Below are 120,956 nucleotides of genomic sequence, written 5' to 3'. Positions count from 1 at the left end.
ACTATTGGTTGCTAACAACTGTTCAAAGTTACAGCTGACTTCAAAAAAGTCCCATAATTGCAGAAAAATAAATATAAGAATAATAATAATGATGATGATGATGTTATTTACAATCCAACCTCAAAGTTGTGACTGCGGCTCCTCTGGATAATGTGAATGGCCAGGAGGGCCTTTGCGCAACTGCGGATTGTGTAACAGTTATACCCTTTTCTGGACCAACAGTCCCTGCTCACAGTCACTCATGCCCTAGTTACCTCTCGGCTGTTGCAACGTGCTCTACATGGGGCTGTCCTTGAAAAGCATCTGGTTTTGTACAGACTCAGGTGTGTGTCTTTGTCACCTTTCCTGCGGAAGCTGCATTGGCTGCCCATTTGCTTCCAGGTGCAAATCAAGGGGCTGGTTGTCACCTTTAAGGCCCTCCATGGCTGAGGACCGGGTTATCTGAGGCAGCGTCTGATCCACTTGAGCAGGGAGGCAAGGAAGCTACATCTGGTGGGACCCCAAAGAAAGGCTTTCTCCATGGTGCCTCCTTCCCTGTGGAGATTAGACTGGACCCCACTTTGACACTCTTTTGTAAGGCCTTGAAAACCTGGTTTTGCCAACAGGCCTTAGGAACCTAAAGTGTTATTTGCTTAATAACCATGGTGACTCACTTTTATCATTATCATTAAAACGGTTGTAAAATCAAGTCTGGTCATGTGATAGGCTGCTAAACAACCACAACGGCTATAAGTCTTTGGTTTACAACCATTTGTTTAGTGACCATTTGAAGTTGCAACAGCACTGAAATAAGTGACTTGTGAACATGTTTCACACTTAAGACCGTTGCAGCCTACCCACGTGGTCAAAATTCAGATGCTTGTTAACCAGCTCATATTAATGACAGTTGCAGCGTCCCGGGATCGTGTGATCCACTTTTGCAACCTTCCGACAAGCAAAGTCAATGGGGAAGCCAGATTCACTTAACAACCGTGTTATTAACTTTACAACTGCATTGTTTCAATTTAACAACTGTGGCAAGAAAGGTCGTAAACATGGGGCAAAATTCACTTAGCAACTGTCTTGTTTAGAAATAGAAATTTGGGGCTCAACTGTGGTTATAAGCTGAGGACCACCTGTATTGATTTTGGTAGCAAAAAAACACGAACAATGTTGCTGTAGGATTGTATTTCATATCGTTTTCATGAATCCTAGTAAAGACAGTGTCCAACTATGAAATTTGGATAAACATAGGCTATGAATCCTTTTTTCATACCATACTCTGCTCAGATCAGACCACTCAGCCTGTTTTTTCAGAATTCAGTTAGCATAGATTTTGCTAGCTGGGAAATTTCAACAGCCTCAAATGGAAAAGACTAATTTGAAAAGATTCCCCCACATACTAAGTGTTTTTGAGATGTGAGCTCAGAAGCAACCTTCTTAAAAGGAAAACCATACACACAGTTTTAATGTACTGTATTGCAAGCAGTAATGTACTCATTATCCCAAAAGGCCACATCATACAACCTGGATCATTTAAAAGCTTTTAAGATAAACAATCTACCTCAAATGTATGTCTGAGTTTTCAATTAGAAGCCAAAATTATTGCTCCAGCTGCATGTATTGTTTCCGATAGCTTGTAATACATTGACACAGCAAAAGCTACTCACCTTTCTAATAAAAAGTATATTGCACAAGAATAAAAAATCCTTGATTACTTCTTGGGGACTAAGATGTCCTGGAAGAGCATGCACGATTAATGCCTTCACACAACATACTTAATCAGGTTAGGTAAAATCAAAATGTCAAACCCACTCCCAAATTGTTACATTTTACCTGACATTTTGAGAAGGAATTAGTTTCTGGGGTTACATGTCTGTTTTCAGTGAATCAACGCAGTTGTTAAATTAGTAACACGTTTGTTAAGTGAATCTGGCTTCCCCATTAACTTTAATTGTCAGAAGGTTGCAAAAGATGGTCACGTCATAAATATGAACCATTGTCCGGCATTCGAATGTAAATCACGTGACCGTGGGAAATGCTACAAAGGCCATTAGTGTGAAAAATGGTATTAAGTCACTTTTTTCCCCCAGCGCCTCAGTATCTTCAAACGGTCACTAAACCAACCGTTGTAAATCGACCGCATCTGTACTTGGCTATCGGATGATTATTATTATTTAATTATTATTATTTTATTTTATTTAATTTAAACCTGTATATATTGTATTGTTTTAATTTGCCCTGTAAACCGCCCTGAGTCCCTCGGGAAAAGGGCGGTATATAAATCGAAATAACTAAATAAATAAGTGGCAGGTTAACTTCCGTCTTCCTCCACTCCAGGCTGGGTTAGCCTTTTGTGTGAACGGCGACCACGTGCAACCCACTCGTCCTCACCCCTCTTTTGAAGGACCCGTCCTGGAATATTTTTTAAAAAAATTCCATTTATATCCCGCCCTTCTCCGAAGACTCAGGGCGGCTTACAAGCTTAGCAGTAGCCTTTATTCTATGTATATGCCTGCTTATTAGGGCTTTCACACACACACACACACACCCAAGCGGCATTATTACAAAGTCAGCTTAATTGCCCCCAACAATCTGGGTCCTCATTTTACCTACCTCGGAAGGATGGAAGGCTGAGTCAACCTTGAGCCTGGTGCAAGGGTAGGCAACCTCGGCTCTTTTATGACTATGCTGACTCAGGAATTCTGGGAGTTGAAGTCCATGAGTCATAAAAGAGCCGAGGTTGCCTACCCCTGGCCTGGTGGGATGCGAACCTGCACTAATTGCAGGCAGCTGGTGTTACTTAAGGAGGCATTAGCCCACTGCTCCACCAATTGCTCTCTACATGGGGCTTCCCTTGAAGACCACTCAGAGGCTCCAACTGGTACAGAATGCAGCCGCGAGAGTTGTCTTGGGAGTTTCCCGGTACTCCCATATTACACCTTTGCTCCGCGAGCTGCATTGGTTGCCAGTTGTCTTCAGAGTGAGATTCAAGGTTCTGGTAATGGTTTTTAAGTCCCTACATGGCATGGGTCCGGAGTACCTCAGGGACCACCTGCTGCCGGCGGCGTCAACTTCCCTCCGCCCTGTGCGTTCCCACAGAGAGGGCCTCCTCAGGGTGCCTCCGGTCAGAGAATGTCGGCTGGCGGCCCCCAGGGGGAGGGCCTTCTCTGTGGGCGCTCCAGCTTTATGGATCCAACTGCCGGTTGAGCTCCGGACGGCACCGGACCTTCGCTCCTTCCGGCGCGGTGTGAAGACCCATTTATTTGAACAAGCTGGCCTGGCCTGATGGGGGACATTAGGTTTTTTAATGGGGTTTTTTTATATTGTGATTGTCTTTATCTGGGCTATTTTTTAATCCTTTTTAATTGTTGTATTCTCTATTTATATGTGCCCTGTTCCCCGCCCTGAGTCCTTCGGGAGAAGGGCGGTATATAAATCTAATAAAATAAATAAAAAATAAATAAATTTCCCTTTGCCCCCCAAAATACCTCCCACCTGCCCCCCACTTGTAAACTCTCCTCTTCAGAATTTTGGGCCGGGAGGAGGAGGAGGAAGAAAGAGAGGGCGGGAGAGCTCCTGAGCAGGTGCAGAGTGCCGTTCCTCTGGGAAGGGCGGCGGTCCAAACGGCCCAGCCCACCCTCTCTATCTCTCTCTCTCCCTTCAACCCGGGTGCGGTCTCCAGCCCTGGGCGCACGCCGGCCGGGCTCCCCCGGGACGGCTGGGGGGGCGCCGCTTGGGGAGCAGCAGCTGCGCCGCCGCGGCTCTGCCTTCCATTGGATTAAAAATAGCGTCTCTCCGCCCCTCCGGACGGGGCCGGCCTGGGCTGGGCGCTTCTTCTGGCCCCCCTTGTCCTGCGTCTCTCTGCCCGGGCTCGGCCGACCGTTCGCGCCCCTGGCTAGCGCGGCAAGGCGGCTCTCTCGGGTCCGGCCGGCGGCGAGGAAGATGGAGCGGGCCGCGTTGTTCGCGCAGGGGCGGGAAGCGCCGATGGCTGCCGGGGACGTGGGCGAGCTCTTGGTCCCTTACATGCCCACCATCCGGGTGCCCAAGACCGGCGATCGCGTCTACAAGACCGAGTGTGCCTTCTCCTACGACTCGCCCGTAAGTAACGGGTGGCTGCTGCTGCCACCGCCGCCGCCGCCCGGGCTTGTTTGCCAGCCGGCTCGTCTTTCTCCCTCCCCGCCTCTCCGCCTCCCCACCTCACCTTGCAAGCCGGGATCCTGGCTTGGCGCGTTCCCACGTTCTCCCGCGACCCTCCATTCCCTCGCGCCCCCCTTTCACCCGCCGCCTGCTCGGCCTGGTTTCCCGCGGGGTCGCGCTCACCTCATTGCCCGGCTGGGCTTTAGACCCCTTTCCCCTCCCTCCCTCCTTCCCCCCCACCTGTTCTTTCCTTCTTGGGATTACATCTCCCCTCGTCCTCGGCGGGATTTTTGATGATCGCTGGCTTGATTTCGTCTGAATGGGAAAAGCTGGGCGTGCCTGTTGTACTTCTCTCTCGCACCCCAGTTTTCCGCGAGTCCCCTAGAAGTGAAGTTGCCTCTAGTAGACGACCTATGCTTCTGGCTACTTTGTCTCTATGCCCAGCTAGGTGGCAGGTGCCTAGCCAATGTCAGCTAAAGGGAGTTGGATTTGGTTATGGAGGGCTTGGATAGGAGACCACAAGGAAATGTCCAGGTGGTAAACTACATTGAGAAGTTTTTTTTTTAAAAAAAGCATGAAAGAAAGTAATGGCAAACCAGTTCCATTTCAAAAGGACAGATCTTTGAAGTTGCAAGTCCACTTTGACTTGACGGAGATATTTTGCCCGGGGGAACCCCAAAAGTCGGACTTTTGAGCTGGTTACAGGCCTCTAAATAGATTCCTTCCTCCATATGCAACTTGTCTCATTTTATTGGCAATATAACCTAGTTCTGCTGATCAAGCCATCAGCTGCTCCACTTGGTCTTTCCTTATTGATAAGGAACTTCTGCCAGGCTAAACTCAAATGTGGAGTTCTTGGGTTGCCAGCTAGACCTGAAAAAGTCACATATTTTTCTTGGCTTGTGCGCTCCTCACAATGCAGTGTGTACTGAGCCAGATGTGCTAAAAGTATTTGTTGAAGTAGCTGCCTTCACTCGGTACCTTAACTTGTTGAGTTTCTTTTTGTGAATTAGCACCTTGCTAACCAACTAATTTGATTCAGCGAATGGTACAAATCTAGGGAATGAATTAACAAAGTTAAATGAGCTACATGAATACACCCGGTCAGTTTCTCAGCTTCTTAAGTTACCATCCTGTCAGCCCTTCCACTTCTTCTTTGGCTAATAATTTGATTGTTTTGTCTCTGCTTTCTTGACAGCTTTTCAAGCTGATAAGCTAATTCCTTCTGGTCTCTATTTGATTTAGCTGCACCAGATTAACCCTGGTAAATTTCTGATTGTGCTGTAATAGACTGGATGTTGCCCTTTACATATAAGAGGTAGCCCTCAACTTACAACCAGTCACTTAATGATTATTCAGAGTTATGACAGACTTCCCCAGAGCTACTTATGACCCATTTTCAAAGTTAAGATGGCCACATGTGCCCTCCCAGGTGGTCATGTGACTCCATCTTGGGTGCTTAGCAAGCATCTCATCTTTATAGCTGTTTGCATTGTCCTGTGGTTATGTGACCATGATTAATGATGGGGTGGGTTTTTTGGTTTCTGGTATTTACTTCTAGTTGCCGGCAAAAGTGCCCATTGGGGAAAATGGATTCGCTTAACAGCTGTAGTGTTTACTGAATGGCCACTCTAAAAGATGTAAAAAAAAAGTATAGTCGTGTGGTGCCTTACGACCACAATATCTTATGACTGGAATTCCATCCTCAATTACAGTTGTAAGTTGAGGACTATTGGTAGTTCCACAAGTGAAATAAAGTGAGTTGCCATTTGAGCCAATATTTTGCAAGGATGGGGGTGGGTGGGAATGACTGGTTGAGTTACAGATGTGTTTCTGCCTGCATTTCCTACAATTTGGAGTGTGAATTTGAACTCAACAGGGTTACAAACGTATCTGTATGATCTTGGTTCCAGATTGACCATCTGTTCTTTCTCGACTAAATCCGTTTTATTGTCCTGCTTTTGAGGTCTGTGCTATAGATTTGCTCTTTCTTCTTGTGAACCTACCCCTTCATTTTACCTATAGGGAAATTTGTTTTGATTTTCCTAAAGCTGGACAAAACACCGTTTAATTATAAATGGAGTTTTGATATTTAATAATTTTGAGTACTGTATTGAGAATCAATTTTGGGGCAAGAACAAAGAAAAAAAAGCTTTTATTGCAATTCCTTATTTCCATTCCAGGGCAGAAATAAAGCGTTATTTAATTTTTTAGTAGATATTTGTGACTTTTAACTGCTTCTCTTTGAAGCGGAAAAGTAAGCTGTATTAATTTAACCAGGTTCTCTTGGGTAACATAGTTTTCTGAGTTTATCCAGTATTAAATGTATTTTGCTAGCTAGCTTAATATTTCTCAGCCTTGCCAACTTTAAGACGTGAGGACTTCAACTCCTAGAATTCCTAGCCAGCTTTAAATTGAAGTCCACACATCTTAAAGTTGACAAGGTTGAGAAACATTGCACTAGTTTGTTGTTCGCTCTGTTGTGTGAATATATCGTATCATAAATCAGGTTTTTCTGTAACGTTAAAATTAACAGCTTGGGACAGATCTGGTGACTTTGTTGCAGGATTCCTCTCTCTCTCTCTCTCTCTCCCTTTCTCTAAAGTCTTAGGAGGTCATCATGTTTTTCAGGCAAGATTGGTGATCTTTGAAGGTTTGTGTTTTCTCTTAGTTCTTAAACCAGGCCCCCACCTCCAGTTCACTGCCTCCATTTATTTGGCTCGTGCTCTATTTATGTATGTGTGTGTGTGTGTGTGTGTGTGTGTGTATGTTTTAGTCTGCCTTTATTTCTTTTATTTATTTATTTATTTATTTTATTACATTTATATACCGCCCTTTCCCAAAGGACTCAGGGCGGTTTACAGGGTAATTAAAAACCAAGATACAAAAGTTAAAAACAAGTTTAAAAAAAATTATATTTGTCCCTGTATAAATAAAACCCCAGTTAAAATAAGATTAATCCTCAGCCTGGGCCAGAGAGCTCGAAGAGCCAGGTCTTCAGGTCCCGGCGGAATGAACGGAGGTCGGGGGCAGTCCTCAGCTCCACTGGCAGCTGGTTCCAAAGGGCAGGCGCCCCCACTGAGAAGGCCCTATCCCTGGGTGTCGTCCGCCGGCAATCTCTTACCGGTGGCACCCTGAGAAGACCCTCCCTGTGGGAGCGCACTGGACGAAGGGAACTTGATGCCGGCAGCAGGTGTTCCCTCAGATATCCCGGACCCAAGCCATGTAGGGCTTTATAGGTCATCACCAGCACCTTGAATCTCACCCGGAGGGCAACCGGAAGCCAATGCAGCTCGCGGAGTAGAGTAACTCAAGTATAAGTAACTCAAGGTGGCAAATGTAACTAATACTCCCTTCTCCTACTTTCCCTACAGCAACATCCCTATGAGGTGGGTCAGGCTGAGAGAATGACTGGCCCAAACTCATCCAGTCAACTTTCATGTCTAAGATGGCACTAGAACTCACAGTCTCCTGGTTTCAAAATTGGCCCTTTAACTATTACACCAAGTTGGCTCGGTCTGAAGGAGTTCCCAACCTTTTCTCTTTGCCCAAACTAACATTTTTGTGATATTCTTACTGCTAACTCAGAGGGAAATGGCAAATAGTTCCACCTGTAGGCTGTTCGTGTGATAATTAAACTTGCAACTACTTGCTAGCTAGGAGGAGGAGAAGCATGGCAATTAAACTTGCAGCCACTTACATTTAGGAGCTACTGAACAGATCAGGGGAGATATATTTTATTTTAGGAGAGGTTGATGCACAAAAGTGTGACACTCTTCTTGACAACTCTTCTAGGTTTAGCACGTTGAGGTGACAAGTAGCCTGAGATTTTTCAAAGAAAGGCACACATTCTCTTTTTAATATTAACTTAAACCGTTTTTTTTAACTTTTCTAGCTGTCACCCAGCACTGCAAAAGTAGATACAACCCCTTTCCTTTTTTTTCTTTTCACATCGTCTGTTCCAAGTGTGATCTTCTCATTTCGGCAACGGTCAGCTTCAGCTGAATAGAAGTGTGGGGCTTGGCTGTCTGGTTTCTCCTTCATTATTTGGGAGTAATGAATTCAGGACAGATTCTCTGGGGCTGACCTTCTGGCCCGGCCGTCTGTGACTCAGCAGAGCATTCTTTGTAGTGTTTAGTTTTATGTTGAATGGAGTGATTTACAAGGCTAATCTAATTCTAAGTCATAAACGTACAGATGTGTGCATCAGACCATCTGTCCTTGCTACCAGGTTTACTTGTATGTGCTTGCTTGGCTGAGGGCATCCATGCACACATTCGTACATAAATTGTATTACAATTGCTGTTTTAACACTTGCTGAATTGGTTACCAATAGGGTTTTGAGTCCAAATGTTGGTTTTGATCTAGAAAGGCCTGTATGGCTTTATGCTAGGGCCATGGTGGCGAACCTATGGCACACATAAGATGGCACACATAAGATTATAAGATGGCGGCGCCTGGAATGGCTGCGGCTGCATTGGCTCTTGAAGGCAAATAGTTTTGGGAGGGATAGTAAGGGCTATAGGCCACATGATCAAGAAGATTTTAACGTGTTTGAACAACATGGTGGAACTAAGGTAACATACGACATACGACCGACAATCTTTGCTGGCCTGGCGAGTTTCTAGTGGTTTTAGAACTGTTGGTGAGACCGTTAAAAGTCGTTGGCGCTGTTTGAATTTGTTCTACCAGCAGCAAGATCTGACTGCTGGCCCAGTGATGGATTCTAGTGCAAATCAGGGCTGTTTCCAGAGGAGGCAGAGGAGGAGAGGACCTGGAGCTTATGGAGCGAAGGAACTGGATGAGGCTGTCGGCAGGCCCAGAGGAAGAGAGAGAGGCTTTTGGAGGAGTTGGTGGTGGCGGCGGCAGCGTGCTCCAGGGGCGAAAAGAAGCAAGGCCTCTTTAAGGAAAAGGTGGAAGAGTAAGGATCAGAAAAAGGAAAGAAGGCGAGGTTGTCAGAATACAAGCCAATTTGAGGGCTAATCCACATGGAGCCCCATTTCCATCTGTCCTGTTTGCCATCGTTCACTCCCTAGAGACTAAAATGGACAATGTGAAATTTGAGCGGGCCACGAACGAGGAGTATATATCGGAGTGGTGACCCTTTGAGAGCTTTATGCAACGAAATTTCATTTGGATGTATGCCGATTGGTGTACATTCAAAGTGACAATAAAGTTATCATCATCATCATGTCACAGGTGCCACGCAGAGCCCTCTCTGTGGGCACGCGCACTGTTGCCCCAGTCCCAGGCCTTCAGCTGGGTTTAATAAAACCTTTTCCCTTTAGGCCTCCACTGCTGTGTGCAAAAAAAAAAAGGTTCAATCAATCAATTTCAACTTCAAAGATCTCGCAAAGTTGGAATTGGTTGATTGAACTTTTTAGTCCCACCCAGTCTGCTGTTATCACCGCAGCCATGCCCATCCAATGGGCCACATGCATCCAATGGGCCACGCCCACCTGGCACCCGACGATACCTAAGTGGGTTTTGGGTTGCAGTTTGGGCACTCGGTCTCTAAAAGGTTCGCCATCAGTGTCCTAGGGCAACTTATTATTTATTTATCAAATTTATTGGTCATCCGTCTTACCACCGGTAAGATAAAACTATATAAATAAAACACTACAAAATATAAAAATGCAAATTGCAACAGCTAAAAAACAGGGAGGGAGGGAATAAGATGAGCGGGGAGGGGGGGGCGATCGGATATTAATTTATGAACCTCCCCCAGCATGAAGCCCCTTCTTGGGCACCTGTTTAAGGATCCTATCCCTGGGAGAAATCCAAGGGACATGAACCTAGACGCCGTCTTGTGTTGGGTTGGTCCAGGTGCTTTGCCATCGCTGGTCTCCAGAGATTCACCTTGGCACCTGCCCTGCTGGCATTTTGGAAGTCAATCAAGATGGTTTCATTTGAACAGGCTTTGGGGAGATGATTGGATTAAATCCAATTTTTAGTTTTCAAGCCCAGGCAAGGAGTGAGACTTGTGATAGAATAATAACTTTATTGTCACTTTGAATGTACACTAATTGGCATACTTTAAAATGAAATTTCATTGCATTCAGCTCTCAAGGAGTCACCGCCTCCAATATACACTACATAAATATGACAAAAGTAAACAAATAAATACAGAATTATGCACATACCTACATATATTATATGACACAGAGAAACAACATAGTTCAGGTTACGTATACATGTGCATGGCGAGAAAAACGAATCTTGCGAGTTTACCAGACGGATGTCATAAGGAAAAAAGCTATTACAGAAATGCTAGAAATGTGTATCTCAAGACTGGGATGTGAATTCCACCCTTAACATGTAGGTAGTCCTTGAATTACGATCACAGTTGAGCTCAAAATTTATGTTGCTAAGTGAAACATTTGATAAGTGAGTTTTGCCCCTTTTTTATGACTTTTCTTGCCACAGTTGTAAAATGAATCATTGCAACTGTTAGTAACATGGTTGTTAGCTGAATCTGGCTTCCCCATTGACTTTGTCAGAAGGTCACAGACGGTGATCACATGACCCCGGGACACTGCAGCGGTCATAAAATATGGACCAATTGCCAAGCATCTGAATTGTGGTCACGTGACCATGGGGGATGCTGCGATGGTTGTTAACTCTGGAAAACAGTCGTAAGTCACTTTTTTCAGTGCCGTTGTAACTTTGGTCCCTAAATGGGACTGTTGTAAGTGGAGGACTACTTGTATTTGTACATGATGCAGTGATGCAAGTAGAAAAGGGAGGGAATTGTAGTACGACTGATGCTTTGTCATTTTTCCATTGCGGTTACATATAACTAGTTTTTGTTTCAATATGCAGTCTGTATTTTTTATGTTTTCATATTGCTGTATTTATGGATCTGAGGTGGTTGTCCGTTAGTGAATTTCTGTTGATTGAAGTTTATTGGGGTTAATTTGTTGGAACTGTAAGTTGCCCAGAGTCACTGGGTTGAGTTGGGAGACTATAGCAAAGCAAATAAATAAATTAATAAATGAATGAAGAAATAAATACTGGATGTTGTAAGCGTCTTGGGAAGCACACATAGAAATATATGTAATAAATAGACAAAAATCTCCTTTTGTAGTTGCTTGAGCCTGAAATAACATGGTTGCCCCAAAAATCCCACTGATGTTACCTCTTCAACCAGCTCTCTTCTCTAAGGTAAGGTAAAGGTAAAGTCTGTGACAGCTGTCCCTCTTATTAAAAAGCTTTTTTTCCCCCAGAAAGGTTTGTAGGTTCCTGCAAGATCATGTCTACCGTATTTAAAGTTGGAATGATTTTCGTAAAACCTCAAGTTCCATCTTTTTTAGTAGCTCTCTCAAAAGTATAAGGAAGCAGAGAGAGCTCATTAAATCGATAGAAATTATTGATACATGTGCGGTTATGTTGGAGAAAAGAGAGGCACTCAAGAGGCTGCTTCCTGAAATTAGAGGAGGGGGGGGGAATGAAAATAAACGGATCTCAGAAAAGTGCATTGCTGGATGGATCTGACTTCGGAAACATCAACAACTTTAACTTTTCTTGATTCAGCTATTGTTAAGTGCAGCCATTCCAGATAGGACAAGTAGTTAATGGGATAGTAGACACTCTTTTTTTTTATTTTCCCAATAATTTTGTTAAATATCACATTATACAAGTAAAAGTTATACGGTTATAGATACACATACACACTTCATACAGAAGTGTAGAAAGAGTAAGGAAAAAAGGAAACGAGAAAAGGACAAACCTCCTTTATCTCCGCCAAGAATATTTATTTATGAGGTTTTCATCCTGCCTTTAATATTTTTATAAATAAGAAGACAGTGAACATACCTGGTACGTCTGCCTCCTGTTTGCCCCACAACAACAACCCTGTGAGGTAGGTGGGGCTGAGAGAGAATGACTGGCCCTAAATCATCCAGCTGGCTTTCATGCCCAAGGCAGGACTAGAACTCACAGTCACCTAGTGGTTGATCCGAAGTCATCCAGCTGGTTTTTATGCCTTAAGGCAGGACTAGAACTCACAATCTCTGTATGATTGGCCCAGAGTCACCCAGCTGGCTTTCATATCTAAGGCAGAACTAGAAGTCACAGTTTCCTGGTTTCTAACATGGTGCCTTCACCATTCAACCAAACTGGCTGTAATCTAGAATAATCAACATTAACAGCTTATCGCTATATGTTAAAACATAACGTTTCTTCATTCCTCTAAAGTATAACCAAACATCTCTTCGTTCCAAGACACTTTCCATCTTTATACAAAGAAATAGAGAAACCAGAGGAAGAAATTCAACAGAGAGACAACAAAACGTAAGAAATTTCCTCCTAGCCTGGCTATCGATGAGGAAATGGGCGGCAGAGAAATAGAAAAAAAGTCAAGGAAGAACTTGCAAAAAGCAATATCTGTGAATGTAAAGGTCGTGTCCTGTATTAGGGATGTACAGAACATTCCATTCCGGGAACAGAACGTGCTGGTGAACAATGGAACATTCCATGTTCCTCTTGGGTTGCCCCATATGGGGCCTACTTGGTATGTTCCAGGAGCAGAATTCTTTGCCCGTTTTATTTTCTGCATTACTTTTCTTTGGCACTCAATTTTTTATAGTTCCTGTCACTTCTTCCGGTCCATGTTTTTGGTTTAAGCAGATCCTTTGAAGGTTGGCATCCATTGGTGACACCAGTTGTGATAAAACTGAGTTGATCTGGTGGGAAGTGGTCTTCAAATAGTCTTTGATATACGGCAGCAAATGAAGCCTGCAAATCATGGTTATAAGTTGTGACAGTTGTAAATCAGGTCACTCACATGACCAACCCAATTTTACAACTTTTTTCCCCCAGTGGTCACTAAGCAAACACCCACGGTTGATAAGCAAAGCCATGATTTGCTATGCTCAATTTTGCCAAAACCAAGAAGTAAACGTCAGTTTTCAGCAAAATATGGCCATGTGACTGTGGGACTCTGCAAATGATCATAAATTCAGGCTGGTTGATGAGTACCTGAAATGTCATGTGGTTATCGTGGGGGGGAGGGGGGAGGGGAGCCATCAAAACTGTGGTTATAAAATGATTCACACAGTTGTTAAGCAAATCTGGTTTTCCTTTTGCTTGTCAGAAGCCGGCTGGGGAAGTTGCAAACAGGGGTCATGGGATCCCAAGACATTGAAACCCTCATAAATACATGCCAGTTGTCAAACAGCCAAATTTTGACCATGGGGGATGCAGAGAGGATAATAAGTGTGACTTTTTTTTCAACACTATTGTAAGTTTGAACGCTTATAATCATAATCATAATAGTAAAGTTGGAAGGGACCTTGGAGGTCATCTAGTCCAACCCCCTGGTCAGGCAGGAAACCCTATACCATTTCAGACAAATGGCTGTCCAGTCTCTTCTTAAAAACTTCGAGGGTTGGAGCATTCACAGCTTCTGGAGGCAGGTTGTTCCACTGGTTAATTGTTCTAACTGTCAGGAAGTTTCTCCTTAGTTCCAGGTTGCTTCTCTCCTTGATCAGTTTCCATCCGTTGCTTCTTGTCCTGCCTTCAGGCGCTTTGGAGAATAGCTTGACTCCCTCTTCTTGGTGGTAGCCCCTGAGATATTGGAATACTGCTATGATATCACCCCTCGCCCTTCTCTTCATTAAACTAGACATACCCAATTGCAGCAGCCGTTCCTTATATGTTTTAGCCTCCAGACCTCTAATCATCTTTGTTGCTCTTCTCTGTACTCTTTCCAGAGACTCAACAACTTTTTTGCATCGTGGTGATCAAAACTGGATGCAGTATTCCATGTGTGGCCTTAGCAAAGCATTGTAAAGTGGTATTAGTACTTCACTTGATCTTGATTCTATCCCTCTCTTAATGCAGCCTAGCACTGTGTTGGCTTTTTTGGCAGTTGCAGCACACGGCTGGCTCATATTGAACTGGATGCAGTATTCCATGTGTGGCCTTACCAAGGCATTGTAAAGTGGTGTATTCAAACGTTTTAAGAGGAGTTTCACATGTTTTAGTGGTCTGCAATGAAAGCTAGTACACAGAAGGCTAGTGTATCAGGAAGAATGGTTCTAGTTTGAATGGTTGCTTAAAAAGAATGCTTTTTTTAACTTTCAGTTCATACTCACTGTTGATTCCATTGTCTAAAACTGAAATGATGATTATCAATAGATAAGAGGAAGGTTGACAGCATTATTAAAATTGGATTATCGTGTTTGCAGCATGTCTGGTTCTAGCAGAGGCATTTGCTATCCCTAAATCAACTTTGTAAGCAGCGTTGCTTTATTGCAGCGATTGTCATTGGATTGTGATTTAGATTGCCTGTTCCCCATAGTGTTGTCTCTCATAAATCTGGACGATTGTGAATGATGTGGTTGGAATCTGTGCAGGAGGAACATGCATTTTTAGAGGATTATTTGGGATGCGGTTAACGTCTGGATATCTGCGGTCAAATGGCTTCTGTGGAATTTCAGTTAGTGGGAGCTGGTTATTAAAAATTGGAACGTGTGTTGCACATTGTTTAGAAACTAATGGAAACGTTTTGTTTGGAAAAAGGTATGTCACCTGCCTGTGCATCTTTGGTAGAGTTGAAGAGAGACACAGAACTGATGCTAGTGATTTAACTACACATTTCAAAAGAAGGTAATATATGTAGCTCATGGTTGAACTCTAGGTCCTTGGGGCTTTGTAGGCTGTTTGTTTGCTTGCAGACATTTCATTACCCAACTAGGTAACAGCATCAGTGCTAATGGGGTTTGCTCCCTGTTAATATACTGTAGCTTGCCCTGGCAGTGTTGGCGGGGGTGTGGTTTACTCTTTGGCAGTTTCTTGATTAGAGTGTTGTTTTCTACTTGATTGTTTGTCTGGTGTTAATCCCAGCTTATCTGGGCAAGCTACTGCTTGTTCTGCTGCATTTTGAGTCACCCGTAGCTTCCCATTAGTCTTCAGGGTGCAGTCTTATATGGGTCCAATAATCCAATTGTGAGACGGCCACAATAAGGGCGTAGGTGGCTGTCTGAAGGGCCTCCCTATCAAGGAAAGGGTGCAACTGGTGCATAAAACAAACCTGGGCAAAGGCCCTTCTGGCCACAGCCGCTACCTACTCTTGAGCTATATAAACAAGTCCAAGTTGCTCACCAATCTCAAATGGGAACATGCAGCCTACTTCTAAGATTAAAGATGGTAGCATCCCCAACCTTGAGGGCTTCAAAGTATGGTCAGTCTAATTTAAAAGAAAAGAAAGGAAAAGAAGGACAGGGGGTGACACAATAGCAGTGTTCCAGTATCTCAGGGGCTGCCACAAAGAAGAGGGAGTCAAGCTATTCTCCCAAGCTCTTGAAGGCAGGACAAGAAGCAACAGATGGAAATTAATCAAGAAGGGATCCAACTTAGAACTAAGGAGAAATTTGTCTGACAGTGAGAACAATTAAATAGAAGGCTTGCCTCCAGAAGTTGTGGATGCACCGTCGCCATCGGGTTTTTAAGAAGAGATTGGGCAGCCATTTGTCCAGGATGGTATACAATCTCCTGCTTGAGCAGGGGGTTGGACTAGAAGACCTCCAAGGTCCCTTCCAACTGTTATTCTGTGAAGTCTGCCCTGCCCAATCCAGAACTGAACAGCCTCCAGACACTAGGCCAGTGCAAGATTGTCATCAAGCCTGGAAGTGATTTCCTTGTTTACTTCATAATCTGCATCATAAATCTGGGCAATGAATGGCACCTAAGTTTGCCGCAAAAGGAGAGGAGAGAAAAGGAAATTCTGTTGCATAAGCAGAAATCCATTGGCACACTGTTGGATTTGGCTGCTGATCTCTGCAGTTGGGCTGCTGATCACTACATCATGCTGATCGTGATGTTGATATTCTAGATGGGAACAGGAATATATAAGTACATTTCAGAGAGTTTGCATTTTATGTACCCGTGACTGCTCTATCATGTTAAAAATCTTCCCTAAGGTTTTTGGATTCCCTTCTTAGGAACCAAGAAGACTGCCTTTAGGAGCCAAGACAGCATAAAATCCTGTGGCAAGTAAAATCAATACATTTATTAAGGCATAACTTTTTCTTGTTCTGGCTAGGTTAGCATTCTTGGCTTCCTTTATATCTAAAGAAAGGAAATTCACATTTGAAGTTTTAAATTTCCGAGTTCCTTTTCTCCATTCCCTCTTATTGTTATTTTTTTTTAAAAAAGAAAACTATTGTAAATAATTGTAAGCCATTATTTTAAATTATAAACTCATTTTGAAGCACTGGCAGAAAGGCAGCCCTTTTGTTGAGTAAGTCAGTAAATAAATACAGGTAGTCCTCAAATTACAACAGTTCGTTTAGAGGCTGCTCAAAGTTAAGCAGCACTGGAAAAAGTGACTTATGACCATTTTTCACCCTTACGACCGTTGCAGCTTGCCCATGGTCAAGTGATCAAAATTCAGATGCTTGGCAACTGGTTCACATTGATGACGGTTCCATTGTCCCGGGGTTATGTGATCCTATTTTGTGACCTTCCGACAACCAAAGTCAATGGGGAAGACAGAATTACTTAACAACCATGTTACTAACTGAACAACCTCAGTGGTTCACTTAACAACTGTGGCAAAAAGGGTTGTAAAATGGGGCAAAACTCACTCAACAAATGTCTCGCTTAGCAACAGAAATTTGGGTCTCAATTATGGTCATAAGATGAGGACTTCCTATAAAATATGTTTTTTTAAAAGTCCAGACCAGTGGCCCCCAACCTTTTGGGCACCAGGGACCGGTTCTGTGGAGAGAGGTTTTCTGCGAACCGGAGACGACGTGGTTTTGTGTGCTGCCTGCATCCCACGCATGGGGCTTTGCTTATATGTGCGGACCGGCTGTTGGCATGCCACGGCCCAATGCCGTTCCATGGACTGGGGGCTGGGGACCCCTGATCCAGAGGAAGCTGACAAAGATGAAAGCAGAAAGAGGGAAAATGTTGGGAAATGCTTTTCTTCCTTTCAATGCTTTGTTTTACTCCTCTGTTAAGAAGATATATATTTCAAGGAGTCTCAGCTTTTAGATGCTGGGTTGCCCTTTTTTTAAGGTTGCCTTTTTTGCATTTTGCCCATGAAAAGTTCTGTACGCATTCAAAGGCAACTCAGCTGCCTGGTGTTTGTCATCTTGCTGGAAGATAGGTTATATTTATAACCCACACACTTCAAATCTCAAGTGTCACCCAGCAGGTCTCTCTGAATAGGGAGTTTGCGCTGATTAGGAAGGCCAAAAATATTCCAAAACAATGTTATAGATTTAAATACTTAAGGTCGACTGTCTGAAGGACATCCCTCTGTGCTGAAAGCTTACGTGGCTAAAACTTTGCTAAGGCAGTTTCTTCTGGTTCATTCCAAGATACTTAAAATTTGTGATGACCGAGGAAGGACGATATCGCTCTATAAGCAGAATGGCCATTATGATGTACCATGTTTTGCAATGAGCCTCTGTACGCAGCGATGCATTGTATTTTAACCACTTAATTAACCTGAGTCAAAATCCCCTTGCTGGGATTTTACTTTAATTTGTTGCAGTTGAACTGTACCTATCTTTTCTGCAAACAAATGTCAACTACAAGCTCAAATTACACAACCTACTTAATGCACGGTTAGCTGAATACAGTAAATGTTTACTGAATCACTCTAACTGTCTGGGTTTGTGCACTGCTCTGAAGAATAAACTAATCACACTGCCTTGGTTTGCAGAACAGAACAACCCACAAACCAGTTAGCTACACCATACTTTAGCCAGTACTATATGTTTTGTCTTTGGGAACCTTTAGTTCTAGGAAGAGCTCATTTGTTATCCAATCTCAGTAGTGTCTCTAACTGCACCCTTCTTTAAGTTTGTCCCTACTGTGTTAGGAGTAGGAAGCTGACACTGAATCCCACCAATGTGGAATACTTTCAACAAGCAGAGAAATGGGTCGTCTTCTCTAGATTAAACTGTAGGTAAAAGGTAAAGGTTCCCCCGCACATGCGTGCTAGTCGTTTCCGACTCTAGGGGCCGGTGCTCATCTCTGTTTCAAAGCCGAAGAGCCAGCGCTTGTCCGAGGATGTCTCCGTGGTCACGTGGCTGGCATGGCTAGACGCCAAAGGCACACGGAACGCTGTTACCTTCCCACCGTAGCGGTCCCTATTTTTCTACTTGCATTTTTTACGTGCTTTCGAACTGCTAGGTTGGCAGAAGCTGGGACGAGTAACAGGCGCTCACTCTGCTACCCAGCACTCGGGATTCGACCCGCCAAACTGCCGACCTTCTGATTGACAAGCTCAGCGTCCTAACCCACTGAGCCACCACGTCCCTAAACTGTAGTTGTCCTAAAAAAGCAAGATGTACAGCATGGGGTGGAGGCCCAGGTGACTGCAATGGCAAACAGTGCCTATTTTTGGCTTGGAATCGCTGTATTTTGGACAGCTGTAAAATTGACAGCTGTAGCCATTCTTGGACGTGAGAAAATGGCCACAGTGATCGAAATGCTTTAATAACCTTGCATGTTAGATTGTAGTAAACACTCTACATGGGGGCTACAATAATTTTGGGCTCTATTGTGGTTTATAAATCAAGGACTACCTGCAGCTACTTGGATGTAGGTTTTCTAATGTGCTGTTCCTCAGTATGGGAACCTTTATAGAGGCATCATTGTGTGCAGCTTGTTTTTTTTAATGTATTTATGACACATGCACCTCCTCACCAAGCTTTGAGATTCTCTTGCCGTATTTTTAGCTTTTGAGTGCCTTGGAAGTACTGTTCAGACTTTGCTGTTTTCCTTTGTAAATTGTTCTGAAGCCTGTGGTTGTCTCATGTTTTCTAAATGCTCAGTTCAAGCAATAATTTCAAAGATGAAACAAAATCACGTGAAGTACTAATACCACTTTACAATGCCTTGGTAAGGCCACACCTGGAATACTGCATCCAGTTTTGGTCACCACGATGTAAAAAAGATGTCGAGATTCTAGAAAGAGTACAGAGAAGAGCAACAAAGATGATTGGGGGACTGGAGGCTAAAACATATAGGGAACGGTTGCTGGAATTGGGTATGTGTAGTTTAATGAAGAGAAGGGTGAGGGGTGACATGATAGCAGTGTTCCAATATCTCAGGGGCTGCCACAAAGAAGAGGGAGCCAGGCTGTTCTCCAGAGCACCTGAAAGCAGGACAAGAAGCAATGGATGGAAAATAGTCAAGGAGAGAAGCAACCTAGAACTGAGGAGAAACTTCCTGACAGTTAGAACAACTAACCAGTGGAACAACCTGCCTCCAGAAGTGGTGAATGCTCCAACACTGGAAGTTTTTAAGAAGAGACTGGACAGCCATTTGTCTGAAATGGTATAGGGTTTCCTGCCTTAGCAGGGGGTTGGACTAGATGACCTCCAAGGTCCCTTCCAACTTCTTCTTCTTCTTCTTCTTCTTCTTCTTCTTCTTCTTCTTCTTCTTCTTCTTCTTCTTCTTCTTCTTCTTCTTCTTCTTCTCCTTCTCCTTCTCCTTCTCCTCCTTCTCCTGCTCCTGCTCCTGCTCCTGCTCCTGCTCCTTCTCCTTCTCCTTCTCCTTCTCCTTCTCCTTCTCCTTCTCCTTCTCCTTCTCCTTCTCCTTCTCCTCCTCCTCCTCCTCCTCCTCCTCCTCCTCCTCCTCCTCCTCCTCCTCCTCCTCCTCCTCCTCCTTCTTCTTCTTCTTCTTCTTCTTCTTCTTCTTCTTCTTCTTCTTATTATTATTATTATTATTATTATTATTATTAAAAACAAAATCTACATGGAAAAAAAACTGAGACCGGTTGAGTAAAATGCCTTGGCTGTTTAAGATCTGGATTATTCAAGGACAGTCTAAATCTGAAATATTTGTAGTGTTTTATGTTCTCTAAACCTTCTGTCAGTTTTTCTTAGCCACATTGTATGCTGCGAAGTACTAGTGGCTATTAATAGCTGATTGCTTTGGAAGGGGAAAAGACAAAAGAATTATTTATGTGGCACTTGCATTTATTTAATTATCACAAGTGCTTTTATGCTGTTTCAGAGCTGTTATTATTATTTTAAATTTATTGTATCCCATAGGCTCCAAGCAGCTCAGAAGGAGAACACTACCGTGTTATCCTGGCACAATAAACATATAAAATATATCACATATAATGTTCAACTAGATTATCTAACAAAGCAACCCCCAACTTTTTGGGCGCCTCGGAGCAGTTCTGTGAAGAGCAGTTTTTCCGTGGACCGGGTGGGGTTGTGATTTCATGGTTCCGCATGTGTGTGGATGGGGCTTTGCTTGCTTGTGTGGACCGGTTCTGTGTAGGCTGTGGACCTGTGCCAGGTCCATGGACTGGGGGTTGGGGACCTCTGATCTAACACCATCATTATTCTCCGAATCATCTACTCCTTTGTCCCCAAATATGCTTTTAGAAAGTGAGCTCTTCAGAAACTCTAATATTACCAAGAATGAAGTTGCAAATACTGTTTCTGGTCTGAGCTTATTCTATAGCAAATATGCTTGAGGTTCATAATGGGGGAGGGGGCATCACAAGGAAAATTTGCAAGGAAGAGTTTCCTCACGTTGCCTTTTGCAGGGTGGTTTTTTTTGTTACTGGCTGTTTCCACTCTGATGGTGTTTTGTGAGCAGGAAAGCTGTGCATAGCTTCTGTTTCCTTGGAGTGGTTGCAACATGCTCTCGAAATGTGAAATACTGTATACCCACTGGTCCAAGAAAAGTTGGAGACCCTTTGATATACAGATTGTGTGTCTGTGTAGGTGGGAGGGTGTATGTATTATTATCAGCCCAAGTCATCTGTGGGATGATGGCCCCTTCGTTGAAGGTTATAGATCTTCAGTGTAATTTACTACATTAGTCTAATGTGGATTGGTAAGTTATGTTTTCCAATTTTTCAGTCTGGGGTTGATTGAGTGTGACTGGCTTAAAGTAACCCATGCAGTTGTCTGACACTTTAACAACTATACTGTATCTTGGGCTGAGAGAGAACAACTGGCCCAAAGTCTTTCGGTGAGCTTCCAAGGATGAGGGGAACCAGAACCTGGGTGTCATCACACTTTGTCCACCATTTTAACCACTACAGCATGTTGCTTCTTGAGCCGATAGAATGTGACCGGATGCTTGGATTACAGACTTAAACATGCACCAACGTTGTGATGCAGATGTTAAAATGGCAAATGATATTTTGGGATGTATTAACGAGAGCATAGGGCCCAGACCGTAGGACATCTTCTTCCTTGGTGAGGCTGTACTTGGAATACAATGTCAGTTCCAAGCACCAACAGTCTAACAAGGACATTGACAGGTGCAAGTTTAAGAAGAGACCTACAAAATAGGGATGAGAAGAGAAACCATGTCATGTGGGAATGGTTAATGGTAGTACGAAAGAAGAGAAGGCTAAAGGGAGACGTTATATCAGTCTTTGAATATCTAATGGATTGTCACAAACAAGAAGGAACAGAATTCTCTGTTGCCCCTGAAGACGGTACTAGTGTTAAAGCTACAGGAAAGTAGAGCCAAGTGACATATTAGGAGGAACCTCCTAATGGTAAAGCTGTCAATCAGTAAATTAGATTATTTTATAAGTTTTTAAAGCGGAGGCTGGATAGCCATCTATCCAAAATGATTCATCAAATTCTGCGCTTAGGAGGAAGTTGAATTAGAAGACATTGGAGAAATCTTCCAAGCCTGTTGATTCTTTTAAAGGAGATTTTTTATGTCCCTTGCTGTGCTGAAGAATTCTGTCAGGTGCCCTAATAATGTTCTATTCTTCTCTACAGGATTCCGAAGGAGGCCTTTACGTTTGCATGAATACTTTCCTGGGATTTGGAAGGGAACATGTAGAAAGGCATTATCGTAAGACTGGACAATGTGTATACTTGCACATCAAGAGGCACATGAGAGAGGTAAGTGCTGCTCAAGTCAAGACCTCAGAAGGCTGCTTCAAAAAAGGTTATTTTAGCATTTATACTTGTTTGAAAATGTAATTTGATGAATGGCTTTATCAAGGTGTGCAGTTCACGAATACCTATTGGGAACATTCTGCTCCCAACACTTGCTCCAATCTCTGTTTTTGCAATGAATCTGAACTGCGGAGAGATTCCTTGGTTTTGTAGATATAGAGGAACGTGGTCATAAAAGCTTTGGTAGTGATGATCCCTCTCTATTTGAAATTGATTAGATCCCACTTTGAGTACCTGTTCCGGGCATCTGTTACCTTTCAAGGTGTAGGTCAGGTCAAGAAACAGAAGCAATGGGGATTCCAGGAATGTTGTTTATTAATAGAAAAGAATATAGGGCCAGGGCCAAGGCAGTGGGGGCTGTTCCCTCACTGTTTCCAGGATGGCTTCGCAGGCCACATGAAACCACTTCGTGGGCCGGATCCGGCCCCCAGGCCTTGTGTTTGACATGTCTGTTATAAGAGGTCTGAATGGAGATGCTCTGATCTTGTGATGATGTGATCTTGTCGATCATTTATTCATTATTTATTAATTTCAATAAATTAATAAATTCTAGGCCCCTCCAATCCTAGCAGACTCTGAGCAGCATCCATATGTGTGGCAAGCAGAGTCGAAATTATAGATTAAAAGTAAGTTCCAAAATATCCCAAACACCATTAGCAACAATTCACATGCTGTAATGCAGGGGTCTTCAAACTTGGCCCTTCTATGACTTGTGGACTTCAACTCCCAGAATTCCTCAGCCAGGCACACTTGGGAGTCAGGAGGAAGAATCAGACCGGTCAACAAGCAACCAAAAAAGATTTCTGAGTCCACAGAAAGAAAGGAGGCATGAGATGCATTTCAGAAATAACCCACTCTAGATTTTTGGAGAGTAAAAGAAGAGATAGATGAATACTTTCAGTCTTGCAAGATTCTAATAGTGTAATCTTACAATAATGATAGTTGTGTTTCTTATCTGGGCTATCTTGAAGGACTCACAGACATTCTCCTGCAGGAGAGAACTTGATAACACATCAAATCCCAAAGTCAGGCTAAAAGATCCAGGCGAAAAGCTATAAAAGACCCTTTATAGCTTTTTCAAAAACTCAGGAGAAAAGCACAATTTAATTGTTTCTTGCTAAACAATAATGAAAGAATTAGTCATGGAAAACAGATCAATAAAAGGTTCTGAATATAGGACAGGGCAATTTTCAGTAATGTCAGAAGTGGATCTCGTAAAAAATGGAGAGGGGAGAAAAGGAAAAAAATGTGTAAAATAGAACAACTTCAGTAAAGGAAGGGTCTTGTATGAAATAGATTAGAAGGATTTACCTCCCAATGAATGAATGGAAAATGGATGTAAAAATAGAGGATCTGCAAAGTGCTTCTACACTGCAGTGCAGTATAGGATAAAATGGATGAGCTTGAATTAGGGAAGGTTTTGCGTGAATGAGGAGTTGGAGGTCTGATTATTAAATATGGTAAGAGTGGTTCATGATAGAGGAAAAGTAAAATAAAATAATAACAAGTCCATAGCCCTATAGCAGGGGTAGGCAACCTTGGCTCTTTTATGACTCGTGGATTTCAGCTCCCAGAATTCCTGAGCCAGCCAGCCAGCTCAGGAATTCTGGGAGTTGAAGTCCACGAGTCATAAAAGAGCCGAGGTTGCCTACCCCTGCCTATAGTGATTTTCCATCACACCATTTTATGATTGCCTGGGAGAGATAATTTAACTTCAGTCCCTTCTCCCTTTAGCCCTGTTCTGGCGGAAACCCAATAAAATTAAGCTTGGTACAACTCAATCTACCTCACAGGTCCCCTAAAGGTGCTTTTTCAAGAAACAACTGGGCTTTTTGTTATTTCCTTGAAGACGTTTCACTTCTCATCCAAGAAAGTCAGAACAGAAGAAGCTTCTTGGGTGAGAAGCGAAACATCTTCAAGGAAAAACAAAGAAAGTCCAGTTGCACCTTGAAAAACCACCCTTGGTGGTTATCTCCATAGACACCTCGTAGGAGGAAAATGTGTTGCGTAGGTTCACTGCCTAGAGTTATTTGTAAAAATTATAATAAAGGCAGGATTCAAATAAATAAATCGATGGCTCAGATGGAAAATACACTTATTAATCATCTCAGCTTACTTTCTGTTATTTTATAAATGCTTCCAGATTAATCATGCAGGTCTCTGGATTTATGCATACAGTTTCTTATTGCTTTGCCTGTCAACTTTTGTTATGAGAGGAAAAAAAAATTCTTTTTCTTTTTGGTAAGCTGCATGTAAAGTCGTCCCTCTGGATGTGCTTCATTCTCATTTTTTGGCAATTCACGCTTTATGTCAAGAAATCTCAATACATGTTTCATTTATTCAGCAGTAGCGGCCCACATTGAATAAATGTAATCTGTTCTAAATGCTACTTAGGGCATGCTTGGGTAGGTACGGAGTATTTTATTTTCTGTTTTGACATTTATATCCAATTCTTCTTGCTAAGTACAGTTCCGAATCCTTCCAAGCATTTTGTAATTTACCACCTCGTGTTAGAAATAATTTCCCTTCAATGATCAGCTTTGTAGCAGCTGGCACCAGTGGCTCTCCTTCTCCAGCTTGGCGTTATAAAATTGCTTTGACAGTTTTGTAGCAAAGCACTTACAAAAATCCCTCTGGGAAGTTAAAAAAAAGGAAAGATTGTATCTGCCAGATTCTGGAGCTTTAAGAGAGAGGGGGGAAAAAATCACAAGACACCCAGTCACATATTGTGCAGTGCAAAATCCTGTGCTTGATTTTGATTTTCTTTGTAGGAGGTAGATCTCCTGAACTTTCTGGAAATTACCAGAAATAGAGCACTTCAGGGGCACTTAAAAAGGTAAAGGTAAAGGTTCCCCCGCACATGCGTGCTAGTCGTTTCCAACTCTAGGGGCCGGTGCTCATCTCCGTTTCAAAGCTGAAGAGCCAGCGCTTGTCCAAGGACGTCTCCGTGGTCATGTGGCCGGCATGACTAGACGCCAAAGGTGCACAGAACGCTGTTACCTTCCCACTGTAGTGGTCCCTATTTTTCTACTTGCCTTTTTACGTGCTTTCGAACTGCTAGGTTGGCAGAAGCTGGGACGAGTAACAGGCGCTCACTCTGTTACGCAGCACCCGGGATTCGACCCGCCAAACTGCCGACCTTCTGATCGACAAGCTCAGCGTCCTAACCCACTGAGCCACCGCGTCCCCTTTCAGGGGCACTTAGAACATAGCATAATATAGTTGGAAGGAATCTTGGAAGTTTTTTTAGTTCAACCCCCTGCTCAAGCAGAAGACCCTAAACCAGGGGTCTCCAACCCACGGTCTGTGGACCGGTAGCGGCTGTGGCATGCCAGCAACCGGTCCGCACAAACAAGCAAAGCCCCATCTGCGGGATGCAGGCAGCACACAAAACCACACACTCTCTGGTCTGTGGAAAAACCTGTCCCGGTCCCTGGTGCCCAAAAGGTTGGGTACCTCTGCCCTACACCATTTCAGATAAATGGTTGTCCAGTCTCTTTTTGAAGGCCTCCAGTGATGGACCATCCACAACTTCTGGAGGGAAGTTGTTCCATTGGTTGATTGCTCTCACTGTTAGGAAATTTCTTACTTCTAGGTTACTTCCCTCCTTGGTTAGTTTCCATCCATTAGTTCCTGTCTTGCCTTTTTATGCGAGCCCCTCAAATATTGGAACACCACTATCATGTTTTCCCTAGGCCTTCTTTTCACTAGATTAAATAGCTGTAACTGTTTTTCATATGTTTTAGCTTCCAGCCCCCTAATTCTTTCTTGTTGCTCTTCTCTGCTCTTCTCCAGAGTCTCAACATCTTTTTAATAACGTGGTGACCAGAACTGGATGCAGTATTTCATCCAGTTTTGGTCACCACGATGTAAAAAAGATGTCGAGACTCTAAAAAGGGTACAGAGAAGAGCAACAAAGATGATTGGGGGACTGGAAGCTAAAACATATAGGGAACGGTTGCTGGAATTGGGTATGTGTAGTTTAACGAAGAGAAGGGTGAGGGGTGACATGGTAGCAGTGTTCCAATATCTCAGGGGCTGCCACAAAGAAGAGGGGGTCAGGCTATTCTCCAAAGCACCTGAAAGCAGGACAAGAAGCAACGGATGGAAACTAGTCAAGGAGAGAAGCAACCTAGAACTGAGGAGAAACTTCCTGACAGTTAGAACAATTAACCAGTGGAACAACCTGCCTCCAGAAGTGGTGAATGCTCCAACACTGCAAGTTTTTAAGAAGAGACTGTACAGCCATTTGTCTGAAATGGTATAGGGTTTCCTGCCTGAGCAGGGGGTTGGACTAGATGACCTCCAAGGTCTCTTCCAACTTATTATTGTTGTTGTTGTTGTTGTTATTATTATTATTATTATTATTATTATTATTATTATTATTATTATTATTATTATTTGCAGTCTTACTAAGGTTTTGTAAAGCCTTAATAGAACTTCACGTGATCTTGCTTCTGTCCCTCTATTAATGCAGCCTAGGATTGCATTGGCTTGTTGCAGAGCTGTATTTTTGGAAATGCAGATAATACTAATTTTAATTTACAGTGGAAACCTTAGAATCCCCCACTGTCCTTTCCGGTTTCTTGGCAATTTTTCTAGCACGTTGTAGAAAACTATTGAAGATATGTACCGGCAGGCTTGGCTTGCAAATTGTTTACACATCAGTGAGGACTACTGAGAACATGTAAACTTGTCAGCCCCCTGGCCACAGAAGCTAATATACAGTATTTGCCAGTTGTGTTCGATGAAAGATGATTTGGCGTTTACAACTTTGTGTTCTTCTATTACCGACTAGACACATCAGTGCAGAGGAAGACACTCTGTATACAAGTACTGTAGCCCTCAATTTACAACAGTTCACTTAGTGACCATTCAAAGTTACAACAGCCCTGAAAAAAGTGACTTATGCCCATTTTTCACACTTACGACCATTGCAGCACGTGATTTATATTTGGATGCTTGAAAACTGACTCATATTTATGACAGCTGCAGTGTCCTGGGGTCACTTTTTGCGACCTTCTGACAAACAATGGCAATGGGAAAACCAGATTCGCTTAACAATTTACTAACAGTTGTTACTAATTTAACAACTGCAGTGATTCACTTAACAAATGTGGCATGAAAAGTCGTGGGGTGAAACACACTTAACATTTTTTTCACTTAGCAACATAAATTTTAGGCTCAATTGAGGATTACCCGTACGTACCTTTGGGTGCCTCAGACATGAAATATATAGATATATCAGATGCATTGTTACTTTAAATAATCTTGTGGTCATCAATTGCATCTGTAGGAAAAAGGCATCTCATAAGGGACCTTGAAACAAAGATCTCTGCTGAAAGAAAATGTCTGGAACAGTATAAGTATCTGTTATAATTTTCTGTTGTTTTTATTTATCCATTCACTATTTGATTTAGTTGCTTGCATGACTTATTAGGAAGGCTTTTTCTGTTTAGCTAAAGAATTGCTCTGATTGCAGTCTACTTTAGGCTTAATTTATAATTATTTAACATCCTGGCTGCAACAAGATTTGCATGCCTTTTTTTAAAGCACTCTGAATATTTTAGGCAGTAGAATGGTTTTTAAGCCTCCTCTAACCTTCAAAATAACTCAAAAAAGGGGGCTAACATTTTGAGCTTGTCACTTTTGGGGGGAAGGTTTGTGCCACTACTGGGCTGAAGGTTACTGGTAGGCCACATTTTTGGCATACTCACCTATTTTTTATGGTAGCCAAGACAAATAGATACTATGTATGTATGTATGTATGTATGTATGTATGTATGTATGTATGTTTGTATGTATAGAGATAGTTATATAGATATATAGTAATTCTGTAATAGAACTTCTGTATGCTTATATCTATTGTAAAAATAGTATGCCTTTGTACTATTACAATTATTTTAGTTTAATTTTAGGAAGTGGAACCACATTCGTGCCAACAAGTATACAATTGAAAGATGTAGGTCAGATAAAGATTGGTGGAAATATATGCATTTGTAGACTTTAATTTCTGTACATGGATGTACATGGGGGGGTTTCATCAAAGTCAAGATAGTAACTATGATCACACAACTGTGGGAGCCATCTTGACTTTTCTGACCTCTTCCCACACTCCTGCATACTTACCCCACTCTTTACGCCCCTGTAGCTCAGTTTTGAACTTTTCTGTAGGATTTCTAAAAAGTCTTCCATATAATGGATTGCTTTAAAGACATGTTTTCTTTGAAATTTTGCTTTCAGGATATGTAGCTAATGGGTCTAAGCACCACTTTGAATTTTAAGGGGATAGGCCGTTTGTTTAGGACAAATCAGTAACTCCTTAAAGTTGCTGTAACTTTTCCTGTGATTACATGGCTGCCCCACACCATTGCAGAGTAGTCTCAGGAAAATATCTTTTTGATTTAAGGAGTTGCTGACAGATGACATGTATATTCCAGAGCACTTTCCCCCCCTTCAAATACAAAAACATGCACCACCCTAGTATTCATATATATGAACTTTTTGTTAAAAGGTTAGATTTTTTTTTAAAAAAACTTTTAAATAAAAACTTGCATATAACTAGTTGCTGGGTTTTATCAACCATATGAATGCTTTGCAGATGTTTATGCATATTGATTGTAGATTATTCATTGGCATCCTTCAGTCTCGAGAGACTATGGTATCGTGCTCTGGAAAGAGGTCCTAAAGCATCTGGGGTGGCTAAAAAGGCCAATTCGAGAGTGGCGGTCCCTTCCACCCTGAGGGCAGATACAATCTGTCCCCTGTCCAGCCCACAGATTTCGTTGGTTCCGGGACTGCCTCTGTGCCTTAGCCTGCCGCACAAGTGTCTCTTCGAATTGGAGAAGTCCAGTGCTTTTTTTGTAAAAGAAAAAGGTGCTGGAACTCACACGTGTCATACAGCCCACCTTGCCTACCCTACAAGGTTCCATCCAGAAAAGGTGCCAGAACTCCGTTCTGAGCGTTCTATGAGAAAAAAAGCCCTGGAGAAGACCATGCTGCATCTTTAGCCTCCAAGCTGAGCGATCAGTGGTCAAGGTTTCCCAGCTGTTAATGTCCATTCCCAAGACCTTTAGATCCCTCTTGCAGATATCCTTATATCGCAACTCTGGTCTCCCTCTGGGGCGCTTTCCCTGCACTAGTTCTCCATACAGGAGATCTTTCGGAATCCGACCGTCAGCCATTCTCATGACATGCCCAAGCCGGCGTAGACGTCGCTGTTTCAATAGTGTATACATGCTAGAAATTCCAGCACATTCCAGGACTGCGCTATTTGGAACTTTGTCATGCCAGGTGATGCCAAGAATATGTCGGGGACAGCGCATAGGAAAGGTGTTTAACTTTCTCTCCTGCCCTGCGTAAAGGGTCCAAGACTCACTGCAGTACAAGAGTGTGCTCAGGACGCAGGCTCTATAGACCTGGATCTTTGTATGTTCTGTCAGCTTCTTATTAAGATTATAATATATAACATAATGCATATATATGCATTATGCACTATCTCCAGTGCATATTGTATTAAGTATAGGTGTATGTATATTAAATTTAGAACACAAATGTTTTCCATAGTTTGCAGGTTTGTAGTGTTGTAGTTTGAATATATGCTAATAATAAGGTTGGAATTGGATTACATTTAGATTAGATTAGATTAGATCAGGTCAGATTAGATTACATTAGATCAGATTAGATTAGATGTGGTAACAGGATTATACTGTACTCTGTCTAGATCTATTTCTTCTCAAGTTTCCCAGTTAGAAGCAACAAGCAGGAACATTTTTTAAATCACCTTTCTTTGGTGCATCAATTACATCACTTTCTGAGAAAACATGACTTTAAAAGTGTGCTGTTAACATCATGGCTTGACTATCATAAAGGGAAGCCCATGTCTTGTCTGGAAACTTGGGTTGATACAAAATTTGGTAGCCTGGTGGTCTTGAGAGAAATCCAAAATTCTTGCGTCTATTCTTAAGGCACTGTACTAAATGCCAATTTGTTTCTGGGCAAAATAGAAATTTATGATTATTCCCTTTAAACCTCAGGAGTGTCCAATCTTGGCAACTTTAAGACTGGTGGACTTCAACTCCCAGAATTCCCCATGCCTGGCTGGGGAAATCTGAAAGTTGAAGTCCACAAGTTTTAAAAGCTGCCAAGGTTGGACACCCCTGCTCTAAATGGTTAAAGTCCAGCTCTTTGACATGTATTCTGCAGAATTGAGGGTCAAACATTTTTTATAGAAGGTTAATAAATATATTGGCTTGATAAACATCTTTTTGAACAGGTTTTTTAATGGCTGATTAATTGCTAATTTTAATTATTAATTGAATCTACTTTGAGATTAATTTAACATACTATATCAATACTATATCATCATTGGGAGGCCGGTGTGTGGTGTAGTTGGCTCACATGGTGTGGTAGGATGGAGGGTTTGTTGTCACTGTGTGTTGGGGGGAGAGAGCACGGGGGGAGGCTCAGCTAATCTCAATGTACACATGTTGTACTTTGACAATAAAGGTTTATTATTATTATTATTATTATTATTATTATTATTATTATTATTATTATTCCTGTTAAATTATTAAAAGTGTTGCTTTGTGTAATTATTTAAATTTATTGGGTGGTATTTGCGTACTCCCAAAGAACAGATTTAATCGTAGAGAGAGCTCTACTTTTTAAATACTTTTATGGACAGGTGTCTAGCAGGTATAGTGTCACAGAAATACCATGATGTAAGGCCAAAGATTTTACCCAATTAGTAAAATGGGGAATATTTTTCAGTGCCATTGTTGTTGTTTTATCTTATTATGGCTTTCTTTATATGCCTCTTTCTTTGGAAAGTTGACATTTGTTGTAATTTTCACTGACACTGATTTGCTATTACACTTAGAATCCAGCTGTTCTCAACAGTATGTAGTATGTATTTATGTTCCAAAAATAGGTGATATTTTGGGAGCTTATCCTCCAAATTTTATGTTTCAAGACAGCCTTCTCTCTGTTCTGCCCAGATGTGATGGAATACAGTGCTCTGAATTTTATTGTGTTCAAGGTAATCCCAGAAAAATAGTAGAACAACAGAGATGGAAGGGACCTTAGAGGTTTTCTAGTCTGACCCCCTGCTTGGTTATGATCTTCAAGTCCTTACATGGCATGGGTCCGGGTTACCTCAGGGACCACCTGCTGCCGGCGTCAACTCCCCTCCGCCCTGTGCGTTCCCACAGAGAGGGCCTCCTCAGGGTGCCTCCTGTCAGGGAATGCCGACTGGTGGCCCCCAGGGGGAGGGCCTTCTCTGTGGGCGCTCCGGCACTATGGAACCAACTGCCGGTGGAGCTCCGGACGACATCAGACCTCCGAACCTTCCGTCGCGGGTTGAAGACTCACTTATTTGAATTAGCTGGTCTGGCCTGATGGGGGATTATGGGTTTTAAATTTGGTGTTTTTTGTATTGTATTATTGTTTTTAATTGGGCATTGATTTAATTTCCTTTTAACTTTTGTACCGTTATTTATATATGCCCTGTGAACCGCCCTGAGTCCCTAGGGAGAAGGGCGGTATAGAAATCAAATAAACGTAAACGTAAACGTAAACGTATCTGGAATATCTCCGGCTAGGGAAGGATTCATTAGGAGAGGGGAAGCATCTCAATTCTATCCATTTTTTCCCAACACATTGCATTTGTCATACTCCCATCAAAAGCATGGTGTTGACCAGTGTTTGATGAAATGTGTACACTTCTCATTGAACTTTTGTGGTGGTGGCAGGATAAGTTGAGCCTCAGTTCCCATGTTTTTGGGAGAGCAGGGAAGGAAACGCTTAAATCGGTTACAAAGTCTATGGCAGTCTTCTTCAATCTGATGTTCTCCTAATGTATTGAATTTCAAAGTTTATCGTTCTGAGTCAACATTGATTTGAGAAAGGTTGGTCCATGATATAAATGCTCTCTGTGTCTTCACCTGAATGAAATATATGATCAAGAGTCATATTTTATAAATACATGATGGCATTAGTTGCACTTGATATTTCTTGGATATTTGGGGATGAATCTAGGTTAAGTAGAACAACTTTCTGCAATATGAATGCCCTTCAAATGTGTGGACTTTCTATACACCACTTTTTTTTAGCAATGGGTTTGTTTTCTGTGAAATTCTGACTGTTGAAGTCCACATATTTAGAGGGCAGTTAGGTTGGAGAAGGCTGAACTAGAGGCAGGGATGAAAACTTTGTTTAAGAAGCAGGTAAGTAAAAGGCTACTTTTTCAGGAAAGAATGTATCTGCACCTGTTGGAATACTTCTAAATCTTTGTTAGGTCTTAGTATCTGTGTGCCACGACTACACTATCAACAATGTGCAATGATTAACTAGTAATTCTATTATCACAATCATTGTTGCTGTTTTGAATTTGCTTTTATAACAACTCTGTGTGGTGCAATAGAACCAATTTCTAGTTAATGGAAATAATAGCATCTATTTTACACCAGAGTATCAATGCAGACTGATTTTATGTGGCTTCCCATTTTATTTTTTTTCTGAATATATGGGGGGGGGGGGAAACTTTGTAGCAACGTTCGATTTTTTAAAAAACTTTCTTCTTCCTCTTCCTCCTCTTCCTCTTCTTTTTTATCTATTTTTTCTTTCTTTCTTTCTTTTCAGAAGGTAACAGGGGCATCTGGTGGAGCTTTACCAAAAAGGAGAAACACCAAGCTATTTTTAGGTATTGTAAAGAGCTGTTTTCACACCCTTCTTCTGACTAACCTTAGGTGCATGCATTTTTTCGTTTTGAGTTTTGATTCACACTGGTTTAAGTGCAACTTCTATAGCTGATGGGGTAGGCTTTTAAATTTAATATATTTAATATAAATTTAATATATAATAAGATTTTTAATATTTTTTAAAAAATCCCTTTATAAGCTGCTGTCCTGTGGAGGGATTCCCTCATTGCGTTGAGAATTTTTGAGGGATTCACGTACTGTCTGTCTTTTCCCCTTGATGTACTCTACAAACACTTTGCATGACTTAGTAAATTCGATCATGAATCCTTTCTTTGTGTTGCTGAAGGTCCCACGGAAAGAGACAGAACAACGGAGAGACTAATTTCTAATTTCCGACTCTCGAGTTGGTCTTTGCTAAATGAACACAAGCCCCTTGTTCTGAATAAAGCGATGACACGTTTTCTATCTGCCTTAATGCTAAGAATTTTGTGGCTTTTGTTGGGATTAACTGCGGTGTTATAATCCACATTTGCTTTTCTGAAATCAGTAGAGTGTAATTTGGTAGAGGTCACAGTAGATGTATATGTATATTTGTGCTTGCAAATTATATGTTCTGGGTATGACCCTTTGTATTGATAGTTTCCTCTGCCTTTTTAAGAGATAAAGAAGCAATGAGACACCTCAGGAGAAAGGAACTGGGTGAAAGTCTTTATGAAAAGTTATGGCATGTTTTGAGGTTTAGGGATCAGCTGGAATAATTGTGTGTTTTATTTACTATCACATGCCATTTTTCTCCACCCCCCTCAAATTCTTTTCATCCCGTTTATGAAATGTATGGATTTTAGTAAGTTCTTGTGTTAAAGCCAGGGTTGAAAGAGGAATTAAAATAAGTATAGGGTTAAGAAGTTTTATGTAGCATTTGAATAAGTCTTCTTTCTTTTTTCTTCTTTTTTTCTATATTAGTTTTTTTATATATATTTAATATTACTAAGGTTTGTTTTATCCTATATAAGCTAGAGAGTGATAGATTTTAGAGTTTATGGTTGTTAGTATATGATTGTTTATGATTGGTTTTTTTTATATATACCTTGTATTTAGCTCTGGGAAGTCGGGGGGGGAGGGGGGGAGGGGGGAGAGGTAGGGGGGGAGGGTGAAGGGATGGGGAGGGGGGGCTTTAAAGAAAAATTGTATGTTAAAACTTTTCAATAAAAAAAAAGAAAGAGGAATTAAAAGAAAATATTATTCATACCTTCAGCTTCGGTGTAGAATATACTGTATTATTTATTTATTAAATTTATATCCCGTCCATCTCGCTGTGAAGCGACTCTTGCTTTGCTGTGTAGCTGTCAAAACACGGGCTTGTCAAAAGAAAGAGGCAGCAACTCTCATTTAGCATCACAAATAAGCAGGGATTCAAAGCCAGACTTTTAAGAAGTGAGAACCCAGATCCCTTTGGTCAATGAATCCATTATTTTTGCTTTTACACCTGTTCGGAAATATTTAATCTTCAAGTTCTTCCCACCTGACTCATGAAGAAATGAGTGTATTTTGGATCTCATGAAAAATGAAGGGTACTTACTTTATGTAAATTCAATTAAGATGATTTAAAGGCCCAGTGATGATGGGGATGGGATGGATTTGAAGTTATGATGGCACTGAAAAAAGTGAACTTACAGCTGCAGGATCCTTTTAGTCATGTGATCGTGATTTGGTCACAAGCAGTGATCATGTGTTGTCTCACTTAACAACCACCACACTTAATCACAAATTTTCCAGTCCCTCTTGTGGTAAGTCAAGGTCTACCTGTAGACTAAAGTTAAAGAAAGATGTTAGGATTGGGGGGCTCTACAGATCTGTAATGCAACTAACAGCTTCACTAAAAATAGCAAAACCTTTGAAAAAGGGTGATGATTGGGATATTAATTTAAACCACAATCTCCGTTGATTCCTCCTGCCTTTAGCCCACTTGTACCCTGAAAACTCTGTGAAACCATTAATTGAGGCTTTTCTTAAAAGATAACAGGACTCGGCCCTCTCCATTTACTTTAGAATTTGAGCACTTATCCAAGGCATTTTTTTCCTGTATTGGACAACAATCACTTTTTCCTAAACCAAAAAAAGCATCTATTTTTAAAAACTGATCCAGAAAAGCTAGGTTGAAGCTAGTTCAAAACTAGGTTTATAAAGTGTATTAGAAACTTGGGTGTAATAAGCATTTGAAGGAATGTACAGTAACATAGTCTATTTCTATGGGGGTTTAACTACTAGGCTCTGGCTTAGTTTTATTCAGGTTTGAGCAATATGGGAATGGTTGCTGGAATTGGGTATGTGTAGTTTAACGAAGAGAAGGGTGAGGGGTGACATGATGGCAGTGTTCCAATATCTCAGGGGCTGCCCCAAAGAAGAGGGAGTCAAGCTATTCCCCAAAGCACCTGAAAGCAGGACAAGAAGCAATGGATGGAAACTAGTCAAGGAGAGAAGCAACCTAGAACTAAGGAGAAACTTCCTGACAGTTAGAACAATTAACCAGTGGAACAACCTGCCTCCAGAAGTGGTGAATGCTCCAACACTGGACATTTTTAAGAAGAGACTGGACACTCATTTGTCTGAAATGGTATAAGGTTTCCTGCCTGAGCAGGGGGTTGGACTAGATGACCTCCAAGGTCCCTTCCAACTACTACTACTTCTTCTTCTTCTTCTTCTTCTTCTTCTTCTTCTTCTTCTTCTTCTTCTTCTTCTTCTTCTTCTTCTTCTTCTTCTTATTATTATTATTATTATTATTATTATTATTATTATTATTATTATTATTATTATTATTATATTTAATTCTCTCAGACTGTGTGGAAAAAGACCCAAAACTTCCAGGCTTTTCAGGAAGCATTATAATGCCCACAAATTAAGTAGAGAAAAGGCCAATGAAAAAAGCAATGTTACATTTTAGTTTGGTTTTTCCTGTACTGGAATAAAAAGCTTGTATAGAATTCAGGAAGTTTTTCCTCGGGTTATCGAATTATCACCACGGACGGTCTGCTCATTGCTCGGTCTGCCTGTCCTGAAGCCTACTCACATCAGTGGTGTGTGGAGTTACCAATTGCTTGGAATTAACAAGGAGAAAACAATACCCTTGTCAACACTGGCAGGGAAAGCTACTTTATACAAACAGAGAGCAAACCCCACACTTTCCTAGCACTGATGATGTTACCTAGCTGGGTAATGAGACATCTGCAAGAGAGCAAGCAAACTCTCCACATCTAGGATATTCAATAGCCTGTGATAATTCATTAAACACAAACTAGCAATAGTTAAAGGGACGTGGTGGCTCAGTGGGTTAGGACGCTGAGCTTGTCGATCAGAAGGCCGTCAGTTTGGTGGGTCGAATCCCGAGTGCCGCGTAACAGAGTGAGTGCCTGTTACTTGTCCCAGCTTCTGCCAACCTAGCAGTTCGAAAGCACGTAAAAATGCAAGTAGAAAAATAGGGACCACTACGGTGGGAAGGTAACAGCGTTCCGTGCGCCTTTGGCGTCTAGTCATGCCGGCCACATGACCATGGAGACATCCTCGGACAAGCGCTGGCTCTTTGGCTTTGAAATGGAGATGAGCACCGGCCCCTAGAGTCAGAAACAACTAGCACGCATGTGCAGGAGAACCTTTACCTTTACATTTGGCAATAGTTAATATTGTTTGCAACACCTCATCATACTTGCATTTACACTTTTGAAAGGGCGGCAAAGGGACAAAAGGTGATACCTCCCACTGTCTAAATAGGGGATCAGATTTCAGTTCATTGCATTTAATGAGTGCCAGACACGAACTTTTCCACCCCAGCTTTCACTTAGCCCAGCTTTACAATTTTGTAATCTTAGCAAAACATTTGTGAATTATGTGCTTTCCCCTTGGCTCTTAACAGTGGCCAGAAATGGCAACCTTTATTTGCATAGTTCTGTCCTGGTTTGACCTTTTTTCTACTCTTCCAGAGCAGAAATGCAGTTCATTTAGCATTCACCATTATAAATGTATTTTAGAAAACTGCAGAGAAGAGGATGAGGATTATGTGATTTATTTATTCAGGTCAAAGGTGCATCTGTTTGAGGGACAATAGGTTAACCACAGATCTCTATTCAGACCTACATTTTAGTAATTATGAAAATAAAATCGTAGTCTCATTTAACCCAGGAGTGGATATTTAACTGGCAGGAACTCACCAAGGTTGAAATGTGATGTTTTCTATGACTGCCTCATACAGATACTGCTCCACTTATCACCACAACTGATTCTAAAATTTCTGTTGCTAAGCAAAATAGTTATTAAGTGAGTTTTCCCTCAGTTTACGACTTTTCTTGCCACAGTTGTTAAGTGAATCACCGCAGTAGTTAAGCTAGTAACACAATTGGAAAATGAATCCGACTTCGCCATTGACTTTGCTTGTCAACAAGTCGCAAAAGGGGAGCACATGATCCTGGGACACTGAAACCATCGTAAATATGGGCCAGTTGCCAAGAGACTCGATTTTGATCACATGACTGTGGTGATGCTGCAACAGTCGTAAGTGTGAAAGATGGTCATAAATTACTTTTTCAGTGCTGTTGTAACTTCAAACAATCACTAAACGAATGGTTATAAGTCAAGGACTTCCTGTATTGTTTTGAAGTGGAGGTATCAGGAACTGTGCTGAATTCAAATATGGCCTTTGTCTCAGAGCTGTAGGCCTTAACAAATATCTTCTTTATAAGGGCATGATCTTTGGTGGAAATTAAAAGACAGAATTATTGCACCTAATTGAGAAATATTCCCGTAGAATAGGCCTATGCAACGTTCTTCAGACCGAGAGAGAAATATTGCCGAGATGCAGGCTCTCTCGAGCTAGAGTTGATATGAGTATAATTAATGTAGTTGAGTATGATTAATGTAGTGCAATTAATGTGCTATCCTCCATGGGTTTAATAGAGTGAGTGTGTGTAATATGTTTAAGAGTCTACGGAGTGGGCAGCTCTAATTAATAATAAGGAAGCTCTTTTGTCATATTAAGAATGACAGTATGGTGGCCATTTTGGAGAATTTTGTTTAAGTTCTAGGTGCAGAAAATGCAGCTCATGTGGCCTGCCAGCATCTATTTTGGCTTAATTTGGGTGAATTGGTGTCCTATCACATTCATGTCCCAAAGGTGTTTTTATTTCAAAGGCAGTTGGACTTTCTGTTTTTTTCTTTAAGACATTTTGCTTCTCATCCAAGAAGCTTCTTTGGATTGAACTGCAGAAGCTTCTTAGATCAGGGGTCCCCCAACCCCCAGTACGTGGACCAGAACCAGGCCGTGGCTTGCCAACACCCGGTCTGCACAAACAAGCAAAGAGGGCAGCACACAAAACCACACTCCCTCATGTCCGCGGAACCGGTCCCGGGTGTCCCAAAGGTTGGGGACCTCTGTCTTAGATGAGAAGCAAAATGTCTTTTTAAAAAAGCCAAAAAGTCCAATTGCCTTTAAAATAAAAGCACCTTTGGGACAACCGTGACCTGGATGAATGAGAACCTCGACAGAAATATCACATTCACGATCTGCAGTGAGGCATCTTTGAACCCACGCATAGAGATATAGTGGGCTAGCTGCCGTGAGCAATCTGTGGTTGCTTTACTCAGTCCTGCGGTACCTTCTCACAACTCTTAGGATGTACCTTGTGTTGAAATGCTGCACCATCCACTTTTCTTCCCGCCCCCTAATGTTGTCCCACAAATGTAGGGTCTGTTTTGGGGGGGTCAACTGAGTGTTGACTCATTGGTTGCCCGACATTGTGGAATTGACTGTCTGGTTTGTTCCCTAAGTCTGAGACTATGTTAAGAGAGTGAGACTGGCCCAAGTCACCCAGCTGGCTTTCATGCCTAAGGTGGGACTACAACTCGTTGTCTCCTGGTGATTGGCCCAAAGTCACCCAGTCGGTTTTCATGCCTAAGACGGAACTAGAACTCACAGTCTCCTGGTTTCTAGCTTGGTGCCTTAACCACTAGACAAAACTGTCAATATTTCAGAGAAACTCCTTCTATTCAGGAGAAAATATGTGGCAGCCTTAGGTTCTCCCTCCACTTTTTTTTTCCTGTAGCTTAACTAAGCACAGAGATATACAGGTAAGACCTCAATTTATGACCACAATTGAGCCTGGATTTTGGGTCATAATTTATAACTGTTATTAAGTGAGGTGCCCACATGACTGCCTCAGTCAATGACCAGATCCTGGCTCTCCCAGCTGCGGTTATTAAGCGACTGCACAGGTTGTTAAGTACATCAGGGTGTTAGAGTCCCCGGGAGCCCTGATGCAGGCCTGGCCGGCACTATGTTTCATCCAAAAACCTGAATTCACATCAAAGTCTATTATTTTTAATATTTTACTTCTGTAGGCTTCGATTGTGTCTGTTCTCTTTGTAGATTGACAGATTAGATTTGATGGACAAATCAGAGGTATAGTCTGATGATCAGACTTAACTCTGAATTTTGGTGGTTAAGATTCCTACCTATTCGGTACAGGATTGCTTTCAAAGGGAAGTAAGGTTTGTTTAGAAAAGGATTATATACATACTTCAGTGTGACTAGTAACATGTTTGTCTTTGTCTTATTTCATTTTTATTCTCCAAAGCGTTTATTTCGGGGCCATGACTGGAATGAGCTGTGCCATATATAGCAATATAAGAAATTTGAGTAAGATGAATCATAAAGTTCAAATTGCAACATGGGACTTTTCCCCCAAGTAGGCAGCTAATGATCTTAGGCTGCATCTGTTATTCATGGTCCCTTCTATAAAATTTGGATTCATTCTGTGGTGTGACTTAACGCTGTAGATCAGGGGTCCCCAACCTGTGGGCCGTGGCCCATTACCGGTCTGTGGCCTATTCGCAACCAGGCCGTGTGAGTGGCTGGCTGGTGCGCGCATGCCCTACTCCCACGAATATCGCGTGCGCTCAGGGCCCCACTCCCATGAGGGTCACAAGCACTCAGGGCATGCGAATGCTCAGGGCTTCATGTCAGCACTTGGGGCCTCACTTGTCACAGTGTCACAGGCACTTGGAGCCTCACTCACCCAAGTGCTCGGGGCCTCACTCAAGCGCTTGGGGCCTCACTCGCGTGTCGCAGGTGCTCTCGGTCCCACTCACGCAAGCAACGGGTGCTCATGCACACATGCTTGCCCCTCCCCCCAAACCCTCTCCTCTTTTCCCCCCCCTCCCCATCTGGGCCGCCAACCTGGAAAGGTTGGGGAACTCTGCTGTAGATAGATGCACCCACACCTCTCCAAAAAGTCTGTTCTAGTTGCTTCCATGTAAGCATTCATAAAAAAAAATATGTGGGTGGATGCTATACAGGTAATCCTCGACTTACAACTGTTCACGTAGCAACTGCTAAGCTTGTAAGCTGCCCTGAGTCTTCAGAGAAGGGCGGGATATAAATGGAATTAAAATAAATAAATAAATAAATAAACTATTGAAAGTTACACCAGTCCTAGCAAGGGCTACTTACAGCCTAGGTTTGAAGATAGAAATGGCCACTCTGTTCTCCTTAGTCATTTGATTACATTTTGGCTATTTGGTTATCAGCCCGCATTAGCGTTTTGGGGCTGAATTTACCCTCAACTGCTAAGAAAATATGGAAATGCATAAGCAAGCAGAGAATGTAATTTTTTAAAAAAGGCCTTTCTGAACATAAGGTGTTTTAGCATATTTCGTGGTAAACTCATACTTTTCCCCAGTGATTTGCCATCCTGCAAGTCAATTGACATAACCTTTTTTTAATTTCAGAGTAAATAACTTTCTTTTTTTTCTTTTTTTTTTTATTGAAAAGTTTTAAAATACAATTTTCCTTTGAAAAACCCCCCTTCCCCCTCCCTCCTCCCCTCCCTACCTCCCCCCTATCTCCCCCCCTCCCCCTCTCCCTCCTCCCTCCCCTGCCTCCCCCCCCTCTACTTCCCCTCCTCCCCCCCTCCCCCCCCCCGACTTCCCAGAGCAAAATACAAGGTATATATCTAAAAAGCAATCATAAACAATCATATACTAACAATTATAAACTCTAAAATCCATCACTCTCTAGCTTATATAGAGTAAACCAATCCTTAACAATACTAAATATGTATAAAGAACTAAAATAAAAGAAAACTAGCATCATTCCCATCTATGTTCTTCCACAATTCACTATTACCTAGACATATTCTCACTTACACATCACAAATAGGCTATAATAGATAGTTCTTACACAGATTAACCCGCATTAACCCACAAAACTTTCTTCCTCTTCCTCTGTAGTAAATTGTCCATTAATTCCAAATTGAACATTCTGTTACCATACATATCATCCCAAAACTCTTAAAAACACAACTACCACTTGACTATAAGTATATTGTGGAAGTTCCATAGATTTCTACTGGTCTTATTTTTTAATCTTTTTTGAGCGTTTTAAGGCAGCACGCGTCACCCTCTGTTCTCTAGGATCATCCAAAAGAGTTGCAGCTTGATCTCCTCCTGTACCCTTCTCGTCTATCTGTCCATCTTCATCCTCTTGATGTTCTCCTTCTCCAGATCCCTCTGCAGCTTCCAGAAGTGTTGATGGAGTTGCTTTTAAAACATTGTTGTAAAAATCATGCGCTTGCTTCACAGTACCCAAACAGTACCTTTTGCCATCATACATGAAGCTCAACCCAGCTGGGATCTCCCATCTGAACCTTATATCTCTTTGCTTGAGCTCTTGTACAAGAAATATAAAGTCTTTCCTTCTCTTTAAAATCTTTGGAGGAATTTCTTTTAGAACCAAAACTTCTTGACCAGCAATCACAACTTTAGTATCATAGGCAGCTTGTATAACTTCATCTCTAATTTCCCTTTTTACAAAATAAACCACCACATCTCTAGGCAACTTTCTCTGCTTAGCAATCCACGAATTCACACGAAACACTTTGTCCATGCCTTGTTTTATTTCAGATGCTGGATGGTTCAATACCCCCTCAAAAGCCTCAGAAACCAGCTGCTTTAAATCTTCCTTAATATTCTCTTTTAGGCCTCTAATTCTAACAGCAAACTGCATCTGGTAAAATTGAGCCAAACTCTGTTCGCTATCCATTTTGTCTTTTAAATCTTCAATTTCCAATACTTTTGCTTCTAATATAGCATTCTTTTGAGTCAAGTCTTCCACTTGATCATCCAGCACCTCCACACATTTAGCTACTTTATGCACTGAGGACAAAATGTCTACCTTCATCTCTCTAAGTTTCTGCTCCATCCTTTCTTCCATTCTCTGCTCCAATTTCTCCAATTTCTCCTCCATCTGTGCAAATTTAACACCCATTGACTCCAAAATTAACTGGGTATGTTTTTCAAGATCCTTCGATGTCAATACATCAGGAGAATGCAACGCCTGCAGTAATGATTGTTGTTGCACCAGAGAATTTCCAGCACTCCGAAAAGTTCTAGGGGGAGGTTTAGCCGCCATCTTTTACTTACAATTGTGACGCACTTTCACTTTAAGTTTTAAGCAAAGTCCATCAAGCTTGAGAGTAAAATAAAATAATCCTCTTCATCTCTTCATCTTTCCCTCTTGTACTGCTCTGCCTGCTCTTTTCCTTTCATAGTCTCTCCTTCAAGCAGGGATGGTCGCAGACGCCTGGTTCTGCTCCATAAAGTCCGGAGCAGAGACGCTAGCCAGCTGGGAGCAGCCCAGGCTACGGGGGAGTTCAATCCTTCAGCCGCCCAAGCTCCAAGCTCAGGCGGCCCCGGAGAACTCGACCCCTACCTGGGGGCTCACCCCCTCCTCTTCTCCCGAGGAGGGGGCTTCAAATTCGCCCGAACAGCTGATCGACGCTGTTTCGGGCGAAAAATCACACAGCTGAGCCGCGGGCAGCCCAGGAAGGCTGTCTCCGGCGCCGCGGAGCCACCGGAAGTCCCCAGAGTAAATAACTTTCTGTTTTAGATATGTGCAGTACATCTCAAAAATTAAATGGAGATGACTTTTTTGGTAACTGAAACAAATCCAAAGAATAGGATAATACTTTCAAAGAACAGTTAAATGTAGGCGTCTGATATATTAAGAGATACAGCACAATTGTGACGTAACAGATCTCTGTTTGGCAGGTTACTTTTCTGCATTTTATATGCTTCTATGCTTATTGCATGTACACAAACAATTAATGTATATAATGTGCATACATAAAATCCCATCTGGACTTAACAGACCCTCTCATTTAACAGACACTTTTTTCTCTTAATCAAGGGATTATTGTATCCCCAAAGTGGAAAGTTGATTGATATTTATTACAGTTCTCTAATTGCACTTTATGACTGGAAGATGTTGTTTTCAGGTAGTACTATAATTGTGTAATGATTTACCAGACAATAAGTTGCTAGCTGCTATGAAGTAGCATGCTGGTTGGAGATGAAATCCACAAATCTCAACATTGCCAAACTTGAACAAGCATTAAGGTACCAAAATTGTTTTATTTTCCTGTGTTGGACTTGGATACTTGGCTGAAAATAATCACTATGAGTTTCTCTACTTTTGCAGAATAATTTAGGAGCACTCAAAAGATTACACATTTCTTTGTGGAATTTTCATTGGTCCCAGTAAAATTATTGGTTGATATGAATTTTGGATGAATTTTGTTAGAATTTTTAGAGCCGAACAATGTTGGTTTACGAGTTTTAGCTGAGATTAATTTTAAGAGCAACTGTGGCAAAGCAATGAGAGCAGTTCTAGACTGCAACAACATTAAACTCATTGCCGTTCTATTCCAATATGACAGATTAGGAAAACCTGGATTAAAGTATTGGAGTGAAATTTAGAATCTGAAGACCCAGATTCTAGTCCCTACTCAATTCACAAAGTGATCTTTTGACCCATCACTTTTCTTTAATCCCTCTCGTGGGATTAAAGAGAGCAAAAATAGAAGTGAATCAGGTATGAAATCTTGAAGGAATGAACAGCAGGCTGTTTACGAATTAATAAAACAAACTTAAACCTGGGAGATTGTTGATTGTCAGCAATCTTACTCAGTTTCCACAAGGTACTTGTTCATAGTCCGTGGCTATTTCCTGGTTTGTTTGTTTGTTTTTTACACTCAGGTAGTCCTTGATTTATGACCATAATTGAGCCCAAAATTTCCATTGCTAAGCAAGGCACTTAAGTGACTTTTGCCCCATTTTACGACTTTTCCTGCCACAGATGGTAAGTGAATCACTGCAGTTGTTAAGTTAATAACACAGTTCTTGAGTGAATCTGGCTTCCCCATTGACTTTGCTTGTCAGAAGTTCCCAAAAGGTGATCGCATGACCCCGGGACACTGCAACCGTCACAAATAGGAGTCAGTTGCCAAATGTCTGAATTTTTGATCATGTGACCATGGGGCGTGTTGCAATAGTTGTAAGTCTGAAAAAATGGTCATAAGTCATTTTTTTTCTCCCCGTGCCATGGTAACTTTGAATGGTCCCTAAACAAATGGTTATAAGTCAAGGACCGTCTGTAAATCGGATGGAAGTGGTGAAAATGGAAGGATTTACAACTTGGGGGTTCTTGGTGTTTGTTGTTTTTCTATGTAAGAATGTACCTCCATTTTTTTTCTCTCCCTTCCTTCCTTGAATGCAACAGGGCTGCCTCTTGTTCGGCAGCCCAATTTGGGATCTAATAATTTTGCTATAATTAGCACATTCAGTTAGCAACATTTAAACCTGATCTGAGCATTTGCACAGCCTTTCTTTTCCTCTCCCCCCTCCGGCCTGCTAATTTGACGGCTTCGGCCGTCTGCCTGAAGCCGAAGTGCAGCTGCTGTCTTCAGTCAGCTGGCGATGGAACGTTTGTCATCGTCCAATGCCAGGAGTGACGCTTGTTCAACTTGACCAGATGGTAGACGAAGGAAATCTCCTACGCTGAGAGCTTGCCCCAAAATAACAGCTTCTTCATCCCCTCTCCTGTGCATGGCCCCTGCCGTCACCTCACTCTTTACGGCCTGACAACATGCCTTGTTTTGCTTTGCCGGCTGTGGCCTGTTGTGCTGTTTGGTGGCACCTCTCTTGATGACAACGCCAGTTTTAATTGTGAATTCTGATTCAGCTTTGGAGAGCTTTCAGCCCCTTAGAAGGGAAAATGGGCTCTGCTCTTGGTATTAGCACTTCTGAATCTGTGGAGTCCTTGATGCTCTCTGAGCTTGGCTTACTGATGTCCCAAAGCTGCTTTTCCAAAAGGCAATTGGATTTTCTTGATTTTTCCCCCCCTTGAAAATGTTTTGCTTCTCATCCAAGAAGCTTCTTCAGTTCTGAAGAAGCTTCTTGGATGAGAAGCGAAATGTGTTCAAGGAAAAAACCAAGAAAGTCCAGTTGCCTTTTGGAAAAACAACTTTGGGACAACCAGAATCTGGATGATTGACAATATCCATAGACATTGGCTTACAGATGATTCGTTACCTGACCTGTGTCTGATGATGGTGCTTAGTTGGGTAATGAAACGTTTGAAAGCTAAAAGCCAAGCTCAGAGAGCACCAAGGACTTGACAGTTTAATTCTGAGCTACAAATATACTTTTCTTTTTGGCACTTCTAAATTCCTTTTAATGGAATTAGCTGATGGCAGTGGAACATCTGCAAAAGGAGAAAGGGAACAAGGCTGTTAGGATGATCTGCAGGCATTTTGAGGAGCTTGCCAATTTTGGAAAAGAAGACTTTATTCAAAATAACTTCTGGGTCATACGTGTGAAGGCTTCTGGAGAACTATTTAGTTATTTCTATATACAAATGAGGAGAAGACTAAAACATGTGAAGAACAGTTGTAGGAATTGGGTATGTCTAGTTTAATTAAAAGAAAGACTAGGGGTGATAGCAGTGATAGCAGTGTTCCAATATTTGAGGGGCTACCACAAAGTAGAGGGGGTCAACCTATTGTCCAAAGCACCACAAGAAGCAATGGATGGAAACTCATCAAGGAGGGAACCAACCTAGAACCAAGGAGTCATTTTCTGACAAAACAATTAATCAGTGGAACAGCTTGCCTCCAGAAGTTGTGAATACTCCAACACTGATGGTTTTAAGAGATTGGACAGCCATTTGTCTGAAATGGTATAGTGTCTCTTGCTTGAACAGGGGTTTGGACTAGAAGACCTTCAAGATCTCTTCCAACTCTGTTATTCTGTTAAGATGGAGAAGGGGGGATTTCTAGTCAAGAGAACCCAGTGTTATTGAATTAAATAATTAGTCCTTTCTAATTGGATAATGAATAACTCATCAGATGTTGCTAGATTACAACTCCTTTCACCGAGCTCCATTAGCTAAGGTTGTAATATAACAACTTCTGGATGTCGACTTGGGGCATCCTTGTCTGTCTGTATGGAAAAGGTCTGAAGATCCAGAAGAAATGCCAATTAAGTGACAAGATACCCTTCAAAAACTCTTCCTAATAATATTGGGAAAACATGTGATTGCATAGACTTATGTTACAATATGAAAAAAGTAATGCTATCGTGTTTCGGATTAATACTTCAAGTCTGATTGTGCTCTTATCTCCTCTCCTTCTTACACCCTAGTGAATCATTCAGGTGTCTGACTGGTTTGCTTTTGAACTTAACGTTTTCCAGAACTTAAAGGATGTTTCAGCCCTCGGTCCTTATGTAACAGTACTCACATGCTTCTGACAAAGTCATCACTCTTTCTACATTTTGTCCCTGTCACTTGGGTAGTCCACCTTCTTTCTCATAGGAGGCACCTTCCCCTTTTGCCAAGTTGTCCTGGGTTGACTGAGAAATGCCACCTGTCCCACCATCCTGCTGCTCTTCAGCTGAGGAGGCCACTGGGTGGAACTGATAAGCAGCAGGTGGCATATAAGTGGTACTGCAGCTGTTGATTTCCAGGTATTTGCCCCCATTGATTTTTCCTCCATCTATCTCTGCTGGAGAAGGGCACCACAACTCAGGGTCTCCTTCAGCTCTGTAAGACAATAGTGGGAAAGGAGCACTGAAGCAGGATAACAGAGTTGCAAGGGACCTTGGAGTCTTCTAGTCCAGTGATGGTGAACCTTTTAGAGACCGAGTGCCCAAACTGCAACCCTAAACCCATTTATTTATTGCCGGGTGCCAGGTGGGCGTGGCCCACTGGGTGGGCGTGGCTGTGGTGGTCATGGCAGCTTGGGTGGGTGTGATCACCTCAATGTTTTTTTTTTAATTGAAAAGTTTTAACATACAATTTTTTTCTTTAAAAATCCCCCTCCCCCTCCCTTCTCCCTCCCCCCCTACCTCTCCCCCCTCCCCCCTCCCCCCCAACTTCCCAGAGCTAAATACAAGGTATATATATAAAAAAAACAATCATAAACAACCATATACTAACAACCATAAACTCTAAAATCCATCACTCTCTAGCTTATATAGGATAAAACAAACCTTAGTAATATTAAATATATATAGAAAAACTAAAATAGAAAAAGAAAAAAAGAAAGAAGACTTATTCAAATGCTACATGAAACTTCTTAACCCTATACTTGTTCTGGATAAACTCAATCCATTTTCTCCATTCCATAATATAGCGTTCTTGCAAATGATCTTTCAAATAGGCCGAAATCTTCGCCATCTCTGCCAGGTTGGAAACCTTTAAAGTCCACTCTTCTATGGTCGGCAGTTCCTCTTTCTTCCAGTACTGACCTATCAAAAGTCTTGCTGCCGTAATTAAATTCAACATCAACTTAGTGTCCACAACTGTAGCATCTGTAATTATTCCCAACAAAAAAAGTTGCGGACAAAACCTTATCCTCTGTTTAAAAATCTTCTGCATGTTCCACCAGACTTTTATCCAAAAAGCCTTAACCCTTTTACAAGTCCACCATATATGAAAATATGTTGCATCTTCATCACCTCAATGTTGCTCGTGGGGAGGGACGCCTGTGGGGGGTTGGGCAGGGTTGGGGAAGATCTAGGGGGGGTCTCTGGTAGGTGGGACGGTAGGGAGGAGGCTCATCCTACGGGTTGAGGAGAGGCAGGGTGGGGGTGCCATTGCCATGGGGCAAGACGGGCTGGGGCGGCTGCTGCCGGAAACCATTGGTTCCCACACACAGAGGCCAGTGAGCGCATGGGTGCCAACGGTGTCCGTCCTCAGCCACAGCCTGCCGGCCCATCGACCGGCGCACTCTGGGGCTCCGCAGTCCACCTCCAGCAGTTCAAAGAAGCCGCCTCTGAGATGGATGGATGGCCAATAGCTGAGAAGACGATGCAGTGGGTCGTGCCCGGGAAATGGAGTGCATTAGAGGCCAGGAGGGATGGGATGTGGGGGGAGGAAACCAGCTATGTCAGGATGCATCCGGCCACGTGGGACCTCGGCGAGTTAGCAGGCGGTTGGTTGAAGAGGGACTGTGGCCATCTCCGGGGCGTGGTGCCCGTGCCCACAGAGAGGGCTCTGAGTGCTGCCTCTGGCATGCGTGCCATAGGTTTGCCACCACTGTTCTAGTCCAACCCTCTGCTTAAGCATTTCAGACACCATTTCATTCAGACACCATTTCAGACAAGTGGCTGTCCAGTCTCTTCTTAAAAACCTCCAGTGTTGGAGCACCCACAGCCTCTGGAGGCAAGTCCTTCCCCTGATTAAGTGGGAAGCAACAGCTGTGTGGCATCTGTCAGCCAACCGCAGTGAACCTAGCTGGGAGGAAAGTGGCAAGCACCCCCTGACCAAGGAATGGCAAGCAAATGAGTCCTAGGTACAAAAGTGCCTCATTCAATTTGCCCAGAATGACCTGTAAGGTTGCATGTAATAGTTTGAGATTCTGGCTTAGCATTTGTCTGCTTTGAAGTTCCCAGAGATTTGATTTGCTGTACATTAGTTATGTATGATCCAAGATCTGACAGAAACAATAACACCCCAAATATGAGAGAAGAAGAAAATTATTCTCAATTCTCCACAGTGGAATGTTGAACAAGGAATGCAACATTAATGCCACTGACGATAAGTTTCTGCTATGTAACCATGGCTAGTAGGCCAAATGCAGTTTGAATGTTGTTAAAATGAAGATAGTGATCTGATTGGAGATAAATAATAGTTGCTTCTTCTGTCCTCCTTTCGCCCAAGATATCCTGTAGAATGGCCATCCAAATAATATTTAACCCTCTGATTCTACAATACTTCTCTTGGTACATTGTAATCCTTGGTTAGTGATGGCAATTAGGACCAGAGTTGCTGTCACTAAGTGACACGGTCATAAAATATGACTTCATGTGATCGTGCTGCTTACTGTTAGCAGTTGTAGTCCTAATTGTCGTCGCTAACCAAGGATTACCTTATCACAAGGTACAAGGAAAAATACTATAGAATCGGAGGGTTAAATAGTATTTGGATGGCCATTGACTTCTCCATTGACTTTGCTTGTCAGAAGCCAGCAAAGAAAATTGCAGATGGTGACATGACTATGGGATGCTGCAACATCATAATTGACATTGCAATATGATCTCAGGTGGTTGAAATTCTGAGGACCAGTTGTATCACTCGTTTAGTGCCATTGCTGAACGAGTGGTTGTTACCAACAGTATTTTGTTTTGGATTCTCAGGAAAAAAAAGTGATGGTGATGACATGTCCCTAAAGAGCTAATGAGTGTCATTTTAAATAAAACTTATATGCATGTATTCTATTTTCCATGAAATTCCTCCTATGAACAGGGATTATGCAAAGTAGCCTTCACAAAATTGGTTCTTTTGAGATATGTTGTAACCACAATTTCTGTATTCTCTGCCAGTATAGCTATAGCCTAGCTAGGGATTATGGGAATTATGGTCTTTAGCAATATGAAGGATCCTATATGGGAGAATGTTGGCTTAGAAAGCCCTCCATATAAACCTTGAGATTTTATTAATTGCTGCTCCAATTGCAGGCTTCTTTGTATTTATAAATATAGCTGCAGGGTAGTTTTTGCTGCAATCGAATTTTTATGAAATTTGTCTTCATGTTTCCGTATAAATCAAGCAGGAGGGTGCACGCATAGGGATCAATGGGTGACAAAGGAAAATGACTGGAATAGCTATTTTGGTTTTTTTATTATCCCATTTCCTTCAGGAGGTCAAAGCAGCGTGCAGAGCACCGCCTGTTTTTAATTTTTCCTTACAGCGTCAAATTCGTGAGATAGATGGGATTGAGAGAAAGAGAATAGCCCAAAGTCAGCCTCTATTACTACAGGTGGTCCTCGACTTACGATCACAACTAAGTCCAAAATTTCTGTTGCTAAGGGAGACAGTTGTTAAGTGAATTTTGCCCTATTTCATGACCTTGTCATAGCAGTTATGTGAACCACTGCAGTTGTTAAGTTAGTAATACGGTTGTAAAGTGAATCTGGCTTCCCCATTGACTTTGCTTCTCAGAAGGTCGCGAAAGGGGATCACATCATAATTAATGTCATAAATATGAGTCAACTGACAAGTGTCCCAATTTTGATCACGTGACTGTGGGGATAAGTGTGAAAAGCCATAAGTGTGAAAAACGGTCATCACTTTTTTCAGTGCTGTTGTAATTTTGAACAGTTACTAAATGAACTGTTGTACGTTGAGGACTACCTGTAGTGGCGGACTTGGACCTGCATCTTTCCACTCTTAGTACAGGTAGTCCTGTACCTATGACCAGTTGCTTAGCAACCATTCAAAGTTAAACAGACCTCCCCAGGGCTACTTATGACTCAGATCTGAAGTTCTGATAGTCCCACTCCCCTCAGTCACGTGACTGTACTTTGGCCACTTGGCAACCAGGCTGCTTTTTCGGCCTTTTGCAGCTTCCTGCGGTCACACGACTACATTTTATGCAGAAAATCAGCATTTACTTCAGTTTTGGGCAAAACCCTGACAATTGAGTCACACTTAATGACCTCGGTGTTTTGCTTAACCTAAATAAAAAGGTTATAGTGTAAAATCAGATTGTCAAATTGGCCGTCCCAAGTTATGACCTTGATGGAAGGCTCCATTATGGTCATAACCCGAGGACTACCTGTAGTCCAATGTCATAACCAGCACCCTTCCCTAATTCTCATTGTGATCTGGTCTCGAGAGCCAAAAGTGGAGATCTCAACTGAAGTGAAATTTTCCAGCCATGAAGCTTTAGGGTTACCTTGAGTCAGCGGCTTTTTCTCAGTCTCACCTAACATACAAGGCTATAACATTGATAAAACGGAGAGTGACATTTTCATTATCTGGACATTCTTGGCGATAAACCAAGCATATGACTGTAATAAATAGTGTACTCTGTATAATAAGCGGATATTTTTCTGAGGGGACTCTTTTTCCCCCCCTCAGTATTTTACCTCAGTGTTTAAAAGACCATGATAATTTGCTTGGCATTTTTCCAACTTGCTGGAGATCATCTTTGTTGGAATTTAATCATTTGTGTGTAAAAACAAATAATGAGCACAATTTTGATTTGAAGCTTTCATAAAGAGAAGCTGTTGGCAATAGGCTAGGTAGGTCTTTCAGGTTTCAGAGCTCTAATGGGAACAAAATGTACTCTGCGCCTTTTAGAGGTTTCTTCAACACAAATGTCATTTTAAATACTCACCCTTCCACTTCCCGTGATGGTTATTTTCACACTGCTTTTAAATATCCAGCAGCTGACCTCACTTTCCCTTCCTTCCTTGGCCAGTAGTTCTTTTAGCCACCTAATGATAATGGGCATCAAAACATTTGTCCATCCTTGTCCTTCCTTTTTCCTCATATTAGCTTTGTGTGCTAGCTGAACAACAAAACTGATCCTCTGTTCCACATGAAAAGAAGCCAAGGCATTATAACTCCTAACATTATATATATATCTCCTCATCTTCTGGATAGAGATGAGATTTCCTGAGACTGCAGATAGAACTCAAAGATGCTTTTTTTCCAAAAGGCAACTGGACTTTCTTGTTTGTTTGTTTTGGGGAAAATTTCAACAACAAAACCCAGGTGCCTTTGAAACAACCACGTCCTGGATGATCGAGCATCTCCATAGATTCTGGAGGTAGAAGTTTCCGCTAAGAGGAAGCTGTTCTAGAAGAAGTGCTGTGGAACTTAATTTTCTTCTGGAAAAAGAGCCAAATTAACAGGCAATAACAATAAACTCAGAAAAGTATATGCTTTGCATGTGAAATGGGCCTTATTGTTGAGGAACAGTGAGAAGCAACAGGTTGTCATTAAGCCAGAGCTAAACACAGGTAAAGCTAGGATGAGATGGTTAGAAGGATCTGAGCATACGGTGTTTGCTGCAGATGAACACATATATGGTCGTTGTTGCAGTGTTTCCTCACTTCACTTCTATGCCCATAAATGAGTGTTTCAGATGTTGGTGAAAAAAATTCATCACAACATGCCATTAGCAATTTGTTTCAGGACACATCTCTTTGAGCAGCCTTAATTTAGTTAATATATTGTTTTTTTCTCTCTCCAGTAATGTTCTATCTTTTTCTCTCTCTCGACAGATCTTGAATCTAACGGTGATTTAAATAATGATGATTATGAGTATGAGGATGAAGCTAAACTTGTCATATTTCCAGACCACTATGAAATTCCTTTACCCAATATAGAAGAACTGCCAGCACTGGTGAGTGAATGAGAGAATGGGATAGCCAACAAGAGAAATTTAAGGAAGTCAATTCCTCTTTCAACATACAGGAAAACCTGTATAGACTTCTTACTGCCGACACAAATTATTATACTTGCCAAAAGTGTATTATGTCATGCAAAGATGGTCAATTACAAGATTAAATTAAATTAAATTTTGGGATTTTTTTTAAATACATCTATTTCTTCTATCTGCATTCCATTTTATTAAGACAAACCAAAGTGGATTAAAAACTGATTATCAGCAACTGATTATTATCAGTCCATAATAAATATTATTAAAATTAAAACAAAACATATGAAGAATGGCTGTAGGACTTGGGTTTGGCTAGTCTAAAAAGAAGAAACAGAGATGACATGATAGCAGTGTTCCAGTATTTGAGGGGCTGCCACAAAGAAGAGGGGGGTCACGTTATTCTCCAAAGCACCAGAGGGAAGGACAAGAAACAATGGTTGGAAACTGAACAAAGAGAGAAGCAACCTAGAATTAAGGAGAAACTTCTGACAGTGAGGACAATTGACCAGTGGAACAGCTTGCCTCCAGAAATCATGGGTGCTCCATCACTGGAGATTTTTAAGAAGAGGCTAGACAGTCAATTGTCTGAGATGGTATAGATTCTCCTGCTGGAGCAGGGGGCTGGACCAGAAGACCTCCAAGTTCCCTTCCAGCTCAATTCTATTCTAATCAAAGTGACAACAATACAAGAATAAATCATAAAAACAGTGATGAGAAACAAATAAAAGACTTCATAAGCAAATCAAATGAAATAACACTGGCCAATGACTCAATAAAAGTAATTTAAAGCAAAATAAAGTTAGTGAGGGCAAAATATTCCACAAAATGCTCTGTGGAACGTTTTCTTCGGTAGCTTCCAGAAGATCAGAAAGGATGGAGCAAGTCTTAATTCTTAAGGGGAGGTAGTCCTCAACTTCAAGCAATTTGTTTAGTGACCATTCAAAGTTACAACGGCACTGAAAAAAAATGGCTTATGACTTCCCCCCCCCCCCCCATACTTATGACTGTTGCAGCATCCCCCATGGTCACATTATCAAAATTTGGACACTTGGCAACTGACTCATATTTATGACAGTTGTTATTAACTTGACAACTACAGTGATTCACTTAACAAGTGTGGGAAGAAAGGTCGTAAAAGGGGGCAAAACCCGGTTAACAATTGTCCCACTTAGCAACAGTTGTGATAATAAGTCACAACTGTATTCCACAACATTAGAGCAGAAATTGAGAAATAGCACCTCCTGGCCTCCATTTCTGTTACTTCACCCAAGGTTCTTCTGGGAAGGGCATACTGGATAGTAGTCTAAGCCAGGGCTTTTCAACCTTTTCACCCATTGTACCACTTTAAGGATATGGCAACATTCGAGTACCAACAGTCGCCTAGCAAGGTGTCAAAAACTTGATTGACCCCCCCCAAAAGAAAAAAAGTGATGAAGTACAGGTAGTCCTCGACTTACAACAGTTTGCTTAGCGGCTGTTTGAAGTTACAATGGCGCTGAAAAAAGTGCCCCCCAAGCCACAACCAAGCAAGACACCTGCCTGCCTGCCCGGCGGCGCTTTTCCTCCTGTCTGAGGTTTTCATTGTTGTGAGCATTTCTGTTGAGGATTGGCAGCGGGGGTGGGGTGGGGGGTGTTTGGTTTTTATTCCCCCCATCTGCTCGGTGGCTGCTTCACATGACCCTGGGACACTGTGACCGTCATAAATATGAATCAGTTGCCAAGCATCTGAATGTAAATCACAAGACCCTGGAGATGCTGCAACATTCCAGCTGATCGGCACTTCGTCTGGGCTCAGAAGTGCCAGGATCAGTGCTGAGCTCCAGCTGGAGACTGGCGCTGATCCTGGCGCTTCCGCTGAGCCCTGACAGCCGTGCAGCTCCAGCCATCTCTCGCTCAGGCTTGTGTGGTGCTGCCACCGGGTCAGCTCATTCCCCTCCCCCGCTACCACTTTTCTAGGATGGTCGCGTACCACCTGCCAGGCGCCAATGTACCACAGGTGGTACCCGTACCACTGGTTGAAAAGCCCTGGTCTAACCCACACAGAAAACGGGGCTCCTACAGATATGTGGGTACCAAGCCATGTATGTGTTTATGTTGCTATCTCTAAGAATTCCTACTTAGCCTCAAACGTCAACAAGGCAATGTGTGCAAATGCTTACAGTTTAAGATGTCTGGAGAGTATCTCTGAGAGCACAGGAATTTGTTTTCATGATCTCAACTAAATTTTGTATGAACCCACCCATAGTTTCTGTTTGGTTGTATATCAGGTTTTTGTCATTTCAGTATAGGAAGAGATTTCATTGATTTTCCTATTTAGGCAGATGCTTGCAGATCCTTGCAAATTCTGTTCCACCTTTTTCACCTTCTGTCTAAAACAGTGTTTCTCAACCTTGGCAGCTGGAAGATATGTGGACTTCAACTCCCAGAATTCCTCAGCCAGCCATGCGTGTAATGTGAATGACAGATTCACCGATGACAATTCGTACCTCTCTTTTGAATTTGCTAGATAACTTTAAGCAAATCAGTGTGTCTCAACCATAATTCCACTATTAATTTGCAGTTTTTGGAGGCAGTTAGAGTAATTTATACAACAATTGAAAGGATTACTGGGATTATGTGAGGGTAACAGTAGGTCCTCCAGAGGACTACCTGAAAATTTTTACTGTTGTTAGTGTTCTTGGTTACAAGGCAACAACAAACAACAACAAAAGGACCAGGACAAACCAAATAATCATTCTGCCTGCCTTTGATCTTCAGCTGAATCTTCCCTCCACTCCAGGTGACAATAGCTTGTGATGCGGTCCTCAGTTCGAAATCTCCCTACAGAAAGCAAGACCCAGACTCATGGGAAGAAGAGCTGCAAATCTCCAAACATGCCAACACTCTGGTGCAAATGGACAATGGGGTCAGGATTCCACCAAGGTGAGATTGTTGTGTTTTATACACAAAGAAATGAATTATTAAGGAAGGAAGGAAGGAAGGAAGGAGAGGGAGGGAGGGGGCACGGATTATCTAGCAGTAATGAAAACAAAGCTGTTCTGGTGATATTCTAAAAGGCTCCTGGCATAGATAGAGAATACACAGCTGTCAGTTCAGAATTTTCTGAGTTGATGATGGGATTGGGAGAGGGATGATAATTCTCGTTATGATTTTGTTTCTGTATATTGGGACTCTTGATTCATGACGGCTGAGGGACAAAATATATTCCTGTTTGTTTAAACAGATAAATAAATCTGTGTTTAGTATAAAGAAATAATCCTAAATCAACTCATTACAGATAGCTCTCGACTTACAACAGTTTGTTTAGTGACCGTTCAAAGTTACAACAGCACTGAAAAAAGTGACACAATCTCTTCTTCAAAACTTCCATTGTTGGAGCATTCACAACTTCTGGAGGCAGGTTGTTCCACTGATTAATTGTTCTGTCAGGGAATTTCTTCTAAGTTCTAGGTTGCTTCTCTCCTTGATTAGTTTCCATCTGTTGCTTCTTGTCCTGCCTTCAGGTACTTTGGAGAATAGCTTGGCTCCCTCTTCTTTGTGGCAGCCCCTGAGATATTGGATCACTGCTATCATGTCACCCCTCACCCTTCTCTTTATTAAACTACACATACCCAATTCCAGCAACTGTTCTTTATATGTTTTAGCCTCCAGTCCTCTGATCATCTCTGTTGCTCTTCTCTGCACTCTTTCTAGAGTATCGACATCTTTTTTACATTAATTTTGGCTTAAGACAAAAAAATGCCTTAAGCCCCGCTTAAATAACTTACAATAGAGAACTCCAGTTTTGAAAGATTGGTGGGATGGATTTCCTAAAATAATAAATAAATGAGGTGATCTTTTGCTCATCCAATTCCAGGCAGCTCTAAAACAAAAGTAAGCTTCGTGCTGCCTGTTTGACTCTGGCAATTTGTTTTGCAGTGGCTGGAAGTGCTCCAAGTGTGACTTACGAGAGAATCTTTGGCTAAACCTGACTGATGGATCAATACTTTGTGGCAAATGGTTCTTCGATGGCAGTGGAGGAAACGGACATGCGCTCGAACATTACAAGGAGATGGGTTATCCCTTGGCAGTGAAGCTTGGAACGATTACTCCTGATGGGGCAGGTTAGTGAAAGCTTGTCTTGATGATCATCACCAGCCTTTTGATCTCTCTACGTTGTTTTTCACTGCCGTGTTTCCCCCAAAAAGTAAGACCTACCCTGAAAATAAGCCCTAGCTTGATTTTTTTTTGAAGGGTGGACCTAATATAAGCCCTACCCCAAAAATAAGCCCTAGTTTTGGAGCAAGGCGCACACCTAAAAATCAAGCTAGGGCAGGGGTTCAGCAACCTGAAACAGTGAAAGAGCCACTCGGAACCGGTTCCCTCACAAAAGGAAAAACTGGGAGCCGCAAAAAATGTGTGCGTATACGCGTACATGTGCAGAACAGGGTTTGACTGAAGAGTGGAGCCAAGGCGAGATATGCACCTACCCTGCATATTTGAATTGATTGGTTGAACTTTTTTAGTCCCACTTTTTTTTTTTTTGGACTGCACATGGCAGAGGACTGGGAGCCGCAGGAGATGGCTGAAAGAGCCGCATGTGGCTCCGGAGCCGCGGGTTGCAGACCTGTGAGCTAGGGCGAGCTGCCCCACGCACCCTGCACCCGCTTACCGTTGTAGCCTGCCTCTTCTTGCCGGCTGACTTCTTCTGCGGTGTCTCCCCGCCTACATTTCGCAGTCAGAGGCCTTCTGGAAAGGCCTCTGATTGTGAAATGCAGGCTGGGGGACGCTGCAGTGGGCTGGCTGGGCGGGGCTGTTGGTGCCAGAGGTGAATGGAAAAGATCCCTCCCCTTCCGAAAATAAGACCTGGTGCCTCTTTTGGAGGCAAAATAAAATAAAATAAATAAAACCGGGTCTTATTTTCGAGGAAACACAGTAGCACTGTAGAAGTAGAGTTACCAGTGTCCTGAAGGTGCTTTTTCAAAAGGCAACTGGACTTTGTTTTACCCTGAAGACGTTTCGTTTCTCATCCAAGAAACTTCTTCAGTCAGAGCTGGATTCATATCCTAACCCAGGCAGAAAACATACAGGTAGTCCTTGACTTACAACAGTTTGTTTAGTGACCGTTCGAAGTCATAACGGCGCTGAAAAAAGTGACTTATGACCATTTTTCACACTTAGGGCCATTGCAGCATCCCCATGGACATGTGATTTACATTCAGATGCCTGACAACTGGTTCATATTTACGACGGTTGCAGTGTCCCGGGGTCACGTGATCCCCTTTTGCGACCTTCTGACCAGCAAAGTCAAGGGAGAAGCCAGATTCGCTTAATAACCGTGTTACTAACTTATCAACTGCAGTGATTCACTTAACAGTTGTGGCAGGGAAAGTCGTAAAATGAGGCAAAACTCGCTTAATGAATGTCTCACTTAATGACAGAAATTTTGGGCTCAATTGTGTTTTTAAGTCGAGGACTGTCTGTACGCTAGGGTTCCATCTGAAATGTGAGTGGCCTTTGCTCTGTTGTCCTTTCAGAAGACCAGGAAGACCTGACTCTTCCCCCAGGCATTTGACTTAGGATGTCAATAGGGGAAGGCTTCAACAAGAGTGTATATGATTTCTGGTTTTATTGAGTCTTTATAGGGCTTTATTGTTTTTCCCCCCCTGCTTTGGTTTAATGAAGTTCTTTGTTTCTGTCTTGTTCATCACCCAGAATTTCTTGGGAAGATCCACGGTCATAGAAATTGGATAAGCAAACAAAATGGCTGGAGATGCAACTAGCATTTTGCCAGTTTTAATTTATGCTTCCAACAGCTTTGCGCTTAATTAGATACCAAAAAATAAATAAATCCAACCCCATTTTTTCAAAACTGATGTGACAATATGGGGTACATTTTAATATTCACATATATTTCATGTAGTATATTTTAAGGCAGGGGTGTCAAACTCAATCTCATTGAGGGCTGTATCAGCATTGCGGTTGCCCTCAGGGGGGCGGGTGGGTGTTGCCTGGGTGGGCGTGGCCTACTGGGTGGGCGTGGCTAGACTGCGTATGGCCTACTGGGTGGGCGTGGCCAGCTCTACATCGTTCACATCAAGGGTGCCTATGGGGGCCTGGGCAGGAGTGGGACAGATCTGAGGGTCTCTGGCAGAAGGAGGGTCTCTGGGTGAGGGCCAAGGCAGTGGGGGCCGTTCCCTCACTGTTTCCAGGATGGCTTCGCGGGCCACATGAAATCACTTCGCGGGCTGGATCTGGCCCCCGGGCCTTGTGTTTGACATGTCTGTTTTAAGGGATGATGTGTGACTCTGTAGATTCGTCGGTAGCCTGACATTTTCTTTGGCTTCCTTTACTGCCTACTTGAAGAGTATTTTAAAAACAGAAGCTTAAAACTGAGCTAGGGTATATTTATGAATTGAAATGTTTTCTGAAAAGGCAAACATGGGTGAATTCTATTCATTAAACTTTCTCAGGCTCTTCCTTAAAAGAGTTCAAACGGTGTTTCCTTTTTCCCTTTCCAGAGAAGCCCTGTAAGGTAGGTTAAGCCAAAAGATAAAGGTAAAAATTTCCTCTCTCCAGTCAAGTCTGAATATCTAGGGCAGGGGCCTGCAACCTTGACCGCTTTAAGACTTGTGGACTTCAGCTCCCAGAATTCCTCAGCCAGTATAGCTGGCTGAGAAATTCTGGGAGCTGAAGTCCACAAGTCTTAAAGCGGTCAAGGTTGCAGACCCCTGATCTAGGCGGTGATACTCATCTCCGATTCTTAACCGAGGGAGCCAGCATTGTCCAAAGACATTTCCATGGTCATGTGGCCAGCATGACTATATGCTGAGGCGCATGGAATGCTGTTACTTTCCCACTGAAGTAGTACCTGTTTATCTGTTGTATTTTCGAACTGCAAGGTTGGCAGCAGCTGGAGCAAGAACAGGAGCTCACCCTGTCATGTGGTACTCGAGTCTTAAAACCCGGACTGTCAGCTTTCCAGCTGACAAGCTCAGCATCTTTAACCGCTGAGCCATCTTGCTACCAGGTTAAGCCAAGATGGTATCAAGTCCAAGGTCTTTCAGTGAAGTTTTGTAAGTGAAGGAAGTTGTTGTTGTTAGTTGTGAAGTCATGTCCGACCCATCGCGACCCCATGGACAACTTTCCTCCAGGCCTTCCTGTCGTCTACCATCTTCTGGAGCCCATTTAAGCTCATGGCTACTGCTTCAGTGACTCCATCCAGCCACCTCATTCTCTGTCATCCCCTTCTTCTCTTGCCCTCAACCTTTCCCAGCATTAGGCTCTTCTCCAGTGAGTCCTTCCTTCTCATTAGGTGGCCAAAGGATTTGAGTTTCAACTTCAGGATCTGGCCTTCTAAAGAGCAGTCAGGGTTGATCTCCTCTAGGACTGACTGGTTTGATCGCCTTGCAGTCCAAGGGACTCGCAGGAGTCTTCTCCAGCACCATAGTTCAAAGGCCTCAATTCTTTGGCACTCAGCCTTTCTTATTTATTTATTTATTTATTTATTTATTATTTTATTTTATTAGACTTATATACCGCCCTTCTCCCGTAGGACTCAGGGCGGTTCACAAGGTTTTTTTTAAAAAACAATACAAGAAGTTACAAAAATTTAAAACAATTAAAATGATTACACTAACCTTGAACTAAAAACCCCACTTACAATTAAAATACAATTAAAACCCCAGTTAATACTCTCAGTCCAACTTTCACAGCCATACATTGCTACTGGGAAGACCATGGCCTTGACTGTATGCACTTTCGTTGGCAGGGTGATGTCTCTGCTTTTTAGTGTGCTGTCTAGATTTGCCATGGCTTTCCCCCCCGAGGAGCAAGCGTCTTTTAATTTCTTGGCTGCAGTCCCCATCTGCGGTGATCTTGGAGCCCAGGAAAATAAAATCTGTCACTACCTCCATTTCTTCCCCATCTATTTGCCAGGAATTGAGAGGGCTGGATGCCATGATCTTGGTTTTCTTAATGTTAAGTTTCAAGCTGAGAGAAGACTTGTGTTCAAAACTGGTCTCTCTCAACTTTAGCAACTGTTAAGATGTGTGGACTACAACTCGCAGAATCCCTAGCCAGGCTGCTGCCTGGGGAATTCTAATAGTTGAAATCCAGACATTTAAAGTTGTCAAGGTTGAAAAAACACTGGGTTAGATGAAGTCCAAGACAACAATCTGACCTCAGTGGAACTTCAGTAGAGACAAACAATTTGCAGTATTGCTTTGTTAGGGTGTTTGGTTCTGTGGCATTCTGCTAGGGGTAATTCTTTGTTGCTTCTCTCTAGCCGGACATGGATTGCTCTTAAAAATATCCATGCAAGGTCCATTTAGAGCCACACTGACGCAGAAAAAGTTGACTGGGTGTCATGCTGCATCGTGACTTCACTGAAAAAGCACGAGGCCTGTCTGAACTTATGTTTATAGAAGGGAACAATCACTCGCGCTGAGAAACAGAGGCTTTCTTAAATTGGAATGCCAGCAAAAGGCCATGTGTCGTATCTATAAATGCCAATGGCATCATTCTAGGTGGACACAAGGAGGGAGAATGCTGGGTTTCATAAATGCTTGGCAGAAGAATAAATAGAGGTTTTCTCTCCCCCCCTCCAACATTAAGCAATGTATTTTCTGAAAAGTACAATACATGATAATGATGATGTTATCCATTCAGTTGTGTCCCATGTAGAATATAATAGAATAGGAATAGGAATAGGAATAGGAATAGGAAAAGGAATAGGAATAGGAATAGGAATAGGAATAGGAATAGGAATAGAAATAGAATAGTTGGAAGGGACCTTGTGGGTCATCTAGTCCACCCCTCTGCCCAAGCAGGAGTCCCTACACCATTTCTGACAGATATCTGACTCTTGGTAGTTTTATGGGCCAAGTCATCTTCCAATCTTGCACTATTTCTTTGAGTTTTTCTATGCTCTGGCTGGTCTCAGCTTTGATAGTGTCCAGCCACCATGTTTTTTGACAGCCTGGTTTCCTTCTGTTGCTAACTCTTCCCAACATAATTGCTTTCTTCATTGAATTCCCCTACATGACATGGCCAAAGTAAATGAGGCACAGTTTCGTGATTTTGCCTTCTAGTGACACGCCTGGTGTTATGTGCTCCTTAGTCACCCTTCCTGTCCAAAGAATACACAGGAGATTTCTCCAGCACCACAGCTCAAATGGATAAAGATATATATAAAGGTAAAGGTAAAGGTTCCCCCGCACATGCGTGCTACTCGTTTCCAACTCTAGGGGCCGGTGCTCATCTCCGTTTCAAAGGCAAAGAGCCAGCGCTTGTCCGAGGACGTCTCCGTGGTCATGTGGCCGGCATGACTAGACACCAAAGGTGCACAGAACGCTGTTACCTTCCCACTGTAGTGGTCCCTATTTTTCTACTTGCATTTTTACGTGCTTTCAAACTGCTAGGTTGGCAGAAACTGGGACGAGTAACAGGCGCTCACTCTGTTACGCGGCACTCGGAATTCAACCCGCCAAACTGCCGACCTTCTGATCAACAAGCTCAGCGTCCTAACCCACTGAGCCACCACGTCCCTTTCAAATATATGAAAGGGTTCAAATTTGAAATGCTATCACTAATAACATGTTTGGTGTTGTGCTACTTAGTTTAAGGGGATTTTAGCAATGAAGAAAAACAAATTAAAAAATTCACAGTAGATCTAAGCATCTAGGCCATTCTTCTTTTGATTTGCTGAGATCTGCTGTTTACAACATTATGGTTCTTGTTGGAACAATATCCTAATGAAAAATCATGAACTATTCATCACCGAGTGTATCTTCATGATAAGCAGATCTTGTCGTATTTGTTATTACTATATTTGATCTTCTTGTCAATATTCCCAGTTGAGTCTCTATCCCTATAACAATAGTATTTTCCATTTGATCATTTGCAAATATTAAGAGCCCAAGAGAAAAAAATCCACATCAGCCAGATTTTATAATTTGCTCTGATTGAAAAACAGATATGGACGTAAAGCTCAGTGGTGCCAGTTTAATTTATGGTGACTTGCAATATAAAAGGGTTAAACAGATGTAAACAAGGGCCACTATGACATCTGTCTCCTGTAAAGAAGTCCTTTAGTTAGCTTGACTTAAGTTAGAGACAGTGGCTAGAATCATTCTTTGCCAGTCCTGTACTTCCAAGTGGGTTGAATTACAATAACTCGCTGTGTCAACATCCAGCGCGAGAATCCAAATAAAAATCCAGGTTCATTCCGTTTCTGAAAATCTTATTGTTTGTTGAATACACTGCATGGTAATATTGAAGCAAAACTAACTCCGAGGTTCCCAGACACCAGTTCATAGAATTAAACAATACTTTTCCCAGCCAAACCCCCAATCTCTCACGTAGTCCATGTAAACAATTTCACTTTAGTATGGGAACCGTCTGCTCCCTCTCCACACCTGCTGTGGTGTCCTTGGAAAGGTTTCAGGCTCTCATGGTCTTCAGCAGAATTGTAGAGGTTTCGTTTTTCTCCGTCTAACCCATTCTAAAGCAACACCTCTCCCATTATTCTAAAGGCAAGTTGAAACAGAGGTACTTAGCTGCCAAAGTTTCATTCTTGACACACTGTCTCTGGCCTGAATGAATGAATAAATGAATGAAATGCATGTTGATTTATTTATTTAATTAGATTTATATTCCCTCACCTTTTCTCTTGGAACTCAAGTTAGCATACAGGTATTCCTGGACTTACAACCATTCATTTAGCGACTGTTTGATCATGGTCACATGATCAAAATTCAGAGACTTGGCAACTGATTCATATTTATGACAGTTGCAGCGTCATGGCGTATGTGATCTCCTTTTGCAACCTGCTGACAAAGTCAATGGGGAAGCCAGATTCACTTAATAACTGTTTACTAACTTAACTGCTGTAGTGATTCACTTAATAACTGTGGCAAGAAAGGTGGCAAAATGGGGCAAAACGTAACAACTGTGTTGTTTGGCAATGGAAAGTTTGGGCTCAGTTGTGGTCATAAGTCAAGGAGCACCTGTGTACGTGCTCCCGAATTCTTCCCTAATGGCAAGTCTCTTTGGAGAAGTTGAGCTGAAAATAGTTACTGGTCCAAAGTTACCCTTGAGCTTTGGTGAAGAAATGCTTGGCCCTGAATTGGCCAGGTCCTTATCCTGTAGCTTAGCCACTGTTGCATAGGGTTTATGATTTGCTGAAAGTTGACTTGGAATCTTAAATTGCTTCTCCTTCCATAGTAAATGGAGAATTTCTGTTAGAAAATTTTTGTTATCATGCCTCCATGATATGTAGAGCATGGAACTGTTAAATGCTATTGATAGATTACATTTGGTGAATTGTCCCTTTGTTCTTACTTTTGCAGATGTTTATTCCTTTGAGGAAGAGGAGGCTGTTGTGGATCCTCATATCGCCAAGCACTTATCTCATTTTGGAATTGACATGCTCCAAATGCATGTGGTAAGTGACTTGCTTTTTATGAAGTTGCTATCCTAAATTTATTCATTTATTTATTTGAAAAGTTTATTGGCTGCCTATTTTACCTCAGGATAACTCTTACAAACTTAAAATAATAAAATCTATACAAAAAACTAAAAGACATAAATAATATATTGCAAGATCGACCGAAAATGCGACTTAACTATGGGACCCGTGTATTGATTACAATTACTTGGATAATTCAGCAGGGGGAGACATAGTCATGTATACAGCATGTCTCAGCAATTGTAAAATAAGGTATTTTTATGCTGAGTGGCATTTCCTTTTGGGATGAATGGGATGTATGATTTTTCTTTTAAATATCCTGGCTTTGTAAGTTGGTAAAAAGGTTTTCTGTCTGCCAGCAAATCTCTATACGGGTGGGGAGTGGGAGGAAGAGTACCCAAATATATGGTGCTGACTGAATAATCATTATCATCATCTTCTTCTTCTTCTTCTTCTTCTTCTTCTTCTTCTTCTTCTTCTTCTTCTTCTTCTTCTTCTTCTTCTTCTTCTTCTTCTTCTTCTTCTTCTTCTTCTTCTCCTCCTCCTCCTCCTCCTCCTCCTCCTCCTCCTCCTCCTCCTCCTCCTCCTCCTCCTCCTCCTCCTCCTCCTCCTCTTCTTTGTTTTCAGACAGAGAATGGCCTGAGAGATAATGACATAAAACCCCGAGTTTCTGAATGGGAAGTTATTCAAGAGTCGGGCATGAAACTAAAACCAATGTATGGACCCGGATATACTGGCATGAAAAACTTGGGGAACAGCTGCTACATCAACAGTATATTGCAAGCCATTTTCAGTATTCCTGAATTTCAGAGGGCGTAAGTCACTTCTAATTTTGTAAAAACTCAGTTTTAACAGATCAGTAATGTGAGAGGTCCTCAATGCTCTCTGAGGTTGCTTGTTTTCTTGCAGACGTTTCATTACCCAAACTTGGTAACATCATCAGTGCTACTAAGGCCGTGGTGGCGAACCTACGGCACGCGTGCCACAGGTGGCACGCAGAGCCTTCTCTGTGGGCACACGCGCCGTGGCCCTAGTCCTAGGCCTTCAGCTGGGTTTTATAAAACCTTTTCGCTTTAGGCCTCTGCCGCGTGTGAAAAAAAAAGTTCAATCAATCAATCAATTTCAACTTTTGCGGGGGAAAAAAAAGATCTCGCAAAGTTGGAATTGATTGATCGAATGTTTTAGTCCCACCCAGTCTGCCGTTACCACCACAGCCACGCCCACCCAATGGGCCACACCCACCCGGCACCCGACAATACATAAGTGGGTTTTGGGTTGCAGTTTGGGCACTCTGTCTCTAAAAGATTCGCCATCGCTGTACTAAGGAGTGCTGTTTGCTGTCAGTTTGTAGTCTAATGGCTTGCCTGTCAGTGTTGGTGGGCGTGGTCTTAGAGATTCTTCGATTGGACTGTTTTCTATTGGCTTCTTTGGCAGTTTCTTGATTGGGGTATTGTTTACTTGATTATTCATCTGATGTTAACCTTAGAGTTAATCTATGCTGATCTGGCTGCTGATTGCTTGGGTCTTTTTGTTCCTTTTTGGGCTGGGTAATAGTCTCTTTTGCATCGTCTGCAGATGTTGTTAATGTTTATCTGTGCATTGAATGGCTGATTTGTCAGAGCGCTTCGTAATCTTTCAATATTTTCTCCTTTTCTCCTTTGTCTTCTGCTGTTCTTTGTGTTAGGTACGTGGGAAGCCTTCCAAGGATATTTGACTACTCTTCTTTGGACCCAACACAAGATTTCAATACTCAAATGTAAGTGGCTGGTTACTTTAGAGCAGCGGTCCCCAACCTTTCCCGCTCTGTGGACCGGTGGCGAGGGGGAGAGGGGATGGATTTGCTTGCGCACCATTTGCACAAATGTAGTTTTGAGTGCTTGCACACCCGCCTGCTGCTTATGTGGCCTAGTTGCCAACAGGCTGTGGCCCGGTGGCAGATTGCAGATCAGAGGTTGGGTTGGGAACCCCTGGTTTATAGGATGTGAAAGAAAGCTTACTTTGTGGGTAGTCAATGGCTATTCTCAGTCATCCAGGTCACGGTTGTTGGACTGCTGAATCTTGTCCTGGCACGAGACATCCTGTCTTAAGCTAGGAGAGCAAACCCACCAGGACAAGATTCAGGAGTCCATCTATATTTGAAAAACAAAGGTCACTCTTTTGAGGACAGCAAAGTCCACATTTTAGACAGAGAGGACCACTGGTTTGAAAGTGGAGCTCAAAGAGGCCATTCTGAGTTAAAACTGAACAGCCATTTCTCAACAGAGGGGGAGGGATACAACACCACCTATCTCCTGTCTATAACAGAGTTCTTCCGACAGTCCCAAGAAGGTCCCACACCCATTTGCACTCTGATTCAGGTGACTCTGAAGGTACAGATCAATCCCCAAGTGGCCTCAATGACTCTCCGAGAGCTAACAATCAGCCTTCAGAGAGCTAATGACCAGATGATTGTGAAGAATATAAATCCTTCTATTCCCCACTTTTCAGTCTGAACTGAAGAAGCTTCTTGGATGAGAAGCAAAATGTTTTCAAAAGAGAGAGAGAGAGAGAGAGAGAGGAGAGAGAGAGAGAGAGAGAGAGAGAGAGAGAGAGAGAGAGAGAGAGAGAGAGAGAGAGAGAGAGAGAGAGAGAGAGAGAGAGAGAGAGAGAGAGACCAGTTGCCTTTGGAAAAGCACCTTTGGGACTTGAGGATAGTCTTATTGGGACTATCTGATGAGTCCAGATTAGATTCCTGTTGACAGTTGGCTGATTTAAACTTACTTTCTGCTTCCTGTTCTTTCTCCCTTTTTAAAACTTATTGGGCAACTTATGGTATTCTTCCCCTTCCCCTTCTCCCTCGCTACAGGGCTAAATTGGGACATGGGCTTCTTTCAGGCCAGTATTCGAAACCTCCAGTGAAATCTGAGCTTATTGAACAGGTGATGAAGGAACAACACAAGGTATTTGACCCACCATGTTCAGCTTGAGAATTAAGTAGAAGATAGACGTGAATAACCCTCTTCTTTTTTTTTTTTAGCAAAACAACTGTCTCTTTGAAAATCACAGCCTCAGCAATAGCTGAATATTTATTTATAATTTCAGTACAGGTATTCTTTGCTTAATGAATGTTGGACTGGTTGCTTAATGAACGTTGGAAATTATGATGGGACCCCGAAGGTACTCATGGTCACATGACCAAACATTGAGTGCTGGGCAACATGGCCACATTTACGGCCGTTTTCAATGTCCTGTGGTCACGTGACCCATCTTTTACAACAGTTTTGCTGAAAACTGGGACATCCGATTTTTGGCAAAACCCTGCGCGTAGCAAACTATCAACTGCCTTAATTTTACAAGCACTATCTTCACTTAATGACCACCACATTAAAAAACTTCCAGTGTTGGAGTATTCACAGCTTCTGGAGGCAGGTTGTTCCACTGGTTAATTGTTCTGACTATAAGGAAGTTTCTCCTTAGTTCCAGGTTGCTTCTCTCCTTGATGAGTTTCCATCCGTTACTTCTTGTCCTGCCTTCGGGCGCTCTGGAGAATAGCTTGACTCCCTTTTCTTTGGGGCAGCCCCTGAGATATTGGAAAACTGCTATCATGTCCCCCCTTGTCCTTCTCTTCATTAAACTGGACAGCCATTTGTCCGAAATGGTATAGGGTTTCCTGCCTGAGCAGGGGGTTGGACTAGATGACCTCCAAGGTCTTTTCCAACTACTACTACTACTACTACTACTTCTTCTTCTTCTTCTTCTTCTTCTTCTTCTTCTTCTTCTTCTTCTTCTTCTTCTTCTTCTTCTTCTTCTTCTTCTTCTTCTTCTTCTTCTTCTTCTTCTTCCTCTTCCTCTTCCTCTTCTTCTTCTTCTTCTTCTTCTTCTTCTTTTTCTTCTTCTTCTTCTTCTTCTTCTTCTTCTTCTTCTTCTTCTTCTTCTTCTTCTTCTTCTTCTTCTTCTTATTATTATTATTATTATTATTAAATAATAATAATATTTTTAGTATTTTATCATTGGGGCTTTAATTTATTTATTTTTAACATTTGTACTATTGTCTTTTATTGTTGTTAGCCGCCCTGAGTCCTTCAGGAGATAGGGCGGCATATAAGTCCCAAAAATAAATAAATAAATAAAATGAAGTCGCAAAATTGGTTTGGCAACATGAGCAACTCATTTTATAACTGCTACTACTTATGATCACAATGGGCAGGATCCTGCATTAGAGAGATTTTTTGCAAAGCTCAAGAGAGATTTCTATTTTTGGAATTTCAAAGGTTTGAAAATTAAATGCTGTGTTGTTATGCAATGTCACAATAACTGTCCAAATTCTGTTGGGACCAAGAGTGGTTTCAAGACAGATGACACCACTCCCCTGCCACAAAGAGTCATTAACAACTGCGTGGACACAACCCTAGGCCACTTCCTAGCAGGCCTTGACTAACCAGAAGATCATGGGATCAGAAAAGAGAGGAGTCCTTTACCAGTAGTCCTTGACTTAATGACCGCAATGAGAACCAGAATTTCCATTGCTAAGCAAGGCCGTTAAGTGAGCCACACCCAGTGTTATGACCTTTTTGCCATGATCGTTAAGCAAATCACTGCAGTTGTTAAGTGGATCGTTCAGTTGTTAAGTGGATGCGGCTTTCTCCTTTGACTTTGCTCGTCAGAAGCTGGCTGGGAAATGGTCACAAATGGGTGATCACATGACCCCCCAGGATGCTTCAAAGAGTCATTAACTATGGCAAGAACCCAACCATATGCCACCTCCTGGAGGCCAGAACGCAGGTGGCCAAACTCACAGCTGTGAGGACTAGCCAGGATTGGCCAGTTCACACTTGTCCCAGATAATGGCCCAGATTTATATCAGTGGGTTCCAAGGGAATTCAGTCTGAAAATTACTGCTATACAGAGAATAGTCTCATGCAGAATAAACATCCAGACAGAGGACAAAATGGTATATGTTTCAAAGTTATGTCATTTGGTATCCCGAGTACAAACTTTTCTTTTTTTTTTGGCAAAAAGATGCCTTTGTATTCTGAAAACATCCACTGCGGAAGTTCAGGTCCGCATGTGAACAGATTAAACTGATTTATCCAATTAAACTGATTTATTGCTAATCGTGCCTATGCACGGGAATCTTCTCAAATAATGGTCAGCACTAAATTGTTGCTAGACAAGGGCCAGCGGAAAGAGGGGTAGACTTAGTTCACTTGTGACTATGTAGAGATTCTAGGCTGTTCCTTCTTTTGACTCCACCCTCAGCTTCTGCCACTCTTTCTTCTACAGGAACCAGCACTGAGCTAGTACTGTACGTAAAAGGGCTGGCCTGGGTTAAGAATGAAATAGGAAGCTATTTATGCCTGCCCTACTTTATAACCTTTGTTTACTGGGAGACCATTGACATAATATTTACATCTAGTTAGCCTCTGAGTTCCAGGCGAGATTTTATTACCCCTAAATGTGGAAACTCATGGCAGACCTTCATACTTCACCTCTTACCTCTCTCTCTAAAGTGGTTTATTTAATTATTTATTCAGATTTTTTTTTATGGCCACTCATCTCAACAAAGTGATATACATATATATATATATATATATATATATATATATATATATATATATATATATATATATATATATATATATATATATATATATATATATATATATATATATGTTTTCTGAGGTTTTCGCGGGTGCCTGTATGTGGATCCTTGGTTTTTCGGGTTTTTCCCCGCGTAGAATTAAAGGTGTAGGCGCAACGTTTCGATGGAATCCCATCCATCATCATCAGGCTTCTGTTTCCTTCTTCTGGGAGAAGCATGTGGCTGTTTGTTCCTCTTTTTTAAACTGCCAGAGGGGGTGTGTTCTGTGGAGGTGTGCTCTGATTGGGTAGGGGACCAAGTGTGTTCTGATTGGGTGGGAGTGTGTTTTGAATGGTGGGGGTGTTCTGATTGGGTGGGGGTGTGTTCTGAGTGGATGGGCTGGTCTCAGCTGCCAGCTCCAGACCTGAGCTGGTGAGTTGTGCTGCTTTTGTTCGGCTTCGTGTTTGTGGTGGTGCCATGTTTTTATAGTGGGTGTCAGTTTGCTTATTGTGTGGTTTGGAGGGGTTTAAAGTGGCTGATGTTGCAGCTGTAGTTAGGTTTCTGTTTTGTGGTTGTGTGTCTTTATCGTTGTGGGTTCGGATTTGCTTTTTGAATGGTTGTGTGGTGGTGATGTCATGTGATGTTATCATGAGTTTGGGTCTGGTATCATTCTTGGTGGTTGGGCTTCGTCTGTCAATCAAGGCGGGTTTCCAAATGGCTGGTAGACGAGAGGTATCATCTCGTTTATTCATGCTGTGGGGGCGTTTTTCTATCTCAATGGCTTCTCTGATTATTCTGTTGTTAAAATGTTCAATTTTGGCAATAGTTTTGGTTTTTTTAAAATCAATTTCATGTCCCGTGGCTTCAAAGTGTTGGACCAGGGATGAAGTTTGTTCTCCCTTTCTGAGTGAGTTTTTGTGCTCTTCAATGCGTGCACTTATTCTTCTGTTGGTCTGTCCGATGTATGTGGTGGGGCAGGTGGTGCATGGGATTTCGTATACTCCTTGGTTTTCTAACCCAATTATGTCCTTGGGGTTTCTTAGGATGGTGGATATTTTTCTGTCTGTGTAGAATGCTGTTTTGATGTTGTGTTTTTGGAGGACCTTGCTGATTCTGTCTGTGGTCCCTTTTAAGTATGGGAGGAGGGCTTTGCCATTTTCTTGTTCTCTGTCTTGGGTTTTTGTGGGTGTCTCTCTTCGGATTAAGTTGGTAATCGTATTTCTTTGGAATCCATTGGCTGTTAGTACATTAGTGAGAGTGTGTAGTTCGGTTTTTAGGTGTTGTTCGTCAGCTAGGTGTTTTGTTCTGGAGATGAGTGTCTTGGCTACGGAGTTGATCTGTGCTGGGTGGTGGTGTGAGAGTGCGTTCAGATAGCGGTTTGTGTGTGTTTTTTTATGGTAGATAGTGTGTCCTAGGGAGCCGTTGGATTTCTTGTAGACTAAGACATCAAGGAAGGGAAGTTGATTGTTAGCTTCTGTTTCCATGGTGAATTGTATTTTGGGGTGTAGGCTATTGAGGTGTATGAGGAAGTCATCCAGTTTTTCTTTGCCGTGTGGCCAGATTACGAAGGTGTCATCTACGTATCTGAGCCAGAGTTTGGGTTTGTGGTTGGATTTTTCTAGAGCAAGGGTTTCAAAGTGTTCCATGTAGAGGTTTGCGATGACAGGTGAGAGGGGTGATCCCATGGGTGCTCCTTCCATTTGTTTGTATCTTTGTCCATTGTAGATGAAGTATGTGTTAGATAGGCAGTGGTTGGTCAGATCTAGGATGTGTTTTGGGGGGTTGTATTTATTTAGGATAGCTGTCAAGGCTTCTTTGATTGGCACTTGGGTGAAGAGGGATACGACATCGAAGCTCACAAGTAGGTCCCAGGGCTGTAAGTTTAGTTTACTTATGATCTCTATGAATTGGAATGAATCTTGTACGTGTGAGGTGATGGAATTTGCGTAAGGCTGTAGTTGTTTGGCAAGAAATTTGGCTAGATTTTGTAGAGGTGAGCCTATGGAGCTGACTATGGGTCTGAGTGGAGTTCCTTCTTTGTGTATCTTGGGCAGACCATAGAGCTTAGGACATCTGGATGATTTTTCTCTGGGAATGATTGTTTTCTGGATCTCTTCACTGATGGGGGTGGCTTTTATTTTTGATTTTGTGGTTTTTTCCAGGTAGGTGGTGGGATCTGTCTTGAGGAGTTTGTATGTGGAGTCTCGGAGTAGGTTGGATAATTTGGTATGGTAGTCAGATGAGTTCATTACCACCGTGGCGTTGCCTTTGTCTGCTGGCAAATATATATAAAATCCCATTATACTATATTTCCAAAGAAAACCTAACACACACACATATATATATATATCTATATCTATATATATATCTATATCTATATCTATATCTATATCTATATATATATATATATATATATATATATATATATATGTATGTATATATATATATAAAATCCCATTATACTATATTTCCAAAGAAAACCTAACACAGACTTTTAATTCAACTCCAGAACTATTTATAACTTTCTAACAGGCTGGTACCGCTTCTGAATTATTATTTTTTTGCAGCAAAGTCTTTAAGAGCTTGTAATTCTCATGTAAATCTCGTTTTATGATATATACTGTACTGCTGAATGTTACTGTCAGTATTCATGGGTTTAAATGATTTTTGGTTTTTTTTAAAACGCTTCAGTACGTTCAGTTGCTTTAATCTATTTAAAAAAAACCAACCCCGATTCTAGGATGGATGGATGGATGGATTTGTCTATCGATCTATCTATCTATCTATCTATCTATCTATCTATCTATCTATCTATCTATCTATCTATCTATCTATCCATCCATCCATCCATCCATCCAGCCACTCATCTTACCACAGGGTAATCAGGATACCTGTAAATTTCCTATTTATTCCACTTGGTGCTTTATTTTTTGCTTTTCTTATTTTTTCCTTTTTGTGAGACTTTTTTCATGGATAGAGACAGATGGCATATTTAAAAAAGAAAGGTCACTGTGTAACAGAAACAGGGGATGCAATAACTAATTAGGATTTTTTTCTTCTTCTGGGAAGAACTACATGGGTAAACAGAGATATATTTATAGGAGAGTTGCAATTTGAATCAGTAGGTTAATCAGCCGAACTTCGTCTAGAAGGCAAATTTTTGTGAGTGATTGAATGTCAGGTCTAGAGTTTAAAAAGTAGCTCTTTCTGAAAGCTCCTTTTGATTGTGTTTTATTTGATTGTGCGTTCTTTGATTTCTGTGCTGTGCTAGTTTGAAAACCCAAAATTGGAAGTCCTAAAAAGACCTCTTTTTAGAGGTCAGTGAAAGCATAGCTAATGAAATCAGATATTTAAAGGCCTCCTAGAGAGACGTATCTGTGCAGATTTTCTGAAGACAGACGAAGGGCTAAATGCATATAATTTGTGATAAAATGCTGACAGTGACAATTTCTTCTAATAATGAGTAATAGCAGCTTTACTCAATTTCTCAGGCAAAATAAATAAATAAATCCACATGAAACTTTAAAATTCTCCCAAGCCAACCCCTAGTGCAGGGGTAGGCAGTTGGCTCTTTTATGACTCATGGACTTCAACTTCCAGAATTCCTGACTCAGGAATTCTGGGAGTTGAAGTCCATGAGTCATAAAAGAGCCGAGGTTGCCTACCCAGGCCCTAGTGACTTACTTCATGGACACATTCATGGACCTTTCTTGGTAATATCATAGTTTCTAAAATTTCACTATTTAGTCTTCAGTCTTGGGATTCGCTGGCGTTTCCATTCAAGTCGTAATCATTTACTAATGGATAGGGTGAATGTTGACATTCTGTCTTTGGGTTATCTTTGAGAACTGATGTAGTCCCTGTCTTTCAAATGGAAAAAGAGGGGGATCCAGAGACTGACCATAAATACTCTGTCCAATTCTTGATACTACATTCTATGAAGGACTGAGAGAAACTGGTGCAGAGAAAGATAGCAAGAATGGTGGGGGAACTACAGAGTAAGGCATTTGATAAGAGATTGGTGGGGTGGTGATTTTCTGGCTTTGAGAAGAGAAGACTAAGGGGCAGATTTGATAACATTCTTTAGGTATCGGAAACGATGTCCTGACCTCGCTTGGAATACTGCATCCAGTTTTGGTCACCACAGTGTAAAAAAAGATGTTGAGACTCTAGAAAGAGTGCAGAGAAGAGCAACAAAGATGATCAGGGGACTGGAGGCTAAAACATATAATGGATGGTTGCTGGAATTGGATATGTTTAGTTTAATGAAGAGAAGGATTAAGGTAACATGAGAGCAGAGTTCCAATATCTCAGGGGCTGCCACAAGGAAGAGGATATGAATCCACTTGTGATAAAAGCAGCAACTGCCAAAGCTCTTTGGCAAAGGTGGAGTTGATTTCAGTGATACAACTTTAATCCGGATTACCTCCTACTTACCTTTTCACAGTCAGCTAAAGTTGGCTAGGGGCCCTTCGGTGGTTGGATAAAGGGAAGTTTTGCTAATGAGCCACTTTCTAAAATGTGATCAGTTGTCCTTTTAAAGCAGTGGTGTCAAACTGCTGGCCTGCGGGCTGGATACATCATAGCGAAACCGCGCCCACCCCATTGCCGGCAATGGCAAAAAAGTCGCTATTCGTCACGACACATCACGTGACGTTGCGAGTTTGACATCCCTGTTTTAAAGGATCCATCAGTCAACGATACATTTTAGCACATTTCCAATTTATTGAATAGATGAGATGGTTCTAAAAGACTTAGGAGAGCATTGGAGTTTATTCCCACAACCACGATGTGTGACAATCAGTTGTGGGAAGAACCTGTATATTTGAGCTTTCAGCCTGGAGGAGGCCCTGTAATGTTCTTCTACCTGCACAGGGAGACTTAAAATTTTGGCACCCCCTGCAAATGTGTTTTACTTTGGTGATTTTCAGACCACCAGAGTGGGCAGGAGTGTCATAGGGTAGGAGTGTCCAACTTTGGCAACTTTAAGACTTGTAGACTTCAACTCCCAGAATTCCCGTCAGCTATGCTAGCTGGTGAATTCTGGGAATTGAAATCCACAAGTTTTAAAGTTGCCAAGGCTGGACACCCGTATCAAGAGGCTTTGGCAGCTGCTATTTTGGGATGTTTCTGTTTCTCCCCCCCCCAATTGGATTCATATCCTACATAGGCAGAGATCATAACGGATCAGCATGTTTGCTTCTTCCCATTGACTAGATCTCTATAAATATAGCCTTCTTATTTATATGGATGGCATATAGCTTACACATACGTCTGTTAATGTACTTTATAAAGAGTTATGCTAACAGCATGCCACCATCGGACGTCACAGAGTGCCTCCTGCCTAAATTAACTGTGTGAAAGGTTGAATAATCCACCTCAGCTTATTTTTAGCCATCCTGTTTTGCAACTGTTGACGAGGAAGGCATGGCCAGAATTTTCTATTTCTGTATATAAATATGTGTAGATAGTCATTTGGATGCTGAAACCTGTCATAACGTGTTCAGGTTTTGGAAGGTTGGTAACTTGACCATAATGGCATATTTGTCCCCCTTAAGGAGTTAGGGTAGAAAATTTGGAGAAAGAATAGTTAAGAAAAGAAAAAGAAAGAAAAAGAAAAGAAAAGAAAAAGAAAGAAAAGGAAGGAAGGAAGGATAGATTAGGTATCTCAAAGATGCTTTTTCAGGAGCCAACTGGACTTTCTTATTTTTCTTTGAAGACATTTCGCTTCTTATCCAAGAAGCTTCTTCAGCTCTGACTGGATGGTGGGGAGCTGAAGATGGTCAGAGCTGAAGAAGCTTCTTGGATGAGAAGTGAAACATCTTCAAAGAAAAACAAGAAAGCCCAGTTGCCTTGTGAAAAAGCACCTTTGGGATAACTATGACCTGGATGACTGAGAATCTAAGATAGATAGATAAATAGATAGATAGATAGATAGATAGATAGATAGATAGATAGATAGATAGATAGATAGATGGATGGATGGATGGATGGATGGATAGATGATAGATAGATAGATAGATAGATAGATAGATAGATAGATAGATAGATGTTTCTCATTTTTAATCTCCTTTGCTTTCCTTAAAGAGTAAGTGTAAGACAAGAAGAAATCAAATTAATGGGCTGAAAGAGGAGAATTACAATTTTCATTCATTCATTCATTCATTCATTCATTTATTTATTTATTTATTTTATTTATATATTTATTTATTTATTTATTGTTGGGACTTATATGCCGCCCTATCTCCCGAAGGACTCAGGGCGGCTAACAACAATAACGTACAATAAATACAGAAGTGAAATAAAAATTAAAATTAAAGGCCCCTGTAGAATAAATAAAAATAAAAATTAAAATAAATTAAAAATTAAGAGTTAAAAATTAAAAACATAATTAAAATCCCCTGTCAGTCCAGGTCAGCCAGGTGGAAAAGGAGTGTTTTGAGGCCGTGGCGAAAGGACCGGAGATCTTGGGCCATCCGAAGCTCAGGGGGGAGCTGGTTCCACAGGGCTGGCGCTCCCACAGAGAAGGCTCTTCCCCTGGGGGTCGCCAGCCGACATTGTCTAGCCGACGGTACCCTGAGGAGGCCCTCTCTGTGTGAGCGCACTGGGCGATGGGAAGTTGTTAGGTAACAGCTGTGATATAATTATACTATAGCACCTTTCAAACAATACATCTTTGACTGAGGCATGCTAAGCACTGTAGTTGTGTGTATGGGTGCATAAAAAAGTTATGTATGAGAGAAGAAGGGACAAACAAACAAATTTATCCCAATTCTGGCAAAAGCCAAGAGTCTCCAAGAAACAAAATGATGCAATGACACAACGTAAATTTTCTCCATTTTCTGCCTTTAACAGATTTGTTGCCAAAGTGTACAATTCACCTACTTGCTCTGCGAGGTTAGGGGTTACTACACTCATTTACTCCATTTCCCCTGCCAAACGGAATTTACAATCATTTATTTAGCAACTGTTCAAAATTACAACAGCACCAAAAAAAGTTATTTAAGACCAGTTCTCCCACTTACTACGGTCACAGCGTCCCACAGTCTCATGGGTGGCTGGGCAAATGGCATGTATTAACAATGGTTGCGGTGTTTTGGGGGCGGGTGGGATCACGCAATCACTGTTTGCAACTTTCCCAGCTGGCTTCTGACAAACAAAGTCAAATGGGGGAAGCCAGATTCAGAGTCAGATATCAGATTCGCTTAATGACCATGTGATTCACTCAACAACCAGTGTTTCACTTAACAACCATGGCAAAAAAGGTCATAAAATCGGGCATGACCGATTTAACAACAGTCTCGCTTAGCAAGGGAAATTCTGGTCCAAATTCTTCTTGTAAGTCAAGGACCACCTGTACCTTGGTCTTTAATAATTGATTTTCATATCTATACAGGTAGTCCTCGACTTACAACAGTTCATTTAGTGACTGAAGTTACAATGGCATGGGAAAAAGTGACTTATGACCATGTTTCTCACTTACGACCATTGCAGATGGCCTTGATGAAGAAAGGAAAGAGCACGTTGAAATATGGGCACAACGAGTTGCCTTTTGGATAAAATGAAAGTAATATATATACCGTATATACTTGAGTATAAGCCGACTCGAATATAAGCCGAGACCCCTAATTTTACCCCCCCAAAATTGGAAAAAGTTAGTGACTCGAGTATAAGCCGAGGCTGGGAAATGCAGCAGCTCACCTTATGCTCCTCTCCAGAGATCTTCCCTCAGCAGCGGCCAGCAAAGTAGCTCGCACGTGAAACAAGCCTGGCAGAGGAGCCGGAGCGGCGAGCAGAGGCGCCCGGCCCAGATCCTGCAAGGCCCGACCGAGACGCGCCCCCAGCAGCGGAGCTGCTCCGGCTCCTCTGCCGGGCTTGTTTTGCATGTGAGCTACTTTACCTGACACTGAGAAGACCCGCTTGGGCACTCGGGTTGGTGTCAGTCTCCGCAGGCCCTTCTCGTTTCCAGGAACGTCAAGCGCGCTTGGCTCCCCACCCCCACAGCAGGGCAGGGCAGGGCAGAGACTTGCTCGCCCTTCTGACGGCCCTGAAGAGAAACGAAGGGCTTGCAAACTCCCCGCGAGAAGCTGGGCGAAGTGCGCGGCTGGGCGAGTGTGTGCCTGCGCGCGTATTTACGAAAGAAACGCTCCGAGAGTTCTTCTTTCTCCGCCCCCTTGGGGGGAACTCTAGCGACTGCTGTAGCCGCGCTTCTCTTCTCGGCTCCGAAAATAGGGATTTCTACTCTCTCTCTCTCTCTCTCTCTCCCCTCCCCACCCCGCATTCTCCTGCCTCTTCGATTGCGACAATAAAAGGGCGAAGGGTGCGCTGGTTTCTTCCTCCTTCCTCCTCCCCTCCCCTCCCCTCCCCGATTATCAGGTGTGGCTTCGACTTTAGTTTTTGCCTACGGTGCTAGGGAGTTGCCAGTGGTGGGATCGTTTTCGGAGTTGCGTGCTTGGCCCAGAGGTGCAAACAAAATGTTTGGAAAAAGGGGGGTGAGGTGGGGTGGAGGAAGCAGTTTGCGAAGCAGCCGAAATGGGGGTATATAGAGAATGGGAGGTTCCCACCGAGAGAGCCAGCAGAGTTGTTGTCGAAGCACGTCACACGCCTTTCCAACCACCAGAGAAGGGAGGAATAAGAAAGAAACACACACACACACACACACACACACACACCAGGAAATCGAGGAAGCTTGCGTAAGATCTGAAGGAGACACGATCGTGGGAAAGGCACCGAGCGTGCCGTGGAAAAAAAAGAAAAGGTGGACTTGGGCTCGGCTGGTTTCGCAACGGGAAATGGGAAATCCCCGCAAAAGATGCCGGGGTCGACAGCGTTTTTTCTACCTGGAACAAGCAAACGCTGAAGAAAAAACGCTGTCGACCCCGACATCTTTTGCCATTTCCCGTTGCGAAACCAGCTGAGCCCAAGTCCACCCTTTCTTTTTTTTCCACGGCACGCTCGGTGCCTTTCCCACGATCGTGTCTCCTTCAGATCTTACGCAAGCTTCCTCGATTTCCTGGTGTGTGTGTGTGTGTGTGTGTGTGTGTGTGTGTGTGTGTGTGTTTCTTTCTTATTCCTCCCTTCTCTGGTGGTTGGAAAGGCGTGTGATGCGCTTCGACAACAACTCTGCTGGCTCTCTCGGTGGGAACCTCCCATCCTCTATATACCCCCATTTCGGCTGCTTCGCAAACTGCTTCCTCCACCCCACCCCACCTCACCCCCCTTTTTCCAAACATTTTGTTTGCACCTCTGGGCCAAGCACGCAACTCCGAAAACGATCCCACCACTGGCAACTCCCTAGCCCCGTAGGCAAAAACTAAAGTCAAAGCCACACCTGACAATCGGGGAGGGGAGGGGAGGGGGGGAGGAAGGAAGAAGAAACCAGCGCACCCTTCGCCCTTTTATTGTCGCAATCGAAGAGGCAGGAGAATGCAGGGTGGGGAGGGGAGAGAGAGAGAGAGAGTAGAAATCCCTATTTTCGGAGCCGAGAAGAGAAGCGCGGCTACAGCAGTCGCTAGAGTTCCCCCCAAGGGGGCGGAGAAAGAAGAACTCTCGGAGCGTTTCTTTCGTAAATACGCGCGCAGGCACACACTCGCCCAGCCGCGCGCTACGCCCAGCTTCTCGCGGGGAGTTTGCAAGCCCTTCGTTTCTCTTCAGGGCCGTCAGAAGGGCGAGCAAGTCTCTGCCCTGCCCTGCCCTGCCGTGGGGGTGGGGAGCCAAGCGCGCTTGACGTTCCTGGAAACGAGAAGGGCCTGCGGAGACTGACGCCAACCCGAGTGCCCAAGCGGGTCTTCTCAGCGTCAGGCAAAGTAGCTCACATGCAAAACAAGCCCGGCAGAGGAGCCGGAGCAGCTCCGCTGCTGGGGGCGCGTCTCGGCCGGGCCTTGCAGGATCTGGGCCGGGCGCCTCTGCTCGCCGCTCCGGCTCCTCTGCCAGGCTTGTTTCGCATGTGATTCCGGGCCAGGTGCTGCTGAGGGCGAGCAGAGGCGCCCGGGCGACCCCAGCAGCGTCAGGCAAAGTAGCTCGGCCGCGCGCAAGTCCTCGGTAAGTTCTCTTTTTTTTGTTCACTGGGGTATAAGCCGAAGTGGATTTTTTCAGCCCAAAAAGTGGGCTGAAAAATTCGGCTTATACTCAAGTATATACGGTATATATTTTTGGTCAGAGTTATACTAAAAATAAAGGTTCAAAATAGTTATACCATTTCTGCCGTATTCAGAAATATATTTTGAAAATGTATTTAGCCGCTTTTCTTTTCCTTCTCGCTTTGTTTCAGCCTCAGCACAATGGTATTTCTCCACGCATGTTCAAAGCTTTTGTAAGCAAAGGGCACCCCGAATTTTCCTCCGTTCGGCAACAGGATGCTCTAGAATTTTTTTTGCACCTTATCAACCTGATAGAGGTGAGCAAAGGTTAATGTCTTTTTTCACATGAACAAGCTAGCAAAAAGATAATACCAGCCAATCTTGCACAAACATTTAGAAGTTTTATTTATAGATAAATGTGGTACCAACTATCAGGTTTCTGGTTAAGGCGATCTATGAATTTCAATTCTTGTAGAAGCCCATGTAGGATCCAACTAAAAGAAATTTCAAGGACTTGGTACTGGTAGATATCTTAGTACTGGTAGATATTAGGAAGACTAATTCCCTCTCTCTCTCTCTCTCTCTCTCTCTCTCTCTCTCTCTCTCTCTCTGTATTGGGTTTTGTGTATAGTTCTGTTGACTATTTTTTTTCAAATAGTAGATATTAGGGTATTTTGTAACAGGAGCAATTTATTTTCCTTAATGTTCTTCCTGTGAAGAACGTGCTTTCCCTCCTCAACACAACCATTATTTCTTCTATCATGAGCTGAGCTAAGCTTCAGTCTGAACATCAAGTTGTTAACAGGAGTTTCCTCATGTTAGGAATGGACATTGGGAAATTTTGCAGCACATAGAGGAAATCAGTAAACGCTTGAGGGAGAAAACGGTAAAGATCTCTTTGAATTCTAGATTTCTTGAAAGGAAGATTTAGTTCAGCGAAGGAATTCATTTTTCGACCTTCAGAAATAGAATCAGGCAGACTGTGAGGTCTGAGTTTGGTAGTAAACAATATCCTAATCAAGGAACTACCAACTCAGATAAAGAATCCAACATTAAATAAGAGCCTAATCAAGGAACCACCAAGAACTACTACCAACATTTATTTGTATATAAACAGAGCAAACCACACTTTCTCTTAATACTGATTATGTTACCTAGTTGGGTCTTGAAACGTCTGCAAGAAAACAACAAGGACCACCTAGCTACAAATATCCGTTTCTATTGGTACTAAATAGATCAGAGGTGTCAAAGTGCTGGCCCATGGGCCGGATGTATCATAGCGAAACCACACCCACCCCATTGCCGGCAATGGCAAAAAAAGTCACGATACGTCGCGACATGTCATGTGACAGTGCAAGTTTGACACCCCTGAAATAGACTGTCTTGTATGTCTTCTCTGTGGTCTCATTTCTTTTCACCTGCTTTTTTGAATTGAGCTTTGCCAATTCTTCACTTGATAAGAGTAATTATTAAATTATTTTTAAAAAAAAATCACAGGTGATACTAATGATAATGCAATTTCGTTGGATTTCAGCTCCCAGAATCTTTCAGTGTGTGTGTGTGTGTGTGTATGTATGTTAAGTGTTTGTTAAGTATTTTAGAATACCTTGCTAGGCCCCAAACACAGGGCAAATTAAAAAGGGAGGGCACCATGTTCGGTAGGCAATTTTGGGATATAAAGAAATCCTACGCTATATTTCAGATTGTGATATGTTCTGATATTCAATCTCTTGGGGTGGTTTGCAACCCAAATTCTCCAATGCCCTTATTTCATACTGGTATATGATCAGGTTTATTACAAAATTCAGACAACCATAAAGAGGTGACTCCTCGGATACCTTTTATTGATAAATGATCCACAAACATAGGATATACTCCAGCTGATATTAAACATTTCCAACCTTTATTGATTTCACTTGGAGTTCCTTGCTGAAATCAATAAGCTTTCAAGTTATTAAACTTTTATTGGTTTTCATACAAAATAATTTTTTGAAAAATTGAGCGGCATACATTTGAGACAGAGGGAACTTCTGTACTGTTAAATGCTGACTGATATCCTTGAAGCTTTTTTCCCTCAGTGGAGAATATAAAGCTAAGTTTTACTTCCCTGGTCCTTTGTGTGTTGTTTTTTTTCTATGCACAAATCCTTAATCTAGTATCTCCAGAGGTAAATGTATCTATTTCCAGAACCATTAAAGTGCAATTTGACAAGGTATTACAGCTTTCCACAGCTTGACATCCCTTGAGATGTCTCAAACAACAAATTCAATATCCTCAGCTAGAATTTTGAGAGTTCTGGGTTGTAGAAATTGTGGGACGTTCATTACTTGCCTTAATTCTGATTTACTAAGGCTTGCGATGGTGGCGTGGGAATTGTTTGTGTTTTGCAATCTCTCCCCAAGCCAATATATTACTTTTCTTGAAACTCTACTTGTAAAAAAAACCTACGTGGATGACCTGGGATAATCAACAATAGTTTTCCTGAAGGACTTGGGGTAGTCAACAACTATTTTGTTGCCATTATTGATTGATTGATTGATTTAAAGCGTAGATGTAGCCATCCATTTCATAACCAACTCTGGGCAACTCCCAATCAAAATGGTGGCTTACGTGTCACCGTTTTCTTTTCAGAGAAACCGGATTGGCTCAGAAAACCCCAGCGATGTCTTCCGTTTCTTGGTTGAAGAACGGACGCAGTGCTGCCAGACCAGAAAAGTACGGTACACGGAGAGGGTGGAGTATATCATGCAATTGCCTGTAGCAATGGAAGCGGCAACAAACAAAGGTAAAAGTGGAAGAGCCTCACGTGTACGAATTGTCTCTCATTCAGATATCATTCAGGGATGCCTACCTTGGAAGTCCAAGCTCAGTCGCCCGAGTGCCTTGCGTTATGAACAATCTGCTCTAGACCCAGCAGTGAAGTCAGGAAATTTGGCCAAATTCCACGCCATCCGCTCTTAGATGCAAAATGTTGTCGGGGGAGTCATTTCTCATGTTCATTTGCCATCAACCGAGTCCACGCATGACTCCCAATAGATGTATGGCGTTTATTCAGTGTCCCTTGTTCTTCTGCTTAGATGAATTGATTGCTTATGAATTGAAGAGAAGAGAAGCAGAAAGAGCAAGGAGGCCCCCACCAGAGGTGGTCCGGGCACGGATCCCTTTCAGTGCTTGTCTCCAGGCCTTTTCTGAACCAGAAAATGTAGAAGACTTCTGGAGCAGTGCCCTTCAAGCCAAGTCTGCTGGTGTTAAGTAAGTATGGGTCAGGCACAAGAGATCAGGTCCGCACGTGAGGTTCCAATGAAACCGATTTATTGCTAATCATCCCTAGGCACAGGAACATTGTCAACTAGCAAACAATCAATATCAGAGTTAGAGAACGGTCAGCGGGATTGCCGGGGAGGTTGGACTTAGATCGCTTGTGGCTAGGTAGGAATTCTAGGCTGATCCCTCTTTTGACTCTGCCATTCCTGTCAGACATGATGGAATAGACAAGTTGCATTTGTCAGTCCCATTATGCTGATAAGGATTTTCAGGTGCAGCCTTGAGAATTGTCTAGGAAGTGAAACAAACAGTATTTGAGGTAAAGAAATGGGGCTACATGTGAGATTGCTTTACGGAATTGGCTTGATTGAGTATGCTCCCCTCACCACCCCAAGCTGTAGATTGCCTGTGCTTTTGCTGACATTTTTTACGCAGATCAAAGCAATGTTATTCGAGTGGGCATTCAGCCCTGTGATTAGTGTTATGGTCATCCATGCTTTTATTTGTTTATTTAATACATTGTGGATTAGCTAACTCATTCGCATACACAACTCTGGTATTCTTGTCTTTTTAAATATATTACAGTAGTCCTTGATATATGATCATAACTGAGCCTGGAATTACAGATATAAGTTGTGCTGGTCATTAAACAGGTCATCGAATGACTGTGTCCAACTTTACAACCTTGTGGTGGTCATTAAGTTAAACCAATTTTTTTTGCAATGGGTGCTTTTGCTGGAAACCAGAAGTAAAGCACTAATTTCCAGGAAGAAAAAAACCCCCCAAACTTAAATTGCAGTTGGTAACCACGGGACACTGCAAACAGCTGTAAAAGTGGGTTGGTTGCCAGCACCTAATATACGATCATGTGACTGCCAGGTAGGGCGACCATTGGAACTTTAAATCTGGTTCATAAGCAGCCTTGGGGGAGGTCTGTCATAATTTTGACTGGTCCTAAATTGAAGATTACCTGTATTTTCACTTTGTATAGTTGGTTGTTAATTCAGTCATTCAAGATCTACTATGGGATGGGACAGATGAGATACACATATGAAGAATTTTTTCTGGATCCATATCAAAGACATACTGAGTTTCACATTGGCCAACTAGTTGCAATTACATGGATATTTATTTATTTATAGGTACATGCAATTTCTATTTGTATGCTGCTTACTTCCTGGGTGCTTAAAAACATAACTAAACTGGTATTCAGAAATGTGCTGATTCTGATCTTTGGAGATGACATGGATAGTTATGGAGAGCTTCCATGAACTTGGCTTATCCTTTTTTTTAAAGCCATGAAATCTTAAATTTGTGAAAAATTATTGCCTTTTATGGATCCCGATTCTCCTTCATGATTCTAGAGCTTGGAGGAAGTTCCTTCCTTCTCTGCAATATTCTTTATATGTTTATTACATCCCTTTTTCCCCCTAAGTTTTTAAAAGCTTCAAGGATAACCATCTCATAAGAAGTTGCTTCAGCCTCCTCAGTTATCCAAGATATACTTCCCATTAGATTATTTACAAGTAAAAAACATTGCCCTTGGGGAATACCGTATTTTCTGGCGTATAAGACGACTGGGCGTATAAGACGACCCCTGACTTTTGAGAATATTTTCAAGATTTTTCGTCTTATACGCCGGAAAATACTTACATGCCAGTTGCCAAGTGTACGACACAAGCCCGATTCAGCCCCGTCTGATGCAAATGGTACAAAGCCACCCTTTTGAAGCCCAAAGGGGCTTTTCCTTCCACCCACCCTTTGGAATACACTGCGTTCACACGACGCGCTCTTCCAGGCCAGACTCTGCAAACAGCACGCCAGAAGCCTCAACCACCGCGGGAACTCTGAGTCCCCGCCTTTCGGCAGCCTGCACAGCCAAGCGCTATCCGGCTTTGAGATAGCATTTGCAGACGGAGCAGCCACCGCGTCTGGAGCCAAGCCCTGCCCAGGAGGCGGTTGGCCAGGCGGGCCCGGAAGACGCACTAGGGCTTGGGGCGGCCATGCCGAGGCCGGCTGGTGAGGGCCGCTGCATGGTCTGTGAACAAGAGGGGCGCCAAGTACCGCTGTTCCGTACTCCGTGACCGGGCAAGCGATTCTTCCGGTCGGCGCGGGTTAGGCAGTGCCTCGGCAGGAGCAAAGGTGCTCCCTTCCTACTGTCGAGCAGCGCGCCTCTGGGGACCGCCTGCCCCTCCTCTTTTCGGGGACCTGACAGCCAGCATTGGAAGCGCCAGCATGGCCAGTCCTACAGAGAGCAACGGCTGCGACTGCAGTAGCCACCCCAGGAGCTGACGAGAGTTTGCCCTCCATCACCCGTTCGCCATCGGCCGCTTAACCACGGGTCGCCATCGCCTACCTCCATTCACCCAGCGATCCCGCTGTCCAGCAGAAAAGAGAAAAGATCAGAGAGGTGAATAGTATTTTCCGGCGTATAAGACGACTGGGCGTATAAGACGACCCCCAACTTTTGAGAAGATTTTCATGGGTTAAAAAGTCGTCTTATATGCCGGAAAATACGGTAAACTTCCATTATCCTTCCCCCCCCTACTCTTTGTGTCTTCTGAGATAGGAAATCCATAAATAAATGCATTTACTTACAAAAGTCTGCCAGGACCCTTATACATTATATATTTATTAAATCTGATAGCACCCTGACACTGTTACTTTGGCTTAGCCATCTGGTTAAAAAAAATAAGATAAGGGTTACTCTTACCAGATGGTGGAGAAGCATTGGGAGAGGGATCTTGCTCTAGCGGTGACAGTTTGGAGTGGCAATTCAATTAATAAATGCTAAGTGAAATCCCAGCTGTGTTTATAATCTGACTTCAGCTTTCCTTTGCTTTACAGACCTGCCACGATTGCAATGGGAGGACTGGCCATAAAGTTACTTCTTTTTTTTAAATCACTGTTGTAATTGCAAGTGGTTGCTAAATGAGGCAGTTGCTAAATGAGAACTACCCCGTATTTCATTGTTTTCCAGACGTATCTGGCTGGCTGCCGTAGAAAAGAGTAGGAATGGGGCGGGCTCTTGTGTATGATCCATTAAGAGCAGTTCAGCTCTTCTGTTAAAATGATGAAGGTTCTGATCTTGAGTTTTGGATCTTCTAATTTCACCTGGAATTGCTTTACACTTCCAGAACGTCTCTCTTTGCTTCCTTTCCTGAATACCTGGTGGTTCAGATAAAGAAATTTACTTTTGGTCTTGACTGGATCCCTAAGAAGCTTGGTATGTATTTTGACTGCTGTCTTCCGTATTGAATTGCCTTGTGTTCGTTTGTAAGGTTTATCTACTCCAAGGCTGCTTAAGGGCAAAGTTTCTTTTATCCTGCAGAGAATAGCCAAGAAACTCAATCGTTGAGTTTCTCAATCATCCAGGTGACGGTTGTCGCAAAGGTGCTTTTTCCAAAAGGTAACTGGTTCATGGATGCTTCGTGGATGAGAACATTTTCAAAGAAAAAGCAAGAAAGTCCAGTTGTCTTTTGGAAAAAGCTCCTTTGGGACAGCCAAGGAATTTCCTCTTTTCTCTGTTGTGTTAATACTGGAAAATGTTTTTTTTTTAAAAAAACAACAACTCAGTTTGGTGATGACCTGGGAATATTACAAGTCCAAGGCACTTTAAAAATAATTGAATTGTTAATTTTCCCACCCCAAAGAATCAAATGACTATTTTCTACAGAAATAGATTCTGACTGCCACATTTCAACATATTCTGATTCATATTTTTATTTTTATTTTTTATTTTAATTCCATTTATATCCCGGCCTTCTCCGAAGACTCAGGGCGGCTTACAAGCTTAGCAGTAGCCTTCATTCTATGTATATGCCTGCTTATTAGGGCTTTCACACACACCCCAAGCGGCATTATTACAAAGTCAGCTTAATTGCCCCCAACAATCTGGGTCCTCATTTTACCTACCTCGGAAGGATGGAAGGCTGAGTCAACCTTGAGCCTGGTGGGATGCGATATGAGGAACTTTGTGAAACTTAGAATATAGAATAATAGGATTGGAAGGGAAGGGAACTTGGAGGTCTTCTAGTCCAACACTCTGTCCATGGCAGGAGATCCTACACCACTCTGAATTTTATTTGGGTTTGATGGGATGGATACACACGATCATAGAAAGAATTAACAGAATAACAGAGTTCGAAGGGGCCTCGTGGGTCCTCCATTCCACCCACTTTTTCAAACAAGAGTCCCTGTACTTACCCTTGTATCTATTAGCTTACCCTTTACTTTTTTTTGTTTTGTCGTATTTACTTATCCTTGTCTGCGTTAGCTCAACTTTGATTGTGATGGTGAATGGAAAGGATATGACAGAGCCCACGGGATGGCTATGGTGACCGTTATTTACCTAGCTGCCAATATTCTATTTATAGAGATACGATTGCTATTTCATGATTTCAAATGCTGTTTCCCAGCCAAAGTTATGAGGTTGATGTGGGAGGTCATATAAATAGAAATAAATAAGTAAGAGGGCCCTAAACTAATTTGTTTATGGCATTACAGAAGCTTGAGTTAAGTGGTGGTGGGCCTTTTTTTTTGTAGTGGCCCCATGCACTGGAATATGCTTTTCCCAAAGCTAAGCAGAATACCTTTCTTCCTTGCATTATGCACCTTTATTTCGCCATGACTTTGGCCCAAGTTAATAGATTGTAAGAATTCTTTCTGGATAGGTTTGTAGCGTTTCTGTAGCTGCCACCTCACGCTTGCCTTTCAAAACCAAGCTGGCAGGAATAGCCAATACTCCAGAAGATAGGCTTAAGATACAGAAGGATCTGGACAGACTCGAACACTGGGCACTATCTAACAAAATGAAATTCAGTGGTGAAAAAAGTAAGGTTCTACATTTAGGCAGGAAAAATCAAATGCATAGGTATAGTATAGGTGGTACCTTGCTCAATAGTAGTAACTGTGAGAGGGATCTCGGAGTCTTAGTAGACAATCACTTCAATATGAGCCAGCAGTGTGCTGCAGCTGCCAAAAAAGCCAACACAGTGCTAGGCTGCATTAACAGAGGGATAGAATCAAGATCAAGTGAAGTACTAATACCACTTTACAATGCTTTGGTAAGGCCACACCTGGAATACTGCATCCAGTTTTGGTCACCACGATGTAAAAAAGATGTCGAGACTCTAGAAAGGGTACAGAGAAGAGCAACCAAGATGATTAGGGGGCTGGAGGCTAAAATATATAGGGAACGGTTGCTGGAATTGGGTATGTGTAGTTTAATGAAGAGAAGGGTGAGGGGTGACATGATAGCAGTGTTCCAATATCTCAGGGGCTACCACAAAGAAGAGGGAGTCAAGCTATTCTCCAAAGCACCTGAAAGCAGGACAAGAAGCAACAGATGGAAACTAGTCAAGGAGAGAAGCAACCTAGAACTAAGGAGAAACTTCCTGACAGTTAGAACAATTAACCAGTGGAACAACCTGCCTCCAGAGGTGGTGAATGCTCCAACACTGGAGGTTTTTAAGAAGAGACTGGACAGCCATTTGCCTGAAATGGTATAGGGTTTCCTGCCTGAGCAGGGGGTTGGACTAGTTGACCTCCAAGGTCCCTTCCAACTTTATATTGTTATTATTATTAGTATCGACTGCCCTGAACTCTGGGGGGTGGAGTGGAGGGCTGGATGGGAGGATGGATACTTCCAGGGAAACAATCTCTCCAAGATCTGCTTCAAGGAACGGAAAGCAGCTGCATACCAAACCTATGCCTGAAGTGACCATTCTAAAAACATATTGTTTGAACTTGATTGGACATGGGTGCCCAGGGATGGGAGGCAACTAAGGGAGGGAGAAGTTAGACTTGGGGATGCACAGTTTTCAGTTCTGGCTGTCAAACCTTGAAATGCTCTGAACACGGCCATGTTTCTTTCCTTTTTGTCTGCCACAACAGCAATGGGAGGAGGGAGATGCATTCTTTTAGTTAGTCAAAACAAGAACTTTCTTGTGGGAACCAAGGTCGAGCAGTCTAAATGTTTGGCGGGCTGGAGCTACCATTAGGAAGCCCTCCGAAGGTGTTAATTGGGTATTGTGATTTATGACACATTACTGGGTGGGGAGGTCAACTCTTTTTGGGGTGGGGGTGGGGTGGGGTAACTTTCAGCCTTGGTTTTACCTTTGTTCGGGCTGACATTATGTAATTAAAATTGTTCTTCGAGGAAAGCAATTGCCTCAGAGTTCTTATTTCTTCTGGTCTGGTCTATTGGAACCATGACACTGGCTATGCTTTAGTGTAATTCACTTGATTTTTAGTAAACTATACCTTTCTTAATAAATGGAGTTAAGGATCTTTCTTATAGTACTTAGAGGTTCAGGCTGAGGCAGGTCTGACAGTTTCGTTGTTCCTGTTCTTCCTTCTTTGTTATAGACTGTCTATAGTTTCACAGTTAGGATGATTTCCAAATAATTTAATTCATTTCCCATTTGTCCTTTTTGCTTACAGATGTTTCTATAGACATGCCAGATCTACTGGACATCAGTCACCTCCGAGCAACAGGCCTTCAGCCAGGAGAGGAGGAACTTCCAGACATCTCTCCACCTGTGATCATTCCTGATGACCCCAAAGGTACTGCCTACTACCATGAGGATTCCTACCTCCACACCATTCTCCACCACAACTGTTAGTTGATATTCTTTTTGTTCCCTTGTCATTTCGCATCCTTTCCTGTTCGCATGGACCATCTTCATGGATGCCAAGCTACAACATGATCATTGGGAGTCTTGTTTGCAAGAGAAGCAGGCAGTGATGGAATCAAGACCTGGTTCTCTGGTGTAAATGGAGATCTATTGGTCATGCTTACTTTGGTGGATTTGGCATGCGCTGTGTCCATTTTAGGTTGAAGCTGTGATTGAACTGGAGCAGGCTGGAGGTCAAAAGAAAGGGAAGTCATGAACCAAAGTTGAAGAAATCTATTCAAAGAACAACAAGATAATTATCCTGCATCCTGGTGGTCAGTTAATGTGTAAAACCACAAAGAATCTAGAATTCTTTATTGGCCAAGTGTGATTGGACACGCAAGGAATTTGTCTCCAGTGCATAAGCTCTCAGTATACATACAAACAACCAAGTGACAGGTCATAGATCACAAATCATAGTTACAATCAATAATCATAAGGTACCAATAGGAGAAGATAGTGGGAAAGATGAGGAGAAGAAGAAGATGAGAAGCATAATAGCAATGCAGCCTCTTATAAGGGTAAATATCGTTAGGCTTAAGACAGTGCTGTGGGAATGAAGTGTTCAGCAGAGTGATGGCACGGGGGGAAAAAAACTGTCTTTGTGTCTAGTTGTTTCGGCATGCAGTGCCCTATAGCAGCGTCCTAAGGGGAAGAATTGAAATGTCCAGGATGTGAGGGGACTGCATTTATTTTCTCAGCCCTCTTTCCAGTTCATCAATAGAAAACAGAGTGATTGCAGTTGTTCTTTCTGCTGTCCTAACTATCCCTTGAAATCCGTACTTGTCCTGTTTGATTGCTGCGCCCAACCAGACAGTTAACTGAGGGACAAATGACAGACTCAGTAATTCCTGATATACTGTAGCCCAGGGGGTCTTCAAACTTGGCAACTTTAAGACTTGTGGACTTCAACTCCCAGAATTCCGCTGAGGAATTCTGGGAGTTGAAGTCCACAAGTCTTAAAGTTGCCAAGTTTGAAGACCCCTGCGGTAGCCTCTTGTCTGGAGGGAGGCGGGTAGCATCACGGAACCTCTAGTAGGAGGGTTTGACATAAGATAGCAGCTCCACGACTTCCGGTGGCTCCGCGGCGACGGAGGGAGCCTTCCCGGGCTGCCCGCGGCTCAGCTGGTGTTTTTTCGCCCGAAACAGCGCCGATCAGCTGTTCGGGCGAATCTGAAGCCCCCTCCTTGGGAGAAGAGGAGGGGGTGAGCCCCCAGGTGGGGGTTGAGTTCGCCGGGGCCGCCTGAGCTTGGAGCTTGGGCGGCCGAAGGATTGAACTCCCCCGTAGCCTGGGCTGCTCCCAGCTGACCAGCGTCTCTGCTCCGGACTTTATGGAGCAGAGCCAGGCGTCTGCGACCATCCCTGCTTGAAGGAGAGACTATGAAAGGGAAAGAGCAGGCAGAGCAGTACAAGAGGGAAAGATGAAGAGATGAAGAAGATTTTATTTTACTCTCAAGCTTGATGGACTTTGCTTAAAACTTAAAGTGAAAGTGCGTCACAATTGTAAGTAAAAGATGGCGGCGAAACCTCCCCCTAGAACTTTTCGGAGTGCTGGAAATTCTCCGGTGCAACAACAATCATTGCTGCAGGCGTTGCATTCTCCTGATGTATTGACATCGAAGGATCTTGAAAAACATACCCAGTTAATTTTGGAGTCAATGGGTGTTAAATTTCTACAGATGGAGGAGAAATTGGAGAAATTGGAGCAGAGAATGGAAGAAAGGATGGAACAGAAACTTAGAGAAATGAAGGTAGACATTTTGTCCTCAGTGCAAAAAGTTGCTAAATGTGTGGAGGTGCTGGATGATCAAGTGCAAGACTTGATTCAAAAGAATGCTTTATTAGAAGCAAAAGTATTGGAAATTGAAGATTTAAAAGACAAAATTGACAGTGAACAGAGCTTGGCCCAATTTTACCAGATGCAGTTTGCTGTGAGAATTAGAGGCCTAAAAGAGAATATTAAGGAAGATTTAAAGCAGCTGGTTTCTGAGGCTTTTGAGGGAGTATTGAACCATCCAGCATCTGAATTAAAACAAGGTATGGACAAAGTGTTCCGTGTGAATTCGTGGATTGCTAAACAGAGAAAGTTGCCTAGAGATGTGGTGGTTTATTTTGTAAAAAGGGAAATTAGAGATGAAGTTATACAAGCTGCCTACGATACCAAAGTTGTGATTGCTGGTCAACAAGTTTTGGTTTTAAAAGAAATTCCTCCAAAGATTTTAAAGAGAAGGAAGGATTTTATATTTCTTGTGCAAGAGCTCAAGCAAAGAGATATAAGGTTCAGATGGGAGATCCCAGTTGGGTTGAGCTTCATGTATGATGGCAAAAGATACTGTTTGAGTAATGTGAAGCAAGCGCATGATTTTTATAATAATGTCTTGGAAGTAACCCCATCAACACTTCTGGAAGCTGCAGAGGGATCTGGAGAAGGAGAACATCAAGAGGATGAAGATGCACAGATAGATGAGAAGGGTACAGGAGGAGTTCAAGCTGCAACTCTTTTGGATGATCTTAGAGAACAGAGGGTGACGCGTGCTGCCTTAAAACGCTCAAAAAAGAAAAAAAAATAAGACCAGTAGAAATCTATGGAACTTCCACAAAATATTTATAGTTAAGTGGTAGTTGTGTTTTTTAAAAAAAAAAAAAGTTTTGGGATGCTATGTATGGTAATAGATTTTTTTTTTTTAAAATTGGAATTAATGGACAACTTACTACAGAGGAAGAGGAAGAAAGTTTTGTGGGTTAATGTGGGTTAATTTGTGTAACTATTTATTAATGTGCAAATGAGAATATGTTAAGGTAATAGTGAATTGTGGAAGAACATAGATGGGAATGATGCTAGTTTTTTTATTTTAGTTTTTTATATATATTTAGTATTATTAAGGATTGGTTTACTATATACAAGCTAGAGAGTGATGGATTTTAGAGTTTATAATTGTTAGTATATGATTGTTTATGATTGCCTTTTAGATATATACCTTGTATTTTGCTCTGGGAAGTCGGGGGGGGGGGGAGGGGGGAGGAGGGGAAGTGGAGGGGGGGAGGTAGGGGAGGGAGGAGGGGGAGGGGGAGGGGGGGAGATAGGGGGGAGGTAGGGAGGGGAGGAGGGAGGGGGAAGGGGGGGTTTTTTTTTAAAGGAAAATTGTATTTTATAAAACTTTTCAATTAAAAAAAAAAAAAAAAGATAGCAGCTCCACCACTCTGAAGCAAGGAAGGTGTGTGCCATTCATGGATTGTCCGCAAACACAATGGCTCAGGGTTGGAATTCAAACAGATACATTAAGGGGGTGTAATGCATTACTTGTAGCTCCTCAGAAGAAAAGTTTCTGCAGAAGAGGTGTGGACAGAAAAGGTGTGGACTCAAAACAAAATTAAATTCTGCCTAAAGGTCAAAGAGGTTCATTTGGGCTTCCTAGTGTATTTTTTCCCCCCTCTCTGGCTGGTTTAGGTTAGAATTCTTACCACTTCCAAAATGGAAAAGCTAATGACTTTGCTGATGGCAGGCCTGGGGGTACCAGACTGGGGTAGGACCACAAAAAACCTGTTTTTTTTAAAGTTATAGGTGATGATCTAGTATTTATATCAAATGCAGAAGTGGCCAGTTTCCATTTTCCTGCCCCTCCAAAATCCTTTGGTCTCCCTTAACTTACTTTCTTGACTTTCAGATGGCATGATGAACCATTTCATGGAGCGTATGTATCCCATTACTTTTATGTTGGTTTTATTTTTGTTTGAGAAGGCTGAGCTTACTTGCTGCGACTTGCAGAAGCTTATACAGGCTGCACGAGCGCTCTTGGTTTAACTGTGCTCTTCTCCTCCATAACTTTCCACCTGTCCTGGGTCTGCGTTGAGATATCGGAAGGAATCTTAATGCACTGGAGAAAGCTGTTCCCTATCTTGGATTATTCCATGTTCTCATAGTCGATTTGACTATTGTTTTTATTAATTTTTCAACCCAAGAGATTTGCTGATTAATCCAAGGGATCAGTGTTCTGTTTCCAATTGCTAATCAACTGCTCCTTCGAAACTTAGATATGATGGCAACAGGCTCTTTCATGATTTTGTTCCTCCTAACACCAACTAATGTAAAGTAAGTAAAAGAAAGGCAAAGGAAGAAATAAAATTTGGTCTAGTGGTTAAGACACCAGCTAGAAACTAAGGGATTGTGAACTCTGCTTTAGACATGAAAGCTGGCTAGGTAACTTTGGACCAGCCATTCTCACCGAGTCCAACTCACCTCACAGGGTTGTTGTTGTGAGGAAAATAGGAGAAGGAAGAAGTATTGGGTATGTTCTCCACCTTGGATTATTTATAAAAATGATAAAGGCGGGATATAAATAAAACATGCAAGAAAAGAAAAAAAAATGGAAGAAAAGAAGAGACTGGACAATCATTTCTCTGGAATAGTATCGGTTTTCCTGCCTGAAGAGGGCATTGGACTAGATGACCTCCAAGGTCTCTTCTAACTGTGTCATTCTCTTCTCTTCTAAGAGACTTCTGATATTCTTCATAACAGTTATAAGTACAAATATATATTTAATATTTCTAAGGTTACATCATAATATTCTTTCTATAAACCTATCTAATCATCAAAAGTATAAATCACAAGCTCATCTTTGCCTAGTGAAGTTGTGGCAGACTTTTCAAAAGCTATTCAGGACCCAGTTTTGAACTTACAACGGCCATGCATATGTATGTATACACACGTGCGTGCGCAGGCGTACACACACAGTCACGTGACAACAATTTTCACCATTTTTTGTTAGCTTCTGGTCAAAATTCTGGGCTCAGATAACATCATAGGTCAAGGACTACCTGTATTAAAAGCAAGTCTGGGACATTTCCTGATTTCACAACAGAGGAATTTGGCAAAAGTTGAAGATCCACAGTTGTCATTTTTCTTTGCTGTTCAGAAAGTCTACCAGAAAATTTGCATTATTTAAACTTTTTTTTTGCTTCACTCTTTACCAAAAGAATATTATCAGAGATGCTTGCAGATCAGTAGAAAGCAAGATCTTCTGAATCAATAGTCACCGCAGCATTAAAGAGAGAAATGGGGACAGAGGGGAGGAATAATATCAATTTTGGTTCAGGCATCCACATCTAGCTTTACATTAATGAGAACTAGAAACTTTAAAAGTGTGAACAGAACAGAGATCGAAATTCTCTGATACTGCAGCATAATTTTGTCTTTGTGCATAACTGCAGACTCCCCTAGATGATTAATTGTATTTGTGATCCAACCGTTACTTAAACCAGCTGAAGCCTGAGAGCGTTGCTTCATTTTATCATTTATGCTTGCACTGGCTGATGGTTTCAGTTCAGGAGCTCCATCAATATGTGTGACCTTTAAAATGCAGAATAAAAAAAAAAACCTGGGGTAGCTTAGCTTTGGGAACTGTTTTGCATGGAGAACAGCCAAGGCTTCAGCTGATGTTTGTAGAGCCTAATAACTTTTGTCACTTTTGCTTTGAGGCGTGATTTAGATCGGCACTCAGTGCTGACGTTGCTATTCTTCAAACAGCACAAAGACTGTTGCAAAAATTTGCAGAGCTCTTCCTTTTGGTGTTCGGTTCCTATACTGATCGCTGCAAAAACTGAAGATCTGAACCCAGCCTGCTGTTCTTTGTACAAGAGATGGGAAGGAATGGAGAACACTCTGAGCAATTTCTGTGTTCTAATTTGCACCTCCATTGGATGCTGTCTCCAGTGGTTATGATTTTTTTTTAAACAGCGGCAAGCGAAGGCTACAACATTTGCACTAAGAAATCGATTACAATGTTTTGCAGAGTCACAGTTTGATGCCAATTGCAGTCTTTGTGTCTTGGGTGATAAAAGCAGCCAGGATGATTGACTGGGAAAGGATGAGTTCCATTTTTCACCTGGCATGTCCTCTCTCTCAGCCCCAGATTTTGATGAATCCTCCGTGATGCAGCTAGCAGAGATGGGGTTTCCATTGGAAGCATGCCGAAAGGCCGTGTACTACACTGGCAACATGGGTGCCGAGGTGGCGTTCAACTGGATCATTGCACACATGGAAGAACCAGGTCTGGTGTCTATGGAGATTCTCAATCATCCAGGTCATGGTTGTCCCAAAGGTGCTTTCTCCAAAAGGCAACTGGACTTTCTTGGTTTTTCTTTAAAAGTATCAGAACTGAAGAAGTTTCTTGGATGAGAAGTAAAACATTTTCAAAGAAAAAAACCCCAAGAAAGTCTTATTGCAGGGGGTTCGACTAGAAGACCTCCAAGGTCCCTTCCAACTCTGTTATTCTGTTGTATTCTAGTGCCAAAACTGCACATATCTTCTATTGGTAAAAATATCCTGAGGATACATCATGAAAGTACAGGTTGAGCAATTGCTATATATTTTACTACAGGTTATTTTATTGTTAAGAACAATAATTTTATATACATGTAACACTTCTTTCCAAAATAAGTCCTCCATTCTTGCATGCTACGCGAAAATCTTCAAAGACTGTATTGATTCTATTCTATATTCTACTCTATTCCTACTCTACTCTATTCCTACTCTACTCTACTCTACTCTACTCTACTCTACTCTACTCTACTCGAGTCTAATTCTATGAAGTATTTTTGGGACAACCAGGTCTGCTATTTGGATTTTTTACTTTATTTTGTGCAATTGTAAACAAATATATTTGTGCTTCTCGGGAAGAAGTGCATTTCTACTAAGTTAGAAACAAAACTCGATTCCTTTACAACAGGAGTCCCCAACCCCTGGGTCACGGCCTGGTACCAGGCTGTGGCCCTTTCAGAGCCATGAGTAAGTGCGCACGGCTCCATTTGTGCGTGTGGTGGGCGAATGTGCTTGTGCAGGAGGTTTGTGTGAGCAGCGTGCATGCGCACCCACTGCTTGTGTAAATGGAGCTGTGCATGTGCCCATTGCTTTCACAAAACCATTCCCTCTGTGCCCCCCCCCCCCGCCCCCCGTGGTCCACCAAGCCGGAAATAGTCTCCTGTTTTGCACTGTTACAAACAAAGGTCCTTTAGAAAAACCATCCAGTAGATTAGGCCAAAGATCTTGACACGAACCTTCCTGAAAAGAGTAGCAACTATGAATGGGAAAGGCCATGGATATATACGTACGTACAAACAAACGAACGAACGAATGAATGAATATCCCAAAGGTGCTTTTTCAAGAGGCAACTGAACTTTCTTTGTTTTTCCTTGAAGATGTTCTGCATCTTCAGTTTCTTCAATTTCCAAGAAGCTTCTTCAGTTTCTTCAGTTCAGAACCGAAGAAGCTTCTTGGATGAGAAGCGAAATGTCTTCAAGGAAAAACAAAGAAAGTCCAGTTGTCTCTCGAAAAAGCATCTTTGGGACAACCATGACCTGGATGACTGAAAACCCCCACAGAGATGAATTAAAGAATGCCTTCCATTTTATTCCAGATTTTGCAGAGCCTTTACCCATCCCTGGCTATGGGGGAACGGCCTTTCCCCGAACGGGAGGATCAGGAGGTCTTCCTGGGTTGGATAATCAGCCTCCAGAAGAGATGGTAGCCATAATTTCCTCTATGGGATTTCAGCGGAATGTAGCTCTTCAGGCACTACGGGCAACAGTGAGTTTTCCTGAAAATTATTTGGGATTTATTGGTAGCCCAAAAACATTTTGACGAAATCTCATCCGTCATCTTCAGGCTGGTGACTTCAGCTTCGTTCTCCCAGAAGAACGAAGCTGAAGTCACCAGCCTGAGGATGACGGATGAGATTTCTTCGAAACGTTGCCCTGATACCTCCAATTCTACGTGGGAAAAAACCCGAATGACCAAAGATCTACATACAAACACCCGCGAAAACCTCAGAAAACAACCTCAGAAAACAAATATATATATATATATATATATATATATATATATATATATATATATATATATATATATATATATATATATATATATATATATATATATATATATATATACATACATACATATACATATACATACAGACATACACACACACACACACACACACACTTTTGTTTCTACTTAGAATTTGGAAGTCAATGCCTTTTTTTTCCCTTTTCCCCCTTTTCCCTACACTTTTCTCACGCCTATTTTTCCTACTATTTTCTTTTTTGGTTTTATATTTTTTTTTAATCCCATTTATATCCCGCCCTTCTCCGAAGACTCAGGGCGGCTTACAATCTAAGAAGCACAAATCAATGTGCTTAGCAATAGCCTTCATTCTACGTATATGCCTGCTTATTAGGGCTTTCACACACACCCCAAGCGGCATTATTACAAAGTCAGCTTATTGCCCCCAACAATCTGGGTCCTCATTTTACCTACCTCGGAAGGATGGAAGGCTGAGTCAACCTTGAGCCTGGTGGGACTCGAACCTGCACTAATTGCAGGCAGCTGGTGTTACTTAAGGAGGCATTAGCCCACTGCTCCACCAAGGCTCTTTTATATTATAAACTAATTAAAAAAAACCTTTAATCAAGAAGCGGCAAATTCGTTAAAGGAAGAGTATGAGTTAGATTTATTTAATCATCATTAAATTGATGATGGCCCTCTTGGAAGAGAGCAGACGAAAGTATAGGTAGTCCTCAGTTTACAACCACTTGCCAAGTGAGTGTTCGAAGTTACAACAACATGGAATCAAGTGACTTATGATTGTTTTTCACACTAATGACTGCTGCAGCATCCCCATGGTCACCTGATCAAAATTTGGATGCTTGGCAACTGGTTCATCTTTATGATGGTTTCAGTGTCCTGGGGTCACATGGTTAATTTTTGTGACTGTCTGACAAGCAAAGTCAATGGGGAAGCCAAATACACTTAACAACGATGTTACTGACTTAGCCATTGCAGTGGTTCACTTAACAGCTGTGGCAGAAAGGTTGTAAAAAGGGGCAAACTTCACTTAACAAATGTCTTGCTTGGCAACATAAATTTTGAGCTTGATTGTGGTCGAGGAGTACATGTATTGTTTAAGCAGTATATTTTGCTGGACTCTCCTTGAGAATTAGGGAACTGCTATAGCAAGACTATCTAAGAGTCACACTGAGAATGCAGGTTATTAAGTAAGACAGACAAGTATTATTGCACCTCTAGATAAAGCCCTCCAGATTTAAACAGCCCTAGGGCATGCTGGGGGTTGTAGTTCAACAGCATCTGTAGTCTAGTTGTGCTCATTTGTTCTGTTTCGCTTATGTTCTAGTTGTTTTACACTGCTTGAAATTATAAAAAAAATCACTGAAATCCTCATAGTTTATATTGACAAGATGTTAGTGGAGCAGAGAGCCTAAAGGGTAAAGCAACTTATGCTAGCTTTAAAAAATGTTACAAATTTTTTGTTGCTTTAACGCAAATCATCGAAGTATATACTTGCATGCACAGCTACTCTTCTGGGATGTATCAGACATGGGAAGGCAATTTATTTATTTATTTATTTAAATTTATATACCGCCCTATTCCCGTAGGACTCAGGGCGGTTTACAGGGAAAATTAAAAATTAAAATACATCACATACAATTAAAAACGATTAAAACTAAGATTAAATTAATCCCTGAACTTAACTAAAACCCCATTAATTAAATAATTAAAACCCCTCAGTCTGGCAATGACAGTAGATGCTACTTACTATATAAGGAATAGAATAGAATAGAATAGAATAGAATAGAATAGAATAGAATAGAATAGAATATAGGAAGAATTAGAATAGAATAGAATAGAATAGAATAGAATAGAATAGAATAGAATAGAATAGAATAGAATAGAATAGAATAGAATAGAATAGAATAGAATAGAGCTGGAAGGGACCTTGGAGGTCTTCTAGTCCAGCCCCCTGAGAAGAATAGTAGAGTTTTTCCTAACCAGGGTCTTTTCTGCTACCACGCTTACCTCAATTATACAAGTTGCAATCCCTCCATAAAATGGTATACAAGTAATCCTGAATTAATGAGCATAACCAAGCATAAAATTATGGTCAAAATCATGCCAGTGGGTCATCATATGACTGACCTGATTTTTTTGCAGTGATCGTTAAACAGATGCCATGGTCATTAAGTGAACCCACTGCCTGAAATGGGCCTTTACTTTGGGTTGTTGTTTTTTTCTTTTCTGAACACCAAAAGTAAACACTGGTTTCTGTCAACAAATACTGTAAATCATAATCGTGGCCACAGAACGCTGCACATAGCTGTAAATATGGGCCATTTACTGAGCCCCCAAAATGCAATCCTATGACCACAGGGGTGGGGCAGCCATTCGAACTTCAAATCCAGGTAATAAGTACCTTTTTTGGGGTGGGTGGGTGGGTGTCTGTCATAACCTTGAACATTCATTAAGTCACTGGTCACGATGGCTCAAGGATTACCTGTATGTATATTTGTCTATTCTTGGAAATCAACAGCAGCTCATTAAGTGAAAATGCTATCACAGCGATGACAAGATATTGATAGCTCTTTGTCTATTTCATTATTCCACGCTATTTTGTCTGGAAGAATAACAACCTGGAGCATGCATTGGAGTGGATCTTTAGTCACCCTGAACCAGAGGAAGAAACTGAAGTAGCTTCTGAGGTCATGACTATAGAAAACCATGTGAATGCTAACATCCTTGCAGAATCTGATCCGGAAGGACCCCGGATTAAAGATGGACCAGGAAGTAAGTTTCTCCTGGCTACGTTACATATGTTAATCTGCCTGACTTATTCATTTTCCCCTTCCCAAATCCATAAGTGGGTTATACTTATGAATTGTTTCTCTATCCATATCAGATGCAACAGTTGGAATAGCTATAAAACAAGCAGCGGTGGGTAAGCTGCCCAGAGTCACTGCATCAGTCAGATGGGCAGCATAGACATTAAATAAATAAATAAATTAAGTAAGTAAGTAAGTAGGTAAGTAAGTAAGTAACACAGGTTAGTTTTGACCAATAGTTATCTCTGTGTATAATCTATTGGGACTGCATAAAAGCTGAAGAAATATGCAGGAAAGAAAACAGCAGTTTCAGGATCCCTGCACAGAATTTTTTTTACTCAGATAAAGGCATTTTTTTTCTTTTTTAGATTAAAGGTAAAGGTAAAGGTTCCCCCGCACATGCGTGCTAGTTGTTTCCAACTCTAGGGGCCGGTGCTCATCTCCGTTTCAAAGCCGAAGAGCCAGTGCTTGTCCGAGGATGTCTCCGTGGTCATGTGGCCAGCGTGACTAGATGCCAAAGGCACACGGAACGCTGTTACCGTCCCACTGTAGTGGTCCCTATTTTTCTACTTGCATTTTTACGTGCTTTCGAACTGCTAGGTTGGCAGAAGCTGGGATGAGTAACAGGCGCTCACTCTGCTACGCAGCACTCGGGATTCGACCCGCCAAACTGCCGACCTTCTGATCGACAGGCTCAGCATCCTAACCCACTGAGCCACCGCGTCCCCTTTTTTAGATTAGGTTAGGACAATATGCTTTTGGACTTCTCACTTGTTTTAATACGCCAGTGATTGCAATGTTACATACCCGTGAACCTATCGTATGCATATTACATGCATAATAATAACTAAAGAACAGGGTGGATTTCTGCTTTCTGTTAAATATTTTCTTGATGTCAAATTTCATTGTTGCTGTGTTAAACAATCCTTTAGATGATGCTAGTTCAGTCTTTGGCATCACTGAATGATCTCAGCTTTTCCTCAATACTTCTCAGCCAGCAAAAATTGTTAAAATAAGCTGACATGGACCACTGGTCTGAAAGAATATAAAAATAGCTATCATAAAAGGCCCCTACTGAAGGATGCATGTATGAGTTTTGGCAGGGGTTTTTACGACCTTCTCCTCATGCTTCAATTTGTTTGTAGCATTCCCTGCTTTTTTAACCTTTATTTTTTAATCATTATTTTTTTAACCATCATAACTCTTGCAGGAAAAATAAACCACAGGATGGAGCTTTTAGGCAGAAGTTAAAATTTGTTGAGCAACAGTGAGTGCAGCAGCACAATCAAAATAGCCTGAGAATACCAAAAAATGCTTGATCCGCCTAACTATGGAACTTTTAAGGGAGATAAATGTCTGAAATATAAAAAAAAATATTCTGAGATATATTGCGTGCAGTCCAGGGAAGTTTGAATATTGCTGAGGGCTTCTGTGCTATGTCATCTTTTATAGGAAATAGCATTAAAGTAGATTTGATTCACGACAACCACACAGACAATATATTTGCAGGATTTATATATGCTGAGGAGCTACAGTGCAATACTTAGTGATCTATAGAGGCACGTGGGTTTGGAATTTTACTCCTGAAATTATTTTTTAAGAAAGGGCATCAATAAGAATATCAAAGAGTTAGTTGATTAAGGAATTGTTATAGGAATGTGGGCAAGATTTCTGGACCGTCTTCATCATGACTTTGCTCATTATACTCTTGGTATTTTCTTGGGCAGGATATGAACTCTTTGGCTTCATCAGTCACATGGGAACATCCACCATGAGCGGCCATTATGTTTGTCATCTTAAAAAAGAAGGAAGGTAATGTAGTGTGACATTACTGATTGTGTTACTAATGTTACGCAATGCCCCAAAGTTGGACAGACGTTTTGAGATTGGCACTTCTTTGGAAACCCAAAGTGCTTTTTCAAAATGCAGCTGGACTTGTTTTTTTCTTGAAGATGTTTGGAGGATGGAAGGATTTATAAATTCCACCTTAAGTGGCCTCAGTGACTCTCACAAGGCATGCTAATAAGCAGATGACTGTAAGCAATATCAATCCTTTCATCCTCCACCATTTAGTCAGAGCTGATGAAGCTTCTTAGATGAGAAGTGGAACGTATTCTTCTTCCTCAAGGAAAGAACAGTCCATTTCCAAAAATGCCTTTTGGAAAAGCATTTTTGGGACAACCATGACCTGGATGACTGAGAATCTCTATAGACATCTATGGAAACCATATCAGAAAATTCCATTTCTTGAATGAATGAATGCTGGCTCCCATGTTAGCAGTGGTTTTGATTAAGTAGATTAAGACCCGAACACAGATTTTTTTAAATGTCGGAAGCAGTCAGACTGCTGCTTGTTCTAAAACATATAGGGAACGGTTGCTGGAATTGGGTATGTGTAGTTTAACGAAGAGAAGGGTGAGGGGTGACATGATAGCAGTGTTCCAATATCTCAGGGGCTGCCACAAAGAAGAGGGGGGTCAAGCTATTCTCCAAAGCACCTGAAAGCAGGACAAGAAGCAACAGATGGAAACTAGTCAAGGAGAGAAGCAACCTAGAACTAAGGAGAAACTTCCTGACAGTTAGAACAATTAACCAGTGGAACAACCTGCCTCCAGAAGTGGTGAATGCTCCAACACTGCAAGTTTTTAAGAAGAGACTGGCCAGCCATTTGTCTGAAATGGTATAGGGTTTCCTGCCTGAGCAGGGTGTTGGACTAGATGACTTCCAAGGTCCCTTCCAACTTATTATTATTATTATTATCCTAATTCTCCAGATAAGAAAAATCAACATATGCTCTTAATCAAGTAAGATGTTGGTGATGATGGTAGTGGGGCCAGCTGTAGGTGTTCCATATCCAGCTGTAGGTGTTCCGTATCCATTTAATTTAATTTCATGATGTTCACTGCATTTCCTTCTTTCTCCTTTTCAGGTGGGTTATCTACAACGACCTTAAAGTTTGTGCCTCGGAGCAGCCACCCATAGAGTTAGGTTATATTTACTTCTATCACAGGATACCAAGTTAGACCTCACTATGTTCTCTGGCCTTAAGAAGCCATAAGCCTTTTTATTCTGCCAAAAATGTGTTTCAAATAAGCAAAGCCAAAAAAATAAGAGAAAAGCAAGAAGGAAAATATTTGGTCCTATTTATAGCTTGAATCAGGATAATTCAATTGATGCCTTCTTAAACCTTGTAGAGGAGAGCTTTCTGTTAAATGATGGTGCATTGTAGGATTTTAAAGTTTGTCTACATTTTGTGGAGACCTTAAGACTGTTCTGACCACTAGCAGAGGTTGCAGCAAACATCCAGAGAACACAAAACTGTTCCCACGCTGAGAAGAAGTTCCCATCTTACTTTTAACCCTTGAGGACTGGGGGTAGCGAAGCGGTTGCTTTGAACTAGGAATTCATCACTATTCTGGATGGATTCTGTTTGCTAGCATGAAAAGTTGCTTATCTGGAGCCCTGAATTTCCAATTAAAAAGACGAAAGAAAAAAAAAGATGTAAGACCCCAGAATATTTTGCAGACTTCAGAGCTTGAAATTAAACCTAATTATTGGAGCCAAGGTGACTTATATTGTGTCCCAATACAGTCTGAATGGTGTTTTTTTTCATTTGGGATTTGCTCACATGTGATGATTTATTTTATTTTATTATTTTATTTCTGCACCGGATGACTGATGGTCCTAAAGTTCCCCATCTAAGAAAGTGCCCATTTCATTCCCTGCAGTGAATCAGTGTACGCACATATGCGTTTATCTGGCTGTATAACGGTGTCCCTTCCACCAGCCTGCGCAAGTGTTTATGCGGGCCTGTGGATTGACAAACGTCAGTTTGGCTATTTTTCCTCCTCTGCTATGAATTGCAAATAAAGTTTGAAACATGCATCATAGAAATGCATGGGAAATGGCTGTCAATATTATCTTGTGATGGGGATATAGGTAGTCCTCACTGAGCGACCTCACTGGGACCAACAGCTTGGTTGTTAAGCAAAGCAGTCTCTACGTGAGGAGGGACTAGGACAGGGGTCGTCAAACTTGGCCCTTTTATGACTTGTGGACTTCAACTCCCAGAATTCCTCAGCCAGGCACGCTGGTAGCTCTGGTTATTTATAGAGAAGTTTAATGAAGCCATCCTCAGCAATGACACATGAGGAGAAACAGATTTGTGACAAAGCACTCCTGTGCTTCCCAAACTTTTTCTTTTCATTACCCAAACCACTTATCAGACAGTCCTTTTTACCCAATGTAGGTCAAACTTTTTAAATCAATTTAAATGTTCCTGTTGTGATCCGGTAATAGATTGTTACTCAAAGAAAAACCACTTTTATCCAAGTCTGGGTTATTTATCCGGGCCTAGGAAGCATTCAAGTATACTGTCTTGATATCTGGCAAAGGTCTTTTAATAATTTCAGTCATAAGTGGAAATTATTGCTCAGTAAAAGTGCTGACAGATTGATTTTTCTTCTTTTTCATTTTAAATACAAATCATGCTGACTCACCAGTAGTTTGCAATGAAGTCAGTCTTCCACCTCTATTTTTTATTTTAAATCTCTCTTCCTGAACATTTTAATAGTATTTCCAGAGGTTTTAATCTGGATTTGGATTGTGTTCCTAAATCATGGGCCTGAGAAGCTTTATCATTTCTTTTCCTCTGCTGAAACATTTGATCATTGAGGAATTTGCAATGGCATGTAAAATCATTTCTAATAATTGAAAAAAGAAACTCAATTGCCAGAGCAAGTAACTTGGATTAAAACAATGGGAGATTTGGAAGCTATTATAATGGATGCATGTATGAACAGATTTACACTGAGACACATTTATGCGTGCATCCCCTACACATATGGAAAGGCAGGAGTTATAGTTCATTATGTTTGAATTCAGAATTCTATATTCTGCAATTTAAGGGCTTGGGTCTAGAAGCCTACAAGACAATAATAATACTATTTTACTGTTATAAATAATACTGTTGTTGTTAGTTGCAAAGTCACGTCCAACCCATCGTGTCCCCATGGACAACATTCCTCCAAGCCTTCCTGTCCTCTACCATCTTCTGGAGTCCCTTTAAGCTCACGCCTACTGCTTCAGTGACTCCATCCAGCCACCTCATACTCTGTCGTTCCTTTCTTCTCTTGCCCTCAACCTTTCCCAGCATTAGGCTCTTCTCCAGTGAGTCCTTCCTTCTCATTACTGTAGGGCAGGGGTAGGCGACCTCGGCTCTTTTATGACTCGTGGACTTCAACTCCCAGAATTCCCAGGACAGCATGCTGACCAGGAAATTCTAGGAATTGAAGCCCACACATTTTAAAATTGCCCAGATTTGAGAAACCCTGCTGTAAGGAGTATCTTCTGACCTTGGTCTTCTTCCAATTCAATCTGGCCATCTCAGGCCATTTCTCTGCAGGCAACTGATCATGCTTGCTGTGGTGGTAGATTCGGGGTTCTTCAACACAAATTTGCCAGCTGACCTTCTGTATCCTTATGCCTAGCTAGAGAGGTGATCAGCAAAAAAAAATAAAATCTGATTTTGATGCTTCCTCCAAACAGTCTTATTCTTTCGTTCTTTCCAAATTTACCCAGATAGCTCATCCTTAAGAATTAGGAAAGACAGCAATTTAGCTGGGCAGTTCAAAATGTAATTCTAGAAGGGGCTGCTGATGAATAGTAGGTGCATCCAGAAGTCAATCAGACTGTCTTAGTGGTATCTGGAACAATACTCAATAGTCAAAATGGTCTAGAACAGGGCCTTTCAACCTTTCAACCCATTGTACCACAACATCCAAGTACCACCAGTCGCCTAGCAAGGTGTCAAAAACTTGATGACCAAAAAAAAAAAAAAAAGGAAAAAAGTGATGAAATACAGGTAGTCCTCGACTTACAACAGTTCACTCAGTGACTGTTTGAAGTTACAATGGCACTGAAAAAAGTGCCCCCCAAGCCACAGCCAAGCAAGACACCTGCCTGCCCGCCCGGTGGCGCTCTTCCTCCTGTCTGAGGTTCCCACTGTTGTGAGCATTTCTGTTGAGGATTGGCAGCGGGGGTGGGGTGGGAGGTGTTTGGTTTTTATCCCCCCCCCGGTCACTTCACATGACCCTGGGACACTGTGACCGTCATAAATATGAATCAGTTGTCAAGCATCTGAATGTAAATCACAAGACCCTGGAGATGCTGCAACAATCCAGCTACTACCACTTTTCTAGGATGGTCATGTACCACCTGCCAGGTGCCAATGTACCACAGGTGGTACCCGTACCATTGGTTGAAAAGCCCTGGTCTAGAAGTCAAAGCTTAATCATTCCAAGTCAGAGCTGGTTTTCCAGTGAGCCAAAATAAGGAAACAAATGTCAGGGAGAGGATCTCGCCAGCAAAGAATCTGTATACCCAGATCTGTCAGGAAGTTAAGATTCAGAATGCAACAATCACCAGAAATGGAGGTTTGCAAATTATAGGTCCAGTCCTGGACTTGCAGCAGTTTGTTTAGTGACCATTTGAAGTTACAGGGGCCCTGAAAACAGGGACTTGTGACCCATTTTCACACTTAAGACCATCGTAGCATGCATCCCCATGGTCACATGATTTACACTTGGATGCTTGGCAACTGACTCAAATTTGTGACGTTTGCAGTGGGCTGGGGTCGTGTGAGACGCCCTTTTGCGACCTTCTGACAAGCAAAGTCAACGGGGAAGTCAGATTCATTTAACAATGACAGATTTACTAATTTTTCTAAACATTGTACTTCAAACGGTTACTGAATGAATCGTAAGTCAAGGACTGCCTGTACTGTGTCCTTATGTAGTTGGTGCTCAATATATCTGCTCCAGCTGCAAGACCATCGCAATATATTGTTACCCGCCTTCACTCAGCTGGAGTCCATTAAGCTGATTTAGCTGCCAGACTATACAAGGGTCTTGAGATGCTCTCAAGGCTACCTTTATTTCCCATTGCAATAAAGAAAGTGGGCCCTTTTCTGTGTTTTGATATGACGGTTTACATAACTTGGGTGGCTGTCTTGGTGACGTTGGCCAGAATGTCCCAAGGTAATGTTCTCTCTCTTTTTTTTTTAATTGGAGAACTGTTTTACAGAATAAAAAACAAATGTTTTAAAAAGGAAATAAGAGAAGTACTAAGTAAATAAGAAATAAGAGACAAAAGAAAAAAGGGCATGAAATATCAGCTTCTGATCTTTACAGCAGCTATAAATGCATTTTTATTTTATCCACTCTAACGTGTCATCCTTGTTTCCATATTCTACCTTTTCTGATCCTCAAACCCATAAGTCACAAGTTATTTTTTCCCCCGTTTTAAGTAAAAAAACAACAACCCTCCATAAAGGGTTGCTAATCACTAAGAAATAGCCTGTTCTGAGGCAGGACTGAAATAGCAAAGAGGGCTTGACGATATTAACCAACTTCCTCCTTTCTTAACTCCTGATTATGTCTACCAGCCATGGATTATATAAATCCACATAACCATTAAATAATATCAGTCTGGTATAGATTTCTATATTTTCCTGCTGTCTACTGGTTGTCTGGAGATTTGCAGACCTATTCCGGTGGACTTATTTATGTGAGGTCATGACAAATATGGGGGCACTCTGAATCTTTGGAGCAGGTGCAAAGACGGTGCAAGAAATTACAAATTAACTTGTGATTTATGAGTTTGCGAATTAGAAAAGGTAGAATATGGAAACGATGAAATCTTAGGATAAAATATAAATGCATTTATAGCTACTGTAAAGATCAGGGACGCGGTGGCTCAGTGGGTTAGGACGCTGAGCTTGTCGATCAGAAGGTCAGCAGTTTGGCGGGTCGAATCCCGAGCACCGCGTAACAGAGTGAGCGCCTGTTACTCGTCCCAGCTTCTGCCCACCTAGCAGTTCGAAAGCACGTAAAAATGCAAGTAGAAAAATAGGGACCACTACGATGGGAAGGTAACAGCGTTCCGTGCGCCTTTGGCATCCAGTCATGCCGGCCACATGACCACGGAGACGTCCTTGGACAAGCGCTGGCTCTTCGGCTTTGAAACGGAGATGAGCACCGGCCCCTAGAGTCGGAAACGACTAGCACGCATGTGCAGGGGAACCTTTACCTTTACCTTTTAAAGATCAGAAGCTGATATGTCATTTTTTTCTTTTCTGTCTCTACTTATTCTCTTTCCTTTTAAAATTTTTTTTAATGGTTTTTATTCATACATGATCATAAATTTGAATATATGTTCTGAATGAACTCTTTGCAGTGGAATGGAATTGTTTTTCTTCCTCCTTCTCCTCCCACTCCCTGTCCTTTGAAATTTAGTGACTGCCCAAGTCCAGCACAAATACATCCAAGTATAGTCTTCCCTAATATTAATATTCCAGAAGAAAACATCAATGGTGTGAATCATCTTTTTATCCAGTGGTATAAGAAAGGACTGAATCAAGCCTCCTTTAATTCCCTTGTGTATACATATCCCTTTGTGGGCCAACAAATAATGTTAACACTGCATCTGGTCAATAAGTGTGAAGGCAAGACTTTCCTTTGAAAGAACTCTCTGTCTAGACCCAACGGGATACTTGCATTGGAGGAGCTTCAGCGCTGTTTATGTGACCATTGGAATTACAGGTTAGGGATTTATGACCATTCAAACATTTGAGAATATGATTTTCCTCTAGCAGGTGGGGAATGATGAGGTTTGTTAGGGAAACTGTTTTGTTCCTGAAGTGTTGGTTCACAAGCTAAGCACGAATGCAGAATATTTAGATGCATTGGCCTTGGGATAGTTAGTTAGTAGCAGTTTCCTTTCAGGATGGTTGCGCTTCGGACTACATGCTATCAGAGTTCAATTGATTCTTTTGAGAAGAAAGAATAAGCGTGGACTTCTAACATCTAGCGCTGTGGTGGCGCAGTGGCTAGAATGCAGTACTGCAGGCTACTTCTCTTGACTGGCTCGGGGTTGACTCAGCCTTCCATCCTTCCGAGGTCGGTAAAATGAGGACCCAGATTGTTGGGGTCAATAGACTGACTCTTAGAGAGGGCTGTAAAGAACTGTGAAGCGGTATATAAATCCAAATGCTATTGCTATCTGTTGCACCCAAAGCTTTCCAGATTTTACACTGGCATAGCTCCCAGCTATCCCTACGAACTTGGCCAATAATGAGGGTTACTGATAATAAGGCAGCAACATCCAAATAGCCAGATGTATTCTTCTTTAACCACAGGATCACTGTTTCCCAGATACCTGAGAAGTAGAGGGACAAAACACTGTGTTTGTAAGCTCAGGGTTGAAATGAGGGGTCCTTGGCATTCTCTCTGAGCTTGGTTGTTTTCTTGTAGATGTCTCATTGCCCAAAGGAGGTAACACCATCAGTGCTACTAGGGAGTGGGGGGTATTGTTTACTTCTTGATTGTTGGCCTGATGTCTAACCAAGATGAATATCAGATCGACAATCAAGAAGTAAACAATACCGCAATCAAGGAACTGCCAGGCAAGCGAACAGTAAACAGCCCAACCAAAAAATCTTAAAAACTACTTCCCAGCATACTGTCAGGGCAAGCCACTAGAATATAAATTAAGAGCAAATCCCTACTTGCACAGATGTTACCTAGCTTGAGTAATGCACATCTGCAAGAAAACAACCAAGCTCGGAGAGCACCAAGTACCCCTCAAAGCATTATAAGGTGGAAGCTAGTTTTTCCAACTGCAGTACAAAAGAGCTGTTTCAAAGAAGCGGATTGCTTCTGGTTAAGTTGGAACTGCCCGTTTCAAAGCTAAAGCAGATGTTTTGAACATCCAACATTCAGTTGAATCAGCTTTCCTGCCGACCGAAACTTTTCTTTTTTCTTAGAACATCAGATGTTAATTGGTTTTATCCAAAACCAGCCAGGCTTTTAAAAACAGGACACAACCCTGAAATATTATATAAGAGCCACGGGGGCACAGTGGTTAGAATGCAGTACTGCAGGCTAACTCACTGCTCACTGCCAGGAGTTCGATTCTGAATGGCTCACGATTGACTCAGCCTTCCATCCTTCTGAGGTCGGTAAAATGAGATTGTTGGGGGCAATATGCTGACTTTGTAAACTGATTAGAGAGGGCTGTAAAGCACTATGAAGCGGCATATAAGTCTAAGTGCTATTGTTATTATGCTGTATATGAAATCAGCAGAAGAAATGCAGGGAAGATTAATTTGATTGCGTGTAGAAAAAAATCCTGAAGGAGCTATGGGCAAATCCCATGGAATAATGGAATTATGATCCTGTTAGACTCTGGTGCCTGTTCTCTGGGATAATGATTTCAAAGAGTCTGTTTTAATCTACATGTTTGGCTAAAAGTTATAAGAGTGCAACATTGATTTAATGACCCATTTGGGGGAATGGGTGCTAGCTAAATGCAAACTTCTATTAAAATTGAATGTTGATAATTAATGTAATTACATAATTTTCATCATTAGTGTCAATTATGTCATTTTTCATCATTTGCAATACACAGAAGACCTAAATCGACACAAAAGATGTTAATTATATAATTATGCAAATGATGTAAATAAAAAATGAATTATATTAGTAGGACAGACAACTCTGGAAAAAATGAACTTTGTCCTTTATTCCGAGCAAATTTGGTCTGTCCTCTTCAAAATTTGCTAAATGGGATTCTGTTAAATTGAGGTTTTAAAGTTTTTTTTTTAGAAGACTTTAGTTTGCTTCAGTAATTTTTTATGTTTGGAGGAAAACAGATCCTTATCTTATTGAATAATGTTTCAGGATGACAATCAAAGTTAAATAGTTATTGGTCATCGCAAACTCTCCCGTTTCTTCCTTATCAATTGTAACTGCATGGAGTTAAATGGAATTAGTCTTTCTTTCCAGAAGTGTGATGATGATTTATGATGGTTGTGATAATGTATTTCACGGGAATATTCAGTACACATATGAAAATTTGTTGATGTAATCTACCACACACAAATGACAATGGGTCATTTTTCATTCCATCGTAGGACAAAAAAATTCAACTTACTTTATCCATTAGTCCAAACTGAAATTTATTTAGTGCTAGCTAGAAAAATTAGAAGCAAATAGTGAGACGTTTCAACTGATTGGCTGGGTTTCTGCTGCCCAATATGGTATGCCTAAGATAATATTTCAAGCTACAACGTTCTAACATTGGCTGTGATATAAGTCTTTTAAGTTGTCCCAAAGGTGCTTTTTTCAAAAGGCAAGCGGAGTTTCTTGTTTTTTCTTTGAAAACATTTTGCTTCTTCAGTTCTGACTAAATGGTGGGGAATAGAAGGATTTATATTCAGTCAGAATTAAAGAAGCTTCCTGGGTGAGAAGCTAAATGTTTTCAAGGAGAAAAACCCAAGAAAATCCAGTTGCCATTTGAAAAGCACCTTCGGGACAACCATGACCTGAATGATTGAGTTGATAGTTGCCATTACTAGCGCCACTTATTAGTAGTAACCAATATGTAACAGTAGTAACGAATATGATTCTGTCAAAACATGTGTTTGCTGCAGTTACACCAATCTCAGTTGGGAAACACCACTTGTAACTACAGATCTGGAGCATTTGAAAGCATCCGCAATAGAAATGTTTGAGTTGCAAGCCTGGAAAACCTGCCCCTAGTTAACACTTGCATACCTCTAAAGGAATCTGAGGCATATTCCATTTCATTTCCTTCTTAGGGCTGGTTTACTAGTTTTCCTCACCTTTGAGATATATTGCTATGCAAAATTATGGTAAACTGGATGTGCCTCTGAATTTCATCTCTTGGTTGCACAGATTTCAAAACTGAGTTAGATCACAGTTCAAGATCTTTCCTTGTTACCTGCAGTTGATTACTGTATCCATGGAGATGTTTGTAATTTTGGTGAGTTTTTGCACTGTTCAGAATTATTTGCCTGAAGCATTATTCTTCTTTCAGGGAAGCTTTGTCTGATTCGAAGAAACAACAATTTGCCTTTTTTTTTAAATTAAAAAGCAAACAAACTTGCAGTTCTTGGTAGAGTGTGTCTTTTTTGTGTGTGTGACCACCATTTTCAACAGAACTACCATGGTTACATCCATCAAATCTGTGCCTCACTGGTGGGAAGGCGCAGTACAAAGAAAGCTTTCATCTTGGTATAATTTGGTAAAAAATAAATGAACGACAAATAATAAGAAAGCCATCACGAGTAGCAGAAATAAATAATACAAATGTCCAGCTAAGCAATGAACTTGAAGCCACAGAGAAAAGTTTATTTTTTTAAAACTGATTTAAAAATTGCACAATTTTATAGAAATACATGAAAATAAAACAGGAAGGCATGCTTCCATTACTGTACAAAAATACATTTACTGTGGTGCTCTGCAAGTTTTGTCAGCCATATAAATTAAACACAGTTTAGTTCTGTATAGTTCCAACATAAAACCATAAGTTGCATTAATGAGTATAGCAAAATGAAAATCACTTTAAAGATGCAGTAAACTATAAAAAATTGTATTTGCTGCTAATAATGCACTAAATATATGGAAGCAAAAGTTTTCCTATTGATTGGAGATGAACTTTAAACTCCTTGTTTGCTTAGAAATTAAACCCAATCCAGGTTTATTCTATCAAATAAAAAATGAATGGAACAAATCCTAAGAGCTAGGGTTATTCTGCTCATACGTGCATCTTTTGTTGTGGAGTCTGGAATAAGCTTCTAATTTTGCAAAATGTGTGCATATGTTTTCCCACTTGTTCACGATTGTTTATATTCTCCCTGTCCTGCCAAAGGGAGCAAAAGTAGAGTGAGCAACGTCTCTGCATAGAAAGTTGCAGATTCAAAGGCTGATTCCTTCAAAATAAACCTGACCAATTTAAACATGCTTTTAAACACACTAAATTACTAAACAATGTAGTTTGCTTTTGAATGCATGATCCATATGCGCTAATATTTAGCGAGCTTGTCAGAAGTGATGCTGAATTCCCTTGCACACACCTCCCCCCAAAGTATGAAGTTTTATGTATTATGGCTTCTCCAACTGGTGACCTCCAGTTGACCACCAACATATCTAGAACAGGGACCCCCAACCTCTGGCTCATGGACCGGCACCGGTCAGCGGCTTACCAGCAACCAGGCCCCACAAACAAGTGAAGCCCCATCTGCGGGATGCAGGCAGTATGCAAAACCACATACCCTGGTCTCTGGTGCCCAAAATGGAGACCACTGACGTAGAAGACATCAGCATAACAAAAGTGGCACTGAATACAGGTAGTCCTCAAGTTATAACCATTTTGTAGTTATAACAGATCCTGAAAAATGGGACATGCAACCCAGATTGAAGTTCTGACATCCATCTCTTCCCCCCCCCGAGTCACATGACTGCATTTTGGCACTTGATAACTGGCTTGCATTTATGGCCATTTGCAGTGTCACATGGTCATGTGACCATGATTTACTATGTTTTTCCACCCCAGAAAATGGCATTTACTTCTGGTTTTTGGTAAAACACACCCAAAGAGAAGATTTTTGCTTAATGATGCTAATTTGCTTTATGACTGCCATGTTGGCTTTGTGACTGTTGTGTTGGCTGAAGACCACTGCAAAAAAGTTTGTAAAGTTTGTGATCATCACAAATTACAAACGAAAGTGCAGGCTCATTTGTGGCCAGACACTGAGGACTACCTATACAGTAATGTCAATCCTTTGAATGTATTTTCCATGTGCCAGCAGTCAATGACATAAGCGTAACATGTAAAATGCAGAAAATTTGGATAAAAGAACAGCATTCATTGGTGCAAACAGTTATCCTTGTATACCAAATCATGTTGCAGTCCAATAATTGCAGGCTTGATGCTTACACAAATTAACTTATATATCATGACATAAATGAGGGCAGATTCTTCAGACTTTTTTTCTTATCAACTGTAGTTCAAAAGAAAATGTCCTGCCAGGTAAATGACCTTAAATTCCAAATATCACATAGCAAAAGCAGCACAAGATTCTCCTGTAAATTATATGCTTGAATTTCATCTAGACCTTATCCTTGAGTTATCAAATATATATGTATATTTATAAATATTTCCTTTAAATGTACAGCAGGTAGCATACAGATAGATTAAAAGCTGCAGACTTAAAATGCAGTCTTCATATTGTCTATAGGTCCTAGAAATGATGCAGACAGAGGAATAGAAAACAGAAATACTGAGGTCTCACAAAGGCGTTAATCTGACTTCTCTGCAAAACTGCAAGACCTGAGGCTGATTCACCAATACACAATGGTTTCACTCTAGTGTGGTGTTTCTCAACCTTGACAACTTGAAAAGATGTGGACTTCAACTCCTTGAATTCCCCAGCCAGCAAAACTGGCTGTGGAATTCTGGGAGATAAAGTCCACACCTCTTCAAGTTGCCAAGGTTGAAATATGTTGCTCTAGTGCAGGGCTAGGCAACCTTGGCTCTTTTATGGCTCGTGGACTTCAACGCCCAGAATTCCTGAGCCAGCCATGCTGAGGAGAAATGGAGAGGTTTCCATGCTGGCTCAGGAATTCTGGGAGTTGAAGTCCACGAGTCATAAAAGAGCCAAGGTTGCCTACCCCTGCTCTAGTGCCTTGTGAGTCTTATCACCTGCAGCTAGGTGTATGCACTGCCTTGATCTGGAAGGCAGATTTTGCTTGAGAAGATCTAAAAGTTGTTTCTAAGATTGGTTCCTTGAGAGACTTCCCAGTCTCTGGTCATGGTCTGATGCTAAGGGGATGAGAGTCTGTTTATAGACCTGGCTTTCTTTCTTTCTTTCTTTTTAACCATAGCTGAGATGAAGATTGGGAGGGATGGCGAAAAATGTCCTGAAATGCAGAACTATACGGCACTGTGGTGACTTCGTCTCTCTCTTCTGTATACATTACAGGCACGCACCCACAAATATTACACTCATGTGCTCCTTCTTTCGATGACATTTTGCACTTCAGGGAACAGCCTTCGCACACAGAAGAGATTGTCCCGTCTGTAGAGCTATCTTTTTCCAACCTTCGTTGCCTTTCAGAGTTTTTAGAATTAACTCCCAGCATCCCCAAGGAATACAGTCGGTGAATCTGCCAGCTACAGATGCTGGGATTTATGGGGATACTAGATTGGGGAAGCTGCTAAACCGCACATTCTGTTCTCTCTAGTCCTCTTTGTGAACCAACACATTTGCACCTTTGCAGAGAGGAGAACTTTGGCTTTCAGGAAATGATCTACCCCAGTCGTTCTCAACCTGTGTTCCGCAGACCTCAATGTTGTCTGCGAAGGCTTGAAAAAAATGTTATGATCTAAATCTTGAGTTAAGCCTTCAGGGTCTGTGGCCACCAAAGGTATTTAAAGGAGGGGTCCGTGGTGAAGAAAAGGTTGAGAATCTCTAATCTACTTGAAAACAAGATGAATTTCAGCTATCTGACAGAGCCAATTTCCATTATACAAAAACAAGAGTTCAAATCAGTGTCTGCTTTATTACATCCATTCTGTGACATGAATATATTTAGGCTATTCCATCTGCATAAGCTCTTGGTATTTTATCTTCTCCTGCACTGGGGAACGTGGAGATTGCTACATTATCATTCTAATGCTTCTCGTCCTCCCATGGCTGCTAAAAATCTCATGCTTTAACGATATTTCTTCCATGCCAGTAAAGATGGACGTACAGGAAGTCCTCAACTTATAAAAGTTCATTTAGTGACTGTTCAAATTTACAACAGCACTAAAAAAGCATTTTCACATTTACGATCCTACCATGGTCACATGAAAAGAATTCAGACACTGACTCATATTTATGATGGCTGCAGTCTCCCAGGGTCATATGATCCCCTTTTGCGACCTTCTGACAAGCAAAGTCAATGGGGAAGCCAGATTCACTTAACAACCGTGCCAGTAAGTTAACCCCTGCAGTGATTCACTTAACAACTGTGGTAAAAAAAAAGTGGTAAAAATGGGGCAAAACTCACTGTCTCACTTAGCAACAGAAATTTTGGGCCCAATTATATCGTAAATCGAGGACTACCTGTATTCCATTTTTAATTCCTTTGTCCATGGTTTGATGTCAACCCTTGCCAAATCAACAATTTTAGCCACAAAATATTTCTGACAGAGATCCTAGCAGTTCCATGACATTTTGAAAGATCCCAAAAGACACATATGCCCTAAAAAAATGGTTGCCTGGTGTACTAATGTTGTTTGCTCGGGGACTGGTTAAGCCATGCATAGCATTTGCCAGGTTTAAAAAAATCTCGTGAGCATTGCAATTGTACACTTTTGTTAAATATGGCTACATGCAGTGTACTGGTACCTGAGAATCTAAGTTTTTTTTAAAAAATATCTCTTTCGCACAAACTTTTACTTCTGTAAGAGCAGACACACATTCTCTCTCACACGCACATGCACACATATAGCATACAAGCACATACACAAATATATAATAAGGAAAAAGAATGGTAACGAGATATATTTGCTAACTTAAGTGGATGTAGCTATGTATTTAGATAAATATAGAAATGTCAGGGGACTGTAAAAACAAGATTTTATTTAACGAGAATGGGGGGCAAAAGGAACCCATAAGACCAAAATAACTCTTAGAGAGCATATGTGATTTTACACTTATCTAATAACATTTGATGCAGGTATAAAATGGCCAGTGGGTTTTTGTTAAATAGAAATTACGCATGCATAAAACGGAGGCGAGATTGTTGTCTGTTAGATCCAACATCCAACATCCGATACGTTGAAGGTTGATTGTATCCGCAAGGGGAAAGCTGGAACACTTTAAAAAAAATGAAATTAAAATAAAAAGGGGACTGCCCAAGCAATGGCAAGAGGGACAGGCGGTGGTGGGTACCCATCTTGAAGATGCTGGGTTGAAAACCTTCTCCATCCTTTAATCCTGAACTATCTTACTCGATGCTGTTGCACCATTCATTAGCAGGCAGAGAAAGCACCTTGCTAGATTTTGGTGGAAAGAGAAGAGAACAGAGTAACCTTGACATCAGGATGACCATTTGATGAGTGTTGCACATCATGCCATCACCCTTCAGCCACCGATAAGCTCCCCCAAATCTCAATGCAATCCATAGCTAGTCCTGATGGAACATTTACAATGGGAGAGGGCTCACAGGAAAGAGTCACGTGGGCAGCCATCTCATCAAAGGTCCTTTCCTGTGCCTGCCTCCTCCCTCCCTTAGGGTGCCATTCATTACATTGACATTCCAGTCTCCTATGAAACAGTATAATGGAGTGTTTTCAGTCCTGCTAATGAACTGTTGCATCTCAACTGGGAGAGGCAGGAGAGGTCTTTTGCTCACTCACCATAACAATAAATGGCACTTTCCAATAGATATGCACTGGTAGCTTTATAACCTCAATGGAGGGAGGGGGGGCGGTGGCGGTGAGGGAAACGGCAAGACGGATTGCAGCATTTGCATCTCAACGTTATTGCGTCCGCTAGGGTCCCTGGTTATTAGAACTGAATAGCCTTCCTTTGCGGGCATGTGCTGAAAATACATTTGCTCTGTCCCTGTGATTTCGGGCTGGTGGGAAGCCTTGCATGTAGTAAGAGTGGGTAGTTGTGTTAACAAAAGAGATCCCAGGTATTTGTTTTCACCTGAAGATACAGGTAATATGCTGTATGTATGTATGTATGTATGTATGTATGTATGTACTGTATGTATGTTATATGTAATCTGATAACCTGTGGTGGATGGAAATCCAGAATTGCAGGAGCACGGAGCTTTTTGCCAGAAGGCAAAGTCAGTGGAGCTTGGAATATCGGGTAGGCAGGAAAAGGGTGAAGGTGGACCCTCCCTAGCAGTCCACAGAGTGTGTAATAGAATAACAGAATTGGAAGAGACCTTGGTGGTCTTCTAGACCAAACTCCTGTTCAAACAGGAGACTCCATACCATTTCAGACAAATAGTTGTCCAATCTCTTTAAAAAAAAAAAAACCTCCAGCGATGGAGCACCCACAACTTCTAAAGGCAAGCCGTTCCGCTGATTAACTGTTCTGTAAGGAAGCTTTACATAGGGACACGGTGGCTCAGTGGGTTAGGATGCTGAGCTTGTCGATCAGAAGGTTTGCAGTTTGGCGGGTCGAATCCCGAGTGCCACGTAACAGAGTGAGCGCCTGTTACAGAACAATTAATCAGTGGAACAATCTGCCTCCAGAAGCTGTGAATGCTCCAACACTGGGCATTTTTAAGAAGAAATTGGACAGCCATTTGTCTGAAATGGTATAGGGTTTTCTGCCTGAGCAGGGGGTTGGATTAGATGACCTTCAAGGTTCCTTCCAACATTATGATGATGATGATGATGAAGATGATGATGATGTCTTTCAACAAGATGTTTTAGAGCTACATGAAGAGAACATTTGGTGTCTAGCATGCTAATTTAAAAGGGACGCGGTGGCTCAGTGGGTTAGGACGCTGAGGTTGTCGATCAGAAGGTCAGCAGTTTGGCAGGTCGAATCCTGAGTGCCGCGTAACAGAGTGAGCCCTGTTACTCGTCCCAGCTTCTGTCCACCTAGCAGTTCAAAAGCACGTAAAAATGCAAGTAGAAAAATAGGGACCACTCCGGTGGGAAGGTTCTGTGCGCCTTTGGCGTCTAGTCATGCCGGCCACATGACCACGGAGACGTCCTCGGACAAGCGCTGGCTCTTCGGCTTTGAAATGGAGATAAGCACCGGCCCCTAGAGTCGGAAACAACTAGCACGCATGTGCGGGGGAACCTTTACCTTTACCTTTTAAGGAAGCTTCTCCCTATTTTCTCAGTTGGTTCTCTCCTTGATTAGTTTCCATCCACTGTTTCTCTCATTCTGCCTTTAGGTACTTTGGGAAATAGGTTGACTCCCTCTTCTTTGTGACAACCCCTGAGATATCTAATAGTTAGGCAGATAGTCTGGCAAGATTTCTGTCTGTTGGTAAACAACAGTAAAGAAACTCCTCAGAAGTAACTCCACATGTATTCTTGGTGCGTGAGATTTAAGCTTCCAAACTCAATCAACTATCTGTTATCGACACGCCAACGATTCCAAGCCCTGCTGTCTCTTTGTTCTTTGGGAAAGAGCCCTTCCCTCCTGCAAGTCTAGACTGCATTCCACCACCTATCTGCCTCTGAGTATTGTTGAAAACCAACAGCATGTTTCCCCCCCCCCAGCATTTGGAACACCACAAAGCCTGTGAAGTGAAGACGGAAATGGAAAAGCACTATTTGGAAGAGCCCAATCCCTCTTTCTCCATCCAGAATAAGCAGAAAAATGCCACCAAAGGTCCATCAACATGTGACACTATGAATTAAGGGGATTTTTCTCTCTCTCTCTCTATGAGGCACTTTATTGTCTTGAGGTACCTGGAGCTCCTGCATTTGTGTTTCAGGGAAGCTCGATTTGCTTCTTTCCTAGAGGACGTGGGGGTATTTTTTAAACTCCCTTTAACATTGACCAAAGGGTTCGGCCACATTTCCATCAAGGATGGTGAGCAAGTTTGCATTCCATCTGCAACTTTTTATTATAGCAATAGAAAAGCGGGGTGAAGTGGGAGTTGCTTTGTTTGCCAAAGCAAGAGATGCACCCATAGGTGCATTTTCTTGAGATGGGTGAAGGAACAGTCGTATCTTTTCTCATGGCCAATATATCCCATCAGTGTTATCTCAATGCTCCACTGTAATTGTGCAACTTCTGTTTACTTTTTAAAAGGTATTCTTCTTCCTGTGCTTTCCCAACCTTGGTACCTTTTAAGGAGCGTGGACTTCAACTCCCAGAATTCCCAAGCCAGCCTTAAAGCTTAGGAAACCTTGGTTTAGGCCAGGGGTAGGCAACCTCGGCTCTTTTATGACTCATGGACTTCAACTCCCAGAAGTTGAAGTCCATGAGTCATAAAAGAGCTGAGGCTGCCTACCCCTGGTTTAGGCCAAGGCAACTACGTCCACCATCTTTTGAGGAGTTGAAAGCATGGCATATTGGCTTCTTTTAAAAGAAAAACACGAAAGCTAGATTAAAGTGCAAGTTTTATAAATTCTATCTAAGTTGTGAGCTCTGCTCAAAACAAGGTCCAGCAGATTCAATGGCCAGATAACTGCTGAAGACATAATGCAGCCAGCTGCTAAAAACTGTTGCTTTTCACCATACCTGTGGCTAACAGCGCTGGGTCTGTTTGTTGAAGGAAGCACATTGCAGTTGCCTAACAACTGCATAAAACTCTCCCTGCCCATTTGGGGGGATGGGGGGGATCATCTTGGACTGATTCCGATTACAGGTAGTCCTCGACTTACAACAGTTCATTTAGTGACTGTTCAGAGTTACAATGCACTAAAAAAACGGACTTATGACCATATTTCACGGTTACCACCTTTGCAGTGTCCCCATGATCATGTGATCAAAATTCAGATGCATGGCAGCTGGTTCATACTTATGACCATTGCTGAGTCTCAGGGTCATGGGATCCCCTTTTGCAACCTTCTGCCAAGCAAAGTCAATGGGGAAGACAGATTCACTTAACCAGTGGGTTACTAACTTATCAGCTGCAGGGAGTCACTTAACAACTGTGGCAAGAAACTTTGTAAGGTGGGGCAAAAAGTCACTTAACAAACATCTCGCTTAACAACAGAAATTTTGGGCTCAAGTGTGACTGTAAGTCGAGGACTATCTGTGCATTCTGGCATTCTTAAATTACAAGTGACATCCAGCCCAATATTCAGTGCATTTCAGAAACACCTGAAACAGATGGCTGAAAGCTAATATCCTGAAATAAGCCAGCTGTCAAATGTCACGATGTGCGGTGTTTGGATCTAGAAAGAGAAAAGGGGCAGAGTGCACCCAGATACCTGTCTAAGGTGCCCAGTTAGGTCCAGCCCTACTCATCGGTACCCCAACATCTAGTGCAAATAGCAATTTACAATTGCATGAGGCAGCCCTGTTAGATATTATCTGACATGCACAAATTGTTCTGGAATCTCGTGAGAACTCTTGTTTGACAGGGTTCACAGGGTCAGCTTTCAGAATAAGAATTCGGCTA

The 120,956-nt window shown here is 41.9% G+C and overlaps 1 protein-coding gene across 5 annotated transcripts; it reads left to right on the top strand.

Annotated features, from left to right (window-relative positions):
• Positions 1 to 3,725: 3,725 nt before the first annotated feature.
• USP13 (ubiquitin specific peptidase 13) lies at positions 3,726 to 105,226 on the top strand. 5 transcript variants are annotated; one of them, XM_083363912.1, is made up of 21 exons: positions 3,726 to 4,080; positions 21,849 to 21,974; positions 32,673 to 32,733; positions 52,130 to 52,251; positions 55,067 to 55,209; positions 56,206 to 56,390; positions 63,618 to 63,712; positions 64,364 to 64,551; positions 65,421 to 65,492; positions 66,582 to 66,675; positions 79,567 to 79,692; positions 82,007 to 82,160; positions 82,453 to 82,627; positions 85,777 to 85,865; positions 89,084 to 89,206; positions 92,982 to 93,008; positions 95,220 to 95,363; positions 96,729 to 96,898; positions 99,790 to 99,952; positions 101,715 to 101,799; positions 102,917 to 105,226. In XM_083363912.1, exons 1-21 carry the CDS (start codon positions 3,925 to 3,927, stop codon positions 103,008 to 103,010), a joined length of 2,592 nt encoding a protein of 863 aa, XP_083220038.1. In that variant the 5' UTR covers positions 3,726 to 3,924; the 3' UTR covers positions 103,011 to 105,226. The 5 variants fall into 5 exon arrangements, with proteins under 5 accessions (XP_083220038.1, XP_083220042.1, XP_083220039.1 ...); XM_083363916.1 differs by lacking the exon at positions 32,673 to 32,733; XM_083363913.1 differs by lacking the exon at positions 92,982 to 93,008.
• The last annotated feature ends 15,730 nt before the right edge of the window (positions 105,227 to 120,956 follow it).

This window comes from Vipera ursinii (assembly GCF_947247035.1).
Source record: "Vipera ursinii genome assembly, chromosome: 5".
NCBI lineage: Eukaryota > Metazoa > Chordata > Lepidosauria > Squamata > Viperidae > Vipera > Vipera ursinii.
This window is presented reverse-complemented; position numbering and strand designations above follow the sequence as displayed.

What these genes read in the sequence shown, in the direction of transcription:
- USP13 (XM_083363912.1), top strand. Translation starts at nt 3,925, where the DNA reads ATGGAGCGGGCCGCGTTGTTCGCGCAGGGGCGGGAAGCGCCGATGGCT. An exon ending in TCAAGAGGCACATGAGAGAG is followed by an intron (nt 21,975 to 32,672) that starts GTAAGTGCTGCT and finishes CTTTCTTTTCAG; the next exon opens with AAGGTAACAGGGGCATCTGG. An exon ending in CATCTTAAAAAAGAAGGAAG is followed by an intron (nt 101,800 to 102,916) that starts GTAATGTAGTGT and finishes TCTCCTTTTCAG; the next exon opens with GTGGGTTATCTACAACGACC.